The sequence below is a fragment of the Watersipora subatra genome, chromosome 6 (assembly GCF_963576615.1).
Source record: "Watersipora subatra chromosome 6, tzWatSuba1.1, whole genome shotgun sequence".
Classification (NCBI taxonomy): Eukaryota; Metazoa; Bryozoa; class Gymnolaemata; order Cheilostomatida; family Watersiporidae; genus Watersipora; species Watersipora subatra.
In genome coordinates this window covers 1,295,873-1,440,051 of record NC_088713.1, presented here as the reverse complement: position 1 = coordinate 1,440,051, position 144,179 = coordinate 1,295,873, and the positions used below count along the sequence as shown (strand labels likewise).

Genomic DNA, 144,179 nt, shown 5'->3' with positions numbered 1-144,179 from the left:
GATTACGTGCACTAAAAGATTTAGGCACTTTTATTGCCAATATGAGATTAAATGCATAACAACACCGAGTTTAAGATGTTTTCAAAACTTTATAATAGTCAATATACGGAGGTATGTCTTGTGATGATTATGAAATGAACAAGTTGTCACTAAAATTATTCACCTCCTTATGCTCCTGGCAGAAGTAACAGCCTGGACATTTACTGCAGCAGCATACTGCAGGATTCTGTTGCTGTCTTTTCTCTGCGCAAAAATTACACAATCGCCTACCAGATGCATAGGGTGGTAAGTCCTCTAGAGGGCCTTCCACTACTCTCCTGAAAGTATAAAACACATTGCAATGTACCAACAAACAAAACTTTAAAAAAAATGAAAAAAAAGATAAAAATATTTATTTTTTTCACAAAAATGAAGATTAGTAAAGATAGTAACAAAAAAATCCAACCTGAAAGGAACAAACATAAAAAAAAACATAAAACACGTAAAACATGCCAAACCCACATAAAAATAGAGCTGTCGTACTTTATCAAACTAGCAACTTACTCACAGCGTTCCTCAGGGCACCTCATCATTTTTTTATCCTCATAAAAACCTTTGATGCATCCTAAGCAGTGTACATGTCCACATGCCAGGGTCACTGGGCTTTTCATCTTTGCAATCTTCTTACAGCAGAAACCACATTCTATATCAGCCTCTGCCATCTCTACAGAGCTGGTAAATGTAAAAGAACCTGAAATATAACATCAAACTACTTTCAATATTTACTACATAAGCTCTCGAGTCTATTTCAGCTCTTGAGTGTATTTAAATGATGTAGAACTTAAATGTGAAATTTGGAAAAGTAGTAAAGTTGCAAGTAAAATGTGAAAAATTGAAGCCAACCAATTCAGATCTACTTCAGCTAAACAGAAGGACAGCTGCTTTTAAGCTACAAAGACTTTGCTTAGTTGTTGTCCTGCTACTCATTTAGGTAAAACAGTTTCTTAGATGTTACTGTTGAGGCAGATTAGTCTCGGGTATGAAATAGTTACTGAGATTTTGCATTCTATATGGGCACGCAAATCAATATAATACAAAAATGAGATACACATAAGATTTTTGAGTTCAGTACTCACGCTTTTATATCCATTCTACTTGATCTATTGGCAACATCTATGAAGTATTTCAATTACCCACAGATCATTTATACTCTGACCCTGGAGTGGCTTTACAAACCTGATGAGCCTGTTTAATTTTAGGCTCTATTGCTTTTATTCGGTCTCTTACTTGGTCTCTTATTAACTACAGATTTAAGCTTTTTCATAACATTTTAAACAATGAGAAAGTTTGTATTTTGGGCCTGCAACATGTTATAGCTCTATAGAATAATTAATACTGCCAACCTCAGCTAGTTAGTACAAATGTAAGTATTCATAGTGACAAATGGTAATAGCGGTTTTAATTACAAATAAAAACCTTAGTTTTTTAGTAGTAATGACATTACTAGGATTATATATTATCATGTTGAAGTGGACAAGATCCAGTTGAAGCTTATAATTCTAATACTATAGCAAAAATTAGAAGTTGGAACGATTGATGTTAGAAGAGCATTTGTGTAACGTATCATTTTGCAACACAAAATTGATGTGCGAGGAAGAAATAGAAATAAATAGGAAAGAAGAAAACATGGATGAAAAAATAAAAAGGGAAAAGGCAAGAAAAGAAAGAGAGAACAGAGCAAAAGAGAGAAGTAAGATAGAACTAACAAGTATAAAAATTATATAAAAATTAGAGATATAGTAGAAAGCATAAGCAAATAGGAGAGATGGAGAAGGTAACAAGAAAAGACAACTTGTACCTTCAAGTACTCACTTGAGAAGTACAGTGAGAAGAACAGTGTCAAGATTGCGCTTGTTGAGGTAAAATGGCTGTCAGCTCTATTAACAACTACAACGTAACAATTACCCTACCTACTAGGCATGCAAAGAACTAGGCTTGATTGATTATACATGCTTTCAATTGCTGCTCGGGACTTAGTCAATCATGTATCGGAATGCTTGATTTGTTCTTTAGAAAAAGTTCTAAAGTGTAAATCCATGTTTCTGTGCAAGCGCAATGAGCGAGGCTTTACATTGACACAATGCTGATGTATAGAACAAATAGCAATAATAATGTAAAGAGATATGGAGAATGGAGCCGTATGAGAAGGTTGACTTATGAATGAATAAACTACATGTAAATGAAAATCAAAGACAACATCTTCAATTAAAAATTAGTTAATAGAGAGAACAGAGCAAGTAGTGAAAGAGAAGAGAATAAAAAAGAGTAGAGAAATAGAGCAGGAGAGAGAGAGATAGAGAGAAGTGAGAAAGAGAGAGAAAGAGAGAGAAAGAGAGAAGAGAGAGAGAGAAGAGAAAGAGAGAGAGAGAGAGAGAGAGAGAGAGAGAGAGAGAGAGAGAGAGAGAGAGAGCGAGAGAGAGAGAGAGAGAGAGGGAGGAGAAAGAGAAGTGAGAGAGAGAGAGAGAAAGAGAGAGCGAGAGAGAGAGAGAGGGAGAGAGAAAGAGAAGTGAGAGAGAGAGAGGGAGAGAAAGAGAGGTAGAGAGAAAATTGCGAGAGAAAGAGAGAGGGAGAGAGAGGGAGAGAGATAGAGAGAGATGGAGAGAGGTAGAGAGAGTTAGAGTGATAGAGAGAGATAGAGAGAGATAGAGAGAGAGGGAGAGAGAAATATAGAGAGAGATAAAGAGAGATAGAGAGAGAGAGAAAGAGAGAGAGAGAGGGAGAGAAAGAGAAGTGAGGGAGAGAGGGAGAGAAAGAGAGGTGGAGAGAGGTAGAGAGAGAATTGTGAGAAAGAGGAGAGATAGGGAGAGAGCTAGAGAGAGATGGAGAGAGATAGAGAAAGATAGAGAGATAGAGAGAGATAGAGAGAGATATAGAGAAAGAGGGAGAGAGAGATATAGAGAGAGAGATAGAGAGAGATATAGATAGAGGGAGAGAAAGAGAAGTGAGAGAGAGAGATAGAGAAAGACTGAGAGATAGAGAGAGAGATAGAGTAAGAGAGATAGAGAGAGAGAAAGAGAAGTGAGAGAGAGAGAGATAGAGAGAGATAGAGTGATAGAGAGATAGAGTGATAGAGAGATAGAGTAAAAGAGATAGAGAGAGAAAGAGAAGTGAGAAAGAGAGAGATAGAGAGAGATAGAGAGAGATAGAGAGAGATAGAAAGAGAGATAGAGAGAGAGAGAGAAAGAGAGAGAAAGAGAGATAGAGAGAGAGAAAGAGAGAGAGAAAGAGAGATAGAGAGAGAGAAAGAGAGAGAGAAAGAGAGATAGAAAGAGAGATAGAAAGAGAGAGAAAGAGAGATAGAAAGAGAGAGAGAGAAAGAGAGATAGAGAGAAAGAGAGAGAAAGAGAGATAGAGAGAGAGAAAGAGAGAGAAAGAGAGAGAAAGAGAGAGAAAGAGAGAGAAAGAGAGAGAAAGAAAGAGAAAGAGAGAAAGAGAGAGAAAGAGAGAGAAAGAGAGAGAAAGAGAGAGAAAGAGAGAGAAAGAGAGAGAGGACAAGGCAAAGAGGAGATGGAGGAGGGAAAGAAGAATTCCGTAGCTTGAAAAATTATGCAAGAAGTAGAACCAAAACTAAAGAATCTGTAAAAGTAAGAGACTGTCAGTTCTATTAGGCCTCAAAGTTTAACCAACCACAATTGTCTAAGATAGTGGAGTTCTGGGTTGTATTGCTTACACGCTTCCCATTGCTGATGTTGGCATACCCGATTACTTATCGACATGCCTTCTTTGTTATTTTTTATTTGCATAGGATAAGGAACATAAGACTTTGTATAAGCTGGAGTTCACAAAACACTCAAAGGTATGAAAAGGAGCTTAAACAATTGGTATTGCTCGAGCGTAACAAATTGTTTGTGAAAATGTAATGAGTAACGCTTTGTTGATGTATGTAAAGATGCTGATGTATAGAATATACAGCAACTTTCAGGTAAAGAAATAGAGCAAACATTACATCAATAATGTGACTTGTGAAATAAAAATCAATAACAAGGCAATGAGATATAACAAAGAGAACAGAGATAACATGATTAAATATGAACTGCTGCCATAAAACGTAAAGTAAAGGCCAACATTTTTACTTCGGGAAGTAGAAAAGAGGAAAAATGTGTGTAGAAAAAGTAGTGAGTAGAAGTTAATGATGAAAGATGAAAAGCTAGAGACATAGTTAAGTTAATAAACTAGCAGGTTACTGCATACAAGATTTAGGTAAAACCATAGATATATAAACCTAGATTGGCCAATAATAGCTATTCCTATCGGTTGCCTTTTCAGACTTAAATAGCATGACGTAATGCAATTGTATTGTACGTCACGCTTGACTGCACTGCTGGTAACAATGGAGCTTATGAGGAGAATTTGGCAAAATCACATTTATTTTTACATAAAAACCTTCTTGGATACATAATCCAGTAAACTAAAGCAATTCTGTGATAATATCTGATAACCACCTTAGATTAAAACTATAAAAGCTATGAATTGTTGCGAACAAATCATGAGCTATCAGGCCTTTATTTGCAACCCTCTCCTATCCCTATTCTCTCCTTTCCCCTTCTCCAAAGAAGAAGTGAGAAGGGGAAAAGAGAGAAGGGAGAAAGAAAAGGGGGGGGGAAATAGCCCCCTCCACTCAAAGAGCCAGACCCTGGCTAGGTAAATAGACTAATATCATGCTGAACTAAACATGACTAAATATGATGAGTATGCAAGTACAGTCAAACATGGATAACTCGGCCACGGATAGCTCGAAAACATGGTTAATTCGAACGGTTTCTTTGGTCCGTTCCCATGTAATGATAAATTGCTATAGATAACTCGAACTCAACACTGTTAATTCGAACTGTTTTTTTGCCCAACGGCTACCGAAACGGTTGTTATCGCTTTAGAAAATCCCTTTATTCAAAGCCATAGAGGTAAACCTCATCTTTTCGTAATTCATAAGCGTTGTTATTACCACCATCGGCAAAATAATTTTGTCAACGACTTTTCTAAAGGTTTGGTCAAATTTGATTTATACTGCTATATGATTAATAGCACGGGCTTGCCGGGTCACGCGCGCAAGGATTTTCGCCACGCACATACAAAACAAAAACAGCATGTTGTTTTGTATGTGCGTGGCGAAAATCCTTGAGTGCGTGACCCGGCTGGCCCGTGACGAATAGTTTTCCGACGTTGATTCCGTGTTGAATCAACGTCGGAATGTTGAATGTTTAAAACGTCTTAAAATTGTTTTTATTAAACGTATACGTAGTCTTAGCTAAAAAAACTATTAATCGTTTGACCTAAACACAGAATACGTGTGTACATTCAATAAGTATCCATTCAAAAAGCGTGAGTGGTATACAATGTACCGTTAAACCTCGTAAAACTTTTAATTGAACTGCCTCGGAGTGTTGCTCTTAACGAATCCCAGGTAAAGTAAAGGATTTTTCTTTGGTAACTTTTTCTTGAAGTTGCATAAACTTCAAGAAAAATCGGCAAAATTGATCGTGGGTAAAACGCTCAAAAGAAAAAGATGTCTTTTCTTTTGAGCATTTCAACAACGATCAAGTTTTGCCAATGTCAATCTAAAAAACGTCCTGGCAATAACATCACCTCAAACAACAAACCAATCTCAAGTGATAGAAAAATCTCTATACTTTTTGATAAAAACGGTTTAAACTTTACATTAGAAGCATTTAATTTGAAACAAGCCATTTGTGCTTTTAATTTATATTATAGTTTGCATATGCACATGTATCTACTAATAAATAAGTAAATACATGGACTTGTGACAGTGCTCTGATAACTTGAATGCTCTGATAATTCGAACACTTTTGCTCGGTCCCGTGAAGTTCGAGTTATCCATGTTTGACTGTATGTCTTAAGTCAAAAATGAGACGGAATGATTATTTTACAGCTGGCTATGTAGCTGGCTAGGTCACCAAAGCTGAAATGTAATGATTGTATCACGAGCATCGTAGATGTTACCAACTATGATGTAAACCAAGCAACGAATTCCCTAATCACAGTTAAGAATCGGGGTGGCTTGACTTTGTCTGCCTGTGGTGATTGAGGTTTGCAACCACAGTGAGAAAGCGACGAGAGTGTTGCTTAGTAGGGCTGGATTGGTGAAAAACTTTCCCAGGCTAGCACTAAGTGCTACCATGGAGACGTTGCTGAGGTTCAACATCATGCTATTGTCTAAAGGTTGATTTGCAATAAAATTCACATTACAGTTATTTGGTATCAAAAGATTCACCATTTCTTACTCTGTTGTGTTGTAGGTGCCAAAGTTAAAAAACAGTTAATCGCAGCCACACGAGACCGCTGTTGTTTGGATTCACTTTCCCAAACGGCTCAAATGAGACGTGGTTGTTACAGGATGGTTTCTGTTTACACTTTTATGCAACCTCATTCGTCAAAATATTTTTATAAATATACTTCACGCATTCAATAAAACCATGTCTATTGTTCTTACGCGTCTGTTTTATCGTCATCGTAATGCTGTCACTTTTAGCACTGATATCTTATAACTTACCGTAAAAAATCGTTAAACTTTTTAATCTTAGCTCAAAGGAGTACATATCATTGTCTGATAATCATGACGAACCTGTTGGTCACCTGTGATAATCGAAAAGTGCTACAAAAATTATTTTCGAAGTATTGGGTCACGTGATCAGATGACGACTTGACGATTGAATAATGCCGAAACAAAACTGTAAAGTAGCGAGGATCTATATTTGATACGGGGTATTCGGTAAAACCCGAAGTGTTTGTCATAAACTAGTGCTACAATAAGTTTTATATTTAGCTTTTTATTGGCCTTTCAATTCACGTGAGAACATCACGTGACAAGACGATAACCAAACTGTAATGTCTACGTCATCGAAATAAAGAGATTCCAATCTACGGCGGCTTTTCGATTTTGAGCTTTTAAATGCTTGTAATCATATTTCCACGTATTTAGCACTTACAACACAACAGAGTAAAACATGGTGAATATTTTGATACCAAATAACTGTAATGTGAATTTTGTCAAGTCAACCTTTAAGCTACAAAGAACGATCCACCTCAATACTATTGAGGCATTTACAACAAGGGCATCCTGAGGAACTTAAAGGCGCGTCTAAGAACCTTCAATCCAGCAAATTTATCTTACTTTTAGTTTCTTTCACTAATACCAGAAGTTTTAGGGAAGTGATGGATTTTTGCTTTCCACTATCACAGAAAGTGGAAAGCAGAAATTTAGAAATAGATAATGCTGGGTTATCTATTTCTATATTTGTAAAGTATTTCTTAACTAATCTATTGTTGATTATAATAGCAGATGAAACTAAAATCTGTAATAAAAACACTAGCCAAATCATGCCATTAATCTATCACCCATTGAATAGCATTGATCTACCAATTTCTAGCCATAAATTGTAGATTGCATCTATAAACCAAGCCACAAAATATAATGAATGGTGTGATAAGGGTTTCTTCTATCTCAGTTTATTGATGTCACAACATTAGGCTGTAATGGAACTATCTCTTAACCTTAAATGAATAAAAAATCGAACGTGCTGACCCGGTCCGACCCGATCTCGGCCCTCATTACTGACCCCGAGTCTGGTCCGACCCTGCATTCCTTGGTCTCGTTCCAGCTCTAGCTAAGAAAGCCATTGATTCCATTTCCCTGATCAGATCAAAACTTCACAGGCTCATCATATGTGGTCATGTTTAGTTCAACATGATATTAGTCTATTTACCTAGCCAGGGTTTGGATCTTTGAGTAGGTGGGCTATTTGCCCCACCCCCCCCCCTTTATCCCTTCTCTCTTTTCCCCTTCTCACTTCTTCATTGGAGAAGGGGAAAAGAGAGAATGGAGATAGGAGAGGGTGGCAAATAAAGCCCTGATGGCTCATGACTTGTTCGCAACAATTCATAGCTTTTATAGTTTTAATCTAAGGTGGTTATCAGATATTATCACAGAATTGCTTTAGTTTACTGGATTATGTATCCAAGAAGGTTTTTATGTGTAAATAAATGTGATTTTGTCAAATTCTCCTCATAAGCTCCGTTGTTACCAACAGTGCAGTCAAGCACGAGGTACAATACAATGACGTTACATCATGCTATTTAAGTCTGACAGGCCTTTTCCCTGTTGGCCAATCTAGGTTTATATATCTATGGGTAATATTTATCATCATAATGTTGTAGCAAACAATCTGAACCAAGTGACGTATTTTTGTAACCTATCACTCTGCAGCACCACAACAATTTGAAAGGGAAATAAGAAATACTGGGAGAAAGCAAAGAAGAAAAATTAAATAAGAAGTTAAGTGGAGAGGGAAAACGAAACAGGAAAAATAAAAAAATGGTGACTGGTGAAGGAAGAAGAGACAGGAAAAATAAAAAACATAGGAGAACAGAAAGAAGTAAAATGAAAACAAAAACATTGATGGTACAGCAATAGTAAAAAACAACAAAAGAAAAAAAAGAGAAGAAATAAAGGAAAAAATAGTACATTCAAATACTTACTAAAAAAGAATAGCTAAAATCAAAAAGTCTAGAACACACCTCCTGAGATAAAGAAAGTTTCAGCCTTATTAATAACTACATGTACACATATATAACTACTAGCAAATGCCTAGGCAAGCAGATTTCTGAGTTTTGTTGATTACATGCTTGCAATTGTGCCTATTGATGTAGTCAATAAAGTATCGACATGCTTCTTTTGTTATTAGTTACTTGTATAGCTTGAGGCTAATAAAACTTTCATTGGTATGAAAAGGTTTATGAGCCTAGCTCTATATGCATGAAAGTGTAATATGCAAGACTTCACACCGATAAGACGCTGACATAAAGAATAAATAGCAATAATAAGATAAAGGAATATAGCAAAAAGAGCATTGATAAAGGGAAAAAATCGAGTCATTAAAATAAATGTAAATAAAAATCAAAGAGTAGAAGGAAAGAAGAGAGAATACTCAGGAAAAATGGAGTAAAAAAAAGTAGAAAATTCCAACAAGAGAGAAAAAAAGATAGAGAGAGAGAAAGAGGGAGGAAAAGAGAGAAGGAAGAAAGAGTGAGTGAGTGATAGAGAGAGAGAGAGAGAGAGAGAGAGAGAGAGAGAGAGAGAGAGAGAGAGAGAGAGAGAGAGAGTGATAGAGAGAGTGATAGAGAGAGTGATAGAGAGAGAGAGTGATAGAGAGAGAGAGTGATAGAGAGAGAGAGAGAGAGAGAGAGAGAGAGAGAGAGAGAGAGAGAGTGATAGAGAGAGAGTGATAGAGAGAGTGATAGAGAGAGAGAGAGTGATAGAGAGAGAGAGTGATAGAGAGAGAGAGAGAGAGAGAGAGAGAGAGAGAGAGAGTGATAGAGAGAGAGTGATAGAGAGAGTGATAGAGAGAGAGAGTGATAGAGAGAGTGATAGAGAGAGAGAGTGATAGAGAGAGAGAGTGATAGAGAGAGAGAGTGATAGAGAGAGAGAGAGAGAGAGAGAGAGAGAGAGAGAGAGAGAGAGAGAGAGTTATAGAGAGCGAGTGATAGAGAGAGAGAAAGAGGGAGGGAGAGAGAAGGAAGAAAGAGTGAGTGATAGAGAGAGAGAAGGAAGAAAGAGTGAGTGATATAGTGAGAGAAGGAAGAAAGAGTGAGTAATAGAGAGAGAGAAGGAAGAAAGAGTGAGTGATAGAGAGAGAGAAGGAAGAAAGAGGGAGGGAGAGAGAAGGAAGAAAGAGTGAGTGATAGAGAGAGAGAAGGAAGAAAGAGTGAGTGATAGAGAGAGAGAAGGAAGAAAGAGTGAGTGATAGAGAGAGAAGGAAGAAAGAGGGAGGGAGAGAGAAGGAAGAAAGAGTGAGTGATAGAGAGAGAGAAGGAAGAAAGAGTGAGTGATAGAGAGAGAGAAGGAAGAAAGAGTGAGTGATAGAGAGAGAGAGAAGGAAGAAAGAGGGAGGGAGAGAGAAGGAAGAAAGAGTGAGTGATAGAGAGAGAAGGAAGAAAGAGTGAGTGATAGAGAGAGAGAAAGAAGAAAGAGTGAGTGATAGAAAGAGAGAAGGAAGAAAGAGGGAGGGAGAGAGAAGGAAGAAAGAGTGAGTGATAGAGAGAGAGAAGGAAGAAAGAGTGAGTGATAGAGAGAGAAAAAAAAGAGGCAAGTAAAGAATAGAAATGGAAGAAAAATGAGAAGTGAGCAAAACATTAAAAAAAAGAGAAAGGAGAGAAAAAAAGCAAAACTCAGAAAAATAAGACAAATAGGAGATAGCAAAAAAGAATAATGTGGCTTTAAAGTTTACATGGGAGCATAAGCAAAAAAGAATAGTCTAGAACAAGAAACAATCAGCTCTATAAACATCTACAATTAGCTACAAACAAGTGCCTAAGAAGCCAGAGTGCTGAATATATTAAACCATTTTACTTGTTGCTATTGGCATAGACTATCAGCTATCAACATTTTTTATTTTTTATTAGTTATTTGCATTCTCTGATGAACTTAAAAACTATATAATCTAGAGTTTATAACCACTAAAAATTATTTTAAACACTGAGAATGGAACAAGAAAATATAAAAAAGAGAATCAGGAAGAGCAAAACAAAAGAAAATAGAAAGTCGAGAGTAAAGCACCATGTCAAAATGAATAGTGGCAGTCAGAAAGCAAACAGTCAAAATGAAAGAAAGAGAGAGATTGAAAAACAGGACAACAACAAAAAATGGAGAAAAGCAAACACTTTAAAAGAAGTGGATAGAGAAGAGAAGTGACAAAACGAGAGACTGCAAAAAAGAGATTAAGAAATGAAAGGAAAGAAGAAAAGATAAACAAGACAAAAAAAAGAAACGAGAGGATCAAAAATAGAAAAGTAAGAAAGGAAAAACACCAGATGAGGGTGAGACAAACAATTTTGAAAAACTTGTGCTTTCAAATATTTTGTGAAGATACAAGAAAAAAGAGAATTGTGCAATAAAAAAAGGAAAGAGAGTAAATTAATAAAAAATCGAAAAAAGTGAAATGAAAAAGCAAATACAGAACAAGAAGAGGAAAATGCACCATCATATACATACATTAGGAGTATGAAAGAAATTGAAGCCAGTCTAAAAAATGTGTGCAGAGATAAATGAACTTTTAGCTCTATAAATATCAACTCATAACTGCTAACAAGTATCTAGCATAATTTTTAATTATGAACGTACCCAAACAGATACTGGCATGCCTTCTTTGCTATTAGTTGTTTGTATAGGCAGAAGCCTAAAGTACTAATGAAATGGCTTTTAACCCTGGGACATTGCTAGTGCCTAACTCAGTGATTCATACCAACATGATGGACAATACTTATTAAAATATTGACATAGGGGATATAATGAATTTTTAAGGCGAGGAAATGTAGAACACTAATAATATGGATAAATATAAACCGGTGCAAAAAATGCAAAGCATAAGCTAGAAGTTTTCTTTTAAAAACCACAAAAGAGAAAAAAATGGCGAGAAATTTGAAAATGACAGTACAAAAAAGAGGGATTAGTGAACCAAAAAGAGGCGCAAAAATGGAAAAGAGAACTGATAAAAAATGAGAAAGGGAAAATGAAGAAGCAGGAAGAAAAAGGAAAAAAATAAAGATAAGACAAAAGAAAAAAAAATATAAAAAAGAAGAAATTGAAGCAAAAAACTAATGAAGAAGGAGAAGACAATCAAGAATAACCTTGCAACAAAAAAGAAATAGCAACTCTATCAAAGATTAATATATAACCAATAACAAGTGATGGCCAGTAGTGATGGGTTGTACGATCACGTATTCAATTTTTGCTAGAGATACAATCGACCAAGTCTAAACTCTATTTTTTACTAGTTATTTGTATGAACCGAGGTTTGTGGAGCTTTTTAATAGTATGAAAAGGTTACCTAACTTGATCATATACGCAATTGAAATTATCAATGTTCTTCTGTATTGATAAGATGTTGACATATATAATATACAGCAATCATGAGATAATGAGATAGAAAAAATAAAGCAGCAATAAGATGAGTCATTATGAATCATTAGAATCAGGGACAAGCACAAACCTTATTTAAAAAACTCGAAAGTAGAAAAAAAACAGAGAGTGAATTGAAGAGAGCAACAAAAAATGGAAAATTTTGGGCAAAGCATTAAATTAAATGTAAATAGTGAAAAGTAAGAATTAAATAGTAAAAGAAATAAATAAAAAAAGAGAGAAAGAAAAAATGAGAAACAAAATAATTAAGAAGAACAGAGCCACTAAGCATACAAAAAAAGACTATAGAAAACAAGGGAGAGAAGAAAAAAGTTAGAAAGTGAGAAGGGAAAACAAAAAAGAAGAACTGAAAAAAATGTACCTTAAAATATGTACAATGAGATATATCTCCAAAATTCTTGTAGAGATGAAGAAACTGTCATCTCTATAAATATCTCTACATAACTGTATAAATATTTGCACATAACTAATAGCAAGTGCTTAAGCATGCAAAGTGCTGGTTCGTATAAATGACACAACTTCAATTTTTTTGCCATTTACATAGCCAAAGAGGTCTCTGCATGCTCTCTTTGCATGTTATTATTTGCACATGGAAGTATTTGTGAAAAGGTTCAAGGCTATGAAGTAGACATTATTGGTGTCTAACTCAGTTATTTTAGTCAATGTATTTCTATTTTAGTGAGCATATCGCATGTTAGACAGCATAGCAATTATTGTGTGATTGAGGATTGAGTAATTGGATATTGACTGGTTTTTATCCTATTAGCTAAAATGTGCATAAATTGTTTGTTTATGTGGGCTTCTAAACTTGTGCATTATATGTGCAACCGGATTGGTTCATAAACATCTTGGATCTTTATAATTTGTCAGCAGAAATATTCTACATGCTTTGTCCTCTGTCATTCTAATATCATGAAGCTTATATACTGGGTACGTTGCATCTGAACCTGATTGGTTTAAAACCTACCAGACCTTTTTATCAGCTGCCGATAATACTTGTACACATGTTTAGCTCTCTTGCACTCTAATAGTAATTTAAATTACAAGTTAAAATAAACAGAATCCTCGTCTCTAATTTTTAAAAAACTAGTCAATGATCTTTTTACATCTGTTTTTAAGAAAATAAAACTCTTCTTATATTGTTGTTATTAAGAAAATAAATCTTTTCTTATATTGTATGTAATGTCTGAGTGGTTAGCAAATGTATTTAATTCACATCTTTTGCATTCTAATATCACAAAGAAAGCTCGAGAAAACAAAAATTTTGAAGACTTATCTAGTCATAATTTATAGTGATAGGCCTACATAAGAAAACAACTAAAAATTTACAAATTCGAAGAAATCATGTTTACAACTTTTATTCCAAAAACCATCAATGATTTTTAAAAACTTCAGAAATAAAATAATGCCAAAATTTTGATTATTTGGTGTTAAAAATGTAAATTTAAAAAAATAATTTCTATAAGTTTTGTGATTAGTAATATACACAAAACTTATACATGCACATGTATACATGTATATATGTAATTTTACATGTATATATATACAAATATATATATATATATACATGTAAAATTTACATGTATATGTAAATTAAAAAATTAAATAGTTCACTTATCTTTCAGCTACTGACAGTTTCCTGCTAGTGCATTATTCAAGGCTGTAGACTTGAAGTCTACAACCTGAGGGATGCACCAGCAAGAAACTGTCAGTAGCTGAAAGATAAGTGAACTATTTAATTTTCTAATTTATACTGCTCCATCTTATTTTGAGCACTCTGATTTTAGTTCTAAGTATGATACATTTCAATATATATATAATATATATATATGTAATATATATATATATATATATACATATATATATATATATATATGTATATTATATATATTATATATATATATCAGACAAGTAACACAACCAAATAAAGTTATTTAAACTTTTGGATATGAAAAACAACTACAGAAGATTGATGTAATTTGAAATAGAGAAGCAAACACCCAATCCCACAACAACAAAAGTAATGCCACTAATGTTAATTACTGGCATTATAATATATCACAATTTATGATATATTATAATTTATTACTGTGTATTATAATATAGATTATTACTGACAATGCATGATAGAACAGCAGCATGCAACGCAACACCAAAATTAATTGAACTTTAAAAATAAATAAGACCAGTGCTTAACTTGGATAGATAAAAACATACACGACTTAAATAGCATGGGTGACACAACAAAAAAAACCATTGAATATTTAGAGCTGTTGACTACAAACCACACACACAAAACCTAGCAGCATTATACTGCATGTCCACATAAGAATCAATCTTTTGTCTAGCATGCGGACAAAGCTTATCATCAAATAAAGAGCAATGCAACTCAACAAAAGGCAAAAGAAGCATAGCAAAATGCACTAACATAGAATGGCTACAAGTACTGACTTGAGTACTCAAGTACCGACTTGAGTACTCAAGTACTGACTTGAGTACTCAAGTACCGACTTGAGTACTCAAGTACCGACTTGAGTACTCAAGTACCGACTTGAGTACTCAAGTACCCACTTGAGTACTCAAGTACCGACTTGAGTACTCAAGAACCGACTTGAGTACTCAAGTACCGACTTGAGTACTCAAGTACCGACTTGAGTACTCAAGTACCGACTTGAGTACTCAAGTACCCACTTGAGTACTCAAGTACCGACTTGAGTACTCAAGTACCCACTTGAGTACTCAAGTACCGACTTGAGTACTCAAGTACCCAGTTGAGTACTCAAGTACCCACTTGAGTACTCAAGTACCCACTTGAGTACTCAAAAACCGACTTGAGTACTCAAGTACCGACTTGAGTACTCAAGTACCGACTTGAGTACTCAAGTACCCACTTGAGTACTCAAGTGCCCACTTGAGTACAAACCTGAAAAACCAAGCAACTTGGTAAACTTCCTTACAGTGAAAATATGATAACCATTTTCAGCAAGCATTTTGTCAAGCAATGCTTTCTCAAGAACCACAAGTACCACAAAATATTTAACACACACAATTTACTACTTAACCATCTTTGCATGCTAAACATGACTGCAAATAGCAAAAGCTTATTCATTAAATCAAAATCCGAATAACAAAAATGAAAAAATTTGCAACTGAAGAGAGAAAAAGAAATACTCACTTGAAGGTTATTGCAAAAAAGAACGCTTTTAATTAAACAGCTCTGACTAAAACAGGCCGCAACACAAATGGAACAAATGTAGAAATTTGCGTCACTGACCTTAAGGCTAGGTACAACAACCACAAAGCATCTTTCAACCATGCAAATAGGAAAAACTAAACCAAACTTACCAAGCATATTCTAAGGTCTAAGGCTAAAATAGCTAATAATCTTGCGTGGAAAAAAGTTAGGCAATGTAAAACCTACACAAACAAAAGATTAAATAATTGTCCTTTTGAGAAGTTTATGATTATCTGCAAGCCAAACTAATGCACAAAAAACATTAATGTCATCAGGCAGGCATGCTAGAAGCCATCTGCTCAGCCATTTCAGAGAGGGACCCCCCTTAAGCAGCTGTCATTGGCCGAAAATGATTATCTATTTACCATTGTGATCTAATTGATGAGTCATTCTCACACTAACCGGTAGCCATCTTGCATTCTATCTCTCTAAAGCAATCACCTGATGAGTGCAGATATCTATCTGTTAGAGCAAATCTCTATCTTTGTGCAAATGGAGTTATCTTCTCAAGAAAACCAGGCAAGGTCAAAAACTCATAGGAGCTTATTGGACAATGATGGCCTATTTCTGAATGATATACTACTACAATGCCCAAACATAAAAATATCGCTAGTAGATATATAGCTAAGACTTTGACTAGCTAGTATATTTATACGAATTTTAGTAGCAAATCATGCATATTACAATGAGACATATAAAGCAACAGATAAAACTGTTTGCATTGCTTTATCTGCTGTGTCTGCAGAAGGCACAAGCTTTCTAATACATTTATATATTACTTTATTGGCAATAATTTTATTTCAAATAGAAAAGTTTTTTAAATTATGCAATACAACAAAATAAAATTAAAAAAAAGAAACAAAGGGCCACAAAAATCAAATAAATAGTTTAACAAATCGTGTTTAAAATGCCTTTATATATATTTATATACATTCATGTATATATAGATATATAATATATATATAGCCTATCTATGTATACCTATCTATATAATCTGTATATAACTATATAATTTATACATACATCTATAAATATATCAGGATTTGAAAATTGTGGTTTTTCTATCAAAGTAAAATTATAATATGTTAAACAGACCACATGCACTAATCCAGCAAACACAACACTTATGTTTACTAAAAGTTTAATGTCATAGCTAATCTCAGAATATGTGGCGAGGTATTGGTAGTAGTCATAAAAAAACAAAAGGTTTGGCACAGATATTACTGTTACCAATGTTTATCTAATAATTGGGTTAAATTGTTTAGTTGTAATATATTTAAAGTTTTCAAGGTAAGGCATATTCAAGCTAATGAATTTAATTTGGCATATCAATAGTAGCATCGCAAAAAGAATTTTAGATAGCCTCAAGATTTGAGAACATTTGACAATAGTCAGCAGGTATTATATGCATAGTTTTATGGCTTTCATATTGATTCTACGTAAAATATAATCAAGCACTTATCATTGACTGAAGTTCAAACAAACTTTGAAAATTAATGACATAGTGACTGGGAATATCGTTTACATTTACAGAATTTGTTTACAGATGCTCTTGAGTTTCTTTGTGTACACAATATCAAGTCTGCATAGCAGTCGATAACAGCTTCATTTAACGCTGATGCTTCTGGATTGCAAGGTTAGTTCAAAAGGTAGATATTGTTCTTTAGAAAAGTTTACATGGACAAAATCGCAATGTTTTTAAAAACACTTTACCAAGCTGTGACTCGTAGCTAAATAGTCATGAGTGTTATTGGCATTCAGTGATACAATTGAGATTCTGCGTGTAACAATCATTGTAGGCAATAACTATTTTTATAATTCTATTCAATATTACACTAGTTAGTAACTTCTATGTTTTAGGCAGAGCAAAAAAAGGATACCATGGGACTGCATGAGGAATTTCAAAAGGTTGAGGCTTTTTGCGAGTTTCAAATGGTATTAGCGATCTACAATGGTATTTGTGGACTCGTTTTGTTCGCTGTTGAATGGCTTCAGGAAGAAGAGATAAAGCATTCTTATTTAATTGCGATACGATTTATCTTAACAGTAATTAGTTATGTAATAAACATGACAATTTATGAGGACGCAACAGAGCAGAGGAGACTCAAAACTTACACAAAGGGATCAAGTTTTACTATTTACGTGGTAACAACAACAAACATTTGTTTACAACTTGTTTTAGAAGATGTAATGTGGTTATTAGTAAGATCAGAAAAAGATTTTGGACCAGCCACTCATGGTATTCAGCGTTATGGGATCTATTTTACCTGCTTGCAATGTTTAGGTCAAATTTGGTGTATTGTAGATAGAATGGACAGTGAACACTTTGGGCGCACCTTTTGTGATGTAATCTGCATATTACTTGGATTCATATCCCTGTACATTTGTTTTAGTCAAGATATATTTGTATTCCAAGCTTCAGAGTGACACTATGAAGGTTTCTTCTTCATTTGAGAACTAAAAAACTCATTTTGATTTTTTCGTTTACTGTTGAGCATCATTAATCCTTTAACTGAAATGAGTTATTTCTTCCTTATGTCTTACACCAAGAGTGAGTTTTTGTTTCATATGGTATGAAGACACTTACAGATATAATGTTTTCAATGTGAATAAAATGGTAATATATGTAACTATTAAGATGTAACTAGTCCTACTTTGTGTAAAGGAGTGTTAATGAAAAGACCACAAAGACTAGGTCAATTAATAGCATAATAATGTTCTCGACATGACTGCATAAATGCTGCTATAATTTACTTCTGATTTGTCATAGAGCACTAAACAACTGAGAAAAACTGAGAGACGTTGCTAATAGCTTATATATTTTGTTTGCAGCTAACATATGGAAGTTTTACAATTTGAGCTGAAATCATTTGGAGATAAAGGTTTCTGCTTCTAACTGCTATATACATGTACACAAATGCATATGCATTTGGAACCTATAAATACGTTTAATTATGTTGTATAAACCATCTTTGAACGTATATCAATGTTTGCTATAGGCTGCAGCAAAACTGACTTTTTATGTACAATGAAAGTTGAGTTTTGAGCTATAATCTATCGAAAACATGGTTTAGATAACGACCATGGCGTTATCAAATAGTAAACAGTAAATCTATAAATTCATGGGTTATATAATGATTACCTACTAAATGCTAAAACTTTATATTGGAAAACAAATAAAATAAATAAACAAGGTTTATTTTGGCATCAGCTTATTGCTGTGATCTGATTGTTGCTTTGATTCTAATCTATTTCAGCTTCTTGTGGTGACTCAAAGTCTTTTTAACTGTCGGCTGAGATGAAATTCTTTTTTGCACTGCGGAAATTTTTAATAGCAAATGTATCAAACTTAAAAAATCTATCGAATCCGTCGAATCTATCGAACCCATTGAATCCATCGAATCTATTGAATCCATCAAACCTATCGAATCCGTCGAATCTATCGAATCCATCGAATCCATCGAATCCATCGAATCCATCGAATCTATCAAATCCATCGAATCCCTCGAATCTGTCGAAACCGTCGAATCTATCGAATCTATCAAATCTATTGAATCCGTAGAATCCGTCGCATCTATCGCACCTATCGAATCTATCGAATCTATCGAATCTATCAAATGCAGAAATATAAAATCTTCATTTGAATACCTTAGCCAGTAAAAATATTAACTTTAGTCTGTTTCTAAAGTTTGCGCATTAGTAAAGTTAAAATAACTCATTAGCGGAGAGATCAATAAGAGTTACTAGATAATTATTTCAGTTTATAAACCTCAAAATTTTTCCATCATTCGTCTGTTCAGCTATAACATTTAAGATCTAGAAATGATCAGTGCGCTTTGTGCTTGACATGAACTCACAAATATTGCAACGCAAATTTGTAACCATGCATACCTAACCGCAGGCTAAGTCATTTCTATCATTCCCATCGCTCTTACCATGTACTCTGTATCCTTTTTGCAATTACAGATGCTAAATGTATACTTTCTATTATTAATCAATATTCTTTTTTGCATTTTTTAAATTATTTAAAAGCTAATTTTTTGCTTCAATTCCCAATTTTTAATTTGTAATTTTCAAATGTACCGTCCTAATTTTAAATAGGCTGTTATGCTTCTATTTCTAGTTTTTTCCTAAAATTCGATTGCTAAATCTGTAAAGGTTGTATAATTTTTATGTAAACAATTGTATTACTCAATTAGTAATAGCCGCTAAATTTTCTCAACGTTTGATCAAACAAAGTACCAGACAAAGACAGCCCGATATCTCATTTTTTTGTTTGCACCAGTATCGAAAGGTTCCAGTATTGTTTTATTCAAAGTTTCGATGGATAGCTTCTGGTGGAACAGTAACCTTTTTTATACAAACACTTCTATGCAGTAGTTGTTACTATTAATTCATCATACTCAGAATTTTCAATTTGTTATCTCAGTTCATATTAAATGTATCATTACAAAATCATTTTTCACTGTAATCATAGCAAAACAGACTTAACTTAGCTATTACTTGCAAATTATTTTTCATTTACAATTAAACATTTTAACAGTTGTTTTATTTTTTATCTTAATTATTTAAGCTGCAAAAAACACTTTTCTCATGATATAAAGTTTGAAAGTTGGAATGGTAACTGCTGCTATATGTTAAACAAGACCAAATTTTTGGGCAAAGACTTTTTCATTACTTAGACAATACCCCGGTCACTAATCTAGTCTATATATATATCTTGGTGCTTTTCTGTCATTCGTCTGTAGTTATAGCGATCACGTTTTAAAAACGAAACATCTGCGTTGAACTGAATGTACACTTGGAACCTTTAGAACTGCAGACCAACGAGCCAAGGCAATACACTTGCTTTTGCCCTTGCTATGCTATAGAATAATTAGATACATACTTTTGCAGCATTTGCAAAAACGCCATTGGCCATTTTGACGTTACGTTCAACGTCATTTCACGTAATGTCAATCTAGCTCCACGGCTATTATTATAGCACTTATTTAGCCATACTTAGGTTAAATTATTAGCTTAAGAGACCAGTTACTCAATTTAATTGGATAATTATTCTATTATTTGTTCAATGCCAGACATTTAGCTGTGTCATAAATTTTTGCCCTTTGAATATACATAAAAATATTTTATAAAATAAAAAAAATAATACATTGTAGTTTTACAACTCCAGTTTTTTGTTTTGCAAATAACCTAGTATTATTTTATTACACAATTTTTATAATATTTTTATGTTAGCATTTAGATAAAAAAAAGTTCAGGCTAATATTTTTGCTAAGCTTATAAATTATCCTTAACCTTTCATTAACGGTGCCTTTTTTAATGCTGAAACATTTTGTTTAAATTATTGGCTTTGTTTACTCCACTATTGCTTTTTTTCGGTGCTTATCATTAAGGTTAATATTTAATATTAATAGTAATTTGTGACAACATTATTAGTTCAAATTGTTTACATCTGCATGCTGACATTAAAAAATTAAAATACACCATAATTCAGATAAGTAGTGAATAAATATAAGCAGCTAAGGTAACTGTTTTGCTCAACTTTTAATTCATGGTAGTAAATTAAAAAATTAACTACAAAACTTACCATGGTAGTTTCGGTAGTTATGAAAGGCCACTCTCAATGGATCTGGTTTTATGAAGTCTGTAATTTCCGGCATTTCTGCGACACACTTTGGACCAAACTAACAAAAAGAATACTACATATCATGGCTAGTGCAGCACACATTCATAACTCTCTTTCCCGGATAAAGCAGTTTCCACACTGGCACCACTGCTCTACTGGTAGCTCCACATAAACATCTTATTATCAATAAAACAATTATAGTTATAATATGAGTTATACGTGACTTATCAATATGTCGCTGTAACATGTGTCTATTGAATCAATAGATTCAATTTGGGAGTTAAATATATTGAAAGTGTAAAATTACAAAATGAACAAATGTTTAACAAAAGCATAAGTTTGCCAAACCAACAGTTTAAAGCTTTGGTTCTGGGAGTTGAAGATGAGCATTGGTCAATTCATTTTCTCACTTTGTACTAAGGAGTGATGATCATGAATTATTATCATAAATATAATTTACTAGTTAAAACTTCTAAAGAAAATTTGAAGCAAATGTTATAGCTAGGTGAAACGAAATGGCCAACTATAACACAAAGGTTGCCTGCAATCCCCCTCCCCTTTTGCAACTATGATGTTGAGTTAGTAAAGATATTGGTACTGGTGATGGTAGCTATAGTGGCAGTGTTGTTAGTAACAGTGGCCTTGATGGTGCTGTAGTATGATTGTTATTGTGTATTATCTTCTGTAGTGTAGGACTATAGTAGTTTAGTGTAGTGTATCGATGTGTATCCCTAATTAATGTAAGCATGCTTATTGCTTCACATCTAGAGCCCAACCGTCTCTATTTATTAATTACAAGTAAAACAGTAAAACACATAAAAAGGTCAGAGGTCAATAGTAGTCACATGATAGTGCTGTGGAAAGTAGTGATGATGCGGCTGCAGTAAAAAGAAGGCGATTTTGGGGGGCGGCACAGGTATCCGTTAAGCCAGTGTTATAGTCTATGGCCACAACCCTAATTGAGGCAGTTGGGGCAACAATAAGGGTTGGCCATTTTGAGAAAAGTGAGCGGTACGTAGAACAACTGCATATAGTTACTCACTTATTAACAATAGTCTTATATTATTTAAGATTATTATTAATAATTTATTATATTAACGAAAACAATCTTATTATTTTTTGGATAACCGAAAGATAATAAGATTTTTCGCTATAAAAATGAAATAGTACTTTAGAGAAGTTTGAAATGAAAACACACAGGTTGATCGACCAAATATGTAGAGCCTAGGCTAAATTGATGTTTTAATCTTGGTTCTTGCGAGTGGTCAATGAAAGTAGTATATCAGTAAAAAAAATGGGTGGAAAAAAGATGCAACCTTTTAGTAGATTACCACACGTAAATAACATCTTCACTTTAAGGATTTGTTAAAGAATAATTTATTCAAAAAATGTTTTTCAAAAATAAAATGCAGCAATCAGAAGAAGTTTAAATTTAAAAAAAAATCAAGTAAATGAAAAGTAGTGAAATATTTAAGTAAGCACTTGGAATCTACTGATTTTCCATGCGCTGCATTGCCTCTCTAATGACGGTGCCCAGAAATGGGTTAAACATTTACAAGAGATTGAACAAACTCTTCCTGTTTTAAGTGTAGATGGAAACAAAATGCTAATAGAGTAACAGAACAGTTTAAAGTCTGAGCAGGCTAAGAGACTCCAAGAACTGGTTTGACCTTTTGAGTGGTATTGTCGTGCTTCTTTGAAACCAACTACTTGTACCTAGTTTTGCTTGTGTTAGAAAAAGAGTGTGTGATTTGAATGGAACTCATAAATTATCTCAAAAACCAAGTTGGTACTTGTGTGATATTTTTAAGTGTCTTGCTAGTAGAGACAATGACAATGAAAAAAAAGCAACACGCGTCCAATGTCCCAGATCACTTTTGATTTGCTCGGCAAAACTAAAAAGTTGTTTTTAACATTTGAAGTCAGAGATCATAATTCCTCTCTACTTTTGCAATATACTGTTACATGTTACTGTATTGTTCTTGTTTTTTACTTAAGCTGGATCAATAAAATATGTGAATTTTTCAGCTCTAACTACAGTATATCAAGCCATTTTTTATTCTTTTCAAGCTAGTTCTGTCCATAGAAAGTTATTCACGTAACGAAATGCCAACTTAATTTTATACATATTTCCTTTTATGTTTTTAGCCATGCTCTTTGTCGCTAAACATGTTTCTGATAATTTACCACTATTGAGTCATTTTTATATATGTGGTAATAAACCTTGAACCGTAATGGCTAATTGAGTTGTTTGATGTTTGTTGCTTATTGATGGCGGTACCACTTTTATCGGTGTGCAACATAACATATCATAAGTTTATCATTACTACATAACAGTAAAATATATTTTAATATTTTTAGTGCTCATCCTTTTTTGTTACAAAAATTTAGTTCAATTTTTTTTCAAAACTTACAGAAAAAATCTTTACCAAAAAGCATTTTATTTACTCGCTCTGATCTATCTACAATGTATACTATGAATTAATAATCTCAAATTTTTGTAAAGCAAGGTAAATCAGGCACAATATATCCTATCACTCAGAATAAAAGCCTCCTTATTTTTGCTTATTTTTAGCCATTAAATTACAAATACCAAATATTGAGCAATGTCAGGAATATAAAAAATTTGATACATTATAGGCATACCATTGTAATTTAGCGGCCTGTGGTAGTCTAAATAACACTAACATGTCTAAGAAAGATTTGTCTAAAAACTTAAAAATGAAAGCTCCTCTTCTCGAAAATGAACCCTTTCATATTCCTGGGTAAGTGCTGAGACTTTGATAATTGAGCGTAATGTACGGTTTGACTAATACTATTAACAGTCAACTAGTCTGTGTCCAGGTAAAGTATTATCTTAAAACTGATCATGCTGTACCTATAGCCTTATTATGTGATCAGAATCCAAAAGGGAAATTTGGTATTTTTTTGTTTGAGTTAGCTCATCGTCAAAAAAATTTTGGCTCAAACTAAAAAATGGTCAGCTATTTCATAGCTCTAAGGCTACAGCACTGCTTCTTTGCCTGCTACAGATACAGCGGACATCAAGCCCAACTGAGATATCAAAGTGGGAAACCTTTCTCTCCTGCCACCCACAGTCTGCTCATCAACCCTGATGTGCACAAGTCTTCACACTCTGTCCTCAGTAACATTGACAGCCGATGCAGGTGTTTGTTTTTGGCTACATCAAATGTTTTAGCTCGAAGCTCAGTTATGTTTTGACTGGGTGATCTACCTAATTATTTTCTTCTAGGACAATTTAAAGACTTGTTTAAATAATGCTTGAAAAAAATAGGTAACACTTTAATAACACCGGCTAGATGTTAAAATAACTAACTAAAAGTTATTTTAACATCTAAATAAAAGTTATTTTGACAGGCTGTGGGCTGTGTGTCAAAAATAGTGCAGATACTGAACTAGCACAAAAGCAGTTCAAGTCTACCCACAATTCAGTGCATATTTAGCATATAAGCATTTATTATAGAACCTTTCAATTATATGTATTTTTAATTATGCTAAAAAGCAAATGCTAGATGTTTAAACAAAGATTCATTTAAATGATCCTAACTAATCCCATTTAGCTTTTCAAGGTAGTTTTTCAAGTTATGTACAATATTTGCAACAGAGCCTAGCAGTGAACTTAACAGTAACTTAACTTAACTTGGAGTAAACCTTTGGCTGATGAGGAAAAACTAATGTCAATGTAGCTGATACCCGAAAGAAAAAAATCATAACATAATATTTCTCGCAGCAATCAGTTTATTTACATGTATAGATCGAAAGGTTGTTTTGTTTTATATTCCCGTACTTGCAAAAAGTATGTCGACTGTGCTTTTGTGTTATATTGTTCTTACAAAATGTACATAAAATATGCTTTTGTGCAATATGTATGTCAACTATACTTTTGCATAATCGTGTCTGTCTAATGTGTACATCAACTATACTTTTGCATAATCATGTCTCTGTAATGTGTACATCAACTATACTTTTGCATAATCATGTCTCTCTAATATGTACATCAACTATGCTTTTGCATAATCCTGTCTCTCTAATATGTACATCAACTATGCTTTTGCATAATCATGTCTCTTTAATGTGTACATCAACTATGCTTTTGCATAATCATGTCTCTCTAATGTGCACATCAACTATGCTTTTGCATAATCATGTCTCTCTAATGTGCACATCAACTATGCTTTTGCATAATCATTTCTCTCTAATGTGTACATCAACTATGCTTTTGCATAATCATGTCTCTCTAATGTGTACATCAACTATACTTTTGTATAATCATGTCTCTCTAATGTGTACATCAACTATACTTTTGTATAATCATGTCTCTTTAATGTGCACATCAACTATACTTTTGCATAATCATGTCTCTCTAATGTGTACATCAACTATACTTTTGCATAATCATGTCTCTCTAATATGTACATCAACTATGCTTTTGCATAATCCTGTCTCTCTAATGTGTACATCAACTATACTTTTGTATAATCATGTCTCTCTAATGTGTACATCAACTATACTTTTGTATAATCATGTCTCTTTAATGTGTACATCAACTATGCTTTTGCATAATCCTGTCTCTCTAATGTGTACATCAACTATACTTTTGTATAATCATGTCTCTCTAATGTGTACATCAACTATACTTTTGTATAATCCTGTCTCTCTAATGTGCACATCAACTATACTTTTGTATAATCATGTCTCTCTAATGTGTACATCAACTATACTTTTGCATAATCATTTCTCTCTAATGTGTATATCAACTATGCTTTTGCATAATCATGTCTCTCTAATGTGTACATCAACTATACTTTTGCATAATCATGTCTCTCTAATGTGTACATCAACTATGCTTTAGCATAATCATGTCTCTCTAATGTGTACATCAACTATACTTTTGTATAATCATGTCTCTCTAATGTGTACATCAACTATGCTTTTGCATAATCATGTCTCTCTAATGTGTACATCAACTATACTTTTGCATAATCCTGTCTCTCTAATGTGTACATCAACTATACTTTTGCATAATCATGTCTCTCTAATGTGTACATCAACTATACTTTTGTATAATCATGTCTCTCTAATGTGTACATCAACTATACTTTTGCATAATCATGTCTCTCTAATGTGTACATCAACTATATTTTCGTATGATAGTCATAAAGATTCAATTCATGAGACGAGAAAGAAGATTCTAGAGAGTCGTTCTTCCAACCATGGTGATCCGAAGTTTTTCCATCCTATGGTGCCAGGATACACTGGTAAGTGATGCTATTCAATGATTTGATCAGATATACATGTATATACCCAGGTTGAGGAAAATACATTTATCTCAAAGTGTGTCGTATGCGATTCGTCTGTATAGCTATAGTGACTAAAATCTAGAAATGAAACGTTCGCTTTAACCTCAATTTGAACTCACCAAGATTGCAGCCACAAGTTTGCGGACATGCATTCCTAACCACAAGGCTGAACTGTTTTTACCATTTCCATTGCTCTTACCATATACTGTATACTCTTTTCACAATTGCATACATTCAATTATTAATTAATACAGTGCATCCTTGGGTTACAATGCCCTGTTACAAGAATCTTTTGCCCTACTATAAGGAACACAATGTTTTTTTTTGTTTTCCCCATATGAGGACCATAATTTTTCAATTTTATTCTGACATGTGATACCAAAAAAGTTTTCAAGAAATTTGGCATTTCATAAAATGTGGCAGCTGGTGCACTGATTACAAGGAAATGAAAATACTGCATTATTATATTTTTTGAAGTACCTCCCACAAAAACTGAAAGAAATATACGTTTCTCACTATCTTAGTTCAGCGTTATTCGTTATAAGTTATAGTAAAAAACGGATTCAAAACACATGTGATAAAATTTTAGCCTATGACAAAGCTAAAGTTTAGTTTAGTAAAATACATACTAAAATTTAGCTTAAAGTACGTGTTTAGCAAGTTACATTTATTTAAGTTAAATTGAATATTTGCGTTATACGACTGTCTCAAAGGTAAGTACTCCCCACAGTACTTGCTGCATGTAAAATATCGTAATGTAACATTTTTTGCAGATCATAACTACTAGTTACTGTAGGCAACTATAGTTACTAAGGTTAACATATTGCTTTGTTACTAATTTTTAATATGTCTAGGATGTATATGTCTAGGATGTATATGTCTAGGATGTATATGTCTAGGATGTATATGTCTAGGATGTATATGTCTAGGATGTATATGTCTAGGATGTATATGTCTAGGATGTATATGTCTAGGATGTATATGTCTAGGATGTATATGTCTAGGATGTATATGTATAGGATGTATATGTCTAGGATGTATATGTCTAGGATGTATATGTCTAGGATGTATATGTCTAGGATGTATATGTCTAGGATGTATATGTCTAGGATGTATATGTCTAGGATGTATATGTCTAGGATGTATATGTCTAGGATGTATATGTCTAGGATGTATATGTCTAGGATGTATATGTCTAGGATGTATATGTATAGGATGTATATGTCTAGGATGTATATGTCTAGGATGTATATGTCTAGGATGTATATGTCTAGGATGTATATGTCTAGGATGTATATGTCTAGGATGAAATTGTGACGATTTTTACTTGATGGTGTTTGCATTAGGTAACTGCAACGGTTTTGTTACTGAAAAGAGTTAAAATAATATAAATGTAGTTGTAATACAAACAACTTTATTTTGTACTCATAGCAAAACAAACTTTATTTAGCCATTACTTGCTAATTATTTAACATTTACATTTAAACACCTTCACAGTTGTTTTATTTTATATATTTACTTCAACAAAACACTTTTCTCATGATCTAAAATTTAAAAGTTATAGTTGTTTGAAAAAGCTTGAAAAATCTTACTGTTTTTTTATTTTTTTTGTCCTAATTTATTTGAGCTGCACAAACCACTTTCTCACGATATGAAGTTTGAAACTTAGAATAGTAACTGTTGTTATTTGTTAAATAAAATTAACTTTTCTGTGCAAAGACTTTTTATTAACGGCAACTCAGGCTTTTACCTATTATATACATATATATATCTATATATATAGAAATATATATCTATATATATAGAAAGATATATATATATATATATATATATATAACCTAATATATATATATATATTAGGTTTGATATATGTTATATATGTTTGCTATATATATATATATATACATGTAGATACTATTTATTTAATATTTATTAACAACACAATAATATTATAATAATGTGAATAATATTACCATATAATATAAAATATTAATAACCGATAATTAATTAATCAATAATTAGTATTATATTGTGATAGTAATATTAATAATACATATAATATATAATGTACTAAATATTTATATAAATAAACATTTAAAAATAATACTTTATAAACTTCATATTCTTTTAATAATGGTGGTATTTGTTAGACAACACAAAAAAACTCTTTTGAAACGTAACTTTGCAGTTAAGTATATATAAACTGTTAATGTTTTCCAGCAGCAAAATGATCTGTAATTTTTGCGCTCTTCAAATAACTAAGTGCAAATAATTGAAGATTTGTTTCATATTTTTTGTTGTTTAATGTTTATGGTAAACACACTGTAAATGGCGCAAATGGCAATAAAATATTTTTAGGAACCCATCGTATTCAGCATTTTTAATGCATTGACCTTTTTTGTACTTTGTCCTAAAGAGCATCAACAACAACAACCAGCCAGTTGATGAGCTAAATAAGTAACCTTGAACCTTGTTGGTTTGCTTAACACATTTTTGCTCAACTGAACATCAAAGCTGTTTCAAGTTAAATATTTTTAAAGATTTCTCAAACTAACCATCTTGTAGGCAAAATTCCTGGTATGGACTTTCAAGAAGGGAAAACCTACTCATCCGCAGCTTTTGTTGCCATCAGTGACTTTGAAAACTATCAACAAAGAAAGCTGGAAAAGCAACAAGAATTGAGAGATATTAATAGATTGCAATATTGCAATTATTTACCTGAGGAAACCTTAAAGAAGCTTCCTGTAAGTAGCCTAAGTTACGAAAAACAAAGAGATTTGTGTTAATCAGATTAATTTAATTACTTTTAATTGGTTGTATTTCTATCTTTGAAGCTAATGTTTATATACATGTATGTATTAAGGGTTTTCTTAAATTACTACTACTTGATTTTTAGAAATTAGCATTAGCTTCTCTGAAGCTAATGCTAATTTCTAATTTCTAATTTCTAATTTCTAATTTCTAATTCAAAAATTTCAACTCTATTTGCTCATTATTTTATTTCAGAAAATTCTATTCTTTCCTCATCAGATAACCACTTATTTGTTCGATTGCATATTTGTTTAGGGTTACCTATCTTGGTACAATTTGGTTTTTGGTATAGTCTACAAAACATTTTGTATTCAGGTTGGTTTAAAAGGTTAAGAAATGCAGCGATTGACTTTTGGTTATATCAATGAAAGCTTGTTCACTGCTAAACAATTGCTTAAAATCAATAGATTAGCTTCAAATTGATACTATATTTGTTGTTGTTTAGCCACTGCTGACAGAAAAAAGACTTCCTTTACAAAGGGTGAGAGAAGACATGCTGCCTTATGAGTCGTCAGTCTCTTACAGATACAAAGATAATGTCTACAAACTTCCAAATTGGGATAAAGATAAGCGATACAACGCGGGTGAGACACCTCAATTCATTTTTATGTTTGCAGTATATCCTCCTACATATGGGCCTCAAATACAACTACTGCTCTATTAGGGTTTGTGGTGGCTTTATTTTTTAAACGCATACACTATGCTACACTGTCAGTGCCATATCGAAAGCATAATTAAAGCTTGGTTGTCATATCGAATGCGAGACCCGGGCGGTAATCTCACGCAGCAAAACACTGGTGGAGCAAGGCGCGGCAGCCAATGTTCAAATAACGCTGCGTCGCTGGGGATCACGTAAAAATTGTTGCTGGCCATGCAGTCTCGGAAGCGCTGATTTTTTACCTGCAAAGTGCATTTTGGGAAGGCTTTGCTTGCGGGTCTTCAGTTGAACAGTACTGAACTCTGGCGTCGATCGCCGGCAACTGCCTGCAGTACTTGGCGCATAGGTCCACATTTCCCCACTGATAGCCCTGCGGTTTTGTCGCCGGTGCTTTCCGCATATATGGGAACTACACTTTAAGGTAGTCAGTCTATAGATATAAAACACCCAATTGACAAGCGGTTTTCTGCCTGAAATAAAAATGCAATATCTACCAGAAAAACTCAAACCAACTTTTTAAATATTGAATGGAGCGTGACCATCCCTCGTTCATATACAGAGAAGTGACAATAGGCGCTGTTAGCAATATAACGAGGATATTGCTGCGCGGCACCAAGCTGCTACGATGACACACCAGCCTCTCCTTTGCCACCAGCCTTCACCACCACAGCGATACACTCCTACAGCAAAATGCTGTCACCGATCTCACAGCAGTCCCTACTGCCAACTCGTAGGCAAACCAAATCAGCAGCCTCGCTGCTACCCAAATCAATGGACTCTCAAGTCCGATCTCCACAGCGCAAATTGCTTGTCAGTAGAAGCACAGCAATACAAATGATCAGCTCACTTGCTCTCTGCTGAGTCTTCTGCTAGGCATCTGTTTAACGCCGGTTTATATAGCGAGACCTGTTAGTCTCTTGGCTTTCTTGTGAAAAGCCAGCTTTTCAATAGCCCTGGCTTCCCAAGATAGCCAGCCCTTGTATTACCGGCTAATCACTGAAATGCCTCGGACATTTACATAATACCCCACAGGCGCTTTCCCCCATTCTACTATGTAGATTCTGATGGGCTCAGGAATTTTTAGTTGGTGTTACATTGCATCTATGATACCTGCCCTATTCAAAGCTCTCTGTTCATTTCTCATTAAGCTTCATGGATTTCCACATTGCATCTACAACATACATAATGTATGCTGTATTTACAAAGACATGGACATGCACTTACTTGCATAGTTAACACAAAAATTCAGAAGGCGGTTTACATGCTTGTAAGTGTTAAAATTATGACTAATACTAGAGAAAACTTGTTTATATTGTGTAGAAATTTCTATACCACTGGTGAGTCTGAAACATGATTCTCATTAATTAAAATGGCTTATCTACTATATAAACGGCAATCACTGTCTGTGTGTGTGTAATTGTGTGTCCGCCTTATAGAGTACCGTACTTTTCGGACTATTAGCCGCTACTAGGTATCTAGGGCGCATTATCAGAAATCTCCGATTAGTGCGCCTCTATACATAACCTAATCATCGTTTGCTGTTTTCACACAAAAATGACGTAATAATTACAACTCTATGGCTTTCTTTTAGCTTCATGACACGGCGTTGTTTTTTTGTCCTCGACGTATTAGGAACATATCATAACCATATATAACATATCGTCATACCAGTATCGTCGTATTCAGAGTTTTGATGGATAGCTGTTGGTAGAACAGTAACTTTTTTATACACACACTTCTATGCAAGAATTGTTATTATTAATTCAACATATTCACAAATCTTATTTTGATTTCTCAGTTCGTATTAATTGTATCATTACCGAATCATCTCATATTGTAATCATAGCAAAACAGACTCAATTTAGCTATTACTTGCTAATTATTTCACTGTTACATCTAAACCCTTTTATAGTCGTTTTATTTATAAAAGAGTTATTTGACCTGCACGAAAAATTTTTCTCATGATATGAAGTTTAAAAGTTGTTTGACAAAGTAAGTTTGAAAACCTTTGCAGTTGTTTTAGGTAGAATGGCAAATGTTGTTATATGTTAAATACAAACCAATTTTCTGTTCAGTTTTTTTATTACCCGGGCAACGCTGGGTTGTACAGCTAAATGTATTAGCTTACACATCTTTCCTTTTAAACCTAACCAATTAGTTTTTCGTAATTATTTTCACATTTTACAACAAACATTTGTAAGATTACTGTAAGATTTATTGTGTAAGATTGCAAGTGTCAGTTATTCTCCACTCTCTTATATTTACATACATTTACATACTTTGAGAAATATATATATACATGTAAATATATAAATTCTCTTATTACACTTATAAACTTCTTATGACTTTTGAAGTTTATAATATAAGTTGTTTAAAGTTTGTTTCATTGTTATCATTATTATTTCAACTTGCATTCTTTTAAACATTATTTGAGTATCGTGTTTGAAGTTTAAACATTATTCATTTTCTTATCACTGTTATTATTACTTGATTAGTTTCCAATCTTTATTATTAATGTTATTCTTTTATTCAACCATTTTTGGCAGACATTGTTCTAATAAAATTTCAACTACAAAATACTATGATATTCTGTCATATTCTTTAGTATCGTCGTATTCAAAGAATTGATGGATAGTTCTGGTGGGACAGTAGCCTTTTTATACCCACACACTTTTATGCAAGAATTGCTACTATTAATTCAACATATTCATGAATTTTATTTTGGTTTCTCAGTTTGTATTAATTTTATCATTACCGTATCATCTTTGATTGTAATTGTTGCAAAACTGACTTAATTTAGCTATTACTTGCTAATTATTTGAAATTTACGTCTAATCCCTTTTACAATTGTTTTATTTTTTTTAATTTATTAGACTGGCAGAAAACCTTTTCCTCATGATATGAAGTTTGAAAGTTACAGTTGTTTGACAAAGTTTGATAAACTTTACAGTTGTTTTTATTGTCTCTCAAATTATTTCAACTACACAAAACACTTTTCTCGTGATAGGTTACCTATCATGTTTTTTCATGTTACCTACAGTGATGTGCAAAAGAAAGGGCCTACCCTAAATTGTTGTGTATTTCGGACAGTAAACCTGTGCTGAGGCAAAGGTGTTTGCTCCAAGTATAATAGTGTATATATTTTTGGAATCAGCAGCTTCTGGAGAATTGGAACCTGATTTCATTTTTGATCTATCCTGCAAAATGTAATGTCTGGGATGGAATTTCCATTGCAACTTCCGAAAATGCCTAATATGGCATAATTTAATTTCATCAGTATTACAAAAAGTATCATTGAGAAACTCTTTTTGTCAAACAATTCACTCTCTTGGAAGTGTTGGTGGCCTTGAAAAGGGCCGTTGGGGTTGATTTTGGAAGGTCATTAGTACTTTGTTGGCCATCCTTTGTTGCGAATGACCATCTGACAGCGTTTAGGCATGCTGTTTACAAGTTTGAACAGTTCTTCTTTGGTAACGACACGGTGCCAAGCTGCTACGATTTTCTTTATCAGCTCTATCTTTGACCTTGGCTTGTCTTTGCTCACTATTAAGCCAATCCTCTGCCACAAGTTTTCTATTGGGTTGAGATCAGGTGATTGGGCTGGCCAAAGTATCGTTTTGACGTTGTTCTCAGTGATCCAACTCTTCACAATTCTTGCTCGATGGCATGGGGCATTGTCGTCTTGGAAATACCAAGGCAGCCTTCTTTCAAGAAATAGCTTTTCTGCACTAGGCAGCCTCTTTTTCTTTACCACCTCAACATATTTCGCAGCATTCATCATGCCAGAAACAACCTCCAACCTTCCGACACCTGACGCAGCCATGCATCCCCATACCATTACGGAAGTCGGATGTTTCATTGTTGGTACGATGCATTGTGGTTTCCATTCTTCACCTACCCTTCTCCGAACAAAGTTGTTTCTAGCATGATTTTGTATAGTAAAGGTTGATTCATCCCTGAACATCACTCTTTGCCACTGAGCACGAGTCCAGTATTTGTGTTCTTTAGCCCATTCGAGCCTCTTCTTTCGGTGATTTTCTGTGAGCAGGGGTTTGCGTCTGGCCTTGCAGCCTCTCAGCCCATACTTGATCAATATCCGTCTCACAGTAGATAGATGAACCTGAACACCAGCAGAATTTTTCTATTCCTTAGTCAATTGTTGGCTGGTGAGGTGACAGTCGTGTAAGGACATGCGGACAAGGGTTCTCTCACTTCTCTCAGTAGACTTTCTTGGTCTCCCCGATCTTGGCTTTTCAGCAAGGCTCCCATTTTCCTTCCAGTAAGCAATGGTTTTCCTGACACTTTTCCTGGAATGTCCTGTCTCTTTAACAATCTCTCTCTGTGGTTTGCTACTCTTGTGGAGGTGAACAATGACAGCTTTTTCCTCAGTAGTCAGTTGCTTGGTCATGATGCTTAGTCGATGACAAAATTGTGAATGCCTGAAGTCCCGTTTTCGCTGCCTTGTATACACAAATTCTAAATTTTGTATAATGCTAAAATTTTAATATCATCTCAAGAATGAGTTGAAGTGTCAGACAAACTTTAAAGTGAGTGAATATCTCACTTCGATCAGAAGCTAGAGCCAATTAAAAATTGGCCATTGTTTGACGGGATTAGCAAAAATAGAGTAGGATCAAAGGAGGCTAGTTAGTACTTGCTCATCCATTGCTAATTTATTTACACTAGAATTATTTACATCAAAAGAAAGCTGATTAAATGCTGAGTCTATTGATATATAGTTTAGGTAGATTTCAACAAGTTGGCACAATTTTATGAGCATTTGAAATTTGGTCTGCATGTACATAATGTATATTGGCAATGAGAATCAGAGGTGGGCCCTTTCTTTTGCACATGATTGTATGTAGTTTGAATGTTAGAATGGCAAATGTTGTTATATATGTTAAATACAAGTAGATTTTCTGTGCAAAGACTTTTTGATTACCCGGGTACAAGTACAGCTTATGGTGTAAAATGTTGAAAAAGTACTTTACCGAAATTGTTGTCTCACCTTGAAGCGGATTACAATTTACATTATTTTATTTTAATGGGAAAAATTGTTTTGGATCTTGAACTTCTGGAACTGATTATGTTCGAGAACTGAGGTTCCACTATACGTTATTAAAAGATATAGGTCGCTGAAAGTTATGAAATTTTAAATTTAAGTTAGTTTGAAAACCTTTGCAGTTGTTTTATTTATTTTTAAATCGGTTGTCCTGCACAAAACCTTTTTCTCATGATACGAAGTTTGAAAGTTGTAGTTGTTTGAAAAAGTTTGAAAACCTTTACAGTTGTTTTATTTTCTCTCTTAATTTATTTCAACTACACAAAACACTTCTTTCATGATATGTAGTTTGAAAGTTAGAATGGCAAATGTTGTTATATGTTAAATACAAATCAATTTCCTGTGCAAAGACTTTTTTACTACCTGGGCAACGCCGGGTAGCACAGCTAAGCTTGGGGCCATGGCGTCACTCGGGGATGCGCGGGAGACCTTTTTCGCCCCGAGTACAGCGAGAGTCTCCAGGCGCGGCTTTCCAGATGAATGAGTTGGCAAGTGCGAGGCAATTGATTGCAAAGCGATTGAGTGCTAGGCGATTGATTGCGAGTGTGAGGCGATTGGTTGCGAGACGATTGGTTGCGAGTGCAAAGTGATTATTGCAAGGCGAGTGTGAGGTGATTGATTGCAAGGTGAGTGCGAGGCGATTGATTGCGAGGCAAGTGTGAGGTGATTGAGTGCGAGGCAATTGGTTGCGAGGCAATTGATTGCGAGGAGAGTGCAAGGCGATTGATTGCGAAGCGGGTGCGGGACGATTGATTGCAACGGGTTGATTGCGAGTGCGAAGCGATTGATTGCGAGGCGAGTGCAAGAGCGCGATTGTCAACTGCTCGGTGGGTAAAGACTGGTCAGCCGAGGCGGGTGCTCAGCGACAGAAGTGCGCGATCGTCAACTGCAAATATAGATGAGGGTGAATGGATGCATGAATCTAGACACATGACTCTAGAATATTTACCAGATTTTACATGCATCTAGCTGTAAAACACATTGCAGATTTCTATTGTTCTCCCCAACATTGACATGTATATGTGCATGCATACTCTGATCAGGACAACAGTTCAGTAGACTGCATATTTGGAGTTGTTTTACAGTATGAAAGACAACTCTCAATAAACCTTATGCTGCACTTGAATCTGTTCCTGTAGGCGAGTAATGCAGCTAGTTGTATATAAAAATGAGCATAGGTAAAAGTCACTATATTGTAAAGGATGATTTCTATAAAACTAACTGCTAGCTACTTTCATATTCAAGTGGCCTAGCATGTAATTCCTGCAAACAGCAAAATGAGACTTAGTACACACATAGTGACATATGAAATATTTAGTGCACAAGTGGTATATCATTAATTATTTTTATTTTTTGTGTACATTCACTAGTGCTAAATAAACCAGGACTGTTAAAAGATGTCTGTTGTTATTGAATTGTATCTGGCTGAGTAATAGATAACTCCAGACTTTTGTGAGATAAATATTGGTCCACATATGATAAAAAAGATAAGAATTTTTATTTTTATTTTTACTAAAATGAACTGAACGAAGCAAAACTCTATTCTATCACCGCTTGTACCAAATGATATATTATAATATAGATAATATTGTAATTATCATTTCTTTTATAGTAAAAAATTACATTATTTTATAATTAAAATAATACCTTTCTTAATTCAAAGATTGTGTTAATATCTGCTCATTTTAGTTCTACTTTCTTGAATTAAAAAAAACATTAATATTATCTAGCACTTGATTAAAATTTAAAGTGCACTTTTTGAATAAAATCTGTTTCATAGATTTTAAGGGTTACTCGATAAGCTAGTTGTACAAAGGTATTCATATAAAATTTCTAAAAATTTAATTCAAAAACCGATTTTGTTGTTAAATACCTTTCAAGATCCTTAGAGTCAAGCTACCGTAATTGAAAGAACATTAACACAAATGTACTTATTTATTCACTTTGTGGTTTACATTCTTTTAGGGAGCTTCTCACATAATATGTTAAAAATTGGTGTCTTTACTGAAACAAATACTTGCTCAATTTTCATATTTCTGGTTGTACAATTAGTATGCTAATGATTGGCTAAGTTAAATAGATAGTAGTGCTTTATTAACATCTACCAACTCTATTGTGAGTTTACGAGAAAACAGAGGAACCATATCTCTAAAATTAAAATTTGATATCAGGCCTACTCTATTTTGTAGGATACATGGGGTTTGTTCCAAGAACTTTAGAAAAGTTTGGAAAGGACTGGGAAAGCACCACACACTCTGGTCTTAATGAGTTTACTGATGATATTAAACAACACAGAGTTGTCCTATCTACTCCGGTATGCCAAAACGTTTTTTTAATCTATAAAAGTGTGTCTCTGAAAATTGCCATCACAAACTAAATATTTTCACATATGGCTAAAAATACAAACTAGAGTAGTTTTTGTGATCACATTACCATGGTATTCAGCTTATCTTATTTTGGTCGAGTCAAGTTGAACCTTTTTAAACTCCTGCATAGTTGTGTTTCCACTAACAAGCTTCCATCCGAAAAAACAGAACACAAAAGATGGCAATTTTTAGAGCATGTAAAAGGCTGTTAAATCTCTTTAAACTAAAGCTTTCCAATTTATGAGTTCAAATGAACTTTTAAGTAGAATATTTTTATTTGTTCAAAGCGTTTCTCTTGCTTCAGGACACTATGGTATTACTATAAGGTCAATAAATAGTTTTTGAAGTAAATTTTCCTCAGTTTGATTGCCACAAAAAATGAACTATCTTTACTAGGAATACTTCTTATGAAGAAGTTTTGTAAATATTGCATTATCTAGCAATTGTTCATAAGGTTATCTAAATATTCAAAATAAATTTTTATAACTCTCAATTCCAACGTGTGTAGGTTAGGAATAAGATAGTTTGAATTAAAAGTAATATGTTGGAAAATTTTTGAGTATAAAAACATGAAGGAAAGGAAATGTGAAAAAAGCATACATGTGGAAAAGAAAACATGTGGAGATGTAAACATGTGGAAAAGTAAACATGTGGAAATGTAAACACGTGGAAAAGTACACATGTGGAAAAGTAAACAGGGGGGTGAGAACATGATAGAAAATTAAAAATAAGAAAAGACTTAACTTGGGCTTCTCCCACCATTCTTATTGGTCAATCAAAGACCAATATGTATCTGTTGACTGTGTGTGTTAAAGAAAAGCCACAAGCGCACTAATGGATTGACAGATTAACCGGATTAAGGGATCAACAGACAACAGATGAGGGTGAAAAATGACTTGACGGAAAAAAAACATAGACATTAGATTTTAACACTCTCATCTCAAACGTGTACGAGTTGAGCACAAAATAAATAATATCAAAAATATCTTGTAAGTTACAAGTGTAAAAAATAAGAAAAAGTAAACATGAGCAAAGGCAAACATGTTAAAAAAGGAACATAGAAAAAATTAGAACCAAAGAAAAGTAACCGAGTAGAAAAGGAATCACAACGGTAAAAGGATATTTATGGAAAGGGCAACACGGGTTGTTTTTGAATTTGTTAATGTTCCAACAATGACTAAGATGAGTTGTCCATTGTCTGTCTGCAAAAGTGGTAATTAAACAAAAAATACCTATTCCTGAACGGGTCTTACTATTTGTCATTAAACAATTAAAAATGTCTAAATTGCAATTGCTAAATCTTATTTAAGGTTTGGAATTAGCTAATTGTTCTCAATCAAATGTCAATTACTGATTTTCAGCTGCCATAGATTTTTTTTAGCATTATTGTTTTAGGTTAAGTAATATTAGCTCGCGAATATGAATTGAAATCCACTTGCACAATTGTTGAAATCGGATGCAATGCCGTCAAACAACAGCCAATCAAGATGCAAACAGTTGCGATCATCGGTGTCAAATTTCAACACGTTGAAAGCCTATCACATCATTGCTAACAACGATTACATTAACCGCTCATTGCAAAATTACATCAAAGCAGCCCATCACTTTCATACATCGCGCAGCTAATCCTCGGTTTGAGTGATAGTGTGCACGGGCCTTTAGAACTATTGCAGACTGTCTTTCAGTTTTCTTTTCTATCCAATACAAACTTTTGCTAGTAATTAGTAATGGATGTTTTCATCTCTTTTACAGCACTGCACTAGTCTTCAAAATAACTTGCAACTGAAGTTAATAAGTATATCTTTGCATATATGGTAACCATGGTCAAATATATACATGAAAGGCACAAAGGTACTTCTCTCTTCCTCTCTGGGCTAATCACTTGCATATATGTGTCCTGCTGAGTAGGCTGCCTCTTTTAGTCACTGGCGTAGGTCTTCCTTACTTAGTCTAATCTGCGAACTGGCTGGTCCCCTAGCTGAGTTTCTGAGTCCAATTGACCTAGTCACAGCCTGGCTCTTTCTACGCAATAACTATTTATTGATTCTCTTTGCCGTTCTAGTTTCTGACGATTTGAGCAGTAATTTTAGTTGTCATAATTTCATCCTAAGATTCTACTAGAATACTGTGAAAATTTATTTGAACATATTATTTATTAAAAAGGTAACTACATTTTAAATAAATAAACTATAACATCTTTATGTGGAAGGCTTTATCTTTATAACATCTTTATCTAGTATGCATTTAACTGTGCGATGTTCAACTGAACAGTTTTATATTGGATGTTGAAAATCTACATCCTGGAATCACCACGAGTAAAGGCCTGGCAGTAGTTACTTAAAATTAAAAACTTTGAGCATTTGTTTGCGATTATCCAAACCGGAAACAAATATTATTAAACTAGGAGTGTAGCAGTTTTATAGCTAAAAACTAACTGTCATTCTTTGTGCCAACTGAGCAAAATAATTTGCCACTTCAAAGAATTACTGTAGTATTTTCAATGCTATACCATTTAACTTTGCAGTATTGTTTAACCGTTGCCACATTGTGTAACAGGTGATTGTGCAGAGACAAGAAGCAGATATCACCGATAGTGTAGAGATTTACCATAAAAAAGAAGGACTTGTTCCAAAATATACTGGTCATGTTCCAGGTGAGAAACAGAAACACTTGCAATAGACAACAAACTAGTGCTGACAGTTCCAAAACATGCCTGCCAGTGTTAATCATAGCTTAATATTGTTACAAAAAGTCTGCTAGTCATCAATATTTCAAATGTATTTTGCTACGGTTTGGTTAATCTAATTTATTGTTCTATACAGCTGAAAAGGCAACAGATTACTAGAACAGTAGTTCTGAAAGGTAATGTTTTGTATAGTGTTTTTTACTCTTGAGCATAAAAGTGTACTTTATAGAGTTTACTGAAATTTACAAGCAGCTCTCTTTCATCGCATTGTGAAATAGTTATAATCATGTTGCACTATATTACGCACTTTGAAGTTGCGTTTTCTCATATGACATCAGACTCAGTTCTACTTAAACCATAACTGTCACAAACAACTTTTATCGTATTTATTAGGTAAATCAGACACTCTGATTCCGATTTTGCACTCAAAATAAAGATTAGTTTACTAACCTTCAAAGTCATTTAGGCTTTTTTAAAGCGTTTTAATATCCATTTCGAAAACCTAGCTTTTTCAGGAACGAAAGTTAGGACTGTTTAGTCCGATTTAGAATAATAGAGATTGGTGTCTTAAAACCCATTATTATCTAAATCCAGCTTGTAAAATAATTTCAGTTTTTTATGAAAGGTATATAAACTATTTAAAATTGCTCGTAGCTTGTTACATGACGTTTAAATGGGCTGAACGCCGAGAAAAATGAGCTCAAAAAGCTCGGTTTTATCACAGGCTAGCGTTGTTATCGCGCTTTTTTAAATATGCAATGCTAAACAGCTTACGTATCTACCTTTCAGAAAAGACTGATATTACTTTTAAGGCTGAATTTAGATATTAATGGATTTTAAAACACCCATCTCTAGTATTCTAAATCGGTCTAAGCATCCCTACGTAACTTCTGTTCCTAAAAAGCTAGGTTACGTCATGCATTTATGGGCGGAGCTTGTTATGCCGATCGTGCTGTTTTCGAGACCGCTATTAAAACGCTGTAAAACAGCCTTCATTACTCTGAAAGTTAGTGGACTAATCTTTATTTTGAGTACAAAATCGGAATCAGCGTGTCTGATTTACCTAGTAAATACGATAAAAGTTGTTCGTGACAGTTATGGTTTAAGGATGTTTTCAAGATAATTTGGCAATCTAACAACTGTGTTTAAGAATTAAAGATATTCATCTATTTACTATTTATTTATTTATTATTTATTAGATAATGCTCTATGAAAAGACCCTTTCTATCAAATATCATATGACAAAAGGATTACACACTTACCTATGATATATTAGCGACTAGGTGAATCCCGGTGTTACACTGGTAATAAAACAAATTTGTACACAGAAAATCAACATTAATGTCACTTTTAAATGAAGGTGTTTGTTTATTTCTGTGTATTTAATCTTATTTAAGTTTAAGGCTATTTACAGATATCTTTATAGCATTTTATATTTGTTAGCATTTATATTTATACCATTTTAAAGTCTGGGCACATATTTCTCTTTCAGTAGAAAATTTTGTCAGAAAATTAACTCGAGCACGAAGCGGAGTTATTTTCACCAATCAGTATTTAAGGTTGACAGGTGTATGAATATGTGCAAAATTATTCCATAGTAATGCCAGTTAGATGTGTAGTCTAATGGACAGCATGCCTGTCAGCAGAATTAAAAGCTTAGAGCTAGATAAGCTGTGTTGTCTTTAAAAACTCTATCGATATAACTGGATACACGAATGACGGATCAGCAGACGACAAATATTGAGATATATACGGTATATATTGTATATATATACAATATATATACAATATATATAGATAAGGTTTGAAGTTTAGATAAAGTTTAGATAATGTTATATACTTAAGATATATAGATAGATATATAGATAAGTTTAGATAATATATATATACAATATATACAATATATATACAATATATATACAATATATACAATATATATACAATATACATACAATATATACAGTATATATACAATATATATACAATATATATACAATATATACAATATATATACAATATACATACAATATACATACAATATATACAGTATATATACAATATATATACAATATATACAATATATATACAATATATATACAATATATATACAATATATATATACAATATATATACAATATATATATATATCATATATGTATGTAGCTTCACAGATATGTAATGGACATTTACTGTAACTTAAATTTTAATTTAGTCAGAAATTTTAGCAAGGAACAAAACAATGTAGCCGAGATGTAACATTAAAATGATCCAAGGACTAACAAGTGGGAGGTTTTATTATAAATCCTTGAATAGAGCAGTTGTCAGAGGTTTCATTTATAACTATTTGTAAAAGAGTATTTAATTCATTGTATTAAAATTTGGTACACTTTAACACTCATTGTAATTAAGTTCAGTTTAAAAGATTGAAAAAGTGGGTTACTCATCTACAATAAAGTTCTTTCAGGTGGCTGTTACAAGTTTGGAAAGACCTACTGGGAAAGTACGTTTAATGCAAAAGACAAATTTTCACCAAATGTTCTGCCTTGGAGTCTGCAGCGTAAGACTCTCTCTCTCCCTTAGCTACCACCTACTTTTATTGATACCAAAATGAATTACTTCATTCTAATTTACTTTTTCCTTGCACTGTGCATTCTTATTGTTGGTATTGATAGTTTTCTGTTTGCCTCATATATATTCACATGTTTATCAGAATTTGATATGCAAACACTGTTGACCTGTAGCATACAATTGTTATATTTTAATATATCAATAAAACTACTTAGTGAATAACACCGATTTCCAAATAGCTAAATATTTTTTGACTGAATAAATTTTAAATAGTTTATCTACCTTTCATAAAAGAGTGAGAAGATCTCGCAGGCTGAAGTTAGATAATAATGGGTTTTAAGATACCCATCTTTATTATTCTAAATCAGACTAAACATCCCTAACTTCTTTTACTAAAAAGCTAGGGTACGTCAAATATTTGTGGGCAGAGCTTATTGTGCCGATTGTGTTGTTTTCGAGACCAATATTAAAATGCGGTAAAAAAGCCTTCATTACTCTGAAAGTGTGTGAATCAATCTTTAGTCTAAGTACAAAATTGGAATCAGCGTGTCTGATTTACCTAGAAATACGATAAAAGTTGTACATGGCAGTTAGGGTTTAACTTTAGAGGAGATGTGACAGAGTAAAAGTGTTGTTTCTATTAGGAATAATTTCCTCATGGAATAGTAGTTATGGTTTAATGTAAATATAAATGCATTAGCACAAATGTGTTTGTAAAACGTGCAGCAAGGCTGTGAGATAGCATGACAATTCTGACAATGACACCCAGTGGTGATAACAATATTGGAATAAATATTCTGTTTAGCATGTAGTGGCTATTTGGTCATCTGGCTTTGGGTGCATCAAACAAACATTATATCATCATAGCAACCTCCTTCTGGAATCTCAGAGCAAGTTGTGCTGCCGAGTCGACAATCGCATTTGGTGGTTGCCAGTGGGCCTTTTTTGCAACTTAAAGCCTGGTTCCCATATCGATCGCGAGACCTTTGTGGTATTCTTGCGCAGCAAAACACTTGCGACGCTAGGCTCGGAGGGCTTTTGTTCACATAAAGCTGCATTACTAATAATCGCACAAAAAATGTTCACTTGCCACACCGTTTTGAAAATGCTGACCTTTACCTAAACAGTGCATTTCGAGAAGGTTTTGCATGCGGCTCTTCGCGAAAGTCAAACAACGCTGAACTCTTGCATTGACAGCCAGCAGCTACCAGCGATGCTCAACATTAGTCAGCGCATAGGCTCACATTTCACCGCTGATAGCCCTGCAGGGCTGTTGTAGTGCTTGTGGTGTATATGGAAATCAGGCTTTAGCTCAACAAGGACGAAGCCAAATGTGGGATATTATGTAAATATCTGAGGCTTCTTCGTGATTAGCCGGTAACATGGGACTGGCTTTCATGGAGAGACAGGGCTGGTTTTCATGGATAGCCAGGGCTTTGAAAAGCTAGCTTTTTACAGGAAAGCCAAGGGACAAACAGGTCTCGCTATATAAGCAAGCGTTAAGGAGATGCTTGGCAGAAGGCTCAGCAGGAAGGCAAGATCATCTGTATTGCCGTGTTTTTACTGACAAGCGATTTGCCTTACGGAGATCGGACTTGAGGGTCCATTGGGTAGCAGTGAGGCTGCTGATGTGGTTTGCCTACGGGTTGACAGTAGGGACTGCCGTGAGATCAGGGACAGCATTCTGCTGTGGGCATGTATCGCCGTAGTGGTGAAGGCTGGTGATAAAGGGAAGGTTGGTGTGTCATGGTAGCAGCTTGGTGCTGTGCAGCAATATTCTTGTTATAATGCTAACATAAACCAGAAATTTAGCAAAGCTGAACCTAAAGATTAATGGCTCGGCTCACCCTGACCGCGAGGACCATGGCCTGGGCTATCAAAACTGAACGAAATATGACCTGGCCTAGACAAACCACGAGACCAACAGAGAGCAAATCAAGCTGGCCAGTGGCCAGCCTGAAAAGCAAAAGCTAGCTAGTCTACAAGTCAGAGGGGGGCCTTTACGTAAATAGGACCCACAAGACTTTAGCTAAATAATTCCCATTTGGAAATCAATTACAGTTGTTGTCTTTGCTGTGAATACTTTTGCTGTGATCTTCTATTGTACAAAGAGACTTATAATTTACAGACTAGAGTTTGCTGTTCTTACTAATGTAGAAAATTGAAAGGTCATTGTGGACCCTTTACACAGGCAGCAGCAGTGGGAAACTTCAAACCTCTGATTCCCACAGACTGGAAATGCTGCCTTACAGATGGCAGTGGAGGAGTAATCTAAGAAAAGCGACTAGCACTGTAGTGAGACACTCTGCAGACTGGTGGAGGTTAAACTATCTTAAAAGTAATAGCCACTCATCTAAACTTCTGCTAGCACATTCTCGAGAGTCAAAGATTATCGACATGGCTACCAAGCATGCTTGGAGTGCAACGAGAGACACCAACACTGTGAAGTTCTTAAAACTTCACTTATGAAAAGCGACAACAACTGTGCTGACTAGAAGAGAATAAGGCTTCTACTGGTGATGCTTTAGTTGTGTAACTTTATTACTATATGTATCTAACATCAGCATCTGCCGTGAAGTCTGTAATAGACGATACTAAGATAAAACTACAAGCTAACCTTGATAGAATTAAATGCAACTACATGATATAATGAGCACAATAATAAAACATATGAATGAATGTATGATTTAAGCCAAATAATAACAATAATACTCAAGAAAGTATAGAAATATGCATATGTAGTTGACTGACCTTTTGCCTCCAATGTCAGGCGCATTGTTGAAATAAGCTGAATATAAAGTAATGAAATATGATTGAAACAAAATATTGATATGTTGATTGCATGAAGGCAAACAGTAAACTAACTAAGAAAGAACGAAAAACTTCTGATCTGGTTGTACGGTGTTGTGACATGGTGTTTTCTCTAAATTTTATTGGTGTGTGTTACATCCGGCCAAATTTATGGATCAACTGGGACCGGACACACCACGCCACAAAGGTCAGGGGTTGGCTTGACCACCTACTGGCAGCCATAAAAAATGAGGACAAAGCCATGACGTCTGTGGAGCCATCTCAGGTCAAATATTTCCTTCACAAAAACCTCCAGCCAATGTATTGGAAATGCTGATGATGATGCTGAGGACCCAGATCTCGACCAATCAGTTTAAATCAGTTTGAATCTCGACCGATGAGTTTAAATCAGTTTAAATCTCGACCAATCAGTTTACCTGCCTATATAGGCAGGTACTGGCAATGTGAAATACTGTATAAGTCATCTCCAGAAAGTAACTGGAACCAACCAGTGGACTGATGCTTCTTCACTGTTGTATCTATAAAAAGTATTAAAGGAGAAGGCAGAGCACTATGGCCAGGACAACAGGGTCTAAGCGATTTGTAAAATTCTCGGGTTTTGGTTTCGGGTTGAACCATCATCCTTGCTAGCTCAGCTGGTGCTGGGTGCGCTATGAAGGAGCACTAAAACTACATCCTAAACAATAACCAAAAAATCCTGCCTTTAAAGTAGAGCAACTGGTTCGAGTGGTCTATATAATTTTTCCAAACCAAAACTGAACCAACATAATCAAAAAAATGTTCTTAACTTCGCTATACAACCTAAGCCAACAATGGTAACTACTGGCGATGCCCACACCTGTACTGCTCAATGTGGTGCCTGCTTGCAGAGAGTACATATAAATAAAAAGTGGACAATGTTAGGAGCCCCCAGTCAGAAATGCATAAAAAGGATTGGCCAGATAGGTTTCTATAGTAGCAGGTGAGCCATCTGCCAGTTTGACCTATTGCCCAACAGCTAACAAAACAGTTTCCAGCTACTTGGAGTTCATAATAGTATACATATTTGTGCAATGCAATGCCTCAGTGTAAAAGTATTTACTGCATAAATCCTGGTTCCCATATACTCTGCAAGCACCGGCATCAGCACCGTAGGACTATCAGTTGTGAAATGTGCGCCTATGCGCCGAGTATCGCCGAGTATCGCCGAGTATCGCCGAGTATCGCCGAGTATCGCTGAGTATCGCCGAGTATCGCCGAGTATCGCCGAGTATCGCCGAGTATCGCCGAGTATCGCCGAATATCGTCGAGTATCGCTAATAGTTGCCAGCGGTCAACGCAATAGTTCGGCACTGTTCAAATTTCGAGAAGAGCCGCTGGCAAAACCTTCCTGAAACGCGCTGTACAGGTGAAGGCCAGCATTTTTGAAACAACATGGCAAGCGAACATTTTATATGCGATCATTACCGATGCAGCTTTATGTGAACAAAAGCAGCCAAGCCTAGCGTCGCAGGTGTTTTGATGTGCAAGATTGCCGCCAGGAACCAGGCTTAAAGATTTGGTTGCATCAAATTTGAGTTGATCTTAAAAGAAAGTATTTTTCTTTCTCTATCAGTTGATATGTTGTTTGTTGTGTTAGGCAATCTCATTGCAAAGATATTTGAAGATTAAAATCAAAAAAATCTGATCACGGTAAAAGCACTCAGGCCAAAAAACATGCCCAGACTTGCCTAAAATGATGTCACGCGTGATATATCTGTCAATATATTTCGTATTCACATCGGCTATTTTCGATAAAAGTTTAGTCCTACGCGGCTTTATTGGTATATATTTTATTTTGTATTTGCTCATGTTGGCTAGAATAAAATTTTAAATCCAGCTACAGATGCATCATTATGAATGTTTCAAAGGCCTCAAATAACGAAAATTGAAAATTTGGCTTACACACTTCCTTCAAACGCTGTGTAAACATTTGAGTACCGATTACCAATTCTACTGGTCTACGGTAATTCTGTCAAGCAAATTATGTAGAATAAGGTCTTTGTATCAGCACAGTTCCGTCGCTACCCACGCTAACGATATACAGTCTCCCAAAAGCCCCGCCCACATTATGCCCGTCGCCTATCCTTGGAGCGGGGCTGTATATCATCGCCCACACCAAAAACTAGTTTCTTACTACAGTGATTAAAATAAGCAAGCTGCTTCTTTGAAAAGAATATACATAGGGATAAAGTTGTAAGGATAAGAAATCTGCTGCAAATTGGGTTTGAACTCACATTCTCCAGTTCTGCGGACATCCATATACCGTATCCAATTCACTACAATATTCTGAAAATCATGTTTTGCATTATCTTCAACAATATTATTTTATTATATAATTTTTAGAGGAATAGAAAATTTTCATCTCGGCATAAAGCTTTTATTGAAAATATTCATCAAGTCGGGGCCACTCACATAGTTTCAGCTGATACAATAAGACAAACTCATCTACTGCAGCAAACTCAAACAAAACATCATGGTTTATGCAGCACACATTCAAGTCTCTCTTTCCCATTTATGGCAGTTTTCACACTGACAAAGCTGCTTCGGCTGGTGGGACCACATGAACATCCTGTAATCAGTAAAACAATTGCAATAAATATATGTCATTCAGAGATATGTCAATCTGACGCGTATCTACTGGAAGCTTTCAAATTGGGAGTTTGAGAGATTGCGAGTGTAATTTTAAAAACGAATAAATGTTTAACAAAAGCACAAGTACGCCAAGCCAACGATTAGAAGCTTTGGTTCTGGAAGTTAAAGATTTGCATTGATCAAGTGAGAAGTGAACATCTAAAGTCAAATCATAAATATAATTTTCTAGATAAAACTGCCACAGAAAACTTGAAGCAAATGTAGCTAGGTGAACCGATAAAAAATTACAAAACGATGATTAGTGATAGCAAAAAGTTATAACTTTATTAATTAGTAAATGTATTATTGAGTACTAGAAATATTACCTTTAGTATATTCATCAATCTAAGCCATTGTATTGCTAGATGCTGTGGATTAAAAAGAAGCCGTCAAGAACTCACTGTACATACGTATCTCGCACGCGCAGGAAATTACATTTTAGCCTCAAACAAGGAAATATAATCTGAATGTAAACTCAACAGTATATCTATAAAAGACTCAAAGTAAAAGATAAATTTACCTCCATTCTCCGATCTTCCTCCGTAGCACTTTAACCACTTGATGCCCAGAAAACTCGGAGTCACCTTCGCAGTAACTTCACAGCAATTTTTACAATTATTTTGTTCGCCAAAAAATGTGTCGATCGAGTAATTCATTAAAGTAACAATGTTAATTAATTTAGTAAATATCGATGTCCATGTGATTTAATAATAGAGTAAAATTCCTAAATTTGAGATCACAGACAACGCGTTTTACGAGTGATAACATTTATTACGACCTATATAAAAATTTCGCGCTGATGATTGGCTAATGAAGCGACATTATATTTATCGATTGGGGTTTCTTTTTAGATGTATCACTAGTGACGTCACGAAAGAAGCACCCGCTGGAACTTGAGTTTTTTAAAAGAGGACCTCATTCAAACGCATATATCTCCAAACAGGGTTGGTCTTCAAGAACAAAAATGGCATCAAAATGTAGCTGATGTTATAGCCTTTAATGGGTCTTAATTTCATTAAATCGACCTTTTTTGACGCAACCACATCTTTAAGAAGCAATCATATCAGACCTAGGTAATTAGTTTAGTTGCCCGGTATTTATATACGTGAGGGCCTGCCTCGTTGACTCATGCATGAACTGATTCTTTTTCTTCTGGCTGGCTACTTACCAGTTTTGTTCTGGCACTGTCAGTTTCTAACTTACCTGCCAACTCTCACACATTGAGCATGAAACTCACGCAATTGCCCCATGCCTCACGCATCTCACACCAGTGTCACACAATTGCCCCTTTTACCCAAGCAAACCTGTTTTTTTTGCCCCAATCTTCAAGTAGTAATCATATACTTACTACTAATAAACAACTATGTATAAACATATTTGTGGCGTTCTCATCTATCAATAACCTCCACCTCCAGACATGTGGTTTCCACATAGAGTTATATTATCTCTCGCTGTGGTGCTTTTACACGCTATGAAAATTTACCCCACTTATCAATTCTTCGCCGTTTTTTATTGCCCCCAAAATGGACTCTCACTCCTTTCCCCACTCCAGGGTTGGCAGGTCTGGTTTCTAAGTTTGCTTTGGCTGAGCCATTGATCCCTTAGTTTGGCTGAGCCAAGTTTCTGGTCATCTAGCGCCCTTGTTAATGAGCTGTGGGTTGGAAAGGAAATCGCCGGCTGCCACAGCATTATTATCATTATTATCCAACACTAAATAAAAGCATTAAACAATGAACCCCACATAAAACCATAAAAAATTACTTTTAATTCAATTAAAAATTGTAACAAGATTAAACTGATGAAGAAATATACATTTAACAAGTGCTTTCATCATTGCTCTGACATCGCATTACAGACGGACAAACTAAGGTATAACCAGCCTATTCAGGAAAGGAACCCTTTGTTTGTAAAGGTTGTGCTAGATATATGGCTCTAATATAATTTTAATTAAGCAAAGTGTTGACATCTATGTATATATGTACACATGTATTTATAAAAAGTTGTAGATATACTGGAGATGGTTAGAGAAATCAATACGAAATAAAATGTTAGTAGAATATAGTATAATGGTTATGTTAAATATAGATATGATTACTGATATAGCTTGCTGCATGTGTAAGAATTTTTATTTGTATTTGCAAACAAAAGTTATATATATTTGTATATGTAGATTACTTGATTACTTGAGTAAGAAAAAAATTCAAAAAATAAAAACCTAACATGAACAGAGGCATGGCCCCATTATCGTTAATAGTAACGAGTCATTATGTTGTCACCTTAGGTTAACAACTATTTCCTTGGTCCAGATATATACTTGCTCAAAATATACACCCCCTAATTGAACAAACTATATGCGATGATAATCAAGTAAATGAATAATAAGTGTTCATTTTCACTCCCAATTTTACGTTCATACTAACTACCATTTTGAAGATGCATATTGACCTGTTTTAAGAATCAGCCATGCTTTAAAATACATGGTTAAAGTGGGAAAGTCTAGGCATAATGTGATCCACGAATAAAATGACCATCTTATACAGTCCCCCTCTTATAAAATGACTCATAAAATACTCCTCCCACGAACTAAAACTCTCATAAAATTACCTTTTCATAGAATGGCCTTCTCATAAAATGCCCTTCTGATAAAGTGGCCTTTTTAAAAATGACTCTCTTATTAAATGATGCACTGATTAAATGAACTTTCCATAAAATTACACGCTCATGAAATTACCCTCTCATAACATGGCTTTCTTATAAAATTAACCTCTCAAAATATGATCCTTTTCTAAAATGACCAACCCATAAAATGACCCTTTTATAAAATAACTTGCTCATTAGACTACATGACCCTCGCATGAAATGACCTTCCATTAAAATACACATTCATGAATTGACTCTCTAGTAGCATGACCCTATCTTAAAATGACCCTTTCCTGAAATTGTGTTTGTTAGCATTAATAAAATCAGAGTAGCACTTTTCAATGCCAAAAGTTACTACTGGCGCCATTAAGTTTTGCTGAGTGTCACATGATCGCTGTAAACGTGACCTAACTTCAATCATGTGTTTTTAATAGTGCAATGGTTGATTGTAAAATGTTCTGGTATATTTCAAAGTTCAATTGGCAATATTATTAAGCTATTAGCATAGTTAAACTCCCCTAGTCCATGTTATAGTGAGCTACACTGTATCCCTACACCTTTACCTCTGAACCTGTGTGTTGTTGAGCGTTTGCTTCCTGTTTCAAATATCTAAGATAAAATAGTCATGAATCTCTTTTTAATGATTGTATTTGATAATATAGACTTGTACATAAAATTTACCTTTCAAGGTTCAGATTTCTTCACATAGTACTGTATTTACTTAAGAGCTATATAGCAGGTTGGCGCTGTGAAACAAATAACTAGTTTCAGTATATTCCTACATGATTCGTCGCTCCAACATACAATGGTTTCAACTTACAAATATAACAACAGGTGATAGCCGGGTCAAGAGAAGTCAGCACGACCGGCAAATATAGCGACAGGCCAAGGGAAGCCAGGCCAAGAGAAGTCAGCACGACTGGCGGGTCGTGCTTTGGCAGTTAGGCCCTGCCGTGCTGCAGAAGAGAGTTTGAGTAGGCTCTTACTGTGGCTGCAAGTACAGTTGACTAGCCGTTGGCTGGAAGGGGCAGTCGGTTCGACTACTGAGCAGGCAGAAAACAGACCGACCTGCAACCAAGCCGGCAGAAAAACTACCGACCTACCTCCTAGCAGAGACATGAACCACTGACCTGCTACTGAGTAACAGGTCAGTGTAAGGGATGACCTGTTACTACGTCGGTCGTCTCGGCAGAGGGCGGAGCGCGGAGCCTATCAATACACTTCCTATATTAGTAGCCCTGAAGAGCCAAAGAAAGCAGAGCACCTGGAATTCTTATTTAATGCAGCTCAATTGTATGCACGCTCTTGACTGTATATATATATATATATATATATATAATTATATATATATATATAATTATATATATATATATATATATATAATTATATAGTCTGTGAGACAACCTAGTTGTTTCATGGCAGGAAGTCAACTCTCATTGGTAATGGGATTTGTGTCCCTTGCCTAAGCTCTGAGCTGCACTGATGAGGCTTCAATAGCCGCAACAGTACTGTCTGTAGCATGAGTAATTATGTATATATATACTTGTGATATAGGCCTATATGTATTTGCCTTATATACTCAAACTGGTATGGTTCCCTGTGGGTAAGAAAAAGGACCCAGCAGTTTCCTCTACACAAAGTAGATTTAACACCGTATGCCGAGGTTTAACTGGGTGTTGGAGCATTTAGTTTCACTAAATGAAAAAGGTCGTTGGTAGTTTTTCTTTCTGTCTCTATTGCTTATTAAGTTCTGTGTGCTAACTCAAAAACAATGATAGGAGACATCGAGCTATAAACAAGGTATGACTCACACACAAATTTTAGAGGTCATAAAGGTCAAAGAGCAGTCTGGCAGTGTATGTAAACAATGAATCAGTGTATAGCAACTTCATGAACAAGGAAAACAACTGTCTAGCAAACAACTGGCTAAACAACGCAATCAGATTTTTAAAGAATCATGAGTATTGCAAGGTGTCGGTTAAGCTACTAATTTGATTAGATGATGGCAAATCATAGCCGAAATAGAATCTGTGAATTTTGTTTGGTATAATTATTAGAACATTTCATAATAGTTTAGAAATTTCCAAGGTTAAGAAGAATGTCCATTTGTTATATTGATTAACAATAAAAGCGGAGCAACAAGCTGCAACCACCTAGCGCTAAGCAGCCCGCCAGCAAGCAACTGCCAACAAGCAATGGCCGACAGGCAACTGGCAACAAGCAACTGACAACAAGCAATGGTCGACAGGCAACTGGCAAAGGGCAACTGACAACAAGCAATGGCCGACAGGCAAATTAAAACAAGCAACTAGCAACAAGCAACTGCCAACAAGCAATGGCCGACAGGCAACTTACAACAAGCAATGGCCGACAAGCAACTGGCAACAAGCAACTGGCAACTAAAAAAAGGTGGCAAGTAATAAAAAACAAATCACAAGCAACTAGCAACAAGCAATTAGAATCAAGCATAAGATAATAAGCAACTGGCAACAAGTAGCAATCAACACACTACTGGCAATAAGCAAGTCAACAGGCAGATAAAATGGTGGGCGGGTCCGATCTGGCAAAATGTAGGTATGTACTATATTTGTAATGACCTTGTGTGGTAGAAGCTTGCGAGCGTGTTCAACGAAACATTCTAAATTTTGAACAAATTAATTTTTAATATTTTTCGGTTTTAACAAAGCTGCACGACTTAGATTATATAAGCTAAAAATCTATGACCACTAAAAATCTTAAGTTGATTTACGGAATGATGTATTTTAGAAATATGTAATATTGGAGTTTGGATTGAGCAATTGAAAAATTGTTTGTTTTTATTTCATTCTTATATTTTTTAACTTTATTCCTTACTAGAATTTTTGCTAAATCATCAGACTTACGCTTTTCAAAGTCACTACACTTTTACCAACATTTAAATTTGTGTTATATCCTGTTCCGACTTTCTTTCGCGAGCATTATTGTATTGACAGGATTCATTCTTGCAGTTATACTTCCCTCAGCGTGTCAATTCAGTTCTTATCTATTTTTGCTATCAAAACTTTAGCCTTTGCCTTTATTTTTGCCAATCTTTTAATCTATCAATCCTTTGCCAACCATAAGTGACGGATACCACCGTAAGTGACGGATACCACCGTAAGTGACGGATACCACCGTAAGTGACGGATACCACCGTAAGTGACGGATACCACCGTAAGTGACGGATACCACCGTAAGTGACGGATACCACCGTAAGTGACGGGTACCACCATAGTATATCTAATATTTCCTGTTTACAAACAACACTCACAGCTAGCAGTGTGTTTACAATCAGTCATATGTTGGTTTAGACGCCGATGCAGAGACCATTTATTGATGCATCGATAAGTAATTGATACTTGTGTAGATTTGAGCAAGCATTGTCTTTTAAAGGTTGACTTGCAACAAGATTCACATTACAGTTATTTGATATCAAAAGATTTACCATGTCTTACTCTGTTGTGTTGTAGGTTCCAAATATGTGGAAATGTGATTACAAGCTCTTAAAAGCTCAAAAATGAAAAGCCGCCGTAGATTGGAATCTCTTTATTTTGATGACGTAGCCATGAAATTTGGTTATTGTCTTGCCACGTGATGTTCTCACGTGAATTGAAAGGCCAATAAAAAGCTCAATATAAAACTTATCGTAGCCCTAGTTTATGACAAACGCTTCAGGTTTTACCGAAGACTCCGTATCACATATAGATGCTCGCTACTTTACAGTTTTGTTTCGGCTTGAACTAATCGTCAAGTCGGAATCTGATCATGTGGCCCAATACCTCGAAAATAATTTTTGCATCACTTTTCGATTATCACAGGTGACCAACAGGCTCGTCATGATTATCAGATAATGATATGTACTCATTCGAGGTAAGGTTAAAAAATTGAATGAATTTTTACGGTAAGTTATAAGATATCACTGCTAAAAGTGACAGCATTACAATGACGATAAAACAGATGCGTAAGAACAATAGACATGGTTTTATTGAATGCGTGAAGTATATTTGTGAAAATATTTCGACGAATAAGGTTGCATGAAAGTGTAAACAGAAACCATCTACCACAACTACGTCACATTTAAACCGTTTCGGAAAGATAATCCAAACTACGGCGGTCTCGTGTGGCTGCGATTAACTGTTCGTTTTTGAGCTTTTAAGAGCTTGTAATCGCCTTTCCACATATTTTGCACCTACAACACAACAGAGTAAGACATGGTGAATCTTTTGATAGCAAATAACTGTAATGGGTATTTTGTTGCAAGTCAACCTTTAAATAAGCGAAGAGATAGTGACCATTTGTCCAATTCACAAGTGGCAATACAAACCACAGTACGGCCTGTATCCAGTAAGCGCTAGTCAACGGTGACACGTCTGACTCATTGAGTAATCATATTAAGCAAGGCTCCGCCTCCTATCGGCTGTCAACCGCCATCGCTCATGCGTGCAAGGGTTGACCGTGCTATATGAAAGTGGAACAATTGCTATGGACGCGTCTAGCTCCGTAGTACATTTGTTACTAGTGACTAGTAAAAGCTTCATACTTCTGCTTCAGCTTTGATATTCATTCATCAGGGAGAAAATACTGATTTCTTAAGAAGTGAAATCTATCGCAGGTAAACTACACGTACTTATCTCACGCCTGTTGTGATTCTGGTAGATCGATGACTTCCTTTTTGTCCAGTTTACTGATTAACGGAAAGGTTTAGTTTCGGTTTCTATTGGTCATTTGCTGAGACAAGCAGAAGTTTTCATGATATAGAAGATGTTGAGACGGTCGATCTACAAAGTAATGGAAGGAATTGTTACGCTACAATATACATTCTTTTTACAGCATGCAGCGATTCGTTCCTGATTCCTTAACGCGCGCCACAAATCGTGACGCCGATGCAGTAAAAGTTGTTGTCGCTACCTCTTAGTTAGCTACTAAGTTTGTAGTTAGTTTTCCTTCTCTAATGGTCTATTCAGAGTTAATTTGTAGTTATTTCCATTTTTATAATTTTACTGAGCGTTTAAACGACAATATTGCTCCATGATTTGCTATATACATGTAGTTCATTTTATGCACTGGTCTTGAATGACAGTGCCAGGGCATCCCTGAGTATATATTCAGTTTACAAATGTAGAGCAGTATGGCTTATTATTGTTTGTGACGTAGTACAAGTGCTCTGAACAGCTCTGAACAGGGATCTAGCTAATGTCATTGAAACCCTTAACCCTTCACTCATAGTGGCGCTCAAATAGAGGTTGCGCTCATATAGAGGTGGCGTTCAAATGAAGGTGGCGTTAAAATACCGGTTTTACGGTAAATATATATATATATATACACACAAAGGAATTGTATTTATGGTCACGTTGTCTATAAAAGTGCTCTAAGTTTCCTGAGCTGATCTAAAATAGATATAAAAAGTGTGAAATTTTGATAAAACCGTATTACTCAAAGTTTCATGTAAAACAATTTTCAGATACAGTATTAACATAGCAGTTAAAATATACTGTTTCACTCACCTAAAATAGATATAAAAAGTGTGAAAATTTGATAAAACTGTATGACTTAGAGTTTTGTGCTGGTGGTAAAATAACATGCACTCTCAGACACTGGTGGTAATTAATGCCTGTTGGTTCTTATATATTATTATCATCAAATAATCCAAGGTAAGCTAAACAGTTGAAGTCATTATAGATAATTATGAAGGTTGAAATTTAGAGGGCATAAATTTACTTAAATGGCGACAAGATGAGATAAGACCTCGTTTGTTGTTTAGACTAGCCATTTATGGTTTGCATCGGGTGTAATACTTCTCAACGATACAAAGGTTGCGCACATATTTCTCATTATAGTTTGCAGTGCCTTGGTGATTATTCGCCAGTCGATGTTGTATTCGATGTCGTTGTCTTTAAGCTGCCAAACATATTTGCTAGGTTCGGTTGAACCAGGTAATGTTCCGGCGTCGGGTGGTTGTGTTCTGCTTTGATGTTCTAGGTTGGAATGTCAGTATGTGTTTATGTTGACTTTCTTTGAGGGCTGCTTGGTACATTGGGGTTGTTTTTTTTAATGCTGATTGGTCGCCAGATTGGTGCTGATTATCACCAGCGTCTGCCGAGTGCATGTTATTTTACCACCAGCACGAAACTGTAAGTCATACAGTTTTATCAAATTTTCATACTTTTTATATCGGTTTTAGGTGAGTGAAACAGTATATTTTAACTGCTATTTTAATACTGTATCTGAAGATTGTTTTTACATGAAACTTTGAGTCATACAGTTTTATCAAACTTTCACACTTTTTATATCTATTTTAGATCAGCTCAGGAAACATGGAGCACTTTTATAGACGTGACCATAAATACAATTTTTAACTTAATTTCTTTTAAAGCTACATATAATATGATACGGTCTTGTGGTTATTGATTGTGAAAACTAGCCATTATCACCATAATTATCACCTATAATTTTGAGCAACAACAGATGCATATATGATGGACATAAAAGACCAACATGCACAACCCAAAAGTCTATCTTTGGTTTCTGCTTTGCTATTACAATGTAAGCCCCAACTCTTAGTAATAAGAAGAGTAATAATAATAAGAGTAATAATAAGAAGCACAGAGTAAAATTTCGCTGCAACTTAATTTCGCAGCTTTGATGAGTGCGAAAATATAGTGATGTGAAAATAAATGCAGTGAAACAAACATAATTAGATTCCTCAGGTTCAGCTCAACGATAAGAGAAAAAAATTCAATTTGGGACTAGTTCGTAATTGTGAACCGCAGGTAGAATGGTGTGGGCGAAGTCGATAATGCAACTAATCACTTGCTGCCATTTGTTTCTTGGACTGTTAATGAACAAAGCTATTTAATTTTGCGTTTTCGCTCGTTCGTTATGGTAGTTTAGTTTCGCTCATGAAATTTTCGCGAGAGGATGACTCCACGAAAACGTGAAAATTAGATAAGGCGAATACATAAGTGTCTTAGGGTAAAAACTGACACTGCTCTCTTCTAGTCACCAACTAGTAAATTAAAGTGTAAGCTGGCAGCGGGCTACGCCGTTATCTGTCCAATACATCTTGTTGATAAAGGCAGCTGAGGCTTTGTAAAGGCCTGCATTACTTTCTAGGTTCAGGAACTACTAATGAGGAAGTAGTCATGGCTTTTCTACCTGTCACAAATTACTAGTTCAGCCTTTTTAATAAGTCTTTTTTACATGAATATTTCTCTCAAACCGCTTACTGCCTGCGTTTGTGATGACTCATGTGCCAACATCAGCCCACTGTTGATTCTTTGTCTTATTCTTCTATTGGTCTTTAGTGAAACCAAGAGACAATATCTACTTTGTTAGTTCCCCGATATTTGTACCCCGAGGCTTAGTTACACATACCAATGAAATGTGTTGTTTGCGAAGCCAATGTGAGGATGTGCCGGCAACGTGATGCCAATGCGAATCAATGGTTCCGTCAAAATGAAAATGTTTTGACCATGTTTGTAGAGATAGTCTCCGATTGACTGACATCTGACTCCAATTAACTTACTGTAGGTTCGTTTTCATTTTTTTTCTTTTTCTAGTCATATCAGGTTTTATTTAAACTTTGATTTGAAATAATCATGTTGATAGGGCTTCTTACTAACCACTATTTATATGGCCAAAAGTACCTTGCAAAATAATATATAATAAAAAAATAAAATAATATAAAAATAAAACATAAAATACGCTAGTTGGAACTGTTTGTAAAACTTTTTATAAGATTCTATAAGTAATTGACTTTTTTGAAACCCAATTTTTTATAGTTTGTACTATATTTTGTACCATAAGTATTTTTGTACTTGCCTGTTTTCATTGTAAAGGCATAGCGCTTTGTTCCTTAGAAAAACATCAATACGAATAGCTGAAGGGACATGATTTCCATTAAAAATTGTCGATGATCCATCTAAAGGGCTGGTTCATTCAGCGATTATTCGTTGATTATGTGCATCGTAAACCGAAGGCAGCATCTAGGCAACGCAGATACGTCAGGAAAGTTTGCGGCTGTCAAACCTTCCCGATAGTTCACCGAGCATTCATGGAAGCCTGTGAAATATGTACTACCTCGGCGATGGTGATTGCCCGATCCATATTTTCTTTTGACAGTTTTTGTGTATAGCTGCATGATATATCAGCATGTCGATTCGTGTCGATGTTAATGTCATATCGACATGGCCATGCAATGCTAAGCTTATATCGATATAAGGCATATTTTTGGCCAATTTGTTGATATTGTTAATAAATCACTATTTATAATTAGATAATAGATATTGACCACAGTTTAAGTCGATTTATTACTTGTGGCATCAAGACCATTGCCACTACACATTAATCATGCGGCAGAAGAATCATTGAACATGTGGAAGTTTTTCATTGAAGTTGAAGAGAGTGATGGAACTGGGACTTTATACTTTGTACTACAATTTACTAAAAATCTAGCTCCGGTTCTGTACCAGTTCTGTACCACTGCTCAGCAAGGTGGCAAGATACTGCTTTGTTATACTTGCAACAAGTGTTCCAAGCGAGCGAATGTTTACATGCATGAAACCATCCACTCTTTAACAACGACTCTTTGCGAAAAATTTGTCGTAATGGTAGAAAGTTGTAGTTGGATTTTCAGTTTGTTGTAGTCATTTGTGTTTAGCTGTAGTTTGTTTTGGTGTTTTTAGTTTGGAGTAGAATGTTTCTGTTTCAAAATAGTTGTTTTCTAACTTTTGGTTTTATTACAATAAAATCTTCATGTATTTTACTGCAAAACCTAACATCATTCATTAGTTATTAAGAATGCAAATATCGCATTGAATATCGATATCGTAGATATTTATTGCATATTATATCGAAATGCAGAAAACTTATATCGCGCAGCTATATTCCTGTGGGGCTATCATTAAATTGCTTTCGTGACCACATTGTACAATGATAATACTATGCTATTGACATTTTGTTGATGTAAGCACGGATGAGTTGTGATAGTGTGGACGTTGTTATTACAGACGATCACCGAAGTATTGTGTGACTAAAATATGACGGGATAGTGTGAACCAACCTTTGGAGTACGCTGAGTATCATAACTATGCTGAAGTTACTTCCATAAAAATACTAGAAAATTGAGCGATTACAAAGTGGCCTTCAGACCTATGAGACCCGATTCTCATTGGTCTAGCTACTCGTCGCACATCGTCAGTGTTTAGCCCAGAGATATCATACTCAATTGTACAAATGGCCAAAATTCAAAACACTATCTAGGTCGGGGCCAAACAAGATACCCATTTGATAACCAAACAAGATAAACATTTATTGAACACATTAAAACAACATGTTTTTGGAACATAAATATGGATAAAAACAGACGGGAATATCATTCTTAAACAAACTTCAGGTTGAATTGACGCGAGAAGTAAGCAGCAAGGCATCTGAAGCATTGCATTATTGGATCTGTAGTTCTGTGCAGTATTATGTTATCAGCGCTTCATATCATGGGTCACAAATAACGATAATATAAAATGATCTTGCCGGTTAGATATGATTACAAGGTGGCCCTGGGTGGGGCTTGCAGGCTGTAAGTTTCACACATGTGGCTTAGCCAATTCAAATATCTACATACACTATGAGGCAGCTATGCATGTCATTGGTGTCTAGCCTGGTCTTGAGCTGTTAGCATAATCAATTTGTGGCTTGAAAAAAGCAATTTTACTCATTTACGAAACTAAAAGAACTCAATCGGGATTTATTTGCTCTTGGAGCAGTTTATTAAGATTAAGCTAGTACACGAGCGGGTATATGACAAAATATAACTATTGCTGTTATATTTTGTAGCCGACTATTTCCTTGATTCGGTAACAGAACTTATTGTTATGAAAAACTATTATCATTGCATCGTTGTCCTTTTTAAGAAATTTTAAAACTTCAAAATAGCATGATATTTATATCGTTGCGTTCAAGATGCAGCGTTACGCGTCTTTTTATATGTAGATCTCCTTGCGGCTATAAACGTCATAATTGCAATTTCGTTTGATTTGAGGGGTGTCACCGGGACCAAGTTTTATTTTGAAACAAACTGGTATTCAGACTAAACATAAAAATGCAAATGATAGAAAAGTACTAATACTTCCAGATGAGACGTAGAACAATTTTCATGTAAGTTCCTCACTAAAACTTTCATGTTGTAAATGGCTAATTGAATGAATAATAATAATCGTAATATAGCTTTTGCCTTTGTGGTTCATAGTAAAGGTTGCATGACTTACAATGACAAACAGTAAAGAATAATGCAAACAGTAAAATTGTGATGCAATGACTGCTGCCCCATTTTTACTGTTTAACAAAGAAAAAGCAGTCACAAAATCCATGCCTGATTCAGTAATTCTAACTAACGGTTACACTGAGTTTACTAGAGAAGCACGGGAAATATTACAGCAGCATTTGAACAACTAGCTTAGCATTCAAACTTTCAGTGGCTGTTATTGTCATAATGTAATGACCCGAGTAGCCTGCCAGGGTCAAAGTTCAAATTCCAATCATAAATCACTAGGCTTCTCTTTCAACCATATCTAGGAAATGGTCCTTCCTTCTAGCAGAAATGCTGACATTATTCCTGACCACAGTCTATACCGAAAATGGTATGACGGATAAGCTGTCTTAGCTGATGCTCAGTCTGGTCAACAGCGGATGAGGTGGTCACACTAGTTGCACTAAGGCTATTAGCTACTATGCCAATTCAAACCACAAATCGCTGGATACTTCTCCCGCGAGTGTAAACCACAAACTTGTATGCTTGGGAAAAGTAGTAGTCTTTGATATATCTAATTGTTATTAAAGATTTTAAACCGCGTTCAAATATTAATCTTTTTTCTACTATTCACCTCTAGGTTGTGACTCTTTGACAGTAATTGAAACCATAGCTAAAGTTACTGTTGCCTATGGTAACAGTAATGTTAACATAGATGATAATGAAATGGCTCTTTTTACCTTGATTGCTGAACATGTTGGTTTACAACAATTGTAAACGATAGACAAATACCGATACCTTCTGGTAAATTTTTCTAAAATTGTGTGCAAGTTCCTCTTCAAAAGATGGATAGCAAAGACATACACGTGTGTCCTTGAGCGAGTAATTACTGTGTCAGTCACGTATCGCTGAAAGTGGCATGTAGATGTTTATGGATATGCATGGTACTAGATTTCTTATCGTCTACCGTAGTCAATCTACTATATATATTTCTCGACGTTTGTCATCTGTCTGTCTTAAAAATTAAAATTGCGCATTCTGCTGGACTCGAACTCGCGAAGATCGCAACCGCAGGTTTGCGATCCAATTCTCTAACCATGAGATTATGAAAGCTCTTACAGTTCATAGCTCTTACTACATAATGTATATTTATTTTCTACTATATTTATTATATTATATATATACTATTCCATTCTTCAGTTACTATCTATTTTCTACTATATTATTATATTATACCGGAGAAATGATGCAGATAGTAACTGAATTGCTTTAAAAAAAGGTTCGATTCTTACGTGTCTCGAACTCATGATAATCTGGTTAGCATGCGGATAGTACTAGTAAGCTAACCGGCCGCCTTCCTACACAGTAAAATAACCTATTCTATAATGATACCTGGCTCTTTGATGTTTGCAAATTGGGAGAGTGATGAGAGCTGACTCATTACAGCTTATTTAACTGTAAAAGCAGACAACTCCAAGAAATGACAGGCTCAATTGGTGATCCTAGAACTTTTGTTTTCCTTATAAATGCGCTACCATCTATCTGATTAGAAACCCATAATCTTTAGATAACATCACACTGAAGAAACAATATAGTTGGTAATTAATGTGCTTAAAAGGTTTGTACAGGACTCAAACTTGAGGCATTCAGGTTAAGATAACAACCCTACCAACTACGCTAATCAACTGCTGTTGCTATTCGCTGAAAATATTTACTATAATAAGAGCGGGACTTCATGAAACCATATTTTTTTCGATTGATAGAATAGTTATAAGAGAAAACAGCCAGAGCTTCATGCATTACCTCTTTAAAGATGTGATTGTGTCAAATTTTAGTTAATACTAACAGAAAGTTTCCTTTGCACTCGTTAAGGACAATAATATTGCGATCGGTGTACCCGTTCATTCATTGTAATCACACAATCAGTATACGACTTTGTGTTGATAATAAAAGAAATCCTGAGCTATGTCGGACTTACTGCTAGTATATATTTATTTAAGAATTTGTCATTCCGTACTTTGTAGGGTTTGAATAGGGAATTCTAACAAACCACCATATTTTGTTTACAAGCCAAGGTTGCCAGTGGCTAGTAACTTATTTACTGATAGGCCTAGTTACAAGCGGAGGGCAATGGTGCTAAATAATGGATACCGTAAAACCTTTATTTGAACGTTATGGTGCTCTATTTTTCAACCCTTCTGTTAAAGTGGTTCTTTATTAGAGGTGATGGTCAAGTAAAGGGTGGTGTTGTATTTTTCAAACACCTCTTCAGAGTGTTGAGAAGATAAATTTAGGCCTTTCATAGACGAATCGAATGTCACCTATATTTTGCACTCTTCGGGCGGTGCTCCATTCACCCTCTTAGATGCGAGGAATTTGCTAACCTACCTCCAACTTGTCCTAGATATTTAAATAAATATGCACGAGGAAGCTGATACATGTCTCTACCATTTGATATCTATTGCTTGCAATTAACCCGCAATGGTCTTATAGCCGGCGTTGCAATTTAAAGTTATTTAAGTCATTCTAAATTTGAAGACATATTTTCATTTATAACTATAATTAACAAAGTTGCATGAATGCCCAATGCACTCATCTGTATGTTTGCCACAGTTTGCATCCAAATGTGGCTTTTTATTTTGCAATTTATTTTTTTTTGCTATAGCGCCAGAATTATGAGCAAAGATTCATTGTGAGCTGCGTTCAGGTTACTGCAATCATGTTATCAAATATTATGCTATAAATTTGCAAATTTACGACTTTTATAATAATAGTCTATCAAATGCTACAAATATATATTTAAAGACATGTGACAAAAACAAACCAAAATTATAATACATGCAGCAACAGAAATAAACATTTAAAACAAGCATCAACATTTTTAAAACGAAAAAATTTGTATCGTTTGCTTGGCCAGTTGCATTCTGTTTGTTGCTTCTGTTTGGAACCATTTCATATTCTTCTTACTGTTTAATACCTTCCGCAGTGTCCTCTGACCTCAACCTGTCTTCTGTGCAGTTGAGCGTATTAGCATTCAAACAATTTCTTTTAGCAAAGCAAAGCTTTTACATGATACTATTGTGAATATAAACTTTTAGCGCAAATAAAGAGAAACCGCTTGCAATCAAATTAGCCTCAAATACATAGTAGCACATTTTCTGTTGTAAATACGAAAACATTTTTCCACATACATCGAAGTATCATGGCTGCGCTAGAAAAAGAACTACTATTAGCCTGATACGGTTACTTATAATTTCTTTGGTGTTGCTTTACGAAAAAACCTAAAGGTCTGAAGTCAAAAAATGGACTTTGAAACGAACAGAAGCAACAAACAAATTAATTTTTATTGACGTAATCGAGTCAATATTAGTAGGGTTTTGGGGACACTTTTCTACTGGTCACTCGCTATTTTAGATTTGTAAAAGTTAGGAATGTCAAATTATATTGGTCAAATAGATGTGGCGTTCAATTAAAGGGGGGGGGGTGGGGCGTTCAGATACAGGTTTTATGGTATATCCATGTTATTATTGCTAATGTAAACTGACTAATTGACTTGCATTTCTTCATTCTCTCCTTGAGTTGCTGCATGTTGCTTCAAGGAAGCAACATATGCTTCAAGGAAGCAACATTTGGATAAAACATGACTCATATTGTGTTATTGACGCTTTTACATCTATTGTGCTAAATCAGTGCTTGGCAAGTGTGAAGTCGCGAGTGGTTGGAGGCGCTTCTGTATTCATTCAGTGCACATTTTTGAGGTGTTCGCAAAATATTTAACATTGGCTTGAGGCTCACATTCACTTATTATTCATGCCTACAGACGCCCTTAAAATTGGAGCTATCCCATACATGTTGCTTTTAATGATATGAAATATGTAGTTACTAGCCTATGAGTTAGATAAATTCCTCCTTTATTAAACACCTTGGCTTGTAGCCATCAACCATTGACAAACAGCAATGTTTTTTCAAAGTGCTTTGTATTTCCATACAATCACATTAGAGGGTACGCAAGACGAAATGCATAACCATTTTCATCATCAATTTAATTTAGTATGCTGTAAACAATTGTTTAGGCTTAATAAGATTAATGAACTTGGAGTTGTCTTCTGGATGCAGTTTTCCATGATATCCAATTGATAGGTAATTGCTCTATCGATTAAATGATGAACTATGGATGAGTTTGGTTAGGAAAATGTTTACATTCCCATGCGCATGTGTTTTATACAGCTTGATTATTGCAGTTGATACATGTTGAGGAACGTCTCTGGCCATCACAGCATACATTTATAGCGCATGAAAAAGTTCTTTATATGTATATAAACTAGGACACTTATGTATTCGCCTCATCCAACTTTTGCGTTTTTGCGGAGTCATCCTCTCGCGAAAATTTCATGAGCGAATTTAAACGAAAACGTGGATTATATAGCTTTGTTTATCGATAGTCCAAGAAATTAAAATGGCAGCAAGCTATCAAATTGTATTATCGATCTCGGCCAATTAATTCTACCTGCGCTTTACAATTACAAACTACAGTCATACTTCAACTTACGAGCTTAATGCGTTCCGAGACTGAGCTCGTATGTCAATTTACTCGCATGTTGGTGCAATTAATTTATATATAGAACAATTAAATATATATTGATTGGTTTCCATACTCTAAAAAAATGCAAATAAAACACTCAAAACAAGATGTTGTAACAGAAAGAACATGTTGGCTATTGTCCTTACGTACTACATGCTTTCAAAAAGCAACAAATAAAAAATAATGCAAGGAAATGTGATTAATTAAAATGTAAAATTAAATACATACAATAGCAGTTAACACTCGCATTTGCCAGGGAGGGAGATATAAGTTATCCTTCGTTACAACAGTTGACTTTGATAAATTTAGATTTTATCAAAGTGTTAAAAGACAAACTTAGAAGCAAACCTAAAAGCAAACTTTCATTTTCAACTAAACGTAATTAAAATTTCTTCGGCGCTCATAGTTTGAAATTTCTCACTGGTTAGCGAGAAATCTTTCCTTTTTTTCGCTTTCACGACTAGCCGGCCGTTTTAAGATAAACCTATCTAAGGACGTTTGCCTTTGTCGCCCTTGCAACATGTTGCGATTAGGACGAACACAGGTGTCGTCACAAATGGTTAACACACGATCACTAGCCAACTTGTCCGAATGTCTATTAAACAGTTTGGATAGATAGCGCCGGCCTTTTCACATTGCATCGTTTCAGTTACGCTGTCACCGGCCAATTGTTTGTTCAATGCCATCAGCGGTCGTGAAGATCGCTGCACCGTTTAGAAACTATGGCTAGTCCTTTTGCGAACTAAATGCCCTGAATATAATCCTTCTGTTTGATAATTATGAATGTATTTCTGTCATATTGCCGAGCTATCTGAATCACGCATACACATTTCGCATATTTTTCAATACTTTTCCGTTTAATATCGACTGTTATCATTTGCTTTTTCTTTGTATTATCTTTCATTTTACTGGCAAACTTTCGGTCTACGCACAGTACTTTTAATTCACATAATTCTGCACAGAAAATCGTGCACAAAAAAACACGGTACAACAGTATAACCTGAGCAGTTGAAAAATACAGAGTGATGCTGTTCTAATAAAACACCTCCGACATACTTGGCAACTCACTCAAGTGCTCGTATCTCAAACATGGCTCGTATGTTAGTGCTAACACTTGCTAGAAAGCTGGCTCGTATCTTAAGTTTCTCGTACGTTGAAGCACTCGTAAGTTGAAGTATTACTGTAGTCCCAAATTGAAAGATTTTTTCTTACCGGTGAACCGAACCTGAGGAATCTAATTATGTTTGTTCTACTGCATTTATTTTCACATCACTATCTTTTCGCACTCGTCAGAGCTGCGAAATCAAGTTGCATCGAAATTTTACTCTGTATGCTACTCACGAAACTAAATTCTAGCGAAATATATTTGTCCTAGGGTAAGGTAATTCTGTACATATTGCCTATTTATAAAGGAGGCAAATAAGCAATATTTACATTGCCTATTTACATGTACATAGGCAATGTACAGGTTAATAAGAATTGTACATGTACATTGTAATAGGCAATGTACAAAATTGCCTATTGCAATTTTTGGCAATTTGTAAATAGACCAAAAATTTACGGAAAACATTCGCAGAAGCTCGATATCGAACCTCTGCGTATAACTTGTGAGTACATACCGTGTCTAAATGTGGAACTATCTTTTACTAAATTTTCTATGTTATTATTTTAAAATGGCAGCATTAAGCTGAATTCCCTCCATTCTCTAAAATCAGTTTTTGGCGCATATTCTCAATATTATATTCATGTGTTGTATTGGTAGCAGTTGTAGTAAATTATGTCGATGCCTGTATTGTTGATATCTTTGATAATGTGATGATACATCTTTCACATAGATATAGCGCTTAGCTAATATGGCTGACAGCGAGAAACAGGAACACGACTCGGGCAGTGAAGATGAAGACGTCTTTTTGAGAAATCCAAAAACTACTGTGGCAGTTGCGAGAAAGTTCCTGGAGTCATATTATACCAATCCTCTTCAGCTGAAAGCTCAATTGACATTCAAGACTGCAGCGGAGAGTGAGTTAACATAGCAATACTTAATGCCTTACAGCGGATGGGTGCATTTTTGACCAGCCCGTGTTATCATTAAGTCAACTGGAGCTAAGGATGCAGTCCTAATTTAACTGTGTTGAACCTTTGCAATATTGATCATTTCAATATCAACAATAATAATAAGTACTTGCTGGAGAGTTCATGTTCTTATCAATCATGTCACATGCTTATCAGTTGCAATATGTCCGACATGTTCCAGAAATGTCAAGCTAATTTGTGGATGACTACAGGGGTGTTGAGGCTGTGGATGCTAGATGTGAAGTCTAGCATATTCGCCTGTGTAAACAGTGCTTGACATTGTACTTTACCACACAGTAATGATTGGCTGATTGTCACACGGTCTTCTTTAAAGATAAACTTGCCAAAATTTTACTAAATTTTTGTAAAAAAAACATTTGTATTTTTCTATCATTTGCGATTGTACCTGATGCTGGAGGTGATCTGACAGCCCGGATTTTTCAAGATTAAAAGCGACAAAACTTGATTGTGGTTAAACCAATCGGATCGAGTAAAAGTGCAAGTATGACATCTATAGTTGCCAAGTGATCAACATAATAGAGATGCGTAAAGCCGGGTTCCCATATACGTCGCAAAGCACCGGCGACACACCGCAGGCTATTAGCGATGAAATGGGAACGTATGCGCCGAGGATCGCCGGTAGTTGCCGCGTTATCGCAATAGTTCAGCGCTGTTCAAATTTCGCAAACGGCCGCAGGCAAAACCTTCCCGAAATGCACTGTACGGGTAAAGGTCACCATTATAAGAACGGCGTAGCGAGCGAACATTTTATTTGATTACGCAATTATGTTTACGATATTATTAACGATGTGGCTTTTATGTGAACATTAAACTGCGCCGAGCACCGCAAGTGTTTTGCTGCGCGATATTCCCGCCGGTACTTTGCGACGTATATGGGAACCAGGCTTTACTCTGCATCTTCAACTCTATGCCTGAAATAAACTATTGTAATGATAATCACTAACAAAGTCATTTCGCGTGTATTTTTATGGAATGTTTTAACCGCAATAACACTTTGTCCATTTTAATCTTGAAACATCTTGGCAGTCAAATCACGTCAAACGTTAGCAACTATTGTAAATGATAGAAAAATCACAATACATTTTGACAACATCTAATACGAATTTGTAAGCCTGTAAATATGTGAGTTTAACTTTAAAATGCTAACCTGGACTCCCTGAAAAAAAAATTTAGCGCATAATACAAACTTGATTAATTAATCTAATACCATTATAGAAAATTATTAGATGAATAATATTATTAAAAATGAATAAATCAAATAAAAAATATTTTCTGTAGATTTCAAAAGGAAATGATTATAGGCCTACTGTTTGACAACGTGCTTCATTGCAAAAGTGGCCATAGAAACAGTGTTTCACAAATTATACTTTCTCATCGGTTGCAGTAAGCATCAGTCTTTATTGAACAAGAGCTGATCTGTAGAACAGCTACAGCGTTGCGTAACACTTGATGCTTGACAGGAAGCTCGCAACAACCTATCCTGGCTGCCTGACTGGCTGCCTTCTTATCTCATTAAGTAGTTTGTAAAGTTTGCTCCACGTAAGCCTAACGATTGTACATATTTACCTATCCATATATATGTATGTTGGAATAAAGATATTCTAAGTTCAAGGAATGGTATGTTGACATAAACTTCACTTTTCCGGATTCATGCACAACTTCCTCCTGTTCTAAATGTATAATAAGACCTCAACAAGGTTTGAGGAACAGCATTTGACTGCTCTAAGGAAAAGTTGGCAAGTGGCATTGGATAGGACGTGTTTTACACTTTGTAAACCATGATGAGTTGCAAATGTACCTTCTAGCTATAACATCTACTTTATCTAAAAAAATGAAAAATTTCTTTACAATTAAAAAATTTGTTCACCGTGCGTCTTTAGAGGGTGTACTCATTCAAGTTTTTAACTGTAAGAAATATGCTGCAACAAGATCTTGCAGACGACGTTAGAAGTATGAATGTTATTCATCTATAATGTTGTATTTAATAAATGATGTGAGAGACCAGTGACACGTGTTTCAGAAATCTAGTGGCTTCTCTAAGAGGTTAATTTCCAATTTTTTGTTAGCTCGGACTAGTTTCGGTTACATGATGACCTGCAGATGATTTCAGTTAGAAAAACCCTTCCATTCATATGAGAATGTGTTGTTCATACAGCAAATGTTTGATTATCGTATTTGATATATGTAGAGTTATAGTTGTATAGTTGTAGAGGAACAACTCTGTTACCTACTCATTTTGTGTTTCATGAATCTAGGTCAAATTATTGTCACACATTTAGCCTACTAAGAGGGTGGCTTATCTTTTTTGTGTCACTCGTGGTAGAGCTGCCCCTATTGGTCTGCGATATTAGCAAGTCAGCAAACAATGAGACATCAAGTCCTAAAGGGTACGTGATTGCTGATTAATTTGGTGTGTACCTTTAGTTGGCTCCCACTTCGGTCGCAGGCTGTAAATCTTATCATAATCCTGATTATGATAAGATTAATACAACATTAATATTACTATTGCTAATTGTTTAAAAACCAATTGCTACACAATTGGTTTTTAAACAAGTTGCTGCGGATTTCAGTAGATCTTATTTAATTGAAAATAATTACATCTGAAAAGCTATAAAAAGGAAATTGTTTTTTCCTGGTTACACTTGAATCTTAGGCGTTATTCTCAATTTTTTTCATCTTTAGATTTCATTTAAAATATTGAAACCACAGCTTACAATGCCATTTTCTAATGTTCATTGAAGACATCATAGTTGATGTCTTCGATTGAAATATTAAGGTTTCATTTAGTCTATCAAGTAGGCTACTCAACCGTTGACCACATATAGGCCTGCGAATAATCAGATTCAATATGAGTGATTGACCATTTTGGGTGTAAAAAGTCAGCCATATTGGATTTTTAAAGTCAGCCAAATGTCGAAAGTCAGCCAGATGTCCAAAGTTGGCCAGATGTCAAAAGCCAGCCAGATGTCAAACGTTGGCCAGATGTCAAAAGACAGCCAGATTGGATGCTTGAAAAATATTGTTTATTCACAACGATGAAGCATCACAGTGTATATACCTCGTAGTTTCTGAGCATTTTAAAGATGGTATCTCGTCGCATATTCAACTGCGTGTAGATAACACTTGCTTGCAATCATTTTAACTCTAAAAGCGCTCAAAATATGGCACAAATTTTTATCAAATATTTGTTTCACATGATTTTGTAAATTATTTTTATCAAATAATTGCTTGGGGTGTATAATATAACCCGAAAAATTTCTAAAACAATGACTTAAACTTTCTTAATCAATGCAGTTTTGTTTATGAAATTGAAAAGAATGATGACAATTATATATTAAATATGAAAAACACAAAAACAGTAACAGACACGCAAGCTGAGTTCATACTCCTAACTGTACCATCACCTCTGTGTTATATTGCTAACACTTAACCGCCCAATCAAATGCAAGCTTTGACTGCAGCCTGCATGAAGTTGTTCACTTAAAAACTTTGACAGTTCAGGCATTTTGCTCGTTTTTCCCAACCAATTTTTGAAATCTGGAACTTAAGTTCGGCTGCCATGCGGCTATCTTTTTAGGCTGATATCGATCTCTCTATGCTAACTCGCATCACAATTATCCTTAACTGTGAATTGGCAAACTTGCAATTATCGATACTTTTACAAGATGATTTAAAAAGAAAATGATCAACAAGGTAAATACTTGAAAACAAGGTAAATCTTGAAGAGGACTGTTATACCTAAAATTTTAACATTTGCCGAGCATATCGTTCATCACAAGCGAAGCTAAACATCTCGGGTCATATTTGTGATGATCTCTTACCACAGCATACATGTAGCTTACTTTTTGTCTGCAGGATCGTATGACCAAAACTTGTAACAGTTACCATAATAATTCTGCAGTAGAGATAGTTTGTAAGCGACATCCGATAGGCGTACCTACACCTGAGAATCTGCAAGCTCTTATTAAAACTATTCATCGCTCACACTGACCCTTATTGCAATAATACGTTTTTGTACTGTTGGTGGAATGCATAAGCTTCTTGATCAGCTAAACATATGTGTATATATATAGCCTCAGATGTGCACCGGCCTGGTTCCAGACCCACTGAGCTAGTTGTTTGTAGTTATAGGGGGTTTGTTTGATCCCCAATCTACAATGCCTCTGTTCAATAGTATTATTTACAATAGCCAAAGCTTTGTAGTTCTGTTCTATTATTTTGAGCACGGGCTGTTGTTCTTACCCAGACACGCTGCTAGTACAGTCACAGGAAAACTACTTTCATCACCACTCCTGTCATAATATTCAAGGGTTTTCAAGTGTCCAACGTCATCGACAATACTGCCATTCCAATTAGCACCTGCTTTTCTCCTTATGATTAATTCCTTTTAGCTCAGTGGTTCTTAACCTTTTTCAGTGTATTTCCCACTGACAGACCACACTTCGAGATTTTCCCCTCTTTAGCAGCCAAAAGAATGTAGTATTTTTGCCACTCTCAGATTGCAGGAGGAGGCTTTTCAGATAGCATTTTGCCATACAGTCAGAATGAATCAATTATTAATTGAACTGTGATAGAAATCATATTTTATGGATAGTTTGTCATGATATACTTTTTATTTATGGAAAAATGATGTTCAAGATAAACACAACAATAGAGTAATTTAATTGTAATAAAAACAGCACAGTACAAAGTTAGCAGTCATGATCTTAGTGGGCCCTCTGCTGATGTTTATTTTTACTACCCTAGGACACTTATATTTCGCTAGTATTTAGTTTCGTGAGTAGCACACAGAGTAAAATTTCGCTGCAACTTAATTTCGCAGCTCTGATGAGTGCGAAAATATAGTGATGTGAAAATAAATACAGTGGAACAAACAAATTAGATTCCTCAGGTCCGGTCCTCTAGTAAAAAAAGTTGTTATATTTGCGACTAGTTTGTATTTGTAACCCGCAGGTATAAATGTATGGCAGAAATCGATAATTCAACGTGATCGCTTGCTGCCATTTGTTTCTTGGACTATCAATGACGTCTCGGTCCTTTCCGTCGTGACCGATATGGTACCAATATTAGATCTCAAGTATTTATAGCAAGCGATGGCCATGGCACGTTTTGAGTTCACAATATTTCAAATTTAAAAAAATCAAATACAGTACATGTCTCATAAAAAAGAAAATAGATAACAACCAACATCACAACCAGAACTGTATAACATGGTTGGACCTGGTGAGGGTTGTTATCGTTTTTGGTTGGCAGTAAAATTCATCACTACAATAAGTATTATTTAATTGTATGACTTCACCTACCAGACTTTCATCCTCATCAGTTACAAATTCGGTGACTAAACTGATATCATCATCTTCTTCGTTTGTCTTGGCTTTTCCAAAAAAAAACTTGTTATCTTAATTTGCTTTGCCATGCTGCTCATTCGGTGTATTAACGAATTTACTAGAAATTTCCCAATGAGCTCCATCACACACAAAATTATCTGCATTTCTAATATGACGATTTTGTTGTGGATATCAATGAACTACAGGGCCGTATTCCCTTGGACAGCTGGCCGGCTAAGACGCCCCAACTTTTTAGGAATTTCATAGTCCAACGGCTATAGAAAGGTTTTTATCGCTGTAGAATATCACTTTATTCGAAGCCATAGATACAAACGTCAACTTTTAGTAGTTCTTAGGCGTCATTATTATCTTCATCAGCGGCAAAATATTCTTGTTAACGACTTTTATAAAGGTTTGCAAAATATCAAGTTTTAGCAAACATCTGCTTGCCCATATCCTACTTAATGAACTTGAAATAAAATCGGCAAAAATGATCTTTGTTAAAACGCTTAAAAAAAAGATGTCTTCTTTCTGAGCTTTTTAACTGCATACAAGTTTTGCCTGTTTTAATTTTAAAACGTTTTGTCAGTCACATCAGCTAAAACAAAGCAAATCTCAAAAAATAGAAAAATGTTGTTACTTGCCAATAAAATTTTTTAAAACTTCACGTGAGAGGCCCGGCTGAGGCCCTGCATAAGAGAAACCTGTTGGGAGCTTACAGCACCCCCCCTTCTCCACACCCCAGATGTTCATAACTAGTCGTCTAACATTAGCCCCCCAACTTGCAACCAGTGAATACAGGCCTGCGTAGAACATAGCTATTTAATTTCGAATTTTCGCTAGTTCGTTATGATAGTTTAGTTTCGCGCATGAATTTTTCGCGTGATGATGACTCCGCGAAAACGCGAAAGTTAGATGCCGCGAATACTTAAGTGTCCTAGGGTAGCTCTGGTATGTTTGGTGTATGCTTGTGTGATGCCTCAGTAGTATGGCAGTGATGCATAGCTGATGCAATGCAAACTAATTATCCAATAAGCTGCTTGATACATCACGAGGCTTGGTTTCCGTATTCATACAGTTGTACCCACAATAAAAGCATGTATCTGCACCATGTATGTGGTGAAAATACGTTACAACAGCTATATCCTTGAAATGAGCGTAATCAATATTCTCAATCTGAAGCTTGAGAATTTCCCACCTCAAATTTCCCACTGGTTAAGAACCCCTGTTTTAGAGTATTAGGGATATAGTTTCACTAAAGGAAGCTGCTTCAATCTCAATTTACCAATTCTGATTACGGATGTAATCAGAATTGGTAAATTGAATGGAGAACGGATGTAGTGTGGCGGAATTGTTTGACAAACACTGGCTAGTAATATAACTTCAGCTATTGATATGGATTGCGGTTTGCTTCTTTACCCTAGGACACTTATGTATTCGCGGCATCTAACTTTCGCGTTTTCGCGGTGTCATCCTCTCGCGAAAGTTTCATGTGCGAAACTAAACTATCATTACAAACAAGCGAAAAAGCGAAACTAAATAGCTTTGTTCGTTGATACAGTAGAATGGAATTTTATAACGAAATTTATTTTAACGTTTTAACGACCACCATAGCATCGTTAAAATATAAACCAACAAAATAATTTGACTGCCAAAATTTTATTACGTTATTATTTTGCAATTAATTATGATTATTTTCCCATTAAGAATGATTTATAATGATAGGAATTTGATGTCAATGCACATGCATTAGTAGCGTTATCGTTTGCTGGGGACATCAATCAATGCAGTGAGCACCGTGTGTTGAAAGAAAATAAGACACACTGACACTCGCAGTACTACACAAGCAGCATGGCTCTGAAAAGGTTTGGATTTACCACTGACACCTCTTCAATAACTTGTCATTTTTTGAGATTTGTTTTGTTTTAAGTGATGTGACTGCCGAGACGTTTTTAAATTAAAATAGGGAAAACGTGACCGCAGTTAAAACGCTCAGAAAAAAAAGACATCTTTTTTTTGAGCGTTTTAACCAAGATCAATTTTGCGGATTTTATTTTAAGTTCATTCGGAGGCTTTTACGCTTTAGATGGGACATGGCCAAGCGGGTGTTTGATAAAACTTAATCTTCTGCAAACCTTTATAAAAGTCGTTAACAAAAATATTTTGCCTCTGATGATGATGATAATAATGATGCCTAAGAACTACTAGAAGTTGATATTTGTCTCTATGGCTTGGAATGAAGTGATATTCTACAGCGATAAAAACCGCGTCCATGGCTGTTGGGCAAATAACTTTTCGAATAAATGATGTTGAGGTCGAGTTTTCTGAAGGAATTTATCATCGCGTTGAAACTAACCAAACAAATCCGTTTGAGTTGACCTTGTGTTTGAGATGAAATGTTACATTTTATCTGAGGGCGAGTTATCCGAGTTGGACTGTACTTAGCGTAAAAAAATTCCCAAAAAGATGGGGCGGCTCAGCCGGCCAGCCGCCCCAGTGAAAACGGGTCTGTTGATAGTCCAAGAAACAAATGGCAGCAAGCGATCAAATTGCATTATCGACCTTGCCCACACCATTCTACCTGCGGTTCACAATTACAAACTAGTCGCAAATTTAAATTTTTTTTTATCGGTGAACTTAACCTGAGGAATCTAATTATGTTTGTTCCACTGCATTTATTTTCACATCACTATATTTTCGCACTCATCAGAGCTGCGAAATTAAGTTGCTTCAAAATTTTACTCTGTGAGCTACTCACGAAACTAAATACTAGTGAAATATAAGTGTCCTAGGGTAATCAGATTTTAGGTGTTGTCTCCTCTATTCAGAGCCATTAAAGTTGTTAAACTAGTTTTTCTCTGACTGTTTAGTCGCAATGATTCTTGCAACATTTCTTCCGGATTATTAGCTCCTCATATTTAAATTGCCGTATATGTTTTAGTATTTAATCATAGCTTAAAATACATGTAACCGGTGTCTTACCGAGCCAATGATATTCTACAGAAGGTAATTGAAATGTTGCCATTAAATCTCTGGTCACTGTTGAACAACGACCTCTTGTCCTCCTAAGGCTAACTAAGGCTTCTGACCGCCATTAAGACTGGTTCACCTTGCACGCCGCCGTATGTTGGCATAAATCTTTCAATATATCGATAATCACTTGTGATAACATTTCTATGCTATCACAAACCCATCCGCCTTTGGATCTGCGAATAGTCCCCGCCATAGCGTTTTTTGTCATACAGTGCAATCGCCAAAATGCTAAAACTAGTCCTGGAGCAACTATCATAAAGGGAACTATGGATTAGGCAACATCTTATCACCATTGTCAGTCAATTGGTACCTACTTCACAGCTTGTCCTGGATGCATGACATAACATCTTGAAAGTTTGACAGCTGTGTACCATAGAACAACACTATCGCTAACAACAAAGACACTGACAGTCAACTGAAAATCACTGACAACAATGACATATAGTGATAGTGTGAACCAGCCTTTTGCCGTCTTGCTTTTCCGCACCTGCCAGACAAGTAAACCACTGATGACCCACCTTCTTTTGACAACAAGTTGACTATAACAATGTCAAAGTTAATACAGTGCACCCTCAGGGTACGATTACCCTGATATATACAATTTTTTCACCTTACTCACTGAAGCATGATGACTTTTTTACCTCACCATACAAATTATTTTTCATCATACGGATCATTTTTCACCATACGAATTCAACAAAGTCTTCGCCCGAGTTCAATTTTGGCAGTCAGTGTGCTTATGTGTCAAAATATCCAAGATACCACATGCTGTTTAATATATACATGTATATTAAAATAATATAACAATAATGAACAAAATAATACATTTATATGCAAAATATTTTCACAATGCCTGAAAGAGACACGATGACTGATTTCTCTGAGTTCAGTGATTCTCGTGTGTGAAGTGATGATATGTTCCCTTTAAACCAGTAGCAAAGTTTGAGTTATGATCCCTTCATGCTGAAGGTCTAGTGGTCAGACAACTTCCATTAACCTGCTAACAAAAATCCACTTCAGGAAAACAGCACAGTTCGGGTTTTCTTGCCGAATTAGGTTGAAAAATGTTTTAAGCGAGTCCGCTAAAGGTTATAGTAAAAGCAGAGACAGAAACTGATGAGAGTTAAAATTTTAGTGATAAAAAGTTGAAATCTAGTAAAATAGTTACAAATACATGCTGAAGCTTATAGCTTTAACCCTTTCGCATGCAAGTTTTTTTGGGCTATTTCTGACCCCTGGGCAAATTAATTATTCACAAATCGATTTAAAAAATCATTGATTCACTCTTATTTATGATATTGTATACGCTTACTATGTTTTTATGATACAGGGAAATACAAATAAACATGTTTCAAATCAGTTCTTCATATAACTGTTTCTCTAGCTATGGTATTTTGGGAAGCATTTGACCTACATCGCAGTCTTGACACCATGTGCTTATTACTGTTCATCTATAGCTTTGCGTTTGCCTATAGCTTTTTGGAGGACGCCATGACAGTAAAAAAAGTCTTGCTCTCTGGGAAAACATTCAGAAAGCAGAAACAAAAGCAGAAACAAGCTACAAACAAAATTTCAATTTTATCTAAATACGTTTTTATTTCGGATTTTTCATTCGTTTAGTATTGCAAAAATGATTGTTTTTTTTCAAAATGGCTTATTTTTTTGTTGCTAACAGAGGCCAATCTATTGTAATTTATTATTGGTAAAAAATTAAATAAAAAAAGCAACTAGCTAACCAGAAATCAATTTATAAAAAACGTTCATGTGGCGACATAATAGTCGCTCTTCCCACTAGCATCAGTATCGCATAACGACAAAAATGTCGCTATGCCTGCGAAAGGGTTAAGTGTGTGTGGGTGTGTGTTTAATAAGCTAAACTTGTTTGAAGTGAACTCAAAGTTTGTGTTATGTATGGGTATTTCTTGAAGGTAAGAACTCCCTACTGTACATTATAGTGTTACATTTTATTGCAGATCATAACCACTAACTGCCCTAAATACAGTAAAGTTACTCTAGGTAACTAAAGTTCCTAATGTTAACATACTTTTTTGTTACAAATTTTTAAAATGTACATAACTTATGTAAAACTTTGACGATCTTTACCAGGGATGTTTGCATTATACAATTACTATGGTTTCTATACCCCTAGGCTACATACAATCTTTTACCATACGATGCCAAACCTAGAACAGATCAAAATCGTATCCCGAGGGTGCGCTGTAGTTAATATGAACAATCTGAATAGCCTTCTCTTTCACTGCACATTTGAAACATATTGGCTCACAACTTGTCAGAAATATCAAAATGCTTGCGCTATCAGGAATCTGCTGTTGTTCACCTTCAATTATGCCCAAACATTTCTTGTGACAAATATGTGACTTAATACTCCATAGTGGATGTGTTTCATTTCATCATGCTTTCATCAAGCTTTATTTTTCTTGCCTTGCTAATTTCATCATCTTTAATTTTCTGTAAAGGCTCTAAGTTGCTGTGCTAAAGTGTGAGCCAGAAAGTGTATATTGATTTTAGATATTACTGTGATGCAATCAGGTAATTTAAACCAACAACCTTGATGTTAGTGTTAGACAGTCACTATGTTTCCATGACTAGTGTGATTTGCAAATTTGAGCCGATCCACAAGTTAACCGCATCATGGAAACGGCATAAAGTCGCAAACTGAGCGAGTTTTGTGATTCGCAAAACTATTGGCTCCATTATACTTGCGACTAACGGTAACAGTACTTGCAAGTGATGCGCATCAAAATACCGAGCCAGCTATCCAATTTTAAACAGCTTTTTTACTTCCATGATCCTTTCTTAATAGAGTTCCACTCAATTGATTTGCTAACACGTGCAATTCCTTACGTTTTGTCAACAAAGCACCGGAGTCCATCTGCATCATGTGAATATCTATAGAAACGCTTAATTCGTACGCAACGCGCACACAACTCCAAATGCGCTTCATGCGTGTCATGGAAACAATAGTGAGTCTCTACCCAACTACATGTGTGTATTGCTTATGGTGATGGGCGTACTGACTTCCTTGTGTTGTACTGCTCACTGTCGGTTAACAAACATTTGCTCTGTACTAATAATTCTAACGGTAAAATATTTCTGAGCGTTTTCTGTAATAAGTGTTATTTCATGTTTTTTTTAATGTAATGGGTCATCCCTACTCCATGATTTTAGTTATATTACCAGTAAAATATTTAGTAGCTTTTTTAATGCTGGTCTTTGTAAACTGACATAAATATAGCTGAGGCCTTGCAACACTTCCATTTACTTGATAACTTTATTGCTTGAAACCTGCTTGTTGCTCTGAAAGTTAGGGGATACTTTGTACTGGCACAGCAAACAACACTCACCATATGAAAAAAATAAATATTTTTTGTCCTGAAGATGCATAGGCCTACACATAAATTATACTATACTGTTTGTATTATATATTAAATGTTTTTAATAAATGCCTTTGTAAATCATATCTACTCTGATATGCTCTGTCCTGTTTTAGAGTAAATTGGCTTTTTCATGTCAAAACACACATGCTTAGCTTACAATTAGCCAACCACAACACCACATAATGATTGATACATGTGATTCTTTTCTCATTCCCTCTTAGCAGCTTCATATATTATTTCTTCTGCAGGCTCTAGTTTTAGCATTCTCTAAATCCATACCTTATGTTTCCTTGTGTCTTGCTAGCATACCATTCGCTTGTGTTCATAACAGTTAATGTTAATAATCAGCCATTATACAGCTATGTCTGCCAGATCCAAACTAATATACACGACGTAGCTGCTAATAATCTGAACATATTGAGATGAGCGACTATGGTCTGAACTGCCTGACAGGTCTGCAACAGATTTGGGTTTATATTCCAGCAATGCCACTGGTGGTATAAAGAACAGCATGTGATCGTAAAGCCGGGTTCCCATATACGTCGCAAAGCACCGGCGACACACCGCAGGCTATTAGCGATGAAATGGGAACGTATGCGCCGAGGATCGCCGGTAGTTGCCGGCGGCATCGCAATAGTTTAGCGCTGTTCAAATTTCATAAACGGCCGCAGGCAAAACCTTCCCGAAATGCACTGTACGTGTAAAGGTCACCATTATAAGAACGGCATGGCGAGCGAACATTTTATTTGATTACGCAATTATGTTTACGATATTATTAACGATGTGGCTTTTATGTGAACATTAAACTGCGCCGAGCACCGCAAGTGTTTTGCTGCTGTGCTTGCGGGTGCTTTGCGACGTATATGGGAACCAGGCTTTAATTACTCGCACTGTGGCATCAACAATGTAGACTAGTATACTTGGCCCCCTTTAACAAAGTTGGCGAAATAGACAAACTGACAATAAAATAAAGTTTTTGTTGTCATAATAAAAGGGTTAACATAATTTTAGTAAAATTTTATTAACCCCTTCTTCAACTAATATTGTCATGGTTTTTGTGGCCCGCGGAGGCCTGGGTACTGTTCACAACAAAAATTTTTTACCAACCAAGAACATACCTTGTTTGAAATACAAATAACTACAACCATTATTTCTGTTGCCTTTACGAATTGGATACAAGCTAACCCACTTTAGTTTGTAATTGTGTCTTTGTGGAATTGTTTGGCTCTCTTTTGCTAGAAAGAGGTTCCAGTTTTTGTTTTGTTTGTTTATTTTCATCTATAATATAACTACAAAAAATAATATGAAGAGTATTTTTTACAGTATAAAAGAACAATAGAAGTAGAAAAAATGTCACTCCAGGGAAGGTGATGATGAGGTCCCTGTGCGCAATAGGCTAATCAAGGCGTGGAACCTAAAAGTAGAGTCAGCAGAAGTCTGTCTAGTTAGTTTAATCTAGTCTGGTTGTCTGAGGTAGCGCTTCAGTTCATTTTTGAAAGAATTAGCATTTACAATTTTATTAGTTTTGTTCACGTCACTGATCTCTACCTACTTGCTTTTGTTCTACATTTTGTTTTGCACATTGCAGCTGCTAAAAGATTAGGACATTACAAAAAGAATAATCCAAATGCTTCAGCAGGGAAGGGTCCTGACCCGGCTCTGAGATATGTCAATGTACCCAACAGCCGAACTCATGACGTGAAAAGTCCAGACCAGCTAGTCCGCCAAGCTTCTGGTGAGAATGTTTTACAAACTGTGAATTGAGAGCTTTGATAAAACAAAGGCTCACTAGATGTTGTTTTCACTGCCATATAAAAGACTCTATGAAAGGCACTCTTTGGCTCTGCTAACTAGCAATAATGATGAAATTGAACCTCTGAGTTAGCTCCCAAGATGAGTTAGAAATAGGGGAGGGAGGGAACCAGAACATGGAGGGAGGTATTCGGAACATGGAGGGAAGTATTCGGAACATAGGAGAGATTCGGTACATGGAGGGAGGTATTCGGAACATAGGAAAGATTCGGTACATGGAGGGAGGGTGTCAGAACATGGAGGGAGGTATTCGGAACATAGAAGGAGAGATTCGGTACATGGAGGAAGGGTGTCAGAACATGAGGGAGGGCACCAAAACATGGAGGGAGGTATTCGGAACATAGGAGAGATTCGGTACTTGGAGGGAGGGTGTCAGAACATGGAGGGAGGGAACCAAAACATGGAGGGAGGTATTCGAAACATAGGAGGAGAGATTCGGTACACGAAGGGAGGATTCAAAACATGAAGGGAGGGATTCAGAACATAGAAAGGTATCAGTTTTCAGAAGAAAGGGTATCAGAACTTGGAGGGAGAACATCCAAATTTGGAGGGAGTGTATGGCAGAATTCAGTGAGTTCTAAGACGACTCTGCTAAAAAATTGTTCAGCCGCTAATATCGGCTAGATGAGCAGTATAGAAAATAAGTTGAGGTCAGAAAACACTACAGAAGGTCTTGAACAGCCGGTAGAAGATCAAATGTGTTTGAACAAATGCAACAACCAGAACGAAACTGGCCGAGCAGACGATGAAAAAACCTATGTTTGAAAAATGTTCATTTTTGTTGTTGCTTGTATCATAAATATTGTTTGTTCATGTCACTTGTTTTTAAACATATTATTGTAGTATTTGGTAGGTTATTGTTGTGTAACTTATTAGTTAGCAGACTTATAGCATACTTTGAATTTATTTTTCAAAACATGATTGCCGGTTATCGAAATTTGGCTTTCGTTGAATCGATTCTAATATCTCATCTTTTTATGCACATAATAAACCAGTTTCTGCTGAAAACTAGCAGACATAATTGAGTGGCTATGAGTTTTGTACAAAATTGTTAAATACTGTTATAAAATTAAGACACACTTTCTAATTTAGAATAATGAATTAGAAAGTTCATGAATCCAAATTTTTTTAGTATGGTTTATAAAGTGTTCGGAGATTATTTGCAATAAATATTAAGTTGTAACGATATTTCTCAGCTTTTTAATGCATTTTTATTTAGAGATCTATGACCAGTCGTGGTAAGTTAGGTCAGCCTTCTCGTAACCATGTCAAATAATAAAATTGCTAACTGACAGGCCTGGTACGCTGAACAACTCCCAACCGCATGCGCTCGGTAGTGGAACGGTTAGAGAGCAAAGCAAAGTTTGCATTTTTAGTGGTGATTTTGGCTGTGAGCTTCCGCGAAGTAAAACAAACATGGCAAATGCGGGTTCAATTAACGTTTCATTAGCATAACATTTCAATTAATTAAATTTGGATTTGCCAGTTTTAAATAGCATTATTCATTGAATAATTATGGTATTATGACAATGGTAGGAAACTTAATAAGACACCATAAATTCTTGGCGCTTAGAGCGCAAAACTTGAGAGTGATATTCACAATAGCTACCGGGTTTATGTCTATTGAGGATTGCTGGAAGTCTATGACTGGTTGTTATCCATTTGGTTATGATATGCCAACTGATTGTCAGTATGTGTTTGAATTCAAACTGATCAGAAAAAGAAAAAAAGTTATTTCATTCAGAGTAGCACTAAAACAATATAGTGCAGTTCATAAGGAAAATATCTATGAAAACACAATTGTCAAGGTGAATATTATAAAGGTAGATTTTATCTTACAAGTCAACATGATAGATATTAATATGTGCAAAGGTCAAGGGTAGAATATCGCGATATCACACTTAATTGTAACAAGATTGACCCTCGTTCTACCGTTATGCCTAGTATTCCTCCATACTTCTTGATTTTAGTTGCTCCTCCGGTCTTCAGATATGTTCACTTGGAAGCAAAGATATTTTACAATGTTGTTGACAAGGTCAAGGGACTAGTTTGTATAGTTTCCCATCTTAATAATAGATCAGGTAGCATGAAATTCTGAAAATGCCCAGTAAGTAGGGCAATTTTTGTTCATCGCCGTTATTGGTACATAGAGGCGCCTTTTCATAAAGTTTGGTCCACTTGGCATTATATGGTGATTACCCAATAGTTACCACTTAATAGTTACCACTCAATAGTTACTACCCAATAGTTACTACTCGATAGTTACTACTCGATAGTTACTACTCGATAGTTACTACTCGATAGTTACTACTCGATAATTACTACTCGATAGTTACTACTCGATAGTTACTACTCGATAATTACTACTCGATAGTTACTACTCGATAATTACTACTCGATAGTTACTACTCGATAATTACTACTCGATAGTTACTACTCGATAATTACTACTCGATAGTTACTACTCGATAGTAACTAGACAATGCCTATAACTAAGTGGTTACTGCCCCTTAGCTACCAGCCAATAGCAACCAATAAATGGCAGCAAGCTAATATTTTTGAAAGTGAGCGTTCATCAACATTTTCTTCATTGATGTGACATACCTGAAGTGCCCTGATTGGCCATTAACTTGAACAGAGGAACCCTAGTGTGCCAACCCAAATAAGAAAATGAAGATGGTGCTATTCCATACATATAGTGGCTGTGTTGACTGCATGTGACTTTATATTAGAAACCATGATTGATAAATGATGATTTTGAAAAAAGTCAAAGAATATGTTTTTAGAATATTGTCGTAAACAAAAAATGAGGTGACGAATCACAATGCATATATAATCTTTATAATGAAAATGACCCTGTTTTGTACACAGCTTTCTAGAAATTTGATAGTGGACTGCTTAAAATATAAAGACAACCCATTCTGACTCCGTGAGATTTTTGTTACTGGTGACTCAGCTAAGGATATTTTTCATGACTCGAGTGTTGATTATAACAATAATTTGTCACATATAGCTTCTTCATCGTTAAGATTTATGACAAACTCATTTTGTATTTGAGCCAATTTTTGATTATTGGTTTCAAATGCATTGATCTCATTGATGATACTACATAACCTTTATGTAAACAAATGCTAGTTAGTTTTTTGCAGAAAACGATTTATTAACCTTTATTTTATAAAGTATATTTTTGTTAAGGTGTTTTAAGGATGGCAACGTCTTTAAATAAATGAACAAAGAAAATCTATCGCGATAATCTTGCAGTATTGTTTCTGAAAACTTCCTCCTACCGATAGGTCTTTTGAACATAGCTGTGAATCAAAATGGTACTAGTTAGCCGATGAAACCACCTTATGGACTCCCATGAGGCCAGCACATTAGCTGTGGTTTGTTGAGTAGGGAATCTGGAAACAACCTACCCTTTGACTGGTCTAGAAAAACAATTTTCACATCCGGCTGGCGAATGTAGCTCACTGCCGAGTGTGTTATGTAACAGTTACAATAAGATATGACCATTCAGGGCCAGTATATAGGACGGTACACAATGAAATCACAATGATTGTTTATGAATTGAACTAGAGGTATAATAAGCTGGCCCTAATAGGCCTTCAATGAATAAAACGCTGTGAAGTAAGGATTTAATGTTCAGTTGTTGTCCATATTGTTTTCATCCATAACAACAGGAGAAACTAAATGAATATGATGTTTGTAAATGTGATGCACTAAATTGATCAGTGTAATTGCGAAATGCTTTATCGCTGGGCTGAGCTGCTTGATGGCTGACGTAAAATGTTATTGCCATATGTTTTTAGCACCTCGTTCAGGTCACGTTATGCTCTCAATTTTCCCCGTTGTACCCAGCTTAGTACAATCACACCCACATCGTGATACAAATAGCTTGACTATCTATAAGTGCGTAGTTCAAAGGTCAGTCGTGCTCATGGTGACAAAAAACTAGTCATAGATAAATTTTTTATTTTGCGATTATGACTGGAGATAATTCCCCATTTTTGTCTGTTATTATAAACTGAACATAAGTTACTTATATCATCATATACATGAACACAACAAGCACTTCATTGAAATTGAAAACATGCAGTTATCCGTGACATCACCTCGCAAGCTATTGATAAGCATGATATTGTTTGTAAATATCTGTTTGGCTTAAATAAATTACTCGTATTTGGTACTTCACTGAGAGTTCAACAATAATTTAATTTACTGTTATAACATTTCACATAACCAGCCAGCTTTCATATAAACACCCTAGGTAGGATGTCATGGTGGCCTAGTGACAAGTCCCTTTGACCTGTCAACCATGGGGTTGGTGGTTAATCCTGTTTAATGCCAATCTGACAAAAAGCTCTCAGCAAGCTTTCAACTCTAAATTGCTGAGTCTTTTGGATCTAGATCATAACCTGGAGGCTCTGTGTAGCACACTGACAACGTGGGCACATTAACTCTGTCCTTCCCACATAATTCCACTTGCCCAAATCTCAACGTTGGGCAAGTGAAATGGCTACCTGGTCCTGTCAGACTGGGCGCGTTGCAAAGGCATCCATCAGGTTAATCTGACAGTTCCGGAAGTAGATACTGAGAACTTGGTCAACTCTACTATACTGCTAGACCCAAGCATGCATCACTAAGATGCAAGTCATTGTCGAAAGCGACAGACAGCAAGCTTTCATATAAACCCAAATGGTTAAAGTTCACTTGATCAGACGTTTTAAAATCATTTTAAAGGTCTATGTGTTACAGTCCAATTTCTGCACATACACTTAATTTGATACAAGATCTGATTTGATGGGTGAGGTAAAATATTTCCATAGTAATACTCGGTCACTTGTTTGCTTAAAAACTAACTTGTTAGTTTTGTAAATGGTTTGTAAACAAATTTTGTAATCTGTTTCAATAAAATTTGTAAACTAAATTTGTAACCAAAATTTGTAATCAGATATTTGTTAGTTTACAAATCTGTTGTTGTAAATTTTTTGATTTGTAAACTAAACAATCTAATCAGATTGTTTGTTTTACAAATCTGTTACGTTCTGGTAAAATCTACAAAATTGTTTATAAACAAATTGGTAGATTTTATCAGAAGGTAGCAGTATTTTCTATCATTTAGAATTGTCTTTGATATTTGAGGTGATCTGACTGCAAGTATTTTTCAAGATTGAACTTGACAAAACTTGATCTCAGTTAAAACATTAGAAATAAAAATATGTGCCGAAATGACATCACCAGTTGCGGAGCTGCCTGTCTCTCACGTTATTGATATATGCTATTTTGTTCAAGTTGCAGCGTTGCACATCTCTGTTCTGTTGGTCTCTTTCTCGAAGTGTAACTATAGACGCCATAATCGCTCTTACGTCTATTTTGTTATAAAATATTGTTATTATTGTGTATTTTGTTTCATTTTGTTATAAAAACATTTTTTTTTTAAGAATATTTTTATTATTTTTGTTGACAAATTTTATTGACTACTGAAACTAGTTTTGCATGAAACTACTAAAGAAAACAGTCATGTGTTCTACTTGGGTGAGGATTTACACATCACTGTTGCGGTCGATAGATATTTGGCTCCAACAGAACTTTCCGAGTTGAAAAACCTTTGCTTAGGACAAACTTAGTAGTTTGCTCTCTTTTTGATTAGAGTTATATATAGCTACATGTACATATGTATAGCTATATATATAAATGGTTAGTTATTTATGTACCTATCTGTCAAGGAAATAAACGTTCCAGAAGGGTGACTCATCAAGGGATTATCTACGAGTGTGTTGACTAAAACAAATACTGCAAAACCTTTATTTGAATGCCACTACGCTCTATTTTCCAACCATTTCCTTATAGCTGCACTTTAATAGAGGTGATGTTCAAATAAAAGGTGGTGTTGAATTTTTCAAATAGCTTTTCAGAATTTTGGGAAAATAATATTTACCCTTAATCGGTCGAATCGAATGTTGCCTATGTTTTGCACCCTCCTTTGGGCGAAGCTATATCAATCCTTTTTAATGCAAGAAACTGGCTGTACATGTGAGTCAGCTACACCCTGTTCCAGATCTCTAACTAACTATGCATCGGGATGCTGAGACATATTTCTACCAGTCGATATCTATTGCCTGCAGTTAACCTACATTGGTGCTACAGCCTGCGTTGCAATTTATTGTCACTTTCAATGTTTTATTTTTTTTTAATTTAAAGACATATTTGTATTTTACAACTATGTTTACTAGTCTTTATTATAACAGAGCAGTGTCTGTCCGTCTAGCTGAAGCCACACTATGAGCGTTAGGAAAAAAGTTGCCTCCCTTGATAATTGAACTTGATTACACCAATTTACGAATTAATGATCGATCTTCATGAACTAATTATGCATATAGTGGTTTACTCATTACGATCTCTCATGGTGCATGGAACTGCCAAGTGTAGTTGTGTTACATGAAAGCTCATTGCACTCATTAAAGTTAGCTGTAGTTTGCAGCTAAAACTGGCTTTTTCTGTGCAATAGAAGAGAAATTAGGGGTGTCGATCACATTGTAAACCATGTTTAGACAACTGCAAAGATACTATCGAATAATGCATGATAGATCTGCAATTTCATAAGTTATATAATAATCTATCAAATGTTACAAATATATATTCAAGAACAAGTACCACAAACAAACAATTACAATAAATGCAAAAACAAAAATTAATGTTTTTGAAATAAAAAGTATTTTTTAGCTATCTTGACCAGTTGGGTTCTGGTTGTTGCTTGCATTTGGAACCGTTTCATTTTCTTCTGACTGCTCAATACATTCCACCATAGACATATTAACTATACTTTATATATAGTATAGTATATAATAGTAAAGTAATAGGTCTATAATCTTTGTATAATTGATAGGTCTATGCTTTCCACAGTGTTTTCTGGCCTCAACTTTTTTGCACTGCTGAACTAGTCGATATTAATCTCCAAACTATTTTCCTAACATAAAAAAAACCTTTACGTATTGCTATTTTGTCATGCAAATAATGATAAACTTTTAGGTGCATGCGCGCTTAACACAAGGTAGCCTCCAAATAGTAGTGCAGGTTCTATCAGAAATTCTAAAATATTTTTCATATACATCGAAGTATCAAAACCGTATCAAATAAGGAATTACTATTAGCCGGATACAGTTAATAATTACTTTCATGATGTTGCATTCAAAGGTTTAACGAAAAAACCGGAAAGCTTTGGAGTTAGTTACGAACAGAAACAATGAAAGAATTGATTTTTATTGAAGTAACCCAGTTATTATTAATACGATTTTTTGGACACTTTTTTATTGATCACTTGCAATAATCGGTTCATAAAGATCAAAGCATGTCAAAGTAGCTTTCAAATAAAGGCAGCGTTCAAGTACAGGTTTTATGATATGCTGCTTTATGGTTTACACTACATTTTAGTTTATCCTTGCAAGTGTTTACAAACAATGGTACATTTGAAAGTGTTTATTGCTGTTTTTGGCATTTACATGACAGGTTGTCAGAATAGGTTGGAAGGTTGACAGTAAGACAGGTTTCAGAATAATATTATGTATTATAGCTGGAGTCGTTGGCAAGCTGGCCTAGGTTTGACACACCTGTTTTAGCCCATCATTTGGTACAATTAACAGTGGGTTGAATGCTTTTTCTACTATTCAAAAGCGCAGGACAAATCGAGTCCAAACCTTGTAGAAAATCCTTATAAATAGTCTTTAGAACTAAACTTCATTGAGGGGAGGTTATTAGCTTCCTAGAGGGGTTCGAATTGCAAACTGTTAAAAGATTGTTTTGTAGAATACACAATAGGCGTTTGTTGATTCCGATGATGCATAGCCATGAATTTGCTACAATCTTTTACATGCCACTGATATGCAACCATCTTAGTAATTACTCAACGGGTAACCGTTGAATCAATCTAGTAAAACATTCTTAGTGCATGGAATACACCAGTTATAATTCAAACAGTTATCATTCATAGCTCGACGTATTGCAACTCCGAAGTATTCAAAACAATCTCAAGTCATGGCTTCTGAAGATGCACCACCATGAATGTCCTTATCAGCTACCAACAGACCCCTGCCTAGCTCAGTTAAGCCTGGTTCCCATATATGTCGCAAAGCACTAGCGACAGCACCGCAGGCTATTGCAGTGAAATGTGAACCTACACACCGGGTACCGCCGGTGGTAGCCGGCTGTCGTCGCAAAAGATTTCGCGAAAGCCACAGGCAAAACCTTCCGAAATGCACTGTACAGGTGAAGGTCACCATTATCGAAACGGCATGGTGAGCGAACATTTAATGTGATTATACGATTATGTTTAGCGATGCAGCTTTATATGTGAACAGAAGCCGCCTAGCGTCACAAGCGTTTTGCTGCGCAAGTTACTGCCGGAGTATCGCAATTGATATGGGAACCAGGCTTTAGGCACCATTGTGTACCACAATCATAATGCTTATTCAACATACAAAAATTCATGAAGATTTCAAGTCAGGTTTTTGGCTAGTTCACTACTACTCAGACGGTTGTCTACTTTCTTTCTCTGGAGTCTTCATACTTGTTTCTGTTATAATTCACATAAATGTGGCAAAAACTACCATAAATTTCCTATAATTGTTAAGGAGTGATCATTTAAATCTGAATAGCATTTAATCACATGCTCCCGTGTACGAAATTCAAAAACACTTTTGACTGTCTTGGAAGTGGTCTTAGTGAAATTCTTGGTCAGAAATGTTAGTCATAGCCTGGGTCACAAACTGGGCACACTTAGTATTTGTAGAGTGTTTGGCATGGAGCTAGCTAACAATAGCATTGAGTACGATGAGGTGAATAAAAGACTCATGTGCCAGATTTTAAAGCAGCTCGTATGATATCATTGAATCGGACTATTTGAACGCAAAGACGAGTTTACATATATTCTTTTAATCCATAGTTGTTACTCAAATTCATAGTATATAACTATTCTCGATTGTTTATAACTCTACACAGCCTACAAAGGCCTGTTGAGGATTCAACACGCATGCACCGTGTGAACTCGTAAACATCAGCCATGACTAATAGATCTTACGCCACAACTATGTGGTACTTCCTACTGTTTCACTGTTATTTGTATGTATCTTGTCCAATCAATCCATTCATTTTGTATTTGCTACCCAATCAGACGAGTGTATGTGATAGATGGTAATTTGAAAGTTATGTTGAGTCATGCGTTAAATGGAATGTATATGAAAGGATTAGCCAATGAATTGAGTCTCCTAATGACTATGATAGTGTTTTGATAATCTATCCTCAAATAGTGAATCGCTGTTAAACTGACTAGTGGTGTATAAGGTCTCCTAATTAACTTTGCACGGTACTTAATAAGCAAGCAAGCTTAAGTGATACTTTTGAGCATTAATTTGAGGTTTTTCAGAGGAAATATATTCCGAAGTATCGGCATCCACTCCTGGCGAGCCTCAATCAACACCTTCAAAAAGTACACCCGATCCTTCAATCCCCGCAACAAACGGAGCCGATGCCGTACTTCAACCTCTCTACGAAGAACCAATAACTGTGAGGTTGAGTAACCTTTCTCAAAATAGCTTCAGTTCTTCAGAGGATATTTGCATTGTGAAGAAAGTTGACACCTGCCTGACTGACATGTTTGAGGTGAGTGGATACAGTGCTATATGTCGGTGTTGAAAGTTTATACTTGATAAAATTGGTGTTCAAATTCCATAATTGCTTTAGGAAATGATTCAAAAGTTGTTTTCGTCAAGTATTTGTTGGTCAAAATAGTAATCGTTCAATATTTACTATAATACAAGCTGTGTTTGTCTGGCTGCCGTCAAGGCTGGAGGTTGAGAAAAAGATTGCATCGCACGAAATCAAACCGGCAGCGTTCGGCTTAATAGAGTGACATTTTACCAATCAACCACTCGCGGGGTTTCTAGAATAATTGTACACATAGTTATTACACCCGATGATCTGTCACACAGCACTCGACTGCCAGGGTACTAGTAATAATAACTATTATTTCCTGTGATTACTTGCTTTTTTACGAATGTTAACCCTTTCACTGCCGTGGACGTATTTATGCGTAATCAATGGTCGACTGCTTAGAAGCATTTTTCCGACTTTCTCAGCAATTGCGTAGTAACTCAATTTTATTATTTGTTGACAACATAACCAAAGATCTTTAGCACTTTTATGGTATTGACAGTGTTTTCCGAAGGTTTTTTTTTATAGAATTAGCCTAAAATCATGAAGCAATTTTAAATTTTTGTATGGGAATTTCCAAATTAAAAACGAACTTGTTTCCTTTCTGACGTTCAAACGATTTAGCGTTATTACGGCGTTCGTAAGTACCTCCTGAGTTAGAAAACCGAGAATTTTTTATGTTGCTGACATTAGGGCCAATTCAGATTCAGGTTTTCGTGATTGCACAGTTAGTTAAATTAGCAGCACTGACTGTGATGGTGGTGAAAGTAATAGTTTTGTAGGAATAACGAACATTCTTAGGGATCGCTTCACAGCGATCGTAGATCACATAGCTTTAGCAATGCACAAAGTATAGATACATTGAATTTTTTGCATAGCACTATTTGTTTACATGTTGGAAACATAAAGTATATAACTAAAATGTTCTAGATAGAGGTTCAGGTTGAAAAAGAATGTATACATATCATGAAGCAAAATCGGCAATTTTTGATAAATGGCTGGCAGTAGGCCGATAGCTAAATTTGTACATGGATGGCAGTGAAAAGGTTAATTAGTAGCTAAAGCTGGTAGTCATAGTATGTCATTACAAACAACAATAAAAATAATGCTGGCATTCACACTACTTTTGAGTGTGAAATGAAATATTTTGGTTTCTTTGTTGCTTTCAGCATGTTGCAGCAGTCTAGCTCCTGTCAATATAGAGAGCTGGTAAATAATACAGCAAAATAAATTTTTCGTCGTTCTTGTAGTTGGACCATACAGCTGTTTGTTTCTGATGATTGTATGCAATCGTTTGTGTACATTTCAGACAGAGGCAGCATTACTCTGGTGGTCACTAAAATTGTAATCATGATGACAATACATTACTTTAATAGAAATACTCTAAATTAACCATCTGTAAACATGATGACAACATATTACTTTAATAGAAATACTCTAAATTACCCATTTTTAAACATGATGACAACACAATACTTTAATAGAAGTACTCTAAATTACCCATAATTCTCGGTTTTGACTTAGAATGATCGGTCATACGCTTACTCATTAATAATTCTAGCGTATGAGTGAAAATTGGCTTTGGTAGAATATCTGTTAGGCGGGTCGATTCTAACGTTTTCCATAAAAATGGCAATAATAAAATACAAACCATATACCTGCTTTCTTTTATTTAATATTATTCTTTTTTATTTAATGAATTGTGAATATATGTTTTTATTGTCTGTGCTAAATTATTATGAGCGTGTATTTTTAACTTTAAACAACGACACAAAGTTGCAAAATTTGTCGGTAAAGCAGCTAGTTTAATATAAATTGGCACTAAATTAACCTCGAAAATACTAAAAACGTTATCTTAGTCGGTTATAGGTTTTCACTTTTTACAAGTCAAATAATAACATTCTGATATCAAACAGGCGATAACACACTTGTGTTTATGCTATCCAGTTTTTTATCTGCTGTTTAGATTGTACGGTTTTATTAACTGTTTCACTCTACAAAAATCTATCAGATATAAACATTCCGCGTTATATTTATGCATATGCAGCAAAATGTTTGCATGACTGAGTAGCAAGCATATGAATATGCAAAAATGATTGATTCAACTTCCGCCTAGAATCATCATTAGTGAAGTGGAAAGCTGTCAACATACCAGTTTTATAAGATGGCATAACAGTGTAAAGCAACAGTAGAGCTATCGTTAGTCAATTCACTAAACGATTTTACATCCATTAGCCGCAGTTCATCAATAATGCTTTTCCTTGTGGTAATAAAATTCCTTGTTTTGACTCATTGCTATCTATTTCTGTCCCCACTGGGCTGGGGTCGGCAAGAAAATCATTTCACTAAACTGAACAATCTTTTAAAATGTTTGATCTGGTTAAAAAGGAAAGCTTATGATTTTATATGGTTCTCAATTCTCTTATTCGAGTTTGGGATCTCTCAGTTGGTGCGTAGTAGTAGTGGACACGACTACGAGTAGCCGTGCCCACTACTCCTTTTTTCGTTCTACTACTATTTTCACTTATTACTGGAAATCTTTTTGCTCGTCCGCCAACTGCCATGCTTGATGTTTTGCAACCTTACAAATTTTCTTTTTTCATAATCAGGTCTACCTTCGTATGAGTAATATTGTTTCAATAGGATTATTCTTTCAAGTTCGACCTCAGCAGTCATGTTAAACTATGTCTGTATGCGATTAATTTTTGTGGCTGCGTTTGCTGTTTTGCTGATGAATTTTGTATTAAGTGCTATTGCCTACCATCTGATTTTTGCGACTCACTATTTGCTTCGCAGGTAAATGCATCGACCGATCTGCACAGACAATCAGTATGGTGCAGTCTAATAAGTTTGTCATTCTCTTTGCTTATCGGTAATCGCTCGCTTGTTCCGTGTGAGAGCATGGAACGACACTCAGACTACCCTGGTTTATCGTCTTAACCTTGCAGTCACTCGTAAAATGAACAAGTTCAAACTGCTGCGCAGCCGACTGGTCAAAAAATTCTTAATTGGCCAAAACTATAAGTTGTTAAAATGTTTCGGCTAATCAATATTGGAAATCCTGCTTGATTATTGGCTAGTATAAATGGCCTCTGCTGGTGTAAACATAGTTTAGAGAAATGATAAGAGCATTCTCCACTGGTGAACTTCATTGTTCTTTGCCCTAAGTTAGATGCAACCGTCACATCAAACTCATCTCAGTAAGAAATGGCCACTTGGCTCAGAGTGAAACATCTCTATATTGAGGGCAACATCAACATCAACTCGGTGAATATATGAATCAAGAGATGAGTGGATGGATTTAATTAATTCATGCATTGTTTACGTCATTTTTAATAATTTACAACGGCGTAAACAACTTCTGCTCTTGTAAAGCCCTATCTCCCTTTCACGAATTGTACACTGCAAGAAAACATAAGAAAAAACGGTTCTTGTATTTTTAACTGTAATATTTTACAATTTTTATATACTATTAACTTTATGGCAGTTTTCTATTTTTAATATAATAAATAATTACCATTTCCAAGGTGGTCAACCTGCGCCACGATTGACTCCCAAATGTTGCTTTTCAACTGAGTTTTTTGTCATTTTTATGTGTTTTGTTGTACATGACTGTATGTGCTCTTATTAAATCTATGAACAATTCAGTGTTCTTTTTGATGATGTTTCAGTTGTAACAAAATAGCAAAATGTTGTTGCCGTATGTTGGTAAACACCGACGCAAAAAATTAGCTACCAGATCATTGCATTCTGGGGAAATACAACCAATCGAAATGCATCTCATGCGCGATAAAGTTCTGATAGAGAAAGTGTAGTGTTATCGCCCAGCATCGACTTGCTGGGCGAGTTTCAACCCAGATTGGTGCCACGCGATATCGCGCAACACATCGCGCTACATATCGCCTAGTGTGTTTGAGCCATTAGAATTGTATCACAGTCATCATCATATTGAGCCAATTTCTCTCAGTCTTCAGTGGTCTGTTGTTGGTTGTTTCAACAAATTTTAATTGTTTCAACTTTCTGTGAATCAAATTTTGGCCAAGGACCACGGTTGTTTTGACTGAAATGTTAGATTTATGGTTATTAGCCAGTATACTGATTATTACCATTTTACTGAGCTATTCAAGTATTCCTTGTTCTCCTTAGAATATAGGCTATATATAAAAATGTTTTTGAGCAGGTTCCCGTACCAACTCTAAGAAGGAAAGAGGCTAAAAGACTTCGGGGCAACCAACAGAAAGGTAAGTATACCTGCAATCATGAACTTATGAATATCTTAAGTTAGTTCTGGTGCAACCAATGCATGGAAAGAGACAAAGTTACCGAAATTATCACATGACAATGCTACGACCGGCTTCTTGTATGCATGGCATTATGTCTTCTTTCTAATAGGTTTTGTGATAAAATTGTTCATTTTTCAGTATCATAAGGATTTTAAAGGTATAAACCAAACTATTTAGACAAACACAAACTTTAAAGCAAAAGTAAATTTTCGCCAAACGCATCTATAGCTTGTTTTGTTTAAAAGCTCTTAGCAGTCTGTTGGTTTAAGGTGAAACTTGCATTGTCACCAGCGATGTATATATGAAAGGAACATATATTCAAAGGTCCTGTTGGAAATGCTCAGGTGAAACTATCTAGCTTTTTCTTGCAGTAACGCCCAACTCTGACTTCTTATACACCATAAATGGCTAGTCAAAGCTAGGTGCTTTCCAAACTGTCCAAGTATGCAAGTAGATTTTTATTTTAGCCAGTTATGGGAGAACTCATACTTCAAGTGATCGATAATTATATCTATGATAATTGTATTATGATAATGATCTATGATTATATGATATATAATTATATCTGATAATATTTATAATTGCGTGATTCTCATGAAAACTGCATGACAACAGGATGCTAATAGATACTCTTAAAGCCTGGTTCCCATATCGATTGCGAGACCCCGGCGGTAATCTCGCGCAGTAAAACACTTGAAACGCTAGACTCGGCGGCTGCTGTTCACATAAAGCTGCATCGCTAATAATCACATGAAAATGTTCGCTCGCCGTACCATGTTTGATAATGCTGACCTTCACATGAACAGCCCATTTCGAGAAGATCTCGCCTGCGGATCTTCGCGAAATTTGAACATCATAAACTCTTGCGTTTATGATTATTACTGTTATTATTGCTTATGATTACATTTCACCGCTGACAGCCCGCGGTGCTGTCATCGGTGCTTACGGCGTAAATGGAAACCGGGTTTAAATGTTGCCCAACAGAGAGTTTAAGGGCTTAAAATAAATGGCTACTCTGAAGTGAAAATGATCAAAAGTTCAAATTAACTTTTATATGCGATATTTTACCAGCATGACCTTCACATAAGTAGTATAAAGAAGAGTTTTGACAGATCTATTAGTTTAGTACCAGAGTAGCAGTAGATCTATTAGAGGTTTGTGATGCATGATGTATTTTTTATGTTTTAAAGGCTTTGTCACCCTTCCTAACCAGGAAAAGAGACGAGCGTTTGTTTTTGAAACCCTGAACAGCTCAGAGTCATATAAAGTAGAATCGAGTTCTCCTTCCCTGAAGACTAGCGGGTCAGCGGAGGCCATGAACAAGTTGGCCATCGATGAAAAGGTTGGTTTTCTACAGGATTACAGTAGTGCTTTGTATTCCGTTTAGTAAGGTTAGCTGGTACAACAACCCATTGACCTACACGTAACTGTAAAACAGGATAACACAAAAACATGCCTAAAACTATGAAAGTGTTACAACAATGGAAGTATCTAACACTATGGGGTGTTAGATAAATTATATTGACATCTTCTATAAAGGCCAATATAATTACTGTAAGTAATACAGCAGTAATATTATACAGCAGTAACATAATACAGCAGTAATTTAATATAGCAGTAATATAATACAGCAGTAATATAATACAGCAGTAATTTAATATAGCAGTAATATAATACAGCAGTAATATAATACAGCAGTAATATAATACAGCAATAATATAATGCAGCAGTAATATAATGCAGCAGTAATTTTATACAGCAATAATATAATACCGCAATAATATTATACAGCAGTAATATAATATAGCAGTAATATAATACATCAGTAATATAATACAGCAGTAATATAATACACTAGCTCCTGTTCTTACGCAATGCATCTGTGGTAATAAAAACCATCTTCGCGTAAGATAACATTCTCTAAAACATTTTTGTAAACGGATGTAAGTTGTTGGGTTTTTATTTAGAATAGTTCAGACCAAAATAAAAATATAATTGCTTTTTTACAAATCCATTTAAATAAAATTTGTTTTACATATTCTATATTTGATAAAACCACTTGGTCTATATGAATTTTAAAAAAATATATACATTGCGCCTTGGGGTTACGATGTCCATGTTATACGACATTTCGCCTTATGTAGTGAATCATGATGGTTTTTGTCTTTGCTATACAAATCCTATTTCACCACACGAATTCAACAAAAAAATTCGCTCAAAGTTCAAATTTGGCAGTTAATGTCCTTATTATATCAAAATAACAAAGAGGCCAACGTGCTGTTAGCCGAAACCCTTCTCCCACTCATTTATCTCAGTTTAGCATTCCTTGTGTGAGAAACAGTAATATTTTCCCTTTGAAACTAGTGGCCAAGTTGAAGTTGCGATCCCTTAGAATTAAGGGTCGTGAATCAGACAACTTCCCTTAGCCTGCTAACAAAATTTCACTTCATTGCGTATTAAACAGAACTTTTTTTAAAACAACATCGCTTGGGATGAAAATGTTGAAGTTCAGAAAAATAGTTCAAAATATATTCTAAAACTTAGCTTTAATTGTGTGTTTAGTGAGCTAAATTTAAGAAATTCAATTCAAAATTATGTTATACGTCTGTCTCAAAGGTAACAACTGCCTATGGTACGTACTGCCGCTACTGTGCATACACATGTAATGAAATTCTACAATTTATTGTGCAGACCATAACCACTGAATACACTAAAGTTACTGTAGATAACTGTAGCTACTAAGCTTAACATACTATTTTGTTACTAATTTTAATATAGACTGTAGTTACACATAAAGTTTTGATGATTGTTACCGAGGATGTTTGCACTATATAAGTACTGTGGGTTTCCATACTCCTCTATATGACATTTTCGCCTTAAGACGACAACACTGGAATGAATTAAAATCATATGGCGAGGCTGCACTATATATGTATATATATATTATATATATATTGTATATATATCATATATATATTGTATATATATATACAATATATATACATGCTGCAGTCAGTACTGTTTTGGCTATTGAAGCCTCATCAGTGCAGCTCGGAGCTCAGGCAAGGGACACAAATCCCATTACCAATGAAAGTTGACTTCCTGCCATATACATATATATATATATATACAGTATATATATATATATATATATATATATATATATACAGTGTGTATATATACAGTGTGTATATATACAGTGTATATATATACAGTGTATATATATACAGTGTATATATACACACTGTATATATATATAGTGTATATATACAGTGTATACATATACAGTGTATATATATACACACTGTATATATATAGTGTATATATACAGTGTATACATATACAGTGTATATATATACAGTGTATATATATACAGTGTATATATATACAGTGTATATATATACAGTGTATATATATACAGTGTATATATACAGTGTGTATATATACAGTGTATATATATACAGTGTATATATATACAGTGTATATATATACAGTGTATATATATATATATACAGTGTATATATATACAGTGTATATATACAGTGTATATATATACAGTGTATGTATATACAGTGTATATATATACAGTGTATATATATACAGTGTATGTATATACAGTGTATATACAGTGTATGTATACATGTATCTATATATTTATATACATTCATGCGTATATGCATTTGTATACATATTTATGTATAAATCTCGTTCTATATGTAGAAATAAAAAGAAAAAAATATACAAACATGTATATTTATATTCATGTGTATAAAAAACTGGAGATTAAAAATTTTGTAACGGGATGGTGACAAAATCTCATATACTTGTACAAAATTTTCTGTAAATGGCATAACAATAATCTGCTCTTTAGAAAGATGAGTTCAAGCAGACAATAGAAGACAACTTCACTGATCACACGGATGAGGATCACAGTGACAGTTCTGATGTCTATGATAATTGTGATGTCTGTGATAAATCTGATCCTTTACCCATACCAATAATTTTACAGAGTTCTCCAGTAGATGAAACGTCTTTTTCAGACGGGTCTCAAACAGTGAGTAAACGTAGTACAGCTTGAGTGTTGATTTACGTTGATCAACGGCTTTGCTAACCCGTGTGTTCCGACACCTTGTTTCTGTAGCAAATTCACACAAGTCTATCACTAGCTATCTCATAGTCCACACGCTAGGCTTGCCGTAAATATTTATAACGAACGGTTGTTTTGAATTCCTACTCAAAAGCGGTTAAGCTTAAATCAATGCCGCTCACCCAGTATTTGAAAAGCTCGGCTAGTCAATCTATGTAGTTGTTTGGCTGAATGTTGTGGTGGTCTGATATCTCTCCGCTTTGTAAATAACAATGTATTTCTAGCATTGATTAGGCTTTCTTTGTTCACTGTGAAAGACTAAAACTCTACAATACAAAGTTCTGGTAGAAAGGAGACAAGACTATGGTTAACAACCGAACTAAAGAGTTGGGGAAAAATTGTTTTAATCACCCAAAAACAATAACCGTAAAAAGAATATAAATTAATCTTTATTACGATATTATTGAAGCCAGCCATCAATAATATATTAATAATATTATTGATATTATTGTCATCCAGTTGTCGGTCTGAAGCCACATTTGGATGTTTGAAAAAATATTGTATTGTAATGTATTCGAACTTGTAAACGCTTTTCATTTAGAAAAGCCAGAGTTTAAAACAAAGTTTTCAAAGTTAATTGGTCGGATGTTGCAGCAGAGTTTTGCTTTGTCAATGACCAAAGATTTTGTTAAAAAAATAGGTCAAATACATTTTATCTAATATTAAGTGATTACAGGGGGTGACAGGTGGTGACAGGTGGTAACAAGTGGATAAATTCATATTAATCCAAAGTAGTAATGACTGGACTTTGCAAATTGGTTCATTCCTGAATTTGAGAAAAACAGTATTTGAGGCAGTTGCAAAGCTATTTTTATTAATGGATGGGTTTATGCTTTGGCTCTCCTTGACCTTAATATGTATATCAAATGTTACAGCAATAGCTAATATAATATAAATACTCTCCGTATCACAAACTTTGCATTCTTTTTGAAAAACATTGATTATTGATACAGTGATTGATAAGTACGTTGATTACTCGCAATGAAATATAGTAAAATATAATTAGCGGTAATAAGTCATCATAGGTCAACATAATTGTGCATTTGCTAGAATGCATAAAAATTTAAATCAAATGTAGATATTTCAACCACCCAACTTTGTCAGAAACTTTAGTGTGCTGACCTTTGAACACATTGTTGGAAATAATATTTTGAATTGACGCTCAGGAGACTGATCAACTAATGCATGGTCAAATTGATTGCCGAAATTAACCTGAAATGTGATTTTGTAACACAGCTGATGGCATGCAGTATTATCTCTGAGCATCTACCTTCTTGCTATTCTTCTACCTTGCAGAAGTAACCTTAGCTAACTGATAATAGTCAATAGTTTTCTCTCTAACCTTGCATTTATAATTAGTCCCTTTTTTGGCTGTTTTTAGCATTACAAGCAAAATTTTTGTTTTAAATTCAGTGTAGATTTACATATCTTACTTGCATAGTTTACTGCGTTTTTCCATGGTTTTCAAAGGACCAACGAAATTGTGCACAAATTTGGGTTATTAATGATGAACCAAATGATGATGAAGTTGAAAATGCAGGGTTTCTTTTACCCACAAGGAGTTCTTCAACTTACATTTCTGTACCTCGATGTTACAGCTGCAAAAAACTTCGCTGCTATTGCATCGCGCTAAATTATTTAAAATACTAGCAATTTGTAGCAATTTCACAAACTTTGTAAAGCTATGTTTCAAAAAACAATAAATAGACAAAAGCAGTTAATCTCAGTCAAAAAAGTTGTGGGAGTTATCTGTCACCTTTATTAGTTTCTCAGTCATTGGTTTGAGCTATCTACAAGCACCTGTTTGACAATGTTGGCACTTGTTTGAGCCATGTTGATACATGCCAGTCCATGCCAAAGCTTTATAGACACATGCCCGCATGTGTTCTGGCTATAACAAGATTTTTGAAGATGTGTTTGGACCATGTAGATACACACCAATGGTCTAGTTATAATTATAATTGTGACCATGTACCATATTTTGGCGATGTATCTACATGGCAGCAAGTGTTTGACCCATGCAGTTGTCTGTCATTTATGTAGTCACCCCTGGCCGTTTTTGAGCTAACTAGACGCCATTATATGTTTGAGCTATGTAGACACCTATCATCATGTGTTTTAACTATCTAGACACCTGCAGCATGTGTCTGAGCTAAATAGACATCTGCCAGCGTGTTCTTTTGCTAAATGGGCAAATGCCAGCACCTGTTTGAGCTATGTAGACACCTATCAGCATGTGTTTTAACTATCTAGACACCTGCAGCATGTGTCTGTGCTAAGTAGACATCTGCCAGCATGTGCTTTTGCTAAATGGGCAAATGCCAGCACCTGTTTGAGCTATGTAGACACCTATCAGCATGTGTTTTAACTATCTAGACACCTGCAGCATGTGTCTGTGCTAAGTAGACATCTGCCAGCGTGTGCTTTTGCTAAAGGGGCAAATGCCAGCACCTGTTTGAGCTATGTAGATACCTGCTATTTTGTGTTTGAGCTATGTAGATATTAGAAGCCTAGCCTAACTAAAAGCTATTGATTCTTTACTTTTCATTTTGCTTGCTTTCCATTTTAGTTGCCCGCACTCACTTATGTGAATAACTCACACTTTCTTTCCTCTTCCAATGTAAGAACTCGCAATAACCATGTCAAGTCGGTAAGCAATAATTACTCAGTCAGACTTTGGGAGGTTATTACATATATACTGTTAGCACACTGGCTGTTAAATACCTGCGCTGATCCATCTTTAGAAACCCCTCTTCTTACTCTCCGATGCTGTTGGTTTTATCAAACCCAGTGCGTTATTAACACAGCTTGTCTCTTCTCACAACACCGGTGTGTTGATAACTTTTGACAAGACTAATGTGCTCATTTTAAACCATAAGTTCTTTATAAAGAGTGTAACAAGGATCATAAATTATTATCTAGACTAAAAACATTTTATCCATCACCCCTTTCTTTGTTTAACCCCATTAATTGACTTCAACTTTACTATAAAATGCTTATAATGACCTAATTTATATCAGTAAAATTGTATGTTTATATTAAGTTTTTATTTTAAATATTTACTGTAACAAGTTTTTACTCTAATAATCTGAGTAAAATTCTAAAATTGGAGTTATGTTCTTATGGGGAGATGATTGCAAATTGGGAAGATATATATTGAAGTAGTTAAAGTTTTTATTATGATTGCTATGTACACTCAAAGTACGGCCAAAAACGAAAAGCCACAGAATGAACGAACACAGAATTATACGGCCGAAATTCACAGAATTGTCAGAGCTGTACATGCACACCGAAATTGTCAACGAAATGCTTTTAATTGGCTAAACAAATTATTAGCGAGCTTGATTCTAGCAGCTTTCGCAATTTATGTAGTTTGAGGCACATAACGCGACAAGCAAGAAAAATACTAACACAATTCGCCATTATAATTACAATGCAATTGACTTGATTGGGCTAAAGATGGCAACTCTTTCTACAATGCAACTTTTGCTGCTAAATAAAATGTGTTATTATTAATAATATTATTAAAAATAATGTTATTATTATTAAAATAATGATTTGTAGCCATAGTGTCCGAACGTTATAAAACTAACAATAGCGCAATTAAGGCAGTTGCATCGTATGTACTATGTTGAATTGCACTGGTACTTTTATTGTGTGTCGTAATACGTGTCTTGACTATACCACTTGCGAAAGCTGCTAAAATCGCTAATAATTTGTTTAGCAAATTAAAAGTGTTTGGTTGATGATTTCAGTGTGCATGCACAGCTCTGACAGTTGTGTTAATTTCTGCCAAATAATTCTGTTTTTCATTCATTTTGTGATTTTGGTCAAAACCAACGAACAAATAGGCACATGTGGCCGTGCCTTTAGCCTATACATAGATCATTATATAATCATTAAATCATTCAACATTATACAATACTTACCAGTATCATATAATGTTAAATATTTACTCATGGCCAAACATGTCTGTGAATATGTTCTAAAATACTACACGAATTTACAGGCCTAAAATTCTCCAATATGATTAAAAAAAAACCAGCTGATCCATCTTAAAATTATTATCATTTTAAAAGCGCAGCTCGATTTTTATGAATGTATTTGGCCTAAAATATCAAAATCAACTGTGGCTTCGTTTTCACTGGTTATATTAATAACTTTTGCTGGATGCTTCATAATTTTTTAGGCGACTTTACCTAACTTGGGAGGACACAGAAACAAGAAGCGTCCGATGCCTGCACCTAGACTTTCAACTTGTCAAGACCAAAGGAAAGGAAGTCTTAGCTCCCTTGAAGAAAGTGATCGCGGTACTGACAGATTTGTGTTTATTTTCTTTTTTCTTATCATTAGCACAAGATTAAACAAGGCGTAAACTATTTTAAAATTTGGTTCATATAGTCTCATTAGGTAGGCATAAACAATTACGGAGAATAAATTAGTACACTAGACACACATACAACAGAAATACTCTGTTCCAAGAATGTTTATGCAATACCAAGCATATATTCATGTGAATAGCCTAGAATGTAAGATTCTCCCAAACTCACCCTTTTGGCCCGTAGAAAAAGACTAAATACTAAACTCAACTTCTTAATTCAATGATTTAATTTAATTTTGATTTTAACTTTTAATTTAATTTTTAATTTAAACTAGTTTGATTTTGGTATTATTTGTTCGTATTGACAACTTTTCCGTTTTATCTTGTCATTTACACTTTGTTTAGGTTTCATGATTTCGGGTACTTTAATTTATTGATTGAGGGAAAGCAAACTTGTCCAACGTCAATTTAACTTTTTTTCTCTCCACAAAGACAAAATACATCTTTTGTATGTGCCAAAAATGAAGGAAGAAAAATCAAAAAGATACCCCAATACTCCTATGCATCGGTTTTTTCTCACAAGTGGCAACATTACTTGCAAGGGTAACAAAAGGGTGCTTGCTATTCAAACTGAGCTCAAGTTCATCAGCTTCTTGTGGTGTTCATTTCTTAATGTAGCTTTGATAATTAGGTTTTATATTCATGGTTCTTCTTGTATTTCAGGAGCCACGCTGTCAGCTGCGACAAGCTCTGAAAGTGTCCAAGATGTATGTACTACCTATCTGAGGGTTCCAAGTTTCTGACAAGCTTTCATCATTGCATGTTTTCTGCTTTTAAATATCTGGTTTTTACAAAAAGGGGAATCGGTTAATTTTTTAATTTATGTTTTTATAGCAAAGTGTAGTATTTTTCTCGAAGGAATTTGTTCGCAATTTAATCAACTCGCACATGTTCATTTTAGGAGGGACCGACAACTCCCAACATTGAGCCTGAAAGAAGGCAGTCATTATATGTGAATGAACAGGAACTTCGGGAGTTACAGAAAAGGCTAGGAGCCAATCATCAACAGGATGTGGCCAGGTTAACCGGTAATGACAGCGAGTCTGATGAGGAGGTAGAATATGCTAATGTTGTATTCAACAGAGTGGAGGAAGATGAGAACGCTGAGGTGAGATACTGTGACCCTTTTATTTGGATGTTAATGACTCTCCACTTTTTTTTACTGTCTAAAAATAGAGGTAGATGTACTCGAGGTCCTTTTCAACGTTCCTCTCAAAATGTTGCTTTATTAGTTGTAGCGCTCATGTGAAAGGTGTTATTTTTTCAAACACCGCGTCGGAATGGTGAGAATGTCAATCTAACGATTTCACAGACGAATCAAATGCCGCTATAATTTGCATTCTCCATTTGGCGGAGTAACATTAATCCTTTCAGATGCAAGAAATTTGCTAACTTACCTCCAACCTGCCGTAGAACTTAATAAATATGCACCAAGAAGCTGATGTTTTCTTGGGTATTTTTAGAAGTGTAATTTTCAGCTTGAAAATAACAAGTTTGAGTCATAAAGCCTTAAGAAAAAAAAACATGTTGCTAATTTTCAAGTCTCACAGAAAAGCTGACAAGTATTTTTGAATTTACATTTCATTTTCTGATGTCGCCTGTTATTTTGATCACTTTTTAGCATTATCTTCACGTTGTGGAAGTTCTCATTGGTCCGCCAAGAAAATTTAAACCTCTCTAAATTTTGTCATACTTATTTCTAACACATTGTCTCACATGCAGTCTAGCCTTATGGTAGCCTCAAGTAGCCTTATGTTTAAACTGTAAACAAAAGTTACCTTAATCTGCTTGTTGAAAGGAACCTCAGTTAATTATTTTCGTGTTTCTGAGGCTACACATTAAATATAAGTTCTCTTTTAGCAAGTGAAAGATCAGTTAAACTCGAGAAATATTTCATAGAGCTTTTAGCAAGCTGTACCGCCTCTCTATTCTAGTTGTTAGAGTATCTTAGTCGTGTTGAGTTTAGAACAAATAATCAAGTCTGACCTAAAAGTAAAAATCTTTATCCTTTAGCTAATTTTTCAGTTTTGTGACTAAATTTTAATAATTCTGTTTTCACTGAGATTGAAAAAGGCATCAGTTTAAATTATTAGAATGATGGGAAATTTAACAACTGGATCATACATTAGTATCTTACCAACAGTGGTACAAATGTGCCCCTTAAGGAACCTAAAACTGGATGTGCTGATACAAATCTGGCTAGCAGCGCTCTCAGCTCGCTAAATAACTTCGAAAATATTTTATTTGTAAAACATCGAAATTTGAAAGGCCTTTAAAAAGCATTGACGATGCTCTTTTGTGAGTCAAAATGAAATTTGGTATTGAGAGGTTGACTTGTATATTTTGAGTACCTCACAACTTCTATAAGCCTGAGATGGAAATAAAGGTATTGGTATACATTAGTGCTGCACGATATCTTTGCATGTACATTCGATTATTTGGCCTCATAATATATCGAATATTGAAAAATATCGAACATTTGAGTTGTCGTATCTCAATATGTAGTGTTAAACTTTAATATAAACAAAAAAAGATATTGTTTAAAAAAACAGGAGTTGTCCCCTCTTTACAATAAGGAGAATGACAACTCCATTTTTGCAAAATAAAACCAGCTGATATTTCGATAAAATATCGGCTTTGATATTCAAATCGACTCGAAAACTGACCAAATATAAAATCATCCACTGAAATATATCGTCATATCGAATTATATCGTGTTATCGTGCAGCACTAGTAGGCCTATACATATATGTAATTTTAAATTTTTCTCAGCTAACCGTGCAAAATACAATCGGTTTGCTGAATTTGCAGTATTAACCCACAATAAAAGGTGTCATGTAATATATCTAGATTTCAACCTAACAGGAAAGAGTCTACCCCGAACAATATGAAGACATTTATGAAAACACATCTGTCATGCAAGAAACCAAGACAGCTGCCACCATCGTTCCGAAAGTTGAGCAGTCGAGGAAAATCTCCAAAAAAATAGAACGACTGAAAACAATAAAGATGAAACATCAGATTACAAAGCAGGTAGGTAGCCAAGAGTACCTGTTAAGTGTTGTCTACCCATAGCAGCTGTCAGTTTTATAAGTTGCATGTAGAGAGTACGTGTTTGCCCGTAAACCTGATTAACTCTATTAGAGCAGACTTTTTATAAGTTGGTGTGAATTCTTGCGCTGCAAGCTTCCGCTTGCCGCAACAGTTTCACTGCTTTTACTGATTACACAGATAAGTAAAGTAAATAATAGTAAATAGCCCAATTCTTGCGCCGCAAGCTTCCGCTTTCATCACAAGAATCGGGCGATACATTTGTATCTAGCCAGGTCTCATTGACTTTAGGATGCTTTTAATGCCCGACTCATAGAGGTTACGTCAATGATGTTTGATGTTTTACTCCAAATATCTCATGAAAGCGATTAAATTGTTTTTCTAGATTGAATTGGTAGAAAGATCCAACACGAGGCCTTTTTCTGCTATCAGCCGAAAGGCAACGAGGGCGCAGCAAAACACAATTTTGATCACTGACAGAAATTTCTAAAGTCATTCATAATTTGATGCACTCTCCTGTATCTCTATTGTATAACTCTATTGTATTCTATTATATTTAGAAGCAACTTCTGTAAACTTAGACTGTTTTATGTCTCTTCATGCTAGTGATATGACTGCATGTTCTTCTCATGAGCTTTTTCTTATAGGAATCGGTGAGCATAAATCCGTTGAGGGAAGAAGTGATATCACTTCATGGCCTGAGTGAAGACAATGAATACTACCTCTCCTTAATAAGTAAGCCTTATTCCTCTTTGTCATACGCTTGTAAAGTGGACTAATCTGTCATATGACAATACTTCCTTTCTAAATATAACAAGTAGACATTATTTCTGGTGATTTCAGATGATTAATATTAATAACCAAAGTCAGATCGACAGGCAGAGAGTTTAGATGAGTAGCTTATACAGATAGATAGCTTAAAATGAATCTCTACAGATTTTCTGTCAGGAGACCTTTTCCAGTACTGCTTTTTATCTAACAAATATTTTAATTAGTCTTAATTATGGATTTGTGAAGTTCAACAGAAAGACTATAGTCCTATTTGTTAAACGCATGTGTTCAAATGTTTTGTAGGAAAAATGTCTTCTACCAGTAGTCCTGAGAAATTCTATTCTTTCAAAAAGAGTGTTGGAGAAGGGTAAGTGTGTATATACTACCTAATGCTCTACAGCTTCATAGTTAAATACAATAGAAACCTGTTGTTGTAACGTGTTTTATATCAGAGGTAACTAGGTGAATGCTTCGCTAGTAAAGAGGTAAGGAAGAAGCATAGGGGAAGAAGAAGTAACAAAAAGTCTTTGCAAAGAGCATTTATTTAAATTTAACATATATACAACCTTTACCATTCTAACTATTAAACTTCATATCACATTAAAAGTGTTTTGTGCAGTTTAAATTAATCCGAAGAACAAATAAAACAACGTAAAAGTGTTTCATTAACCCTTTTAACTCTGGCCGTTTTTGTCAATGCGTGTCAGTAACCCTGGGCAATCTGTCCAGCGATCCAAAGTTTTTAAACTTTTATTTAATATATCTTAACATGCTCATAATACAATGCTATTTGATAAAACACTGGTACAAAAGTCGGGCAACCCACAACAAGTGTCATCAAACGGTAAAACAGTGCTTTACCATTATTCAGGCTAAAACTATAAAAAGTTCGTCCAATTTTAATAAACTCCTAAAACATGTACAGTAGCATGAAAAACCAGTACAAAACAATAACCAAATGGATTGACTACGTCAGAGAAATAAACTGATTCTAATCTACGGCAGTTTCGTGATGGCGGCAGTTTTGTGATGACAGCGATTAACTGTTCGTTTTGAGCTTTTAAGAGCTTGTAATCAAATTCTATGTATTCTGCACCTACAACACAGCAGAGTAAAACATGGTGAATCTTTTGATACCAAATAAATGTAATGTGAACTTATTTGTAAGTCAACCTTTAAGAAAGAACTGGAAATTGAAACAGCACATTTGAATATTAAAAATTGAAAAAATAACATAAATAGTTTTAAAATGGCTAATAAAAAAATTTAAAAAAACATGCCAAATGTGATACTAAAAGTAAAAAGTACATAACCGTTTAGCTTGCAACCTGCACTCACTATAAGGATATCGTAGATAGAATAGATGACATTAATAAGAATGGCATATTTGCATCATAGCATAACAGACTTTCTAGCCATTATTTGCTAACTATTTCACACCTGAACACCTTTACATTTGTTTAATTTTATTCTCAAAATTTATTTGAACTGCACAACAAATTTTGCATGATATAAAAGCTGGTTTAAAAACTAGAATAGTAAATGTTGTAAATAGAATAATTTGTAAATAAGATATATGTAAAATAAATCTGTTAAATAAAAGTAAATCTTCTGTGCAAAGATTTTTATTACTCCGGGCATAAACTTTGTAAACTGAAATTCTCAGGCTAGCGAAAAATTATCAGAGTATTATAATCTTTTGACTACGTCAATTTTTTTACTCATCTGCATTTTTCAGACTAATGAACAAATTTGTACAACAACATGTGCATTTATTAGTATTATAAAGATATATATTTATCAAATATATGTTATCCATAAGTATTAAAAAAATAATGTTAACGTATATAATATATAGAATGTATATTCGATCACAGACGTGTTAGTGATAACAAATTACTGCATTAAACTAAAATTTCGCTTTACTATCAAATTATTTCCAAAGTAAGGCTAAATTAAAGCTATAGGGCATGACCGTGGAAAGAAGGGGAAATATGACTAAAATATCTTTGTGTTTAGTGCATCAGGAAGAGTATATCGTGCAAAGGGCAAAGATTCTGGTAAAGAAGTAGCTATAAAATTGATGGACCTCACAGCTCAGATCTCTCTATTTGGTCTCATTGCGCAGGAGATATCTATATTGAGAATGCTGAAACATCCGAACATCATCAACTTTATAAGTAAGTTTTATTACTATTGAGTAGTTTAGTTTCATCGGAACCCTGTATGTTCTGGTTATTCTAAAGATTTTCATTTTCTGAAAGCTGAAGCTCGTTTTTGATATTTCTAATATCAAATACAAACAAATAAGCAAAATAAACAAATAATCTAATTTGTGGTTAATTTTATGTAGACTGTCATCTCTTAGAAGACACCAAAGAGCTCTGCATTGTCATGGAGTACATGGATGGTTTGGCATTAAACGACATTGTAGAGCCAAGGTAAGGACTTGCCTGCAAGTAGATCAGTTGTCACACTTTGTTTATCACTTTTAATTGCTTTATTATCCATGTATAGCCAGCTATGCTATAGCGTTTCTCTGTGGATCAGATACAATTTTTTTTGGCATTGTCTTTTTTAATGTGCATGGTGATTGAATATGCCACCTTTTCGCAGGAAAGGCATTATGAAGGAAGATATTATAGCAGGCATAATCCAGCCTTGTGTGAAAGCACTTGCCTACGTGCATGAACAAAATATCATCCACAGAGACATCAAATCTGACAATGTTCTTGTCGGCAGCAACGGAGTTGTTAAAATAATTGATTTTGGAGCAGGTGCTAAGGTAAGTTCTGGTGCTCTAGAAATTACTGTTCATTTTTTTCACGTTTTGGATCACTTACTATTTACTATTCATTTTAGGATTTGCTTTCTTATTTTATTTCTAATTAATCTATTGATACACATTTGTAAAAAGAAGCTTTCTTTCTTAATTTAGGTCTGGTCAAGCAAGACGGAGAAACGTAAGACTCACATCGGAACTCCTTACTGGATGGCACCTGAGGTTATCAAAGGGTAAGTTTTAGTTCTTTTATCACTTCCTGTTAGTGTTGAACCTATTAAAATTCAATGTTTCACATACCGACTGCTTTATGTAATTGGTCACAAAAGAGGAAGTCTAGCAAAAGAATATTTATAGTATTTAGATATATGATATAGTTTCTGAAATTGGTATATCGTCATTCAGGATACGTGATCAAGTTGGAATCATTGGAAAATTCAATTTTCGGAGGCTGTTATAGTCGAGTTAGGTAGTTCAAACAGTTATGGGGTGGTAGTTTAACAGTTATGCTGTGGCAGCTGTATTAGCCAAGTTGTGGTAGATGTAGTAGTTAATTTGTTAATGTGCTGTCGCTATAAACCTAATTGAGCGCCCTGGTCATTGTCAGGTCGTGAAATTGAAGATTTCATCAAAAATCATTGATGCCAATCACATCTTGGCATTTCATGACCAGGAGTAGAAATTAGAAGAGCACATGTAACTTAGTGTTGGCTGAGTGGTTTGAGCTTGCTGTAACTTTAATGTGACTAGCGTAAAGAGTGCTTGATCAACTTCTGCCACTGTTGCTAAATACAAGGATCGTTGATCATTTATATCTATGAACTCAAACTGTTTTTAGAGAGGATTACACAAACAAAGTGGATGTTTGGTCTCTGGGCATTATGGCTTATGAATGTTACAAGGGTACACCCCCCTACTACCATTATGATGATTTTGTCGCCCTTTCTTACATAACCCGCGACGGAGTCATTCCGCTTTTCAAAAAGCTCAAGCGTGCCAGTGAGACATTCAAAAAATTCTTAGAAAGGTAGGTGATTGCGTCTAACTTTTTCCATTGTTGTTAGAGGGTTAGTTGTACCATTATAATGACACCAGAATTTACGTTAGTGTTACTTTGTTTTAACCCTTTGGTTGGGGAAACGACCAAAATATCATTTATCGGTTGCGTGGGGAAACGACATTTATGTCGCTTTCGATAGACGTTTATAAAACTGTTGCCTAGTAACGTTAAACAAAGGATATGAACACTAGTAAGTTTTAAATATCATCAACAAGATATTAGTCAACGATTTACAATATGAAACGATTATCTGAGAGGCATTGTTTTGTGCTAAAATCTAAAGAAATCGCGTTTCCTTAGAAAAGAATAAAAGTTGGAAAAACCAGTCAACATCGGCTCGATTTTCAAAACGGTAAAATAAAAGATCATTTGATCCTGCGATCGTTAGTGACTTTTTGTCTGATCAGAATGAAAATAATTCAGATGATAGAAGTGATGTAAACTTTTTGGACTTTTAATAAACTAGGAATATACAAAGAAAAACTATTGTTATGGTAGCTCGGACGGCTACGTTATAGCGTTTGACTCTACCGAAAGAAATGCTTCCAAGCATTTTATACAGGGACAATTGCACGTGGTTGTATTTTTTGTAGTAGTAGATATGTAAATGAATGTTTATGTACAAAAGATTTTGTTCATAGAAATAAATTTAAGATTTGAGCTATGCATGTTCATAAAATATCGATTTTATTGAATTTTGAAAAATGAATTACACAACTTTCGGGTGTTTTTGCCGGGCTTTTACCCAGCCAAAGGGTTAATGATTGAGAACAAATAATGAAATTAATGCTACATTCCAATTAGGTAAATGTGTATGTTAACATTGTTATCATTATGTTAACATGTTAACATTGTAATATCTTTATAAATCATATGAAATCCAAAATCCTCTAAAAATTCTGGTTAAACATGTAGTTCACCTTTACAAATCATTCATGAAACCAGTTTTAACACAAAAGGGGTAATTATTTTATGAACAGTTTTAGAACATGATTAAACGATTTGAGATAAACTACATTGCGATTGCTGCCATTACGACGTAGTTGTCCGATAAAGCAGCTGTAACAATATGTAGACGACTATCCATCAAAATCTATATTTCCAAAAAAATGTATCAATAAAGAAAAAAATGGTTTACTTAAAAAAATCCTACAAGCTTTTTCGTTATGAAAATAGCTATTGAAACAATTTCTTTTCATTGTTAAAACAATTTCAGACATAGTTGAAAGACAGAAAAGCATCGTAACTGCATAATCCTCAATTGCGAAAGGCTGCTAAAAAATTCTAAACCAAAAAACATTAAAGGAAAGAATTGAGGGGCCTGGTTTGATTACTTTTTCTGGTCGCCTTAGAAATATTGCTAGCTTCTTTCAGTTAATGCTGGTCACAGTTGATAAAATTTTATCAAGGCCATTTGTTGATAAGACGTCAAAGCATACACCGAAAAACCTGTATTTAAATGGCACCTCCGATTGTCTCCCACTATAGAAGATTTGTTGACTAATAGAGCGTTGTGACACTCAAATGGAACTCTTACGGGATGCTTTAAAGTGGAATTTTAAATTGTTTAGAACATGCAGCACGACGCTATACTGACTCATAATACATCGTGTTTATAATAAAAAGTGGAAAAGTATATATTACTTTATTTGATGAGGTTGTTGGTTTGAACTCGTGATAAAAACTTGCCATCCGGACCAAAAGCATCAGTCAGGGATGTCGATGACACAACCCTAGCATCACAAGGCAAACCAAAACATGATTTTCCACAAATCACATGATTTCCTCAGTAGGCTAATTCAAATGTTTCTCTAGCAGTCATATCCGTGATATGCAAATGCCCCTTTTTATACGTTACTTCTGTAATCATTTTACACTTTCATTTGACCTCCAAAATTTCAACATACTTATAGAATAGCTTCCCTTTAATACTTATTCATGGAAATCTTCCCTTTAATTCCCTGTCTGTTCCTTCATTTTGTTTCTCGCTACACAGAAGCTGGCTACCCTTCGTTTTTCCGTGACGTCATTTTATCATTGTCGGCTATCTTTATAGACAATTTTATCATCAAAAACACGAAGCTTTTGCAATGAACTTTTGAAAACGATGTTTTTGTTTACAATTTTTTTATTATAGTATCAAAACAACACCAAAAAGTACTATTAAATAAAAGAAAAATGATCGTTTTCTACAAATATGGTGACTTTTTCGGGAACGAGCGCATGTGCACAAGGCTTGATGACGTAAAAAACGATGGATAGTTTTACATAACAAATCCTCATTATGTGAAGTTAGTTGGTTATATGTAAATCTAAGTGTCGGTTTGCTATAGCCATTTAAACCTAGCCAAGTTCAGTTAAATTCCACATCGCACTGGATTTCAACTCACACCTTCCAGGTTTACAGATAAGTGCACTAACCCAGTCCAATAAACCACAAAGCCACACCGCTAATTTGCATACAATGGAACAGTTTTTATGATATTTCAATGGAATAATTCGATATAACAGTCAAAACATGCATGCCTGAAGCGCTTTCGTAAATGCTAGCACTTAATGCTTTCGTGTTGGTTTTACAGCTCTTATTATAGTAAAGCTACTAGCTTGCAGCTTTAGCTACTCAAATTAGCCAATTTGTTAAATTTGTCTTCCGGCTTATCAATCAACTTAGTCAATAGTAACTACATTTCCTGCTGCTGTTAAGAAGCTGTTTTTATTACCTGCGCAAAGTCAGGCATTCAGCTAGTATAGATACAACCGTGACAGGCTGAGTTTGTTGTAATTGTAGGTGCTGTGAGAAGAAGCAACTAAAGAGGGCGCACATGAAGGAACTATCACGGCATCCATTTGTCAAATACGACGTGGCGTCCAAGGAAGACATTGCACTTTTCGTTGCGGACACAAAAAAGTATTACAGCCATTGACCATGAATGGCTGTGATTTTTTAGAGCGAGTATTTAATGGATTGGCCATTGAATATGCAAAAATAAGATATATGACACAAATTTAGCCATTTTCATAGTTTATGTCAGTATTTCTGAGTAGCTCACTCTCATGCTCACTAAACCATATGCTCAATGCTCCCTCTAAATGTGAATAGTATTATAAAACTTGATGTCTGTATATTTTCAACTCGGTGTTTTTATTCACTGTATTAAATATTAGTAGCACAGCAGCACGTCTCATCGTTGCAATTTTTGAATTTTATTTATATGATATACATTTTTTCTGTTGCCTTCATTTTCTATGCAATTTTTTTCTAAGCGATATGTTATTGTGACAAAGCTGTTTGCAGTATTTGCGCTGAAACAGAGCATAAAACGCATTTAGATATTTTATGAAGCGCTTTGCGCATTTAAAATCTTTTAGTTTAATGTTGATGCGCTTCTTCAAGCAATGGTCGCTCCTTGATGCGAATATACCTTTGTTTTATGTCATGCCATACTTGGAACTAAGTCCATCTTTAACATAAATACATGTTCAATGTGCCTTGTTCAATACGATCTATAATGTGATGCACCAAGATTTTTCGAAACTTCCCATAAGCAGACAATAACTGGACTACACAGCATATAAATTATAATACCTCATATCACAGTGATTTTTGTTGATTTTAAGGCCATCATCATACAATACAGATCAAAACACTTTGGTATCAAATAATAAAATACAGCATTACACATAATTATTCTTTGAAGCTGTTAAACAGCATTATTTAAAGGTTGACTTGCAACAAAATTCACATTACAGTTATTTGGTATTAAAAGGTTCATCATGTTTTACTCTGCTGTGTATTAGGTTCAAAATATGTGGAAATGTGATTACAAGATCGTAACAGCTCAAAAACGAACATGTAAATAAAACGGCCGTAGGTTGAAATCCCTTTATTTTGATGACGTACTCAACTCGACGTGGTTATTGTTTTGACAGGTGATGTTATCACATGAAATGAAAGGCAGATAAAATGCTCAATACAACACTTCTAGTAGCACTAGTTTATGACAAACACTTCGGATTCTACCAGAAAGCCTGTGTCAAATAGACGCTCACTACTTTATAGCTTCGTTTCAGATTGGTCAAATCATCCAGTCATAATCTGATCATGTGACTCATTTTTTCTGCCAACTGGCGCAAACAACTTCAGCAGCACTTTTTGACTATCACAGGTGATCAACAGGCTCCTCATGTTTATCAGAGGATATGTGCCCCCTCGAGCTATGGTTAAAAAATTAAACTGATTTTTAGGCTAGGTTTTGAGATATCAGTGTTTGAAGTGACAGCATTACGATGATAGCGAAATAGACGCGTAAAGACAATAAAAACAGTTTCATTAAATTCGTGAAATTGGTTTGTGGAAATATTTTGAGGAAAGATGTTACATGAAAGTGTAAACAGAAGCACATTGTGTTCATTACGTTAAATTTGAGCCGTTTGAAGAGGGATTCCAACCTACACTATTTTAGTGATGGCTGCCATTAATCGTTCATTTTGAGCTTTTAAGAGCTTGTAATCACATTTCCACATATTTTTTACCTACAATACAGCAGAGTAAAACATGGTTAACCTTTTGATGCAAAATAACTGTAATGCGAATTTTGTTGCAAGTCAACCTTTAACATTTTTCCTTACACAGTGCGAAGGCTCAGCAGTGCTGTAGATCTCAAGCATTTAGGAGCAAGGCTGTTGTTAATAGCAAAATTTAAAAAACTGCTATACCTTGTATCCAAATTGTTGTAGAACTCTTAACTAAAATATGCATCGGCGTGCTGAGTTTCTTAAAATTGAAGTTTTTTTTGCCGTTAATATATATGAACATTGTAAAAGCTAAACTGCAATTTGAAAGAAATTTCAAAAGTTTCTTTTGCTATGATCACAATCAAAGCTGATTTGGTACTGATACAATTAATACAAACTGAGAAAACAAAATAAACCTGAATTAATCATAACAATTCATGCATAGAAATGTGCGTATAAAAAGGTTACTGTTCCAGCAGAAAATATCCATCAAAACTTTGAATACATTGATACTGGTACCGCTCGATACCCAGGGTTGATACTCCCTCAAAAGAGCCCATTAGGCTTGGCCAAAAATCACATTTTAGGGAGGCGCTTTCAGACCATGGGGCATTGTCAGTAAATTTGCTACTTTAAGGGGGGGGGGGGGTTTCCACAGCCAAGCCAGTGAAAGGGCCCATGTTTCTCATAGTTTGGCCTGATTAGGTGGTCCCCTAGATACATAGGGAATACATGATTATGCTATAAGCTTAGTGAAAATTATTTTATAGCATCTGATATATTGGATGTTTAGCGGGGCGTGAAACCTGGGCACCACCTAGGGAACTCTCAGTGTTCAGGGGTGTATTTCAAATTGACCAACCAGGTGATTGCGGGTAGAATATCCAAGTCTGGCCAAGCCAGGTAGGTGTTTCCTTCAAAGTATCAACCCTGGGCTCGATACTGGAACCTCTCAATACTAGTCCAAATGAAAAAATGAGATATCAGACTGTCTTTGTTTGGTACAGTTCATGGTTTGACCGAACGGAGAGAGAATGTAGAGATTCAGTCTTACTGAGAATAATACAACTGCTCGCATGAAAGAGTTTACCTTTTTACTCGATTTAGCAATTGAACCTTACGAAAAAGCAGAAAAAGAAGTTCACGAAAACACGAAAAGCATTGCGTTTCATAGAGGTAATAGAATTCATAGAGTTTAAATTAATACGTAATTTAGAGAGTGTATCGATAAATTGGTATACGATAAAAACATTCATTTGCTAAAGACTGTTTAGCTTAGTAGTTAAGTTCGTGGGCTTGAAACCTGCTGTTGCAATCACCAAAAGTTCAAAACCAGCACACAGCGATCTTTTAATTCCAAGATTTTAATAGCTATAACTAGACAGGCAGACATAAGAACAGATAATGACAAGCGATGAAAAACTTAGAGATTAATATATATAGTACAAGATTTATAAATAAATCGAGTACGAGTTATGAGCCTCGACTAATTTCAGGCCTAGCTTAGCGAGCAGCTTTTGGTGTGTTGAATGGTACGGTGCCTATCTGCAAGTTTATAAGTTGTATAATCTATCAAATGTTTCAAACATGCGCAGTCATATCTCTACATACGAGTGCCTCAACATGTGGAAGACTCGAGAGGCAAGCTCACTTTTGAGCAAGTTTCTTCTTTGAGATATGAGTAACTTTTGAGATAAAAGCATATGGGCCGGTTTTCAAAGGCTACTATATGGCCAAATATGCGAGAAACCATTTTCGAGAACAGCATCATCCGGTCTTTCTCTTAGAATCAATTTAAAAAAGTCTTTAAAACGTTGACTAAAAATTATAGTGAACAAGAAGCAAACGCAGGTAACTGGAAACAAATACTAAAAGATAAGATGATAAAAATTAAAGTAAGGCTAGTGAAAGAATAAAAATTAATTTCAATTGCGTGTTTAATAAGCTAAATTCATTTAATTAAATTCAAAGTATTTTTTATATCGAGTCACAAAAGTATAGTGTACCAAGCGCGTTGCTTTCAAGTCTCACAGATGGTTGTTATCCACAATGTCTGTCTTGAAAGTAAAAACACCATAAAATAGTGTACATGAAAATGTTGCATTTTATTGCAGATAAAAACAACTAAGTATTTTGTAGCAAATGTATCGAGTTGTAATAATTAAAAGCAAGTTTTTCCAGCGTAATATCTTGTTTAGGTTTTTTTCATAATATGCTAACAGATTATTTGATTTTAGATATTTTACATAGGAAATAGTGCCTTGAGATGCAAGTAAATTGACATATGAGCTCAGTCTCAGAACATATTAAGCCCGTATTAAAGTTGTATGTCAAGGTACTAGTGTATTTAAAAATGAATCATATAAGCAAAAGCTTTTTATAATACTTGCAGATAAAAAACATTTAAGAATTTATTTAGATCGTTACCTTCTACGTCTCATCAAACAAATTGCAATCTCATTGTTGCTTTCACTTTAAGCATTTTAGTTTCTTTTATTTAATTCCACATTTTCTTCTGACTAGAAATTTTTTACCATTGAACCAGTTTAATATCAATATCTAACTAGTTTTTTTGTAGAATAACAGCTTTCTGTATAGTGTAACCATAGAAGAATACTTATCACAGAATAGACAAAAGACCATAGCACCATTTCATCATAGCACCATTTCATCATAGCACCTACCTTCACATGCTTGCTAATCACAAATACTAGTGTGACTTTTATCAGACATCAGAGAATCAATTTGACATGAAATAAACAAATTAAGGTTGTACCGTATCCCCCTTAAGTTTAGACGATACATGATTGAACAGTTGGTGTGTATAACACAAATGGTGAGCATTGACTATTTTCCAGACAGTTGCTCAAATAATAGCGAAACACTGAACTTATAGTTATCCAGAAAGTTATTTTTAAATAGTTCTATTTAAAGTAAAACAATCATGAGAACACTTTTTGATCGAGAAAGCAGCTTTTAAGATTTAACTGTGATGTATAATTTCACTGACAAGTTGTACACAACAAGTCAAAAATATTTTTATATTGTATTTTGATAACTACATACATATATTTTGAACACTCAGAGAGCTATCTATGTCAAAAATAGGAAATCACTGTCGAAAAAAATAGGAATAAAGTAAATGTAGAAAACTTGTAGATTGTTTTAGTCTCAACAGTTTTTTGTTGCAAGGTCCAGGGCTAGACATTTGGAAGTTTGGCCTTTGCATTAAATGTGCTTTCTCAGTAGGTCTTTACAAACTTGTGATAGCCACATGCAAGGGTAATGTCATAGACTTGTAACCCGCCATGTCATTCTTTTAAACGGAACTCAACAATAGTAGATGTCAAGCTGTGAGGTGTGCTCAAATTTAATTAAACAAATAAAAAAATAACATATTATAAATTGCTCTAAATAAAGTTTCTGCAACCTGTTGTATTATGTTTTTATAATTAATTATTGTACTTGACACCCCTAATGCTATCATGATGTGATGGCTTAACTCTATTGTTTTCAGTTTCACTACATATCTATAACAAATAATTATGTTAAGCTACATCGCTAATATATGATAAACATGTGTCTAGTGTTTAACTTTTTGGATATCCGGATAATACGATTCTATTGATAGCACACTCCAAAATAACAAGGAGAGTTTTATTATCTTAAATACATTTTTGCATTGCCAAGTTATCATGAAAGCATTATCATGAGGAGCTGACTCTAATATCACATAAGGAAAAACAACTCCCAAATATATAATCTAATACAAATTGATTTATAATCATGTCACAATAAATAAATAAAAACATTAATAAAAGTGAATAACTATGCCTATTCTATAATTCTTCTGTTTTATCTTTTTAAGATTCCCATTCTACCTCTTCTTGACTAATAAAAAGTTTAAATACTTCACCTCACCCGCACCGCTACCTCTGCTAGTCCAATACTTTTATTGCACCTAAAATCGTTCCTACACATCTTGTCACCTTGTTTGCAGTGCATCAGAAGTGCTGCTCACTAGAAATCACTTGCAACTATACTCACCAATTATCAATCTCAATAAAATATTACAGTTTCATCAACTGCACGATTTTGTATGAAAAGAACTAACTTATATATGATAGACTCTTAGACGAACTGCATCTTCCTTATTGCTCAGTTGTTATTATATACTATTTTACTAATTTCTCTTTAGTTTTCATATTATAACTGCTATGGCCACTTTCAACAACCAGGTCTCCAAACACCAATGTAAACTGAGCCCTACAATTCTAAATACACTTTTGTTAAACCTTAAAATAATTTCTTGTGTTTTTTGCCATATTTTTCTAACAAAATTGAACATTAAAATCTTTATTGAATTGACTGTATTAAGACTGGGAATGCTTATAACACAAAATTGATTAATTGATTTCAATCTAAATTGTTTTTTCAGTATAAACAAAAAATTGATTCAAATTGTTTACCAAGATCAGGCCCGTATTTCCTTTACCGGTTAAGCCGCCCCAACTTTTTAGGAATTTCCCGCGGCTAAGTGCAGTCAAACTCGGATAACTCGCCCCCAGATAAAATGTAACATTTCATTTTGAACACGAGGTTAACTCAAACAGATTTGTTTGCTCCGTTCCCACGTAATGCTAAATTGCTTCAAATAACTCGACCTCGACATCATTTGAACAGTTATTTGCCAAATGGCTATGGAGACGATTTTTATCGCTGTAAAATATCATTTTATTCCAAGACATAGAGACAAACATCGACTTTTAGTAGTTCTTAGGCATCATTATTATTATCATCAGTAGCAAAATATTCTTGTTAACGACTTTTATAAAGGTTTGCAAGAGGTCAAGTTTTACCAAACATCCGCAAGCGTGAAAACCTCTGGATGAATTATTTTATAAAATTTTGACGATTTTATTGTAAAATAAAATCGGCAAAATTGATCTTTTTTAAAATGCTCAAAAGAAAGAGATCTCTTTTTTCTGAGCATTTTAACTACGGTCAAGTTTTGCCTGTTTTAATCTAAAAACGTCCCGGCAGTCACATCACCTATGTGTAAAACAAAACAAATATTCAAAAAATAGAAAAATGTTGATACTTTTCGATAAATTTTTTAAAAACTTTTCATGAGAGGCCCGGCTGAGGCCTTTCACAAAAGAAACCTGTTGAGGGCTTACACCGCCCCCTCCACGCCTCCAGGCGTTCATAACTAGTCGCCTAAGATTAGCCACTCCAACTTGCAACCAGTGAATACAGGCCTGACCAAGATTCAAACATTTTTAAATAATTAGGTTTGTATTTTTATTATGATCTATAACAGTGCTGTAACAAGCCAACATTTGAGTTGGTACACTGACAAAGCAGATTAATTGTGTGTAATATGAGCTGGTTAAAAAAAGCTCAAACATTATTAAAGGCTTACGGTGCCATAAGTAATAGTCTCATTAAAATATCCCTAGCAGACTACTAAATTTGTAAAATACATGTTATCAAAATCTAACATGCTATAGAACATCAGGATGTGAAAGTATCAATTTAAATTTACTGCCATAAAGAGCAATAAATGTTGATATAGTAATTTAAGTTGTATCCAATAAAGTACATTACACCAAGTGTGTGAGTTTGTGCGTGTGTGTTTAAGTTTGTTGTCTGAATATGTCAGCAATATAGCAACTGTCTCTCAAATCAGTAATGATTTGATATACTCGTATGTAATAAATTGAGTGACATATTAGAACAAATAAAGTAAAACAAATTAGACATAAGTTGCCATAGACATTGTAACATCGGGTGTTAATTTTTTAAGTTCATTGTAAAAACTATTAATAACTAACTATTGCAACTGACTAACTTTGTAGTGAGACTATTGAGTTAATTCCAAACTCTGACACGTAATGTAGAAATGTAATGCACCCTTGAAAATAATATTTGTGAATCCTATCAGCTATACTTATCTGATGAAGGTTTCTTTTACTTTCATCAAACTATCAATTTCTGATGTAGTCAACATATTTTGTATTTCTGAGGACAACAACACCCTATCAATAAATAAGTTAAACTTTGCTCAACAAATTATATTTTGTCCTATTGGAACAGTTGGGCATCACGAAGTTCTTCATCCTTCTCTTCTTCAGCTATCATGTCCTCTGTGTAGTCAACATTTGCTTCTTGCTCTCTTGTCTCAGATTCTTTAGAAATTTTGCTCTTATAAGCGACAGTTTCTACTTCAGATAGATATCCAGTTTGATCTGTCAAAATATTCAAATTACTACTTCCTGCACGCTCCTGAAAATTGCTAACACCTTCTCCCTTACCTCCTTCTTTTTGCTTACTCTCCACTGTTTTTTGACTTTGTTTTTCTTTTCTCAACTGATCACCTATCTCCTTATCAGTTACTACATATTCCAAGTCAAGAATTGAGGAGCCTTCTGGAAGAGCACCATCACCTAATAAACTCATATACTCATTGTCTGCGAGTTGAGAGTTGTTGCTATACGCAAAACCCTCTAAATATTGCTCAATAGAGCTTTTTTCTGAAGGAGTCTTAGTGTAAAGGTTTTTATTTACTTCTGTTAATACGCAAAGGGAATTCTCGGTGCGAACATTTTTCGCAGCTTTGACAGTTTGAGATGGCTTCGGGGCAACTGACGCTATCTTTCTCAACAGTGGTGGCATTTTGACATCAATAATAGAACCATCATCAGTCACTCTTACAGCGGGAACTTTTTGTTTGGTGGGTTGATGGGTATATCTAGTAGCCTCATTTATAAGAGTGTAGTCTTGCATTATGTTTAACCTTGTTCTGAATACGAGCTCAATTAAATAATTGGTCATCAATTTCTACAATGAATACTAGTTTTCATAAATTGGATAGTATACAGACTATAAATAGTTCACTAACAATTACTGACTTATATTGCCACAAAAATTGCTCACGAAGAAAAGCACTAGCTATAATGCCATTTAAAAAAGCTATCTTTGCACTCTTAGATTGTTGCAGCAATCTGAAGTGTAACATAATAGATGCGCAACAAATTGCCCATTTATTGTACCAATAGTCAGAGTGCTATTGCTTCATAGATTATAGAGCACTTTAGACACCATACTACTAACTGTTGTATTTTATATATACAAAGAAACTTGCTATTTAGCACTTGAATAAGTAGTAACCATCAAGCTAATAGTTTTGAAAACTAACCATCAAAAATTTGTACACAAGTATGTTGATCTGCCATGTAAAATATTATGTTCAAAATGAATCCTTGAATCTCAACTTTTTGCCTAATATCAAATAGTAGCAGGACTTCTTTACATGTGCTATTTTTTAACTTATTAATTGTCTACAAGTTTGCCAAGTGTCTTAAAATGTCCTGATAAAATAATTAAAATTTGAAATGATTTTAAGAAAATGCATAATTATATCTTTAATTCAAACACAAAAAAATTCAATTTAATTTTTATTTGAAATTACCGCTTTACCTAATAAAGTTAGTTCTTTTGCAAAGAACGTATATCAATCTGTAAAATTCGTTTAAAAATTTCTTTTTTAACCAAGTTAGACTTGCACACTTGGTATAATAGGTCTTTCAACAAGTATCTGACTCAAACCCACTTGTTTGTCAACCAATATTAAAGTTTAAAGAGAAACCCACAAAGTAAAGTGATAAGCTACAAGCAGTACCGGCCTCACTGTCATAAACATATCTTCAACAGGTTGCTTCACAATTTTCTAAAAAGCTACTGCAGAGATTAACTACCTTTATTTGGTACACAGAAACCCTAAATAAGGAATTTTGTTTTGTTTCAGAAAATGTTAATGCCAGTTTTAAATATAAAATATAATAATAAACTACATAAACCGAAAATATGTAATCGTGCTCACAAATTTTATTAAAGCTAAATGTATGCATAGTTTCATAAGAAAAACATAAATCTGGTTGCTGCAATCTTTACAAGACAATCTTTATATAAGTCAAATACTAACAGGCACTTCACCTTGCAGTAAACACGAGAGAAGTGACAACAGTCACTTCTCCTTGCAGTAAACATGAGAGAAGTGACAACAGGCACTTATTCTTGCAGTAAACACGAGAGAAGTGACAACAGGCACTTCACCTTGCAGTAAACACGAGAGAAGTGACAACAGGCACTTCACCTTGCAGTAAACACGAGAGAAGTGACAACAGGCATTTCACCTTGCAGTAAACATGAGAGAAGTGAAAACAGGCACTTCACCTTGCAGTAAACACGAGAGAAGTGACAACAGGCATTTCGCCTTGCAGTAAACACGAGAGAAGTGACAACAGGCACTTCACCTTGCAGTAAACACGAGAGAAGTGACAACAGGCACTTCACCTTGCAGTAAACATGAGAGAAGTGACAACAGTCACTTCACCTTGCAGTAAACACGAGAGAAGTGACAACAGGCACTTCACCTTGCAGTAAACACGAGAGAAGTGGCAACAGGTACTTCACCTTGCAGTAAACACGAGAGAAGTGACAACAGGCACTTCACCTTGCAGTAAACACGAGAGAAGTGACAACAGTCACTTCACCTTGCAGTAAACACGAGAGAAGTGACAACAGTCACTTCACCTTGCAGTAAACACGAGAGAAGTGACAACAGGCACTTCACCTTGCAGTAAACACGAGAGAAGTCACAACAGGCACTTCACCTTGCAGTAAACACGAGAGAAGTGACAACAGGCACTTCACCTTGCAGTAAACACGAGAGAAGTGACAACAGTCACTTCACCTTGCAGTAAACACGAGAGAAGTGACAACAGGCACTTCACCTTGCAGTAAACACGAGAGAAGTGGCAACAGGTACTTCACCTTGCAGTAAACACGAGAGAAGTGACAACAGGCACTTCACCTTGCAGTAAACACGAGAGAAGTGACAACATGTAATGAACAATTGATAAGTTCATTAACAATATGCTGGTAAAACAGAAGAGCTACTGACTCTGTCACATCAGACTGCGTATATTGAGATATCTAATGTAGCCATCTTAACATACAGAGTTATGTAAATAATACCAAAATATCAATTTATATGAATTAATAAAACTAACTTACCCAACCATTTTTGACTATATCGAAGAGAGGCTGTTTAAAAAACACATTGTTTAAGATTAGTTGGTAGAGAGAATCAGCAAGTTTTAACTTTCCGGTTAATAGCCACTCATTCATAGTGTCAGACATAATGAGAAGAACCTAAAAATATTAATACCATACCAACCTTTCAAACATGGGCAACACTAACTTCAAACTGTGACTGTTAAAATGTTAATGTAGGTCCAAAAACTTGTATAGACTTTTGAATTTATATTTTAGCTATTAACTGTAAAGCGAGATTTTTGTACATATATTAATGAATATAGCTAAAAGACATAGCAACATTATAAAGAGTAAAAGCTCTAGCTAATGACTAAAAAGTTCATGCATCCTAGTGCTTTACTAGCTGCTACATCTACAGAAATAAAAATTCAAAGATAGGATCTTATATAAAAAATATTTGATAATAAATTACACCTTTATAAAAAAGTTTGTCTGTTTCAAGCATGAAAATAAATTTCATCTCTAACCACATTTAGTTTCAATAGTTAAAAAATTGAATGTCAAAATCTCAACAGCTTTATATAGTGATGTAACCTGAAGCAAATGAGTGATATAGAGTTTGTTACTTTTAAATTATTCAGAGCAATAGTTGCTTGTAGATCTCCCTGTCAAATATCCTTGAAACTAAATTAGCCTAATTTCTACTGGAACAGCATAGGGCTACTCAATTTACCTATTTACGTATAAGTTTCTTATCAAATCAATTTGAATTAAAATTACAGAATTAAATAAAGCATGTCACATTAAAACTAATTAAAATTAAAAGACAATAACAATATAATATTCTATTGTTATATAGAAATGTTATGCTAGAAATTATTGAGAGCCAAATTTCTTGTCGCAGCCTAAAATTCGAGATTAAATGTCATATGCAATATAATTTTTTTAACAGATTAATAAGTTGCTATGGATTAGTTACACATTTCTGCTTTACACAGAGTGACAGAACAAAAAGAGTGAGAGATAGAGACAGGATTAGTGAAAAATAGAAGACGGTACAGTTGCTGAAAAGGTCAGCATCATTGTCACCAATGATTGGTGAAAAAAATCATTAGAAGCAACTTTAAAAAAATTTGCTGTCTAGTCAACAGTTTCACAAATTTGTCAAAAGTAAGGGATATGTGGTATGTGCTTACAAATAATATTCATTAACAAAGAAAATCATCTCCTTCTCCATCGTGTGATAAACACCTCTTAAAAATCTATAAAGTTATGCCTTCCACATTGCTGATTCCTATATTAGACGGCTATGTTTCTCAATAACTTGAAGTTTATATTGTGGTTATTTCAAAGGTTTGAATCGCTGAGTCTTTCCAATGTTTGAATAGCAGTTGTAGTTTATCTGTAACTTGAGATTAGACCGATTGAGTACAGAATATAATTTCATTTATATAACAATTCGTTAGCTTTATCGCATAAGTATCAAAAGATTTGGTGATTGATAAAAACATAGTCTTTAGGTTTTCAATAATATAATAGTTGATTTCTTTGTGTTCAAATATCTGAACATAGACAACAATTACCAAGCTTTTGCTAATGAATGTAAAATGAAAAAAAGTTTTATAAAAACAGCTCTAATTGTAATACGCTCTACAAAGTTTGCTTCACTCAAAACTTTGTGGAAATCCCAAAAAACTAGAAATTTATGAATGCAGAAGTTTGGGTTTCTGTTAGTTTCACCTGTATATATAGAATAGAAAAATGATTAGGCAGTTTTTAATAATTCTACAAATTAGTTTTTATATATTTACCATTAGTTTACTACTTAATTGCAATTTATTAGCTGTAGTTAATTATTTGTGGTCTATTCCTTGCCAACTATAGGAGTAAGATAGGCTAGAATTTGACTAATTGACTTGATCCAATAAAAAATATGGGATAAGTGATACACGTAGCTATTAACTAGAAATGCCCGATTCTAATTTCACCAGCCGATTCAGATACCGATCCGATATACCGATTCTTATTGAAAAAGAACCCGATTCAGATATTTTGTGTTGCATAGATAATTGTTAGTTTTATTATGCAAATATAAATATAATGCAAAGAAAGTACAAATATTGATGTATTTATTTGTTTGTATTTATGGAAAAAAGATATATATGTAGATATATTCACATACTGACATACCATGTATCTAGTAACAAAACAGTCCATGTTTCTTGTAGTTTGTTATTAATAATGGTTAGTGGTTAATAATTGATAATAATTAAGAATAATTAATATTTAATAACTGTTAGTGGTACAGCTTTCTTTGTGATAATGAAGTCTTTCTTCTATTGCTGAATGAACTGCTGCACCTGTACAAGTTTAGAGCAAATCAATATTTGTTTTAATTACCGTTAGTGATTCAATTTTTTCATTGAGAAGTCTCTATCTTCTATCACTATCGATGTAGCCAGTCGTACTGAAGAAGCACTCACTTGCCACAGATGATGGAGGACAGGCTAAATACTAATAAGCCACTGAGGTTATTTTATGCCATACAAACGACACAGTATATTGTCAGGATGAAGAGAGAGATAGATAACTTTATGCATCGAATGCTCAAATTACTTTCGTAATGGTAGTAAATAGAAATATTACACCGCATTCTTGTTTCTCATCATTGTTTTCTTGTTTGTGATTGGCTGCAATAAATCATATCGCTGTAATTGAGAAATACTGCACTTTGTGATTATGACCTGATTAAAGCCAAAATATTCCTCAGCTCTGTGGATGTTTATCAGATTATAGCCATGAAATAGATTGTGTGACAGGCCTGGAATTCATTAGGTAAAAATAAGGAGCTTGCAGCTGATGATTTTTTTATTAGTGTAGCAGGCTGAAATACGGTGTTCTGCTAAATAGTTGATCTCTAAAAAGTATCAGAAGTTTCCGAATTTTTAAGAAAAGATCGGCCGATACTGATTCAGATACTTAATACCCATGTCGATACCGATACCGATTCCGATATTAAAATCGGGGCAAATTTACTATTGACCCCCTAAATACTGGCTTTTCAGTGCATATATTATAGTAATATAAGTATTGATGAACATTATTTTTAGTAGTAGTATAACAGTTGATTGTTCAGGACTTTTCTAGCGGTAATATACCGGTTGATTATGCAGTGCCTAGCTGGCACTATTCCACTATTGATTTTGCATTATTCTTTAGTTAGAATAAAACTATGAACTGTTCGACACTCCTGAAATAGAAATTGACAGTGTAATACAATAAAAAGTGTACAAAAAATATTTTTGTCATATTGAAAAAGTATTTACTAACTCATTAACATTTTTATGATTTTTAACTTGAATTCTGGAAACTACCATCATTACTAAAAACGAAGGCAAGCTTAGGCTCAAACGATTTTAACAAACATGTTGAAATTGGAAACACGATAAAGTCAAACAGTAATACTTGTGAGATACAGTAATAATTGTGACAATGAAATGAAATGCTACGAATCAGGATGCAAAAACTGGCAAGATGAAAAGAAAACTACTAAAGTAGAACAACTAATAAAATTTTTAACGAACAAACTTTAAATTTAAGCTCAGGTGTAGTTTAAGCAGTTGTTTTCACTCAGTTTGTTTTCCTTACATTATTTTAAAAATACTGCTATAAAACTTGCTTAAAATGTCAAAGATTTAATCAAAAGATGCCCACTAGTACTGACAAAAAAACTTCTTTAGCTACACTCAAAAGATTCTAGCTTAAAAGCAACTGTTTGTTGATACTAAGGGCAAAATATGCGTGAATTAGCTTAATCTTACCGTCACAATTTGTTCATAGGTAACAGTGTAGCTAGGATTGATGATATAATTGTTAATTAATTCAACAACTCGTTGCGTGTTCGATCCTTTCATTTCAGATTGCAAGATAGTTTGCAGCTTTTTATAAATTCCAGAATCCCGAATACCGTTTGCTGCCAAAGAATTTATTAATGTGAAGCTGGGGGTTGAAAAATATTTTTTTGCAATACTTTGCAACGAGAGTGTTATAAACCAACATGATAAAAAACATACCAAATAACAGAAGATTTTTTAAAAATATGTTTTCTGTAGTTATCTATTTTGATATTTATAATGAGATATAATCGTACTTTTTTATTTCATAAATTACCAAATATACATATATTTATATTTAAATATATATATTTAAATACATGTATATATAGTAATATATAAGTATATAGGTAATCATAAATATATGATTTTAAAAATATCATTATTCATTTCTTTAAAAATTTCATAACTCATGTTTTTTTAAAAATAAAATTATTGTGTCAAAAATCTTACTTTTGAAAAACTGTTGCCATTTTTATGATTTATGGCATAAGATAAAAAAATGTTTGAAATGAAATTATTGACAATAACAAACTGTCTTTGTGAGTTGATTTATACTATCAGGGAAATAAATTTCTAAGATTGAATGCATACTTGTAAACCTACGACTACAGATTATGTATACGATAAGCTTTATATGAAGGAGAATAAATAGAGAAGACTCAACAAGCTGTATGATGATAGTATTAATAATACATTCATCAATAAGTAATAATCCTTGCATTAATGCTGGCACTAGTAACTGAATAAGTACTAGCACTAACCCTAACACTGATAGCAATATTGATTATTTCAAAACTAGTTTCAGCTGCAGTCAATCCATGCAACAGTTTGACAGTTTTTTTGACCTACTGAATGCCCTTCATTTAAACATAAAACGAGCAAAAAACAACAGCTTATAAACAATACATTACCTTACCTACTAAACTGTTTTTACACTAAATTACCCGCAATAGATTATAGGTTGGTTTTTTAACCAATCAACACCGGGCATTCACCTAATGAGACCAGCTGCTAGTGGCTACATGTGACAGGATTTTGTTATGCATATTTTAGCTAATGTAATAATTATTTTCACCATTATTGGTAGCTATATAAAATATATAGTCTAGCTGATAAGTTCAACAACTCATAACTGAAATTTTTGTCGTCTAATCTTTTGGAAAGGGGAGTTTTCATTCCTTGATTTTAATTGATATATTTGGGCAGACTGACATTAGATTTATATGCACAGTAACTGAATGCTCAGCGTTGCCTGATTAACAAAAAATCTTCAGACCAAAAATTTATCTTTATACAGTATTTCCCATTTCAATTTTAAGTTTTGTATTATAAAATAAGTGTTCTGTACATTTTAAATAGATAAAAAATTAAATAACCGCAAAGGTGTTTAAATGCAAAATAATTAGCAAAAAATGGCTGGATAATGCGTTCTGCTACAATGACGTTCTGCTACAATGACCGCAAAAATGATTTGATACTGATGCATTTGTTACAAATTGAAAACGAAGTAAAAATGGGAAACATGCTTAATTAATAATAACAATGGTTACATAAAAGTTTGTGTATAAAATATAACTGCAAAGGTGTTTAAATGCAAAATAATTAGCAAAAAATGGCTGGATAATGCGTTCTGCTACAATGACCACAAAAATGATTTGATACTGATACATTTGTTACAAATTGAAAAACGAAGTAAAAATAGGAAACATGCTTAATTAATAATAACAATGGTTACATAAAAGTTTGTGTATAAAATAAAACAACCAGTATAACTGAGTCTATTTATTTAATATATTGAATGCAACAAAACTTACACCTCTTGATGCTAGTACAAGTTTAAAAAAGAGATATCAGATTGCTTTTGTTAAATGTTTGGTCTGACCAAACGAAGAGCAAGTACATGTATATATGCAATTTTTAGTTGTTTCTAGGTGTAAAATATTTAAATTTAATAGTTTATAACAATTTCCACTAAGGGGATTGGTAGTGAGACAATAATGTTTATAATGTTTAATGTTCAATAATTTTCAAATGGGAGATTTCAATATCAATTATTGATATTTTCAATATCAAATATTGATATTGGAACCTCACATTTGAAAAGTACAAACAAATGTTGTGAATTTTAAAACAGTTTCTAAATTTCTTTCAAAAATCACAGCAAACGCAAAAGGTTTAATTAACAATAAAAGGTGCTAAAATTAAAAATAAGGTGATAAAATTATTTAGTAATACAAATACCACAGATAAAATAGCTAAGAATGGTGAAAATTGTTTAGCCTTGTGGTTCAGTGCACAAACTCGCAATTTTACAGTTGCCGTTTTTGCGAGGTCACTTCCAGTGCCATATGATGATATTATTGCTAGGTTTTTCTTGCTATAACCGGACAGAAAATGAAGATAAAATTTTATAAATATATAGATTTAGCTGTCTACTTTGACATAATCAACAAGTGCAGAATAGAAAATAATAAGTAATCTAAAACAGTTAAGGAAGCATTAGATTTTTGTTGTCTTTAGAAGCAGGTGATCAACAAAATGTACATGTGTTGTAATTTATAAATTTAAATTATTTAAATTAAATTATTTATAAAAATTTATAAATAATTTTAAATATAAATGAGGTAATGAAACCACTTTATATTTAAATAAAATGTCAGTAAATGTGTCATTGAGTAAAAACAACCAGCTAAATCTTTCTGACATCTTAAAACTAAACCTTTAACTAAAACCTTATAATCTTCTGTTTCACAAATATAATGGTAAATATTGTTAGCATGTAGATTAAAAGTACCATAGAAACCTTTTTCATTTCGATATTTATTATTGTCAAATTTCAATACCCTAAGCGTAGCTTTAAAATTGTGGCTATGAATAAAACATTTGCATAATGAGAAGAAAATTTTTTTTCTGGCAAAAAGCCTACGAATCATTGTAAACTTGTCAAAATGACATCATGAATATAAACAACTTTTCCTGTGAGTAAACAACAGTTTTCAAAATTTTTGTTAACTGAACTTACCGATAGCAATTAAAAGATATGCTACGTCTTGTCCAGTGTAATCTGTTGTAGCTACTTTGCTCATTGCTTGGTAAACCTTTGGCTTGATGGTAGTAGGAAGTCTTAAAATCAGAGAAAATAAATCCATGAAGCAATTTCACACCCCTTTTAAGCCAAACAGCTTTTTTGCCTTTTGACAATTGATTCTATTTAAACAATATGTTATTTAAAGATAAGATATTCATCAAAACCTTTTTAAAATGAAGAACTAGCTGAAGTTTACCCAAATTTCTGATATTAGAAGAATAAAGTTGCTCAACCTAAAAATACTAAATTAAAATATTTTATTACCTTCCTATGGTTAATTCTGTCTTGCAAAAAACTCAACAAAATTTTTTTTCTTGTTTTTAAAGAGAAATGATTACATAAACATCATGAATGTTTCACAACAAGAATAGCAGGCTAAATTACGAGTGAGAAATGTATATTTAAACTTGTTTAAACTAACCTTTGTACTACAAACCATGCAATAAGTTCTTTTGTTTTCGGTGATGCTATTGACTGTGAATCGATCTTTGCAGTTTCTTTTGAATCTCTGTTCACTGAAAACACAGTCCTCCATGTCGTCGGGTCAGTTGTTTTACCAGAGAATGCCAACTTAGGTGGGTTTGAAATGTTTTCTTTACCTACTATAGTCATGCTCGTTATTAAATTTGCTCCTCTTTGGCTGTCTGTTATCATATTAGCGTTTCTCACCCACTCTTCCTGTAAGTTTAGCTGTGTTATTGTAAATAATAAATTCCTACAACTTGTTTTGCAGTTCTATGCATTTTAATTTTGGAAAATAAAATTATTTAAAATATTTTCAGTTTTTAAGTAGGGTAAATTGGTCAAAAATATTTCAATGAAACTTAGCCGGTTACATTGCATTTTTGTGAAAAGCTTTACCTGCTTTAACCTCAATAATATATTGGTTTTCAAGTGCTTTAGCACACAAAATACTCACATTATAATACTAAATATAGTAAAACACAATTCTCGCATTATTTACATGTTCTTTTAAAGTTTTGGTTGCCAATGACAACTTGAACTGAAAATTTTACATAGTTTCATATATTGCAATATGTTTATCTTGGTATTTCTCCGGTAAGGTGTGATATGATTTAACATGACTTAACGTGTCATGGATTAGCATGATAAATTATGATAACATATGATGTGAACTAATGTGATCTGAGATAAGATGAAGTTATATGACATGGCGTAATATCGCATAAGGTGATAATATATGTTACGAGGTGGCATATGATACCAAAATGACATTATATGGCAAAAGATGACATGATATTTATATGTATGTAATCTAGTGCAACCACATCAATTTCTTATCGATTATATACTATGTATAAGGTATGCTCCTAACTTTCAGACGCCAGAAGACTAACTCTTATGGCAGTTTATTTAGATGTTTATGCTATAATACTTTTACCAGCACAGAGTAAGGACAGAATATTTTTGGCGCTAAACATGATTTTATTTTTTAAAGATACAGACATGTATGAGCAATATTTATTGTGGCCAATAGTTATATTTTACAATATGTTTCTCACAAGGTGCTACAGCAAGTAAACTAACTAAAAAGCAGTGTACAAAAAAACTATATTCTAACTAAAACACTAATGAACAGTCTAACTAATATAATAATATTGGAGCTGAATGCATAAAATATGTAAAAAGCAAGCTTGAGAATTGATATGTGTATTGTTTAAACAAAAATTGGACCAATAAAAGCTCTGTGAAAAAAGTTATGCATATATACGACAACACATTTCTAGTTATAAAAACAACGTATAATATAAAAATGTTAATGATAGGTAAGGCTAGATGGTGAATGGTAATATTGGTTAGAAAATAGTAGGGATAGTTTGAGTTGTGTTTTATTAGATTGCAGAAGAAGAGTTCTTATATGATTGCAGAGGTTATTTAATGAATTTAGCAAGTTACTGTTGAGTTTTTTTGCGGTTTATGGCACTAGGTAATTTAAATCTGGTCCTGGTTTTGTGATCACGGTTTACGGTTTGAAAGCTATAGCCGAGATATTTAGGGCAGGTATTGTGGAGTACTTAATGAGCAGTGAGGCAGGTAAAGTATTGTGATAGCTTAGGTAAGAGAAAAACGCCATTAGCATTTGTTATTAAGTTGGTAGGTGGTAAGTGATGGTTTTTATGGGGTATGTTTAGGTCTTCGCATATAAGTCGTAAAGCTTTTTGTAACATAAATAATGGGTTGTTATATTTTACAGGTGTTATAGGGTAGAACACATATAGGCGATATATAAGATAGGAATGGATAAAAGTATAGTAATATAGTCTGGCCGTAGCAAAGTTCATAATATGAATAATGTTATAAAATACACTTAGGTTCGATGATATTATATTTGAAATGAATGATATGTGGTCTAACCATGATAAAGAGTCATTGATGATAAAGCCAAGTAGTTTAAAAGTGGATTGTCTTGTTAGGGTGCTGTCAAATAGAGAGATTGTCTGAGACAAATTGGATGGTGGATTTACTAAGATATAGAGAGATTTCAAAATGTTAAGATAAACCTAATTTGTCACTCACCACTGTTGGGTTTTAAAGATTTTTAAGAGAGTCTTTTGAATGGCTTTGTTGGTAGAAAATGAAGCCCATATTTGCAAACTTTGATGTGAATTACCACAGAATTTGTGTTAAAGCCTTAGTTCCAATCATTTTTCTAAATGTTAAACAGTTTGTCATAATGAGTAGAACATGCTTTTTGTTTCTTATTAGTGTGATCATTGATGAATGGCCTTTGCGTTTGAAAGATTAGCAAGTCGATACTTTTGATTTGTTTTTAAAATGGATGCTGATATGGAAGATGTAGTACTGGCCTTAGCTGTGTGTTGCTGAAATATCAATAAAAACTAAACAAACAAAAGAGTATAAAAAGTAGCCGTACAGATAACTGATAATGGCTGATTCACCAAATCTCGCCCTATTTCGGCGTTGATGCAACAATACTTCGGTGATCGTCACTGATAACCATATTCACACTAACACATGCCCATCCACGTTTGCATCAGGAAATACTCTATGACATTTATTTTTTTAAGTTTTCGTAAAGAAACCTCTTTGTTTTCGCATGCGAGAATCAAAAACTGATCCCGTAGCAACTATTATAAACGAATATCAATAAATCACACTGCCCACAACCGCGAATTAGTATCGCCGAAATGGTTCACAATTGAAAAACGTTCGTCTATGCTTGGTGAAGCATAGGGAAAATCTGACAGCTGCAAACTTTCTCGACGTGTTGGCGATGCTTTGTCGATGCCGTCAATTTCCGGTTCACATAATCGACAATGAATGCCAAAAGGAAAACGGCGACATAGTGTGAACCGACCTTTAATTGTGTTGGTTAGATGATGACTGACTAGCATAGAAATTACTCACAAACACCCATGAGCCGATTGGCACTTTCGTGTTGTTGTGGGCAACGATAAACTCTTTGACATAACTGAAATACATCTCTGCTCTGTCGTAGGTCTGCGTCTTTAGACCATCTGTTACCAGATCAGAAGCAATAAGGAATATCTACAATTATAGCATATCCAAAACTTGCAGTACTCTAAACAGATTTTTTAGAGTAACTTTGTCAACATGTGTTGGCTAGTTGTACAACGTCATTTTAGTTAGTCAAACAGGATTAAATTTTAGCAAAATTGTTTCTACATAGCCAAGGTACCTTCAATTAATAATTAAATCTAAATCGAAGACAAATCCAAATAAAACCAGCAAGACATGAATTACTATATAGTACTGTAAATCTGATCTCGCCAGCGAGTTTTGGATTTAAAATAATCGCGGTACTACGATTATCAAAGCGTTATGATCAACATTTGGAAAGATATTCAAATCCACTTTCTAACAACGGCATTGAGCACAAATCTATAAAGTGCTCAACCTATAGTCAAAATGTATGTAGTGTGTAACATTTATTGATACTTGACACATTGACACTATTGACACATACTAATATTTATTGTGTGAATTTAGTTTTTTGCCTAGCCTTCTATTAGTGATGAAAACTAAATGATTTAAATGGTAATGATAATAACCATATATTGAACACTAATAACCATATATTGAACACCAATAACCATATATTGAACACCAATAACCATATATTGAACACCAATAACCATATATTGAACACCAATAACCATATATTGAACACTTTTTACTTTAAAACAAAGTTACTAACAAGTTCATAACTTACTGTTTATGTTCTAGCGCAATATATCTAAGATTACTTACTAGTAGAGGGTTTACACTTATTTGTCAGTACAAAGCATCTGATTCCTTGAAGAATGTTTAGCTTTTGCTAGTATTTTCAGCACAATCATTTGATTATATTCTGTGTCAGTTTTCAACAGAAAGAAATTAAACCAAATCAATGGTTATTGTTAGCTATATCTGTTGGTTTATAGTACAGAGACATCTTTATCCACTGCAAAGCTGTAGTTCGTGTTGTGGTCTAACTGCTGCTGCTCTGCTGCTTCTAGTTGGCTATTAGTTTTCTTGAATTTCTGATAAGCTAGCTAAGACAATAGTTGCAGAAAATTTAAGTTAAAGACAAAATTGGTTTACTTTCCACACTACCGGAATATTTGGCAGGGCGAACAATTAAACACAGAATGACTGATTTGATACTTTTAATTTATTGAGTCTAAATAATCTTTCAATGATAATTTTAAACAGCTTATGTTAATTCTTGAATTGATAAGTTTTAAACCTCAAAGTCTGTAGTTTAGTTTGTTCAGGTAAAGCTTATTAAAATCTTGTAATTAATAGCCTGCATCCTGCTGGATTTAAACTCATAAAGATAACAATCACAAGCTTCAGACCAGGCATTTAAACACTGAGCTATACAGTCTTTTGCGTTCTATTGTTTTTGTCATATGCCGTATACCTTATGCACACACATACGGTGCAAAAGTGGGCATCAAATATGCACTTTTGATTATTCACAAATATTACATTTTGCATTTGTTATTTTTTGAAATTCTTTAAAAAATAATTTTTTGCTACTACATGTATCAGCTATTTTTTTTAATTTGTATTTTTTTAAGGGAGCAGTTTCAAATTCAAATGTCTGTAATACTTTTATTTCTGAGTTTTAGTAAGGTTGTAGTGCTCAATCAGGAAAACCTAATACTTTTCAAATAGAAGAATGTATTATCTTGAAAGGAATAACCTCTATATTCTTTCTCCGTTCAGTCAGACAAAGTACCAGACAAAGACAGTTCGATATCTCATTTTTACATTTGTGCCACTGTTTAGAGGTACCACACCACTATCATTGTATTCAAAGTTTTGATGGATAGCTTCTGCTGAAACAGTCACTTTTTTATACACACACACTTCTATGCACGAATGATTATTAATAATTCAACAAATTCAAGATTTCTATTTTGCTTTCTCAGTTTGTATTAATTGTATCATCATCAAATCATATTTTATTGTAACGGTAGCAAAACATACTTAGTTCAACTATTACTTGCTAATTATTTCACTTTTACATTTAAACACTTTAATAGTTGCTTTATTTTGTTTCTGAATTTATTTGACCAGCACAAAATATTTTTCTCATAATATGAAGTTTAAAAGTTACAGCTGTTTGACAAAGTTTGAAAACCTTTACAGTTGTTTGATTCATTTTCTTAGTTCATTTAACCTGCACACAACAATTTTCTCATGATAAGAAGTTTAAAAGTCGGAATGGTAGCTGTTGTTATATGTTGAATAAAAATAAATCTTTTGCGGAAACGCTTTTATTACCCGGGCAATGCTGGAAATTCAACTAGTGGTTTATTATATGACTAGGAGCTGACAGGGCGAACTAAACTGAAAAATTATAGACGTATTAAATTAAACTAAAATAAAATATCCTAAACAAGAATTAACTAAATTGTTTTAAATTTTTGTTACTAAACTAAGATTTTAGCAGAAAAAATTTTAACCGATCAAACCTTACTAATGATCCTTTGGTTGCAAAATAAACTGTATTAATCAGTAAATCCTAATTGTAACTAGTATACTTAAAGTGTACTAAAGTTTTACACATTCAGACTTTATTAATTTATATTTAGTCAATCTATCAATAATTAAACAGATTTATAATTAAACTAGCTGCATTACCCGTCATCGGGATCAGATTCTTGTACAGCAAGAGGTTTATTGAGAGTTGTCTTTCATACTGTAAAACAACGCCAACTATGCAGTTACATCTCCCTCTCTCCGTCTCTCCCCTCTCTCCCCTCTCTCCCCTCTCTCCCCTCTCTCTCCCTCCCTCTTTCTCTCCCTCTCTCTCTCCCCCCCTCTCCTCCTCGCTCTCCCTCTCTCTCTCCTTCTCTCCCTCTTTCCCCTCTCTCCCTCTCTCCCTCTATCCCCTCTCTCCCCTTTCTCTCTCTCCCTCCCTCTTCCCCCTCTCTCTCTCCCCCCCTCTCCTCCTCGCTCTCCCTCTCTCTCCCCTTCTCTCCCTCTCCCTCTCTCTCTCCCTCTCTCTCCCCTCTCCTCCTCGCTCTCCCTCTCTCCCTTTCTCTCTCCCTCTCTCTCTCCCTTAGTTCAACGCAACGCATGCGGATAGACAACATTTTTGGTTTTTCTGTCGGGCGTATGAAGAAACAGTTTTCGGCGTGAGCCTACTTTTGAGCAGGCGACGTATAGCTGGTCATGGCTGATGCAGGGTGACAGTAAGTCGATAGCAGCTGCTCTCTTTCTTTTCACAATAGCGTATCGCAACCCTCGGAGTACTCGTGAAAGTTCTGTAATAGTAAGTTACAGTAGGCCTACTCAGAGCTGGAAAAAAATTAGTAACTCGGCTGCTGAAGGAAATGAACATGACCCACTATCACGAACAGCGGCAAATCTAACGTTATTAAGTAGTGGAGATGTGGCAATTCATAGACAATACAACATCGTATAAGAAACACTTACCTTTTTGATGTGGAAATTTAGTAGGTGAGAAATGCGTTTTTCTAGTGGCTCCAAGAAACAAACGTTTACGTGACCTTCTCGGTACACGTTGGCAGTAAATATTAATTGCATGTAAATAACTACTCATTAATTTATTTTATTTAGTGAATAGTACATTTGTATAGCTGTATAGACACCTTTGTATAGGCCGCAGAACTCAGGAAAGGTGCTTTTTAACACGGCAGAAAATTTGCCGTTTAAAAAGCGTGCTAACAGGGGATTTCGGTTAATGCGCTTGAGCGGTGAAAGAAAAACAACAGAATCGCCACACCTTTATATAAGCCGCTTGGCTCAAATCGTCAGAGAAAAGTAGTGGTTAATAGTCCATATTATGAAATTACGATATTACGAAATTACGATAATTAGTACTCATATTAATTTGGTTGGCTTCGTTCGACCGAATGGAAAAAGAAAGACCGCTCTATAATTTATTTACCATTATTACACATATTAATTCAGTTCGCTTCGTACGACCGAAATTCGTACGACGATAAAAGAAAAGACCGCTTTATAAGGCGGACAGACAGATAGACAGATAGATAGACAGATAGACAGACAGACAACGATTGCCGTTTATATAGTAGATGTGCCAAAAACTAGGTACAACCTGGTAATTTGATAAATGTGATGATCACACAATATAAACATTTTTCATCAATATGAACTGTAACACTACAATACGTGCACCAAAATATGTAGACACCTTAAGCTAAAAGGATGAAAATTTTCCTCTTCCTAATCTAATGATTAGGAACAGGACGGGCTGCTGACAATCTGTAGAATATGGACTAAAAGTAGCAAACATGTAACATAGGGTATCTTTGAATTAAATTTAGTAGCTAAAGTAAGTTGAAACTGTCTAATTCATGTTCAGACAAGTCAACTTTGCTGGTAGTTTTGGCTCAGTTTTGGTTTGTTAATAAATAAGTCTTCAAAAAAGTTAAGAATAGATCAGCTTATCAGATACAGTCTTACCATACCATCATAATTTGGTCATCTTGTTGAAGTTCACCATCTGCTGCTAGAAATGCCTGAGACATGAGCTGAGTGAAGTCTTGCTTTAACTGGTCTTGAGAGCATTCTTTCATAGAATTGAGGAAATAGTCTGAGATTTTAGTATAAACTGGCTCATCGCGTAACTTATTTTCTGAAAATGCAACATCATCAAATTTTTTCTGAGGCTATTTTATGTTTTATGCAATGCAAAAAAGATTTACATGTTTATCAAATTACTACTACTTTATATTTCATTTACTAGGATCAAAACATAATAACATGAAACTTTTTTAGGAGTACTACCCTATTAATTCAGTGAATCTTGAAAGATCGTCAGATATGCCGGCATCGGAGGTATTATAACTATGTGTTCAATCAATCAGGTTGGTCAGTAAATAGCCTACCAAATCATTTGTTAGAGTAACAAGCTTATCAGCCAAATGTCAAGAGTTTGAGTAATTTACTCAAGCTTCCTTTTAACCTTCCACCGTAAAAATAGAATTGTAGAACTGGAATGAATTAACTAACTTTTTTTTCAAAGCCCTGACTTTCATAACCTATTAACTATTAACTTATTAACCTCAATTAACTTCAACTCTATTGATTAACTCAGTAACTTTCTTCAACTCTCAGTTTACAAACAGACCATATTTATTAATAAATTTATTTATATATTAAATATTTATATAAATATATTTATTAATAAATATATTTAAGAAGCACAAAAAATATTCACCGAGTAATATATTTGAGTAGAGGTTTAGTTGGTCAACTTTCATTAGTTTATTGATGTTATTGTTTTAATTTAGTTTTATGTCTGTATTGTAAAGCTTTTTTATTGCTTTGGATTATGCTTAATTTTAATAACAGTAATCATTTATTAAAATCATTAAATGAAACACAAAATGTTGTAATTTAAAGTGATCCACTGCAAAAACTTTAAGTCTTACATTATAATTCAAATCTGCCTTTGATATTTTCTACTTTAACTAAAGTTTCACTCAAAACACAATAAAGTATAAAATTTAAATGCCTATGTTATTACAGAAAAACTTACCTGGTATTTAGTTTAGAATATCAAAATTATAAAAAATAACTTTAGTTGACAAATTTGACAAAGCAACCGTTCATGCGATATTTCACTAATTAAACACAATGCTAAAAATACCTACATAAAGGAACAAGTTAGATAAACCAAACTGGTCGCTGCCCGTATGGATTTGTTTTTAATTGACAATCACTAAGTCTCTTAACGTTTAAAAAATTTATCGTAAGGCAACTAGTCATCAACTTGGGTAGTTACGATACAATACACACTACTACTTCAATATAAATATTTGTGCTTAACACGCTTTTGCAAGCTGTAAGCGTGGCTAAAATTAGATTTTTCTTTTTGTGAAAGGTACTCCGATGGCCGTACAACAAATTAAAATTTTGTTTGTATGATAATATTAAATAGGTCGACAGAGCAATAAACATTTTTAGTTTAGAGTAAACATGGAGTAGCCACCAAAATTCAAATTGAATCAAAATTAAAATAACAATCAGATTAAAAGTACAAGCTGACGCCCAAAAGTATGATGCTAAATAATTTATCTCGAAGTTTTATTTTGGTTTTTGCATGTAATGTAAACATTTTTTATTTATGTCACTTGCTTTCTAATTTATATTGTAACATTTAAGAGTATTATTCTGACATAACTAATAAACTTGCATTTGCTAATATCATGAGTGTTATATAAACCAGGCACTCTATAACTTTAAACATGTAACTCATACTTTATTGTACATCAAAAACAGTCTTGCTTCAAATTATAGCAAATATACAGATGTTCAATGATGCTTTATACAACAGAAATTAATATAATTATACAGTCTAAACTACGTTCGTATTTAGATTTTTGAACCAGAAACTTGAGCTAGACAATTTTCAGCTTAAACTAAAAGACATTCATAACTTGCCTACAAGCGAAATATATCAGGAAAATCTCTTCAACTTTACATTACACCAAAATTTAGAGCTCTGCCACTAAGTAGAGGTCAGTTATACCAGCTCTCACGCCAACATGCCTACAGTCCAGAATATGCTACTAATTAGTTCCTCTTTTTTGGAATCTTCAGAGTCGTGAGCTCCTTGCTACAATTTTTTTAAAAATTCAAATTGATAGTCCAATCAGACTAACTCAGCTACCTGGATAAAATAACAAATTAAAAATCTGGCATCATAGAACCAATTTTTTTAGAACTGAATTTAATTAACTAGAATTTCCCCTGTCATACAGCCCACGACCAAAGTGATAATGGAGAAAGAAAAGTGATAATGGAGAAAGAAAGGGTACTGCTGGTTGTTGAAAAAGTAGTTCTCAGCAGGAATTGACAGAGTATAGTGTAAATGAGGCTTGTTTGAGATGATATAAAATAAATTTGAGGGAGCACTACTCCAAAAAATTGTAACCAACAATTTATTTTGGAGGTAAAGTTGGGTTGAAACCAGGTATACGAGTAATTGGTTAATTGTCGATATTGCAATATTTGTTATAAGCATACAGTATCTGTTAAGTCTAGTCTCTTTTCTTTTACGTTGTAAGATTTGGTCATTGATAGCTAATCGAGGGATGCACTCCTTAGCGAAGTTGTTAACAAGTAAGTCATTGATGTTTCGAACTTGAGAGAGAGAGAGCAACAAACGATATTCCAGCGGTCATTTCGTGGTGGCTTATATCACTGACAGCTTTAGAAATGGTAAGACCTTGACTCTTGTGTATTGTCAAACCCCATGCTAGATTGAAAGGAATGTCTGTACGGCTAAAAGTGGTATAGCCAGCAGTCCAAGTACGCTTGATAGGTTATAACTGGAAAACCGTTGGGGTGTTCGGGAAGAAATGTTGGACCAGTATAATCTGGAAATATGCAGACAACGAAAGCAGGTAATGCAAGTGGACCTTGATTTGCACAGTATATAATACGCAAGACAGTACCAATTGAACCATTGACTAATCCCTTCTCAACCCAAAGATTTGCTCTAAGCATAACTCACGAACCGACTGATAGAAATCCAATGCGTTGAAGACCGCATGCAAGATTAGAAGATGCCAAGTGAGCATTGCGACCAGCGTGTTTTGAGTTAATCTGAGCAATGGGATTGCCAAGTAGTAAAATTTTGTTTGAGGTATAGCCGTGGACCAATTTACATGTTGGAAGTAGATGATTAGCAGTATCAAAGACGGGATCATGATCAGCAATGCCACGAAATCGGCGCAACAGGAGTTCATAGTCTTGCTTGGTCGACTTTCCATCATGGAGTCTTAGTAATAGATCGCAGAAGATGAAATCATTTGCTTGACTCTTTTATTAGGCCATGCATGGGCAACCTTTGTTCACACGTGGGCCAGATTATGTTTTCCAAGACTGGCCACGGGCCAAGAGTCCTAATTATAGAATTGCAATATATGTATACATATATACTTATAATTTCATATATACTATGCAGATAAACATATATTAAACTACTGATGTTTTTATTCATTTGTCTAATACTTTACATAAAAAGGGTAAGGAAACAAAAATTGTAAAAGTTAAAAATATTTATTAAAAACAATTTATGGAAACACAGTTTATTAATCTTATAATTACAAATGAAAAAAAATTGAAGCACAGTTTATTAATCTTGTAATTACGAATGAGAAAAATTGTAACAAAACCTTATTCTAATGGGAAAATTGGGATTGGTGTTTCTTCACCGGTTCCTCAATATTTGGTGAAACACTGGAGGCGGCTTCTCTAAGGTTATTTTCAAAGTGATTATCTGTCAGCCTTGTTTTTGTTTTTGATTTTGCGTGTTTCATTTTCGCAAACATCTGCTCACATTTGTAAGTACTCCCAAATAGTGACATTTTCTTTCTTGCAAAGTCTGTGATCCTGGGGAAAGCTTCTTTACATAGATTTTTATAAAATTCCAGTAACGAATAATCTCTCATTCTTCGTCTTAAGTCTTCATTTTCTTGGAGTTCAATCAATTCCATCTGCAATTCTTCGAGAGCCTCTTCAACATTGACATCAAATGGTGAAGAGAAAATACGTAGATTAGCTTCTTGTGATTTGACATCTTGAAATCTACTAATGAATTCTATGCGAATTAATACAAACTCATTAGCATAGGAAGTACAGTCTGCTTTGCAATGATTCGTCAATGTAGGAAAATAGAAAGTATTACTACTTCTCAGCTGTTTTTCTCACAGTTGAATTTTGTTTTGAAATGTCCTGATATCACTGTACAACTGCTGAACAAATTGGTCGTTTTTGCGCAGTTTTGAATTCAACTCGTTCATAAATGAAGTAAAGTCAACAAGAAAAGCGAGATCCTGTACCCAGCCATCATCACTTAATTCAGGGATAGACTTGTCTTTCATTTCCATAAATGTGAAAATTTCACTCCTCGGATCATAAAATCATTTTAACATTTCTCCTTTGCTCAACCATTGCTCCTCACAGTAGTAAACCAGATCTCCATGTTCTGCCTCGATATCTTCAAGGAATTTTTTAAACTGGC

At 34.4% G+C, this 144,179-nt stretch overlaps 2 protein-coding genes across 7 annotated transcripts; both read left to right on the top strand.

Moving 5' to 3' along the window:
• The first annotated feature begins 23,523 nt into the window (after positions 1–23,523).
• LOC137398845 (ciliary microtubule inner protein 2B-like) lies at positions 23,524–30,486 on the top strand. The gene is made up of 6 exons (XM_068085019.1): positions 23,524–23,600; positions 23,868–24,002; positions 26,011–26,114; positions 28,722–28,900; positions 29,413–29,551; positions 30,281–30,486. The coding sequence occupies exons 1-6, from the start codon at positions 23,524–23,526 to the stop codon at positions 30,484–30,486; spliced, it is 840 nt and encodes a 279-aa protein (XP_067941120.1).
• Positions 30,487–54,905: 24,419 nt separating this feature from the next.
• Positions 54,906–114,595, top strand: LOC137398550 (serine/threonine-protein kinase pakA-like). 6 transcript variants are annotated; one of them, XM_068084677.1, is made up of 21 exons: positions 54,906–55,040; positions 67,089–67,272; positions 78,237–78,257; positions 80,694–80,840; positions 90,336–90,571; positions 94,803–94,863; positions 96,096–96,247; positions 98,915–98,959; positions 101,622–101,702; positions 103,242–103,362; positions 104,097–104,140; positions 104,335–104,541; positions 106,299–106,466; positions 107,132–107,219; positions 107,559–107,622; positions 109,275–109,435; positions 109,609–109,696; positions 109,872–110,040; positions 110,194–110,270; positions 110,876–111,064; positions 113,886–114,595. In XM_068084677.1, the coding sequence occupies exons 2-21, from the start codon at positions 67,107–67,109 to the stop codon at positions 114,019–114,021; spliced, it is 2,421 nt and encodes an 806-aa protein (XP_067940778.1). In that variant the 5' UTR covers positions 54,906–55,040; positions 67,089–67,106; the 3' UTR covers positions 114,022–114,595. The 6 variants fall into 6 exon arrangements, with proteins under 6 accessions (XP_067940778.1, XP_067940775.1, XP_067940776.1 ...); XM_068084674.1 differs by having other exon boundaries at positions 98,777–98,959; XM_068084675.1 differs by lacking the exon at positions 78,237–78,257 and having other exon boundaries at positions 98,777–98,959.
• The last annotated feature ends 29,584 nt before the right edge of the window (positions 114,596–144,179 follow it).

Bases quoted from the DNA above. Each gene is read 5' to 3' on its own strand.
- LOC137398550 (XM_068084674.1), top strand. From the start codon at position 67,107: ATGGCTGACAGCGAGAAACAGGAACACGACTCGGGCAGTGAAGATGAA. The intron at 103,363-104,096 runs GTACTGACAGAT...CTTGTATTTCAG, and splicing joins CCTTGAAGAAAGTGATCGCG to GAGCCACGCTGTCAGCTGCG. The intron at 109,436-109,608 runs GTAAGTTTTATT...AATTTTATGTAG, and splicing joins GAACATCATCAACTTTATAA to ACTGTCATCTCTTAGAAGAC.
- LOC137398845 (XM_068085019.1), top strand. From the start codon at position 23,524: ATGTCTAAGAAAGATTTGTCTAAAAACTTAAAAATGAAAGCTCCTCTT. The intron at 23,601-23,867 runs GTAAGTGCTGAG...TGCCTGCTACAG, and splicing joins GAACCCTTTCATATTCCTGG to ATACAGCGGACATCAAGCCC. The intron at 26,115-28,721 runs GTAAGTGATGCT...ACCATCTTGTAG, and splicing joins TATGGTGCCAGGATACACTG to GCAAAATTCCTGGTATGGAC.